This window comes from Eulemur rufifrons, chromosome 4, assembly GCF_041146395.1.
Source record: "Eulemur rufifrons isolate Redbay chromosome 4, OSU_ERuf_1, whole genome shotgun sequence".
Classification (NCBI taxonomy): domain Eukaryota; kingdom Metazoa; phylum Chordata; class Mammalia; order Primates; family Lemuridae; genus Eulemur; species Eulemur rufifrons.
In genome coordinates, this window is record NC_090986.1 from 67,661,017 (window position 1) to 67,805,195 (window position 144,179).

At 40.9% G+C, this 144,179-nt stretch overlaps 2 protein-coding genes and 1 long non-coding RNA gene across 6 annotated transcripts; 2 read left to right on the plus strand and 1 right to left on the minus strand.

Annotated features, from left to right (window-relative positions):
- Positions 1-8,582: 8,582 nt before the first annotated feature.
- On the plus strand, positions 8,583-66,186 carry HTR2A (5-hydroxytryptamine receptor 2A). Of its 2 annotated transcripts, none has more exons than XM_069467299.1 (3): positions 8,583-8,742; positions 12,768-12,968; positions 65,384-66,186. In XM_069467299.1, exons 1-3 carry the CDS (start codon positions 8,583-8,585, stop codon positions 66,184-66,186), a joined length of 1,164 nt encoding a protein of 387 aa, XP_069323400.1. The 2 variants fall into 2 exon arrangements, with proteins under 2 accessions (XP_069323400.1, XP_069323399.1); XM_069467298.1 differs by lacking the exon at positions 8,583-8,742 and adding an exon at positions 9,507-9,918.
- Positions 66,187-79,907: 13,721 nt separating this feature from the next.
- Positions 79,908-97,602, plus strand: LOC138382735 (uncharacterized). The gene is made up of 4 exons (XR_011233471.1): positions 79,908-79,988; positions 86,219-86,362; positions 95,115-95,166; positions 97,556-97,602. It is a non-coding gene; the product is annotated as an uncharacterized lncRNA (long non-coding RNA).
- Positions 97,603-109,171: 11,569 nt separating this feature from the next.
- On the minus strand, positions 109,172-132,451 carry SLC25A15 (solute carrier family 25 member 15). 3 transcript variants are annotated; one of them, XM_069467717.1, is made up of 7 exons: positions 132,359-132,451; positions 129,490-129,613; positions 123,628-123,886; positions 117,857-117,994; positions 115,459-115,628; positions 114,297-114,455; positions 109,172-111,409 (listed from the first exon to the last, which is right to left on the minus strand). In XM_069467717.1, exons 2-7 carry the CDS (start codon positions 129,542-129,544, stop codon positions 111,285-111,287), a joined length of 906 nt encoding a protein of 301 aa, XP_069323818.1. In that variant the 5' UTR covers positions 129,545-129,613; positions 132,359-132,451; the 3' UTR covers positions 109,172-111,284. The 3 variants fall into 3 exon arrangements, with proteins under 3 accessions (XP_069323818.1, XP_069323820.1, XP_069323821.1); XM_069467719.1 differs by lacking the exon at positions 132,359-132,451 and adding an exon at positions 132,167-132,259; XM_069467720.1 differs by lacking the exon at positions 132,359-132,451 and adding an exon at positions 131,587-132,108.
- Positions 132,452-144,179: the final 11,728 nt, after the last annotated feature.

Genomic DNA, 144,179 nt, shown 5'->3' on the forward strand with positions numbered 1-144,179 from the left:
CCCGTCAGTCTTCCCCATCCCCCACTGCCCCCACAGAATTAAGTGGGGACCAGCGAGGGGGTCAGAGGAGGGGCCCGGCTCTGACCAGACAAACAGAACCCTCACAGCCCAGGCGGCACCGTCCAGGTCACTACATGCCCGAGTTAGGAATAAGAAAGCCCACAGTTATTGTCAGAACAAAACTTGGGATCCTGGTCAAATAGCTTCCTTTAACATTTAAACAACAGGCATCGGCAAAATTTTGTGAGGGTAATTCTCTGGGACTAGCAAAAATATTTAGCCTCAAAGAGTTCTACACTTTTCTCGCTCTGTAATGAGAATCTAAGTGATAATATATTCATTTCTCCCAAACCTGGGTCATGCCTGGTAGTAAATTAGATATTTCAGGAAACACACTTCTGCTTTTAGGTCTCTGACTGACTGGAGTGCTATTTACCTCCAGAGCAAGAATGTAGCAAATGGCCTCCCTGTGACCAGAAATAAATGAGATGCCTCTTGAAGCACCCGAGGATGACTCAGACACCAGAGCCAGTCTGGCTGAATAAAAACACCTACAGCAAAAAACAGATAAGCCAGGTAGTACCTTCCACTGACAGAGTAGAGAGTCATCGCTTTACTGACCTTTGGACAGACGTCTGTAGTGGGAAAAGTGGTCCAGGCCACATCGTCCCAGTGAAGCCGGTGAGTCGTGTTGCCCTGACCCTTCCCCACCGGGATGGGCAGGTGACCCAGACTGACCAACTCCACTCCCGTAGCCACCACAGTCAGTTCAGAGACGGGATGTGACCCACACAGGGCCAACACCAAGGTGTTCCCTGCAAGCGATAAATTAATACTGTACCACAAAGCTAAATCCTGTTCCACAGACTGTGGTTATGTAAAATCAGAACTGCCAACAGCATCTTTCTTAGCTACATAAAGAAAACCATCTACCGTAGAAGAGAATCAGGTCAATGAGAGGGAGGCAGCGTCCAGAGAGATAGAAATGTAGACCTAGTAAGATCCTTTCAGCCACTAGATGCAGCCATGCCTGAAGTTAGTCCCACCCTGGACTTGTCAATTACATGAGAATCTCCTTTGATGCTTTTTTATTTTTATTTATTTATTTTTTTTAGACAGGGTCTTTCTCTGTGGCCTGGGTTAGAGTGCAATGCCTTCATCCATAGCTCACTGCAACCTCAAATTCTTGGCCTCAAGTGATCCTCCAGCCTCAGCCTCCTAAGTAGCTGGGCCTACAGACATGCACCACTGCACTGGGCTAGTTTTTGTTTTGGTTTTTTTTAGAGATGGGGTCTCACTATGTTGCCCAGTTCGGTCTCAAACTCTTCGCCTCAAGCAATCCTCCTGCCTTGGCCACCCAAAATGCTAGGATTACAGGCGTGAGCCACCATCCCTGGCCTCCTATGATGCTTTTTTGACTTGAATTTCTGCCATTTGTCAATAATACTACTGAATGATACAACTGCTATGCCTAAAGAGAACAAGCTGTTTAAAAATCTCACCTTGAAGCCAGTGTATCCCAGTCATGGTGAAAATATAAGATCATCTCTGGCCCTCTGACTTTTACCTATAATTATTCTAAATGTTTTTAAAATAATAATTTTATGTTTATAAGCATAACATATACATGCTTCAGAAAATTTACAAAGTCTAAAATAAGCACACAAAGAAAAAAATCACAACTCCTTAATTCAGAAGAAATCTCTGTCACTATTTTAATGTATTTTTTCCACTTTATTACCATGCAGACATTTTTTTTAAAGTTGAAATCATACACTGTAGAGCTTATTCTTATTTAACATTAGCTTGTGCATGATTTCCCACATAATGAAATGCTGTCCAAGTATATGATTCTTAACAGCTTCATGGTACTTCATTTGGTCTCTCTCCTCCTTGAAATTTTTTTTTCTCTTGCTTTCAGAACACCACATTCTCTGCTTTTTCTTTTTCCTAACCAACTGCACCACAGTTCTTCCTTATCTCCCTCATCTCTAAATGTTGAAGAGCCTCCAGATTCAGGCTTTGGACTGCTTCCTTCTTTACTCACTTAGGAAATCTCCTTTTATCTCCTGGCTTTCAAAACTATCTATATATTCACAATTTCCAAATTTTTACCTTCATTCTGGACTTTTCCACTCCATTCTAGACTCTTATATTCGTCTTGGAGACATAATTCTTTGTCTTATAGCATTGCAAGTTCAGCACGTCCAAGACTGATTTGATAATCACTCAAAATCAGCTTCCCCAAAGCCTTCCTCATTTCAGCTAAAGATGACTCTATCCTTCCAGTTGCTCAGTTCTAAAACCTTCAGAGTCACCCTTGTCTCCTCTGTCTCTCACATCCCACATCCTATCCCTATTCATCATCAAGTTCCCATTGGCTCTACCTTGAAAACATACACAAAATCCAACCATTTCTCACAAACCCACTGCCACTACCATAGTCCAAGCCACCACCACCTCCCCGCAAAACCAGTGTTCCTGCATCCATCCACCCCTACCCTGTTTCACTCCCTAAAACTCTAACTGGCTTCCCATTGCACTTGCAATAAAATCCAGACCATTCATAACGGCCCAGAAAGCCTTACATGATGCTCAATAAACTCTTAAGCCTCATTCCCTACTTCACCACCACCAATCCTCCCTCCAACCTCCCACCAAATCGCAGTCTAGCCTCAGAACCAGCCTCCACGCCATTCCCTCTGCTGGCAAAGCTTCCCCTCCAGCCTCTCCTCTTCCTGACCTCAGCTCCAATGCTACCTAAGTAGGAGATCCTCCCTGGCCACCATATCAAAACTATCCTCCAATCTCAGTACTCTCATTCACAACACCCTATTAACTCACTTCACAGAATTTACATGATACATAAAAATATCTACCCCCAGACTAGAATGCAAACCTCATGAAGGGCTCTGAACATCCTCTGATATCACCACATCTGCCAGCTACCTGCGTCTGCACCCACACAGTCTGTCTCCTCTCAGCCACGATGGAGGACCCCTCTACTTGCGCACTTGATCCTTCCCTGCTCGTCTACTCAAGAACATCATTTCAGCAATTATCTCCTGCCTCTCCTGTGTTATCAATTTCCCCCTCTCCCCTAGATCATTCCTATCAGCACACAAACATGTTCTAATTTATCCAATCTTGAAAAAATCTCTTTGGCTCTTACCATTCTTCAAGTACTACTCCATTTCTCTGCTGTGTTTCTTTAAAAATCTTCAAAGTAGTTGCTTATACTCATCATTGGTTCTTTCTCTCTTCCCATTTTCTCTTGAACCCATTCAGCTGGGCTTTCACTCCAACCACTCCACTGGAACAGTTCTTATCAAAGCCAAAGACCTTACCAAAGACCACCATTTTGGTAAATTAGACTGTCATTTCTCAGTCCTCATTATACGCAGCCTACCAGGAGGCATCTGACCCAGGTGTACCACTTTCTCCTTGGCAATCTTTCATTCACCTGGCTTCAGGATCCACTCTCTCTTCGTGTCCCTCCTTACCCTCTGGGTGCTCCTTCTCAATCTGCTTGGCTGGTTCTTCCACACCTCCCTGACCTAAAACACTGCAGTAATCCATGGCCCAGTCCTCAGACCTCCTCCCTTCTCTATCTCCACCCACTCTCTTAGATGATCTCACCCAGTGTCACACTGCAAGTGCCATTGATTAGTTTATATCTCTCCCCTAAACCCTATACTTATCTACACTACCACCAACTATTTCTTGAGTGAACAAAGTAAGGCAAGAGCCTTGTCCATCTTCGTGGTTATGTTCAGCACCTGAAACAGTGCTTGACACAGCACTCAACAATTATCTGTTAAATTAATGAACACTGTTCAACTAAACACCACTGTGAGAAACTTAAATAGATAGATGACATTCATTAGCTAATTTCAAGCAGTTGTTTCTTTTGACACAAGCCAATGGCATAACAGAAGGCAATTTAAGACATTGTTTTCCACGTATACAGTGGTCAGGTGGTCTAGCTTGTTTCAAACCTGAGAATTGAAGCATCCAAACAAAGTGATGGATTTTATGCCATTTAGGAAATCCTTGGTAAATATATTTTCTCATTCTCAGGTCTTTAATCAGATTTGGGTAGCAGAAATCTTCAGTACTTATTCTTAATAGTCATAGAGTAAAAGAATTCTATGCTGCCAATTCAGAACAGAATCAGATATAATCAGCTGAGTGGAGGATAATGTTTCACTGTCTTGAAAAATTTAGAAGCTTAAAAAGGACAGACATAACAAGGAGCTAGTCTATGTTCCTTTGAACAAGAAAAAAAAAAATGTGTTGATTCTTCAAATGTCCAGGTGATTTCGTAACTTCTCAGACTACATTCTATAAAAAGACAGTTTAATCACAGCAGTAAATGAATCTCACAGACATATCAATGAGTAAGAAAAGCCAGATATAAAACAAGTATATACTAAATGTTTTCATTTAAGTGGAGGTCAAAAAAGGACATGAAGAAACTTTCAGAAATGATAGAATGATAGGTATCTTGATTTGGGTGATAGTTACACAGATGTATATAGTTGTCAAAACTCATTGAACTATATACTTAAGATCTTTATATGTTAATGAATGTAAAAACTCAATTTAAGCAAATAAAAGCATCCTACAATGAGTGTTCTAGATGAGGGGGAGTGGGGAGACAAATATAAACACATTTCTTTACTGCAGGATCTCTCGCAGACTTTAATATGCTAATGTGTACTGTATATTTATAAGAGGAGCCTATAGCATGCAGTATGTTCCAGATTTAATTGCTCAAGGAACTTTTTTTCCTCACATATATTAACATCTATAAGGCAGGAAATGTTTCATAAACCCAATAACTTCTGCCTGGAAAAAATTCAAGCAAAGGCTACAAATACCACGGCAGTCATTAAAAAAAAAAAAATTAACATCCAATTTTAAGCAATCACTTTCCAGTGAACCCTCCAAAATAAACTAGTTGTAAAATGTGCTCCTATATAAGGTCCAATTAAGTACTGGAGGAATTCTGTCCCAAATAATAAATTTAGATTTGAAGTTGTTGATCTTAAATTCATTCCGTCAGTAGTTAGATAGCAAAGCCAGCTGTCTACTGACAAACTCCAAGCTAATGGCGAGGAAGCATTCATCACCAACATATACACAACACTTCTACTCCCTATAAGACATCCAACTCATCCAGAGGTGGTAGCAAGGCCTTAAAACACAAGTATAAAAGTGAGATCTTCGGTTGGGTTCTCCAGGAAGCTGACTCTGAGACAGACTTGTGTGTAGGAGATATATTGGGGACAGCTATCAGATCAACACCTACATGGTGGCAACAGAAGCAGGACTGGGCAGGGGGAGGCGTTTAGCTGTAAAGCAGTCACAGCAAAGGCCTTGGCAGCTCCTATGGGAAGCTGAGGAACCGGGGTGACCCCAAAGGGTTATCCAGCCTTGAGGCAAGGAGGCCACATCTTTATATCCTCACACCAGAGCAGTCGTTGCAAGCTGGCTACCCCAGGGAAGGGGAGTGACCACGGGCAAACTGGCCTCTTTGGCTGAAGGTAATTTTCACAGGGAGCATCAGCTGAGAGAGGTCAGCCTCCAACACTTCCAGCAGCAGCTACCGAGTGCCTCAGTCCTGAAGGGAAACTGGGCAGCGTATCACAGTGTCCACTACAGCAGCCAAAACACACCCATTTCACCAAACTCAAAAGGGGTGTCTGACCTGCAAGAAAACACTCCTACCTGATCTAACTCTCATGCTATTAATAAAGTCTTTTTAAAAATCAGTAGCCAAGGGCTTAGATTGTGCCCATATTGCTTTGCCCATACTAAGTATTCATAAAACTGCAATAAAAACTGAAAAAATAATCTTGGATAGTTACCAAAAAATTTATTTCACAGTGCAAACCACCTATCAGAAACTCACTGACTAGTTTTGGCATGACTAGAAGCCTAGCTGTTCTTCATGAGGAACAATGGTCTGAGAACATCAGAATTCTCTAGAAAGAACTATAAAAAGAAAATCCATAAAACAAAATTTAACATCAAAAACCTTCCGAGTAACTTTCCAACACTGGAGTATTTGTTTAAATCACATTTCCCTTTGTCCTCTTTAGAAAAAAAAAATTAGTATCCCATTGGACAAAGTGATGAAAAAGAGAGATTCTAGGTTTCTCCCTGATTCTCCTTTTTAATATATGCTCACAATCTATCTTAATTTATGCTAACAGTTCAATCAAAACACACCTACTGAGGACCTTCTATTATGAGACACCATGCTTGGTATTAAAAGCATAGAGATGACTAAGACATTCACCACCTAATACAGAAGACAGACATGTACACAAGTAATTATAAATCAGTCATACGTTCACTCAACAAACATATCTAAGCACCAACTATGTGAACAACATAGACACAGTTCTATGCATGTGTGGGGCTTATACGCCATGTGATGAGCATTAAAGGAGAAGAGTCCCGAAGGTGCTACAGTCTTTGCCTCCACTGGGGAAGGAGCGCCACAGAAAGCTTAGTAACAGTAAACTTAATAATAATAAAAATAATAAACTAACCTTTATTGAGTGCTTAAAAAGTGCCAGGCACATATGTAAATGTATTCATATTTAGCTTTCAAATCAATCCTCTGAGGTTAGTATTATCAATATTCCCTAGATACAGATGAGGAAACTAAAACAGGAGGAATTAAGCTTAATTAAGGTCTCGCAGGTGGTAAGTGGTGGGCCTGGGATTCAGAGGAGAGAACTTTGGAACCGAGCCTTGAAAACTAAGTAGGAATTCACCAGATGGACACCAAAGGAAAAAAAAAAAGAGTGGTGAGAACCCTCCAGACACAGGGAAGTGAAGTACAAAGACAGAAAAATGGTCAGAACACACAAGTTCAGCCCGCACGTAGGCTGCTCGTGGGAGAGTAACCAGAGTCCAGGCCTGAAAAGTGGGGCAGCGGGGGACCGTCAGACTAAGAAATGAGTCGTGCACCCCACAAGGAAGAGACTGCAGGGGAGTGATGTCAACTTTGTTATTTAACAGTATCAGAAAGCATGAAAATGCCTAACATTCCTTGAGAGTGTCCTATAAGACAGACAGGGGCTCGATATTTACACGCATGATCCCATTTTAGCTTCGCGACAGTCTTAGAGGAAGGTACTGCTATTATCCCATTTTACAAGTGAAAAGACTGAGCTTTAAAGGGAGCAACCAGTTGGTTCGAGGTTCTATGGTTTGTGAGTTATAGAGCGGGATCCCAAACCGAGGAACTGAGCTTCAGAGCCTGTGCGCTCAGCTGCCTTCTCACCAGTGCTGGGGCTGGAGGGGAGGAGAGGGAGGACCATGTACACAGAGATAGCAACCAAGACCGAGATGCGGCAGCAAGAAAAAAGAGTCATGGATAACAGTCGGCTGTCTAAAGAGGCAGCGATTCCACTGACCCAGAGAGGGAGTGGGACAGGCACGGAGAGCTGAGGAATGGAGAACGGGGGAAGGTGCTGAGGTTGAGGTCTCCTTGGAGACAAGAGAAGGAGCCAGTGGGCAGCCGGATATTTAGGTCTGGAACTAAGGAAAACAACCCGCTATGAAGGTACAGATCGGCCACAAACAACACGTCTGAAGGCATGAGAGTGGCTGAATCTGTCCAGGGAGAGTCTAAAGAAGAAGTGGAAATAGTGATGACTAGAAACCTAGAAAACCCCAACTATTCAGTAAAGAATCCATTGTCTTATCTGTAAAAATAAAGAGATATAGCCACCTTCTTTAGAAACCTCCTTGGGAAAGGGTTTCCTTTGCAAGGCAGTTTGTCATTACTTTCACAAAAAAAAAAAAAAGTTGGTTTTGCAAAACCAACTTACTCTTTACCACACGTGAGGTTTTGAATTACACCCGGGAGGCATATTTCTGCTGAAATTAGCTGGTTGAACGGTGTATGTATTTAATAAATGACAACAGTACAGTTTATCAGAGTTCTCACCACATTTGCTTGGCCACGCTGAGCCCGTGTGGCCAATGTCAGTAATTCCACTCTGGGCACCCACTGCTGGCTTCGCATGGAAGCGCCCTATGCTGACGGCACTCCCGGGACATACTGTTTTCTAGCCTTATTTATGTTCTCTCTTCAGTCTTCACCCTTCAATCTAAAAAAAGCTCACAGCACAGCTTACCTGCCTTCTCAGGAATCTGCACAAAAGGCCATTTCTCCAGTTTCTCTCTCTTGAAAGCAAAGGAAAACTTCTCAGTGTTAACATGTAGCAAAAAGAGGGGAAAAAAAGCCTATTTGGTCCGCCCTCCCTGGCTGTTGCTACCTTGCAGTTTATGACACACAGATAGAGGGAGGTCTGCCGAAGTGAACAGGCAGCCAGAGAGCTCCTCGATTCCCGTGGAAACCAGGAGCCTCTCGGTGCGGAAGGCTCTTCCTACTTTCCTGCGCGGTTCTTTTGTGTGACTTTGAGGGGCTCCTGAATGATTTCTAAACGTGCGCCTGCTGAGGCAAGCCGCACGGGGAGGGAGGAACCCAGCCCGCTGAGCGGTGCCAGAGGAAGCCAACACGAACCTCGCAGTGCTGGAGCTGGCTCGACTCTTGCATGCAGTTTTTGAAGTCAGCAAAACAGAAAGCAAATTACTATCCTATTATGCTGGTGGGAGCTCAAAGAGAGGGGACTCTACACCGCCTTAATTACTATGAGAGATGCAACGAGTCACAGAATGACAAGGGTATCTCATGTGTGCACCCTGAAGACAAATGTAAGTTCTCATGCTGCTATATTTTATATTGCTGTGTAATTTTCTTTCTGGTTTGAAATCGTGCTTGGCCAAAATGTAATCGTTTCGATGAGAATTTCTAGTGTGGAAAGTTATCTGCTAATCTTTACTTAAGACTTTTTTTTCCCTTTTGTTAACTAAGCAACATAATATGAGCTAAAATTCCTGACAGCAGCTGTGGCAGTTCAGCCTAAGACTGACTGAGAACTGTAACCCGAAGTACATCCAATTACTATGGGATTAACACTGGGTGTATTTTTAATTGACTTTCTTAATGTAGAATGCATACGTCCCCACTGTGTTGGATTGCATGCTATTTTAATATTGCTGTGGCTAAACTAGTGGGATCGACATAACCAACAGAATGAGATAGAGCTAAAATGAGATTCCCGGTAGTTACAAAACTTTTCTTCTTTGGCCAGGACCACATTTGTCTCCCCGAAAGCTCAAAACTCTGCAACCTCTATGCTAAAAGTTCATTCTGCTTTTTTGCCCTGGCTTTGGTGGAAAAAAAATGAAACCAAACAGTGGACTCTCCTAAAATTACAAAGAAAGGAAACATAAAGAGCCATCGCAGTTCTTTAGCTCTCGTTCTAATAATGGGAGACAAAAAGGCAGCCAAAGGAGCCCAGCACGTACAGCACCCTCAGTCTTACAGAGTGTGGGGACGGAAAGGTGAATGGTGAGCAGAGGCTGTAACTTGGGAGTCTTTCTACACCTCATCTGCTGCAAGTTCTGGCTTAGAAATGGATATGCTTTGTGAAGAAAATACTTCTCTGAGCTCTACTACGAACTCCTTAATGCAATTAAATGATGATACCAGGCTCTACAATAATGACTTTAACTCCGGAGAAGCTAACACTTCTGATGCATTTAACTGGACAGTAGACTCCGAAAATCGAACCAACCTTTCCTGTGAAGGGTGCCTCTCACCACCGTGTTTCTCCTTACTTCATCTACAGGAAAAAAACTGGTCTGCTTTATTGACAGCTGTAGTGATTATTCTAACCATTGCTGGAAACATACTCGTCATCATGGCAGTTTCCCTAGAGAAAAAGCTGCAGAACGCCACCAACTATTTCCTGATGTCACTTGCCATAGCTGATATGCTGCTGGGTTTCCTTGTCATGCCCGTGTCCATGTTAACCATCCTGTATGGTGAGTGGCATTAGCTTCCCAGCTGTACCCACACTGGTAATAAAGAGCATGTGCATGTCATCAGCAGAGGAGACGGGGTTCAGGTGACAAACTATCAATAGAAGGCTGTGTTTATAGGCTGGAGTCTATTGTGATATGCTAGTTACTTAAATTTGACTCTTAAAATGGGATTTCACACAAAAATCAGGCCACCTATTACCTGGGATCATTGGAGAGTATGTGCTTTAAAACATGTACATTTTTTATGTATGAAATTATAAAGACCCCAATACCAAAACAGTCATAAAGCAATAACTCACACGTCATTTCTGAATCCACTGGATTTTTTGTTTATATTCCCAACCAAATATTCCAGCCTTCAGGACACAACAGTTTTTTGTCTTTGTCACACAGTTTTCAGCACTTCTAATGGAGTGGTAAAACCTTCCCAATTGCCTTGGAACATTTGCAGGGAGAACATTAGTGATGCAGGGTTTAATGTTAAAATATGCAGAGCCTCCATTAGAATAAATGAACTACTCCAGTTTTAATTGTTCCCTGCCCAGAGAAGCTAATTTGAAAATGTGCCTTTGAATTATACCCTCAACTCTTTAAAAATGCATATGCATCAAACTCCTCCAGACTGGTTTGGAGGAGGGTGGGAAACAAACGGGAAGAGATTAATCTTGCTTTCTTCTCAGCAGAGTATGAAACAGTCAAACCTCTCAGCAAGTCAGCAAACACTGGGACGGCTTCGGCGGGGAGCAGAATGTGATATTCTTTCCAAATTATGAGTAACACAGCCAGATTCCTCCTTAAAAGAGAGAGAATATTGAGACTGCTGACAAAGGCACATGAGCAGTCACCAAGAGCTTAGAGACAGGTTATGAGAGGTATCTTTAAGAGATTTTCTGGCCAAGTCCTTGAGGCTAAAATTAAAAAAAAAAAAAATTGACCCAGCCCTGAAGAGTGTGAAGGAGGAAGGCAGTGCGCTAGGGAGGGCAGGCGCCCATTGGCACAGGGCTGATAATGATCATTCCAAGTCCAGCCCTCGCTTGACCATTTAAATGCCACACCGGAATGATTTCATTAAATTCTCCTGTCATTTCCCAAACATCTGGGGAGGTTCTCGCTTCCTAACCCTTGCACCCCGCCCTCGGGGCAAACTCCAGCGGGAGATGGCGGGGGTGACTGAGCAGCCACCGCTGCAGGAGGGCGGGGGGACCCCGGCGCCACCCGCTCGGCGTACGCGGGCGCCCCCTGGCGGCGGCCGCTCGGCGCGCAGCCCGTTCCCACCGGAGCCCTGCCTGCCCCTCTCTGGGCTGGTCCTCCCGCCTCCCCTTCTCCCACAAGGAAATGCCGTCTGCTTATCCCCGCCGCGGAAACCCGGACTAAGGCCCCGGCTGCCTCCTTGCAGAGAAAACCCCTCGGAGAGCCCACATCAGTTCCGAACAGGCAGAGCTTGGCTTCCCCGCTCAGGCGCTGCTAAAGAAAAAGCTTTCGCTTCAGCTCAAGCTCTTTGCAAACAATGCCAGCGAAAGGCTCCAAATTAGGCTTGTTTCCTGCATCCTTTACTTGTCTCAATATCTCTGGTGGCATTTGGGTAGAGAGTACGTTTGTATATGGACAGTTTATTCAGCTTTGTGGATCTATAATAGGAAAAATGGCCTTTATAATTTTCCTTTTCACCTGCAGGCAGATCTAACACCACTGCTAATCCTGTTAGCAAAACTAATTAATGTTTATATAACCATTTGATCTGATCCCCTCCAAAACAAACAAAAACAGGGCACTTATGTCCATAAGGCATAGTCTTCCTAATAGGGCGAATGACCTCCAGTGCTTCTTATATGGGAATAGCCTGGAGAGCTTTAAAAATACTTGGAGGTTAGGAGACCACCTCCACGCACCCTCCCGAGGTGATAGTTTAATTGGGCTGGCTTGGCCTGGGCATCAGGACCATCTGTAAAGCTCTCCAGCTGATTCTAATGTGCAGCCAGGGGTGAAAACCACTACCCTAGGCAGTGGTTCTCAAAGTGTGGTCCCTGGAACAGCGGCAGAAGCACCATCCGGGAGCTTGCTGGGAATGGCAAATCCTGTGGCCTCCCAGCCTAACCACACCAGAACCTCCGGTGGTGGGTCCAGCTGTGTGTGTTTTAAGAACCCATCTGGGAGATTCTGACACTAAAGTTTGAGAACTATCACCCTGAAACAAAGCTCAAAGCAAGGACACACACTTCATTCTTCACCATTGTCTTCAATTTTTCCCTACACACCCCAAGTTTCACTTTAACCCCCAAAACATTATTAGTTAATTATTTTCCTACAAATAAAGATATATTCCCAATCTAAATTCTTAATCACCTAGTCATGTGCACTAATACCATTGATTGCCGTCACTGTGGGACTGGATGGTTATAATAATAGCTAACAGATGGGACTAACTTTAGGGACCTACCATCTGGAGAAAGATATGTGCATAAATCACGACAGGACAATGTGAGAGGTGCTCCAATAGAGGAGCCCAAAACACATCACAACTTTTGACATAAAATCATTTTTTAAAACAGTTTTGTTAAGAGGTAGGGGAAGAGAGAAAAATCCCTAAAGAGAGACAATCCAAGTTCACACACCACACTGATACAATTCCAGACACTAGAAATTTTCAAACTTTGTGTTCAGCAGCTAATGCAATCTTATAGTAAAGTATATTTGCTATTAAGCTTTTATTCAAATGTGGAAAATACCATGTGTCACCTTTCGCCACCACCTGTGCCTGTCCCAGAGATGGAAACTGTTGTCACAGGGCATAGTCCACATGCCCCAGGAGGCACAAGGCTGCTTACTGATGACAACCTTCTGCATCGCAGGGTACCGATGGCCTCTGCCTAGCAAGCTCTGTGCGGTCTGGATTTACCTGGATGTGCTCTTCTCCACGGCCTCCATCATGCACCTGTGTGCCATCTCCCTGGACCGCTACGTCGCCATCCAGAACCCCATCCACCACAGCCGCTTCAACTCCAGAACTAAGGCGTTTCTGAAAATAATTGCTGTTTGGACCATATCAGTAGGTAAGTGGGAACATATTTAAAATGACAGTTGATGCTTTCTACAAAAGACTTGTTCTGTTTTGTTGCACTGAAACCTGACATCCTAAATCTATTGTCTCGTGTGGTATAAGATAATGTTACAACATAGTAATTATCAGATTCACATCAGGAAAGAAAAATCTGTTTATGTCGCTGGCTGACAACATAAATTTGTATTGCTTTGCACAGGTAAGAATATAAACACCAGTAGAGCCAAAGTCAGGAATAACTGTGCTGTTTTCCCCGTTTCTCACTTTCAAGTTCACTACTCTAAATCTTGGGTTTCCCAGAGACCTCACCTTTGATAATCACTGGACTTGTGGCCAGTGTGAGGGTACACACCATCACACTAGAGAACAAAAAGCCTCTAGGGTCTGGAGAAAGGTACCAGGTCCTGGAACTCAGGGGGAGAGGGTGAAGACATAGAAAAGTGGCAGAACTTGCTTGCAGACGGGGCTTTTCAGACTGCCCAGTGCCTCGGAGGCCCTTCCTCCTGTTATGACTCCACACACCAAAGGATTTCCATCCGCTTCTGTTAGTTTGATTATACACATTCATCTCTTGCCAGTATTGATCTTCTGTCACACACCTAACAGTCAGGAAAGCCCAGATAATGGAAGCTATGGGGGCAGCTCCCAGGCAGAGAAGTCAATTGTACCTGTCAACCTCGGCCCCCAGTTGAGCTTCTTAATAGCACCAGTGGGGAGGGCTAACCGTTTCTGAACACCAGCTGCAGACCCAGTAGAGTACAATGCACCTTAAAGAAAATCAGCTGCAGAGAAGTAAGTTGCACAGGGTGACATCGCTCATAACCAGGAGCCAATATGAGTCAATGGGACTCCAAAGTCCCTCCTCTGTCTACTCCCCCAAAGACAGTGTGCCTCTGGCTCTACCTGGCCATCACCACAGGACGAAGGCAGGCTGGGACGGCTGTGGTTGTCATTCATCCATTTGGCTAACAAACTTTTAATGCATATCTACTATGTACTTGGCTCTGGATGTACTAAGATGAATCAGGTATGCATTCAAGGATTTCTCACAGTGGTAGGAGAAGGCAGATAAGAAAACATATCAGAAAAACAAGTTACATAGGATTTATGCTAGAAGTCTTTGAGGTGTGTGCCCCAAGGAGGAAGCAGGTGGGAAATATAAAAAAGAAAAAGTCAGTTCTGATGAAGGACTGACAGTAGCTCAACACAAACATTCTGAATTTTCTTCTAGTGTTTGTTTCTATTGGTATTGTTGTTGCTTTGGGTTTGGTTTTTGTTTGTTTGCTTTTCATGTTTTTTTTTTTTAATTTAGACCCTTAGCCTAGCTGGAATTTATTTTTTAATATGTTCTAGCTTGTTTTCTTCTACCGATGATTAAAGCCTTTTGAGCATCTATTGATATAGCTTTTGCCCTTTTATTTATTGATATATTCAGTTTTCTTGATAAATTTCCAAATATGAAACTGCCCTTGTGTTTCTGGAATATCAAATATGGATGATAAAGTTGGTTGGTTTATTATTATTACAAGATTTCTTCTTCCAGCTTTATTAAATGATTTTTAGGTGTTTCTATTATTTCCCTAAGGTTTTGAGCCATTTAAGTAGGAATTGTATATTTCTGAAAGGTTATATGGAACTTAGTGTTAAATCTCTCTCATTCTGGGGCCTTTTTAAATGGTATTTTAAATTACGTCTCTAACCTCTTCAATAGTTATTCCGTTTCCATTTTCTACCTCTTTTTGTGTTATTAGCTGCATACAAATATTATATTTTATATTGATTCATTAATCATTATTAAATGTCACATTTTATATCTAGTCATGATTCTTGCCTTAAAATCTACTTCATCTGATGTTAGTATAGCTCTGCCAGTTTTGTTTTGATTATCTCTTTTCTTTTGGATATATCTTTTCCATCCTATTACTTTCAAACTTTTTGTTACTTTATATTTCAAGTGTGTTGCCTATACGCAGCATATAAAATTTTGTTTTTATCTAGTCAATGTTTGTCTTTTAATTAGAGCAGTCCTTTTACATATAACATAACTCAGGTGTATTTGAGTTTTCATCTGTTCTCTTACAACTTGCTTTCTGTTGTCCCATTTGTTCTACATTCTAGCTTCTTGCTGTTCTTGTCTTCTTTTAGACTAAGAATGAACTCATCATTCCCCTTTATAAGCGTTTTAGTTATCCATTCTTTTAAATTATTTTAGTGATTACATTTCCTTAACGAATTATTAGTCTAAAACAAATTATTACTTATACGTCTTAGATAATGCAAAAACTTTACAACATTTTAACTTCATTTACCCCTGTTGTCTTTTGTGTTATTTTTTTGTATTTTATATGTATCTTTTTAAAACTCCTAAGACATCATCATGGCTATTCTATTCACTTGGTGTTTATTCCCACATAGTAGCCCTTTCTGTTGCTGTTACTGCTTTCTTCATTTCCATGATTTTGCCTGGGTTCATATTCTGTATTCTTGAAGAATTCCCTTTAGAATGTCATGTAATAAATGTGTTAAAAAAAATTGTGCTTCAGAATTTTTTCTTTGTCTTTGTATTTGAGTAGTTTTACTATGGTGTGCTTAGGTGTGGGTTAGTTTTGTTTTTGTCCTGTATGGAGTTTGTATTGATTCTTAAACTTGTGACTCAACCTCTTTTGTCCTCTGGGAGGCCAAGGTGGGAGGATTGCTTGGGGTCAGGAGTTCGAGACCAGCCTGTGCAAGACCGAGACCCCCTTCTCTATTAAAAATAGAAAAAATTAGCCAGGCAACTAAAAATAGAAACAAAAAAAATTAGCCAGGTGTAGTGGCAAGCACCTGTAGTCCCAGCCACTCGGGACGCGGAGGCAGGAGGATCGCTTGAGCCCAGGAGTTTGAGGTTGCTGTGAGCTAGGCTGATGCCACAGCACTCACTCTAGCCGGGGCAACAAAGCGATACTCAGTCTTTAAAAAAAAAAAAAAAAATCTTTTGTCACTCTGAGAAAACTCGCCATTATTTTTATCTTTTCAAATATTGCTTCTGCCCCCATTTTCTCTCTCCCTCACTTCTGGGACTCCAATTTCATATATAGGAGACCTTTTACCCATGTTTCTTATGACTCAAACACTTTTCTACATTTTCTACCTTTTCTCTCTTCTTGCTTTATTCTGGATAGTTTTACTGGTTTGTCTTCTTCTGGATTGTTAATTCTTTCATCAGCTACTTTTAACCTGCTGCTACACCCATCTATCGTATTCTTAATTTCATTTATAATATGTTTAGTTCTAGATTTTTCCATTTGATTCTTTTTTTATAGATTCCAGATTTCTATTTTCTTAAATATTGCTCACAAGTAACTGGATATATGAATTACTTGGGGATTTCTGTTTCCTGGGTTGTGTCTTTTTTTCATCTTGATTCTGTCCATTGGTATGCCTGGTAAGTTTTTTATGATAATTGAGTACCGGACACTGTGTAAGAAAATTTGCAGATGTTCTGTTGCTGTTATCTGTCTCTGCAGAGGAGTCCTTTAGCTTTGGGAGGCAATTAGAGCAAGCACAGGTCCCCTTAATCCAATCAGGGATTGAGTTTCTTTAAGGCAGGGTTTTTGTAAAACTGGTCTATTTCTAGTGTACCCTTGCACCTAGGGTGTATTTCTTCATTATCCCAGATGAAAGGCTGATGTGCACTCCATTTTGAAGAGCTGTAACTCCAATTATATATCCTCTGCACCGTAATACCACTGCTAAATCTCTTTAGCTGCTCAGCCTCTCAGTCTGTTCTCTGACAAACTGGCGAAGGCTCTTTCTTCCCTTCACTCCAGAATCTTAACTCCTCCAAACCTGGCTTCTTTCGTGACCTAACACCATTTTTGTTTTGTTTTTCTTTTTGTTTCTTTTATAGCATTTTTAAAATGTCAAAATATTAGGGGGGTGCAAATGTTTTGTTATATGGATAGCTTTTATAAGGCCCTAACTTGGAAACAGGTTTGGGGCTTTGAATTCTGCTTTATTTGATACTAATATTACCACGTCTCCTTCTTTTTGTTTGAATTTCTCCAGTGTATCTTTTCTTATCTCTTCATTTTTAATATATTTTTATTCCTTTGCTTTATGTGTATTTTTACAAGTAATTTATAAATAGATTTTATTTTTTAACAAAATCTGACAGTCTTTGCCTTTTGATATTGAAATTCAGCCTGCCCACACTCACTGTGACAATCAAAAGACTCAGTTTTATTCCTTCCATTTTATATGTACCAATTTTTTTTATGATAGTTCATCTTTTTTTCCCCATGTAATATGTTACTGACTTGCACAGTGTCTTTATTTCCTTCACCCCATCCCAGTTAGTTTGAATTTCTACTGGGCTCTTCCATTATCTCATGATTACAATCTCATCCCAAATAATTATTACATTGATATTTCTATTAATCAATCTAAAATAAATAGCAACCCCACTAAGTTATAATATTTCCTCATTTACCCTGAGTCCAAATTCATAGACTTTTCCATAATTTTTAAATAAACCTCGTGGTAGAGTAGATTTTTTAAAGCAAGTCAAAAATACATAAACCATAAATAGAAATATAGACATAGCCAATTACATGAAAAATATTAAGTTTAGTGTGGCTAAAACCAATATAAGCAAAGTCAAAAGTAAAATATTTGCAATGTATATGAATGACAGACCAAAGTTAATATCCTTAAGACACAAAGAGCACCTACATTTTGATTTTTTTAATAAAGGACAAATAATCTAATAAGAATAGAAATAGGGAAACTATATGAGCAGGAAATTTACAGAAATGTAACTTTAAATGAACAGTAAAGCTCATGAAAAAATGCTCAGCCTCTTTAACAGTCATGGAAATGTAATTTAAAACAGCAATATAATATCATATTTCACCCAACCAATTGGCAAAATAAAGTGAGTGAAAACACCCGGTGCTATTCTGGATATGACACCACACATCCTCTCAAATCCTGCTTGTATGAATGTGAATTGTTTGTTCTTGGACAATCTAGCAAAAGCTATTAAAATTTCACCTACCAATCCCTCTTGAGAGAATCTATTCTATAGAAAAACAAAAATACATGTAAGAATCTTTAAGGCAGCAATTTTTTTTTGGAATGGCAGAAACGTGGAAAGGTTGGGTTATGTTTGGATATATTAGTTTTATCCACATTACAGAATAGATTGAAGGTCATAAAAATATGTAGTTGGAACTACAATTGCCCCCCATTATTGATGATTTTGTTTTCCATGGTTCCAGTTATCCCAGGCAACCGCAGTCTGAAAATATTAAATGGAAAATTCAAGAAATAAACAATTCATGAGTTTTAAATCGCCCCCCATTCTGAGTAGCGTGAAGAAATCTCAAGCTGTCCAGCTCCGTCCCACTAGGGATGTGAGTCCTCCCTTTTTCCACACCGTACACGCTGCCTGGCCACCCGCGAGTCACTCAATAGCCCTCCCGGTTATCACAGCCACAGGATCGCAGTGCTTGTCTTCAGATAACCCTGATTTTACTTAATACTTTACTTAATTATTAGTTATTGAGACTCTCTTACTGTGCTTAATTTATAAATTAAACTTTATCCTGGATATGCATGTATTGGGAAAAACAGCATATGTTGGGCTTGGTACTATCATCAGTTTCAGGCACCCATTGAATGTGTTGGAACGTAACCTCCATTGATAAGGGGTGCATTTGATATTCAAGTGAGGAATGTCCATGATATTATATGCAAAAAGCAAGTTTTCAGGTGATCTGCATGGTATGAGCCCATTCTAGTCAAAATAACAATAATAACTGTTATAATACATGGAGATATGTATGTATTAGCACTGAGAAACTATCAAAAATATTTCACACTCACCAAGAAAATGAATAGAAAGAATTACAGGATTGTTATCTTTTCCTTTATACATTTCCATATAGTTTTATTTGCCACAAGTATTATTATTCCAAAGTGTTTTGGATACTCCAGAATGAGACTGTTAACACTTGCACCGTGGATCAGAGAAGGCTTCCTGGAGGAGGTGGCCATCCTCTGAAGCTTGCTAGGATCTAACAAATTGCGACCTTGGTAACCATGTCACAGATTATTCAAGTTTTCCTCCACCAGGTATCCCTGAGATTTGCCACTGCTTTTCCCTTGCTCACTGCCACCAGTGTGGTCACTTTGCTGCTTGCCAAGTCTTCCATCTAATTCTGGGAAAAATAAACATAATTACAAATCAATTGTGTTTTCCATTTGTGAGCTTCTCTAAGTGAAGCAGCAATGACAAGAGATTGAAACATTAGATTAAGAATGATCCTGGGATTCTGTGTGGATTTCATTTTCGCTTTATATACCAAATTCCCATGATCAGAAGTAACCATGACTTCACTGCAATCTATAGAATGAACAAATCTTTTCCTCATGATGGATTCTCTTCTCATATTGCTAAAAATAGATGCTATTTTATTTCCTGACTGTCTTTAGCAAAGGTATATATCAGATAGAAAAAGTGAAAATGACTATTTTTCGCATTGTCACATTCTGACAGGCAATGACACCATTTTAAATGCTTTTTCCAGAAATATTATTTCATTTCAGAAATATATTTGCAGTTCCTAGGGTAGTTTTGGTTTTCTTCCCCTCAAGAATAAACATGACCACGTTCTTTCTGCACTGTCATTTTTGTAATAGGAGGAATAGCAAGCTGTGACACATTTATTTGGGACCTTTCCTCTCACAACCTGTGCCACAGTGCATAAAATCCTAAACTGAAAGCTTAGGACACTTGTCTTTATGCAGGTCAAATACCTACCTCCCTAGACAGCTTTAAAGGGCAGTGAAAATTATATGTCTCACTGTAGTTTTAATTTGTACTTATTTTATTATATAGAATTTTTAGCATCTCTTTGTGTTTATGAGCAAATTTATATTTTGTTTTCTATCATTGGCTGGTCATGGTTTTTTCTGTAGAACTTGGTAATTATCAGCAAAAAGCCTGGAGTCACACTGTCCGGATTTGAATCCTTCCTCTGTCCCTTATAAACTATGTGACTTTGGGAAAGTCGCTTAACCTCTCTGCACCTCAGGTTCCTGGTAATAAAATGGAGATAACAGTACCTGTATGATGACGTTAGTTTAAGGATTAAGTGGTAAATATAATGTTTGTCATATAATACGTGTTATATAAGTTTTCAACATTATATGAACACTTTTCTGTAAAGTTCTTATTTTTTTTCCTGACAAATACATTAGGGAATTAGCTGTTTGTGTCATTCACAATTTATCTATGTATTCCCAATTTGTTACTTGTCACTTGACATTGCTTATATTGTTTTTTCCAGGTGGATTTTTTTTTTAATTTTTATATTTTCATTTATATTTTTTTCTCTTATGGCTTCTGAATTTTAAATCACTACTAAAATATGTCTTTCCCACTACAAAGTTACAAAGACATTCTCCCATATCTTCTCCCATTACTTTTATGGTTTTGTTTTATACATTTAAGTCTTTGAACCATTCAGAATTTGACCTGTGATCTGATTCTATCTTTTTCTGCATGGGGCCACCATTTATTTCCCTGTTGATTTTCTATACCACCTTACTGAATGCCCATGTATTTCCTACTGATCAGTCTGTTCATTAACTTAGAGCAAACTTTTAATTATTGAGGTTATATTTTGTTTTTATTGTCTCAGATCTGATACTTCCTCATTCTTTTTTTCAGACTTCTGACCACTTTCACTTGCTTATTTATGAGTTGTAGAAATCAGTTTCTATCTAGTTTCCCCCAAACACTTCTCTTTTTATTTGGAATTGCATATAACTTTATAAATCAACTTTCTAGATCTTTTGGCTGGCATACTTTTATAAATTTTTTGGTCCAGTTTTTCTATTTCTTTTTTTTTATATATATTTGTGAGCAACCTCAAATTCTATATGCAATGAAGGGATTATATAAACAAATATAACTACATAAAACCTAAGCACTTAGGTTGAAAAAATTACATGTTTATTTAGGTCCAAGAGGAATGATAATGCAACATGTCTAATTTTTCTATCATATATCCTCTGAAGAAAATGCTTGAAAAAATAAAAAATAAATCAACTGAATGAAACAGGCTTGAAAGCAGATGGTGTCCTGTCAACCTTTATGCTGGGGACAGTCCCAGCTCCACTGCCTGAAACAAGATATCTGAGGAACCCACTTGGGATTGTCTCTTCTGGGACCCTCTAGGTTTATGCCCAATTCCCTTACGGCCATGAATCAGCCTGAGAAGTGGATTTCAGACACTCTTCAGGCCACCAGGGCAGACAGGCTTTGGGGTTTCCTTTCTTGCTGCCACTCCTGGAAGATCACGTTGGAGCCCAGCACCTGCTGGAATACAGAAGGAGACTTGTGAAGGATCAGTCTAACTCTCCCTTCCTCAGTGTCTCTATACTCTGTATCTTACCTGGAGGTAAAAAGTGGAATTGCCTCCATTTCCTGAGTCTGTGTTTATGTCCCTGGCACACTGTGCTCTCTTCCCCAGGGGTCTAGGGGACCGCTCTGGACACTGCCCCAGCCTGCAGGCATGTGAACCGGCATCGAAGAACAGAGATGCTCACAGCCTTGCTGAGAGAGGGCGCTGTCTGTCCCTAGAGTATTTCAGCACCAGAGAGCCACCAAATGCCCAGCCATGCTGTAGTGCCTTGAAACAAGATCTCTACAAGGCCACCACTTGGTCCACCCCGTCTCTTGTCCCTGAGCACAGTGACCCTTCCCCTGCTCTGCGATGGATGCAGGACAATTTAGGGACATCTTGCCTGGCCAATTCTTCTCATACTAAGGAACACACTATGGTAAAAGACATCACAGAAAGCCTAGGCTTTTGGAGGACACATCCTTGGTTGTCCTTCAGGACGCCAGCCCACGGGTAAGGGGCCCTTTAATGATCCTGGAAGCCCATAGCCTACCAGCGTGGCACTGACTTCTCTCTGCATGGCAGATTCTAGCCACAGGTATGGGAAAACATGCTCCATAAGGCAGCACTTAGTAACATACACGGTCCACGGCCACTGGAAACTGGTGAGAAAAATTAAGGAATGATGAAGTGATGAAAAAATGCCTTATCCTTCCTTTATCTGTTGGTTTGGCCTGGCTTATGGGCTATGAATTTCTCTGCTCTTTTGCTCATTGTTCTTTCTAACACAAGGAGGGACAGGGACCTTTGTTGCTTCTGCTTCTGGTTATTGAAAGCAGAGGAATAACATCCATATGCTGCCCTTCATGCTCACCTCCTGCCTTTGGGCTGCGTCAGGAATCTGTGGGTTCTTGAGGCTTCTACTTCCTGCAAATCTATCAGAAGCCAGGTGTCTTTGTCAAACCAGGAGCTAAGGTGGATCGTCTGATCAATTGTTATCACCAGTACCCTTTATGTCCTAGTACCCTGGTCCTTCTTTGACCTAAGGAACTCCCAACCCTGGGTGGCTCTGACAACCAGCCTTTGCTATTGCTGCACTCAGGTTGCTAAGAGCTGCTGGAGAAAGTCCCTCACTGCAAATTGGGCAGCACCACCTATCTGGGGTTTCCAACCTCAGCTAAATCCTCAACATCACTGTCAATCCTTTGATTTGTTCTTGGTGGATTTTTTTCAAATCTTTTTCCCATTTGGGTCCTCTTCACAGCCTTGGATTGCCACCCTCTAAGCAGATAACCTTGTCTCATTCTCTAAGAAAAGGCCTTCCAGTGTAATTCCCTTTCTTTTTCTATCTCCACTGTCCACTTGCACCCATGTCCTTCTGTCCTTCCTATTTCTACCTCCTGTCCTTCCCAAAAGAATTCGACTCCTCCCCATCCATCCTTTCCAACTGATGTTAATTTCCCCCCAAGATTCTACCCTTGATTCTTCCATTTTGTCGTCTCTCATTCATGCCTCAAAGCACCATTGGCTGCAACGTCCTTCCCTTTTACTGTTCTTGTCACGGTCACCAAGGCCTTCCAAATTTCCAGTTGAATCCAAAAGACTTTATTTCTATTTCAATAATGTACTCAAGTGATCCATGAATACATTCTCAATGTGAAAGAGTCGAACAACTCGGGACTACAGAGAATACAAAGTGAAGTTATCCTCCCTGCCTCCCTGGACTTGTAGACCAGCCCCCACAGTCATCGGTTAACCTTGAACTGTGCTGCTGTCCCTTGGTGCGGAACAAAGCAGGACAGGCCAATTGCCATGCTCCCTCAGACTGCAGGCCTTCGAGAATGCCCCTCCATCCCCTCCACTTGCATGTCCTTTGATTCTGTGTTTGCATTTCAAGCAGTTCCCTCAAAACCCTGACATTTGCTGCAGTTTTTTTTCTTGTATTTGTTTTGGTCTTTTCTTCAAGTTCTGTTTCCCTCTAAAGCAGATCCCATCTGCTGTCTGTCTCCCAGAGATTCCTCCATCATTTTTGAAATACTAATGGAATGACATTTTTCTTGTCATGGGTTATGATTTGTTCTGATTAATTCTTTTCATCTTTTTTTATCATGAAATGGGATTTTAGGAGTGAGGTAGTAGAAACTAATGCTCAGATACTATCTTGATCCACACACAAAAAAAATAATGTGCATATATACACATATACACACACATACGTACACACTCTTTATCTCTTGTTCTTCTTTTATACATTTATTTAATTCTGTGGCTTGATCTCTCTTCATTCCCTGATTTTCTTTCTCTGCTGCTTTTGTACACTCCTTTTCCTCTTCTCCCTTAAATGGTAGCATCCTCCAAATATCCGTTCTCTACCTTCTCGCTTTTTATTCTCCTTGCTCTTGCTGGGTCCTTTCCATTTCCATGTATTCAGGTATTAGTAGAACACCGATGAACTGTCCGTCTGCATCCTCATCCATGGCACTCCCAGGGCTCAGACCTCTGCATCCAACTACCCAATGGACACCTCTACCCGGAAGTCCCACAGAAACCTCATTCTTCTCAGATCAGAAGCTGCACTCATTGTCTGCCCGCTTCTTCTCCTGAAGCCTCTGTCTTAGAATATAGCATTAACATCTACTCAGTCATTAGACACAAGATTCCTCTCCTCTTCCTCGCCTCCACATCCAAGCAGTTGGTAGTCCTTTTGTTTTCACTTGTTCGCTGTTTCCTAAATAGTTCATTGCCTTCCATTCAGCCCTCCTCTCTCTCCTGCACTGCTGCAAACGTTTCCCTGTCCACAGCTTTGTTGCTCTTATTCTCCGCCTTCCCATGAAGTGAACCACATGAAATACAGGTTTAACCATATCACTTTCCTGATTGAAGTCTTTGAATGCCTCTCTATTGCCAGTAAAGTGCAGATCCTTAAATCCTTAAAGGTACAGTGCCCATAGATACAGCCCCTGCCCACACCCCTATTTCTTCTCCTACAATCCCTTGCCTTATTCTTTATTCTACAGTGACAATAAATTGCCTATCATTCCCATGTCATCTCACACCTACACCTTCATTTTTTAATCCTCTGCTTGAAATGCTCTCCCATCCCCTTGCCTGGCTAATTTCTACTTTCTTTTGGTTTTGGCACCACCTCCTCCAAGAAGCCTTCTGCTCTTCTCCCTTCTCTCCAGGGATTAGGTGCTTGCCCTGGTTTGATTCTTCCACAACCCTTCCATATATCTTCCATATATCTATCTTTTCACATATTCAATTATATTATAATTATCTGTTTATTCCCCAACTTCAGAGAGCAAGGAGTGGAAAGCAAAATGAAACCAAAAAAAAAAAAAAAAAAAAAAAAGGTGTACCTCATCTTAAGCCCAAACTATATAATAGAAAATGCCTACCCAGGGATGCATGCATGCAAAAAGTAATTTCTGGAGTCTGACATGGAAGGCACCTTTAAAAGAAATTTTTATTTCCTTGTGCCCTTGGTTTCAAAAGCTATTTTTAGATTGCTTTCCCCATATAGTACTTTAAATGAAAGCCTAACATTTATATAAGGATAAGCTACTTTTATTTTCCTACTTTAATACCAACCACATTGTAATTATTATAAATGCCTAATTAGTAAGCTCTGAAAAAAAGAGCTGTTGATGTATTTTGTTTTGGGTTTTTTTCTCCCACAAGCTGGTGAGCTTTAGTTTCAGATTTCAAGATTTCTTTGGAAAGTGTACAAGAATCATTCTCTTCTGAGTTTTCTAATGTCAGAATACATGTACCGTCTCTGGGCAGGTTTTGTTTTGTTTTGTTTCCTTAAAATTGGTTGCTGGAGGCCTCGTGGGTCTCACAGGTAGGATTTCACTATAGTGGCTACTTGTTAGTGGAGTCTCCACATTCCAGTCCAGGCATCAACTTTGCAAGCCTAGATTACTATTCTTTTCTCTTCATCTAAGCATGATTACACTCTGGGAAGTTGACTTACATGACTCAAATTCCAATAAACTCACTTATTTAAAATCTAAGTACCAGATACCCATTTTTCTGGATCCATTCACCTGCATAGGACATGCCTTCCTGATAAGGGAATTCTCTTGGAAGATCATATTTATATTTACAGCAATGCTAAATTAGTGAGGGCCCATGAACCAAGCATATGGGGGACGTGGTGAGGATCAAATGAACATAAAAGCATCTAGCAGAGGATTTGAGATGTACATTCTTATAAACTTTTTAAAATATGAATCAAAATACAAGCATGCAGCAAATATCTTACAATCTAATGGTGAAACGGCTAGATATTACAGAAAGCAGAGTTAGCCATTGTAATAAAAATGCAGAGATCTCTGACAGTGCTGAGGATCAGAGAAAGCTGTGTAAAGAGGAAGACGTTGGAGTTGAACCTTGAAGGATGGGCGGAATTTCAATAGCAGAAATGGAGAATGAGTCAGAAGTTTCCAAGAAGAGAGAATAATGTGGGGAAAAGACATTATGATATAGCTTGGTAAGCAAACGATTGAGATATATGAACTTTCTTAGATGTTCTTTAAATGGTATTTTATAACTCTGTAACAACGATTAATAACGCTTTTCTACTCTAGGGATATTTGTGATTAGATGAGCAAGACCAGTTGTCTAAAAATCAGAACACCTTTCTCCTGGAAAGAATGCTGAAGATTTCTTAGCTGTTGAACTCATCTTTTTCAATATCTCTTTTCAGTCATCAAAATAGCCTGTTATAATATACATTAATGCTATGGTTCTGAGATTAGCACTTGCTTACACTGGTGGTGCTATAGGTTAGTTATTTGTTTGATGAGTTTTGGAGAGGTACTTTGAAATCTTGGATGAACAGAGAGATGTGTTTTTATCAGAAACATTTTCAAAACCTTTCTTCTGAAGAGTCACTTCAGGAAGATTTCTGCAGATGAATATTTTCATCTGATTTATGATGATCCTCCTTGGTTTTCATTTTAGAAGGTGGCGTTTTTCTGACCTTCCGCTGCATTCTCGGCCCCAGCTTAGGGATCTGTAATGACTTTTGTTCTAACGATAAGGAGTTGAGAAACATGAATTATACTGGCACTTTAAAAAGTAATATCTTCAAAGCCAATTAATTATCCATTCTTCCCTTATTTTTTATTAAATTATTAATACCTAATTTCAAAAGTTAGAACGATGGTGAGATGTGGAGATGAACGGAATTTTTTTGCTCAATTTATGTTAGAATGTGCCCGTAAGAACCATTATGGTTAACAATCCCTAATGCTTGCCATTCTCTTACTTTTAAGTCTTTAAAAATGAAAATTGATTTGTCTTCTACATTTCCCTGTTTTCCATGGGGTGGATCCATCATGATTCTTTTTCATATTCCTAACATTTTTTTAAATCCCAAATGAACCACTGTAAATGCTTATGTGCATGACCCTATTTACAGGCTATGTTCCCAGGCTTAATACACGGCAAAATTAATTCCTGCTGTGCATTTTATTCAAAGAAACACTCAGATTATACATTTGATGTAGAACTTTTGGAGACAATCCAGTTGATACAGAAATCAAAGGTCTGTCTGCTCAGGGGCACTCTTTATTTCTCTAATAGACCAATTAATCCATCTGTCTTTGGTAAGGGCAGTTACTTATTAAAATTTTGTTTCATCTGATGAAAGATATGCAGTCCTGTCTGGAATAAAGAGAGTTGATCCTCATTTAATCGCTGTACTTGAAGCACTGTGGTTTTATGTCTGCTATTTCCATCTTATACACAGGCTTCTGAATTCCCCACTGCACACCTGTGGTTTCTCCACTTAAAGGGAAAAGAGATGTTCCTTTTATGTTTCTCAGCTACTGTGACTCTTCAGCAGCACATTTCTATACCAGTTCTCCAGACTTCCAGTGAGGCTCCAACCAATCTATTCAGGCATCACAAATCCTAAATATATTTGAGCTATTATGTGCTGAATGCTAGTGTTACAGAGACACCAACCCTTCCCTTCCATCGTTATGTCTGTTTTAATAGACATGCTCCCTAGATATCCTTAAAAACAGTATCTTTGTTGATTGGTTTTCCTCTTAAAGCCATGCATCAGTGTGTCTGACGCAAATAGGAGAAAATATAAATGTCCATATGTATTTAACCATAAATAGGAGCTCAATTATATTGGTTGAATGAATGAATGAAAAAAGGAGTGAAAAAGAAAAGAAAGGAAGGAGGGACAGGGAAATAAAGGAAAGGAAGAAACATGGTTTCCTGAGTGGCCCTTATGGGTTTTCCCTGATAGCAAAGTCATTTTTAAAGTAGGATGTTCACCTGTGCTCGCCTTTTTTTTTTTACATGTGGGCCCTTACTTGGCAAAGTGTAGCAAATGAGTTTGGATGAACATCCCTATAGTAGCTTTTCCAATATTTTCACAGATTTGATGTCTGTTCCCATGGAAATAGTTTTGGCAAGGCTGGTTGTAGACAGAAGCTAAGAATGAGAGCCATATACCATGAGAATTTCATATTCCCATTATCAGGCAAAAGCTAAAAGTCATGCTTTTGTCTTTTCAACAACTTGGTGCTTTAAACTCAGCAGGAGAGAGCTTTATTAATTCAAGCAAGAAATATTTTCATTATATTAATGAGGTTTAATTTTTGACTATTTACATTTCTCATAAAAGTGAAAGCAGTTATGGGGACAGTGTCAACAAGGGAATTTTCCTTGAGGGGATAGGAGAACTTTCAGATTCTGGTTATTGCTTTCAAAATTCCCACCTCCAAGCCTTTTTCAGTGAACCGTCTCAGCCAGCACTGGCTCACCTGCCTATTTTGAGGCATTTTCCTCATCAAGTTTGGACAAACCATTTATAAGAGTGTTAAAGAAACTGAATGAAACACTTGGTGGAAGAATGTGACCGAGCTGTGGAAGTGGAATATTTCTGAGCATCCAGGACAACCATTTTCAAATAAGTCTGAAAGTGAAATAAGTGCAAAAATAATGGCTCATAACTGAAGACCATTTTGCCTTTGGATGAGAACCTACTTTATTTCTATGAAAGTTAACTTTTCTGGGAAAAGTCAAGAAACAATGGAAGCACGAAAGAATTACTGGGAAATGCATAATCTTGGGGCCCATTCCCAGAGAATTTGATCGAGCAGAAACCGATGGGAAGCCTAAAAATTGCTGTGCTCCAGGAAGCACTGCCTAGACTGTCAGTTTAGGATTTGGGCATACTTTTAACATTTATTCATGAATTATACTGCATGTACACTTGTTTTTAAAATTCCAGGGTTTGGGCCAGGCACAGTGGCTCATACTTGTAATCCCAGCACTTTGGGAGGCCCAGGCAGGAGGATCACTTGGGCCCAAGATGCAGTGAGCTATGTTCATGCCACTGCACTGTAGCCTGGGTGAAAAAATGAGACCTCGTCTCAAAAATAAAAAATAAAAATTCCAGGAGGTTTTTCTACATTACACATATGCTTGTTTATGCAAGCACTTTCATTAGTAGTATACAAAGTGGTCAAATAAACCATGCAATAGAGCATACTAGATTTTTAACCTCCCAAGGGCAGGGACTGTATCATATTTGTCTTTGAGTTCCTCAACACTAGCAAAAAAGGTGCTTAATAAATGCTAAAACCAGCCACTAGTGAGGGAATCCTGATTTCCTTAAGCAGATGTATTGCCTTGATTCATTACAATTTCCTCTCGCATTATCTTTGATTTAAAGTCTACATTTAAGAGTTTTCATTCCAAGTTGGTCAGGATAAAAAAGTACCTTCTCACATCTCAAAGAGCACATGATCTTTTAAAGATTTCGCTGCCCATTAATAAGATATTATCAGAATTTAAGAGAAAAAATAAAAGATACAACTAAAGTAATTTCCCTGGTGCTCTTTTGAAATAGTTTAGAAAAGCCATATGTCTTCCATGGGATTTGTCTAGAATTAAATTACATTTTGATAATCCTTTCCGGCTCTATAATTCCATTTTTTACTGTTAGGTTTTAACACCTAAAATTGTCAGCAAGCCTCTGAACAAAGATGCTTTTGTTCTGTTAGCAAGGGATTCTACTAAGGTCAAGTCTCCACATGACCTTCAGAGGCATGCTCAGAGCCAGATGGATGTCAAAATGCAGAGAAGGACACTAAAACCTCTTACTGGCCTGACCAATACATGTAGTGTTATCTGCAACTCATGTCTCTGCTTGCCTACCTGGAGAATTTATTAACATTTTGCAATTACTTGGAAATAGGGTTAGTCCTCAGTTTAATAAACTGAGTCATAGACCCTATTGAATGAGTAATGCTAGTCTATTTTCAGAATGATTTGCATGGTTTTTTCTTTCTCCATAATGATTGATTGCAGAGCAGACAATTGATTATTTAGCAAGCTGATCAGTGGCTCAGAAGCCTGAAATAACAGGATGGTAATAGGATTAGACCAGGAGAGGACCAATGGACCAGGAGGGGTTATTTTTTAATCTAGCCTCGCTTCAAGTAGAATTAAATTGATAGCAATCATAAAAGGTGGTAATGTTTTCCGATTGATTTCCATTTTTCAGGTCAAATTGGCCTGTTTAATTTATGGGCTTTGAATGGAGATTTTCACAACGGTGGAATACGAAATCTGAATTGGGTTGCATTTATAGTTCCACATTAAGCTTCTAGTATGTACCAAAGTCTGGTGACTGATATGTTGAAATAATTCTCACAATGTAAGAAAGGATGATGGGTTTGGTTAATTTAGCACAAATTAAGAGCAATAAACCAGCAACATTTTGAAGTTACATCTTCCAGCACCAAGCTCATTGAGGCACGTGTCTAGAATACAAAGCAATGAAGAATTTGACAATAGATAAGAAGTTGTACTAGCATAATGCAATGAGCAGAGGATTAAGGCCCAGGCAACCTGGCTTTTGTCAACATGCAGCTGTACCCTTAATTTTCATTTGTAAAAAGAAAAACTCAGACTACTAAATTCCTAAGCTAATTCTGAACTCTCTTATCTTAGTTGCATAAACTGAACCTTGAAATCTTGGCATTAAATGAGAATATTTAGTGAGATTCCCAAGCAAAACTCAATATGGAATTTCTTCAACCTACAACTTCAAACCACTGGCTTACCTCTAAAGTCACTAATTTTAGCCCAATTTAGACATTACATAAATCTGTAGAATAAAATTGCATATAATTGATACAACTCTTAGACAAAAGGAAGCTCTCCTGAAACTCCAAAGTTACTAATTTTGCGCCATAGGTAATTACTAATAGAGATGCAAGTTTGAACCAACCAATGTTTTTCCATGTTTGCTTTTTAAAAAACTGAATTAATAATAAGGCACCAGTAGGAGAAATATTTTAATCCTAGCATAACTGTTTCCATTTTTATATGTTGTCTGCTACATAAAATGTATCTTAGCAAAATTTGCCATAATATCATATATGTTGTTCTATATTCAGATCGTTTCACATAACATTGTATTGTTAACACATTTCCATTTTTATACATAGGCTTCATAATGATTTTAGTGCCTGCAAGTTATTCCATCATGTTGTTATACCATTATTTATTTATTAACTATTCTTTCAATTCAATTTCTAGTTTTTGCTTATTAAAATAAAGTAGCATATTCAAAACAGTAATTTGGTGTTTGCTCTGATTTGTTTTGTTCTACTCCTATGGTAGTCTATATCTGTCTTTTTAATTTTACTTGCCTATAATTATCTCAGGTATATTTACTTAGACCCTAATAATTTCTTTACTTTTTTCCTGTTTTTTTTTTAAAGTTTTTATTTGACCAACGTAGAATTTTCATTTTAAAAAATCACAAATAAAGGCATATACATTTTTTCTTAAAAAAATGTATTGTGATAAAATATATAACATAGAATTTGCCATTTTAACTGTTTTAAGTATATAATTTAGGGCATTAGTTACATTCACGATTGTGTGCTACCATCATCACTTTTTCCAAATGTTTTTATCTCCCCAAACTCTGTAAATATTAAGCAATAACTCCCGATTCCTTCCTATCCCAACCCCTGGTAACCTATAATCCACTTTCTGTCTATGTTACTTTATCCATTCTAGATTTCTTAAATAAGTGGAATGCTATGACATTTGTCCTTTTTCTGTCTGGATGATTTCACCTAGCATATTGTTTTCAAGGTTCATCTATGTTATAGTGCATAGGAGAACTTTATTCCTCTTTGTGGCTGAATAATAGTCCATTATATATATGTGCTGCATTTTGCTTATTGATTCTTCTGTTGATGGATACATGGGTTGTTACCGTCTTTTGACTATTCTGAATAATATTGCAATGAACATTGGCATACAAATAACTGTTTGAGTCCCTGTTTTCAAATCTTTGGGATGTATATCTAGGAGTGGAACTTCTGGGTCATATGGTAATTCTGTTTAGCTTTTTAAGGAACTGCCAAACTGTTTTCCATAGTATCTGTACCATTTTACATTCCCACCAACAACGTACAAGGGTTCCAATTTCTCTAAATCCTCAGCAATGCTTGCTATTTTCTGTTGTGTTTATTATATCCATCATAGAACTTGTGAAGTGATAGCTTGTTGTGGTCATGATTTGCATTTCACTAATGACTCATGATCATGAGCATCATTTCAGTTGCTTATTGGCCATTTGTATACCTTCTTTGAGGAAATATCTATTCAAGTCCTTTGCTCATTTTTTTAATTGGGTATGTTTTAGCTTTTGTTGTTGAGTTTTAGGAATTCTTTATATATTCTGAGTATTAAACCCTTATCAGATATATGATTTATAGATATTTTCTCTCATTCTGTAAGTTGTCTTTTCACATCTTGGTAATATTCTTTGATGCACAACAGTTTTGAATTATGATGAAGTCCAATTCATCCATTTTTCTTTTTTACTTGTTTTTGGTGTTCTGTCTACTTCAATCACTTTGTATTCCTTTAACCTAATTTCCCTTTTTACTCTTCAGATTCTTTAAAGCTACTTTATCACCATGAGTTCAGTCATTGTTGAATTGCATATTACTTAATGATGTATATGGGATTTAAAAGAGTAAAAACTTGAAAGAGTTTTATTTTTTTATATTTTAATAAGTACTGAATTTTGCCTGTGTGGCAATAGCAGCAATAAATAACTTCTTTGTTCAATATTTAGAAAAGGTACTATTGTAGTGGCTGGTGAATGCAGATATACTTTATAAAGCACATCTGGATGCTTTAAGGATGAATAGCTTCCCTAGACTTCCTTAGGGAAGTGCCCAAAGATAAATAGTGGAAATGCTGCATACAGGATAAAATAGGAACTGAGTTGAACATAGAGAATTTCAAATATACTCCCTGTAAGTAGGTTCTCCCAAAGAAATAGGTATATTCATTATACATCTAGGGTGCTACTAATAATTCCCTAATTTTGAAGCAAAAAATCAGCAATGATATTTTAGGGAAATGTCAGGTAGGTAGTATGTAATTACTTGAGTTGGAGTTTGCTTTTGGTTATATGGGTGACTTTTCCAAATCAATGATCTTCTGAATCATCTTATTTGTTCTTGGCAATGCCTTTACCCTCAAGAACTTTGTACAAATGTTAAATCTCAATACCACACTGTCAGAGCTTAGCTTTCCATTTTATCTTCAGATTGTATTTCCAGCCATAGAGCAGCCTTCAGTAATTCCGTTCAGCTTGACCCTCTGACCCAGCTCTGGCAGCTTTGCACATCCAAGGACACTGAGCTTTCAGATTATTCAAATGTTATGTGCGTCCCGAAGTCTGACCTTTCTAAGGAAAAGACATCCCCATAACTTTAGACAGATGGAAAATATATGTGAAAGTGAAAACAGAATGTCCAGTAATGGCCTGTTAAATTCATAAAATTGTCATCTAGGTTTCCAATTGCCTGAGGAAACCAACTACTTAAGAATTGACTATGTCTTTGCAGTGGGGCTGGAACAATTGATGAACCATCCTTTTTATTTTTTAGTTTGTAATCTAAGGATTTTGTACTTCAACCAGGACAAAAAGTTAATTTGGATTTCAGGAAATACCTCAGTAACTTAAGCTTATATGGTTTACTGTTAATATTACTTCTCAAACTTCTCTAAATATTCTCCTAGGAAAATCCCTAACTCAATAGTAAAAATCAAGACTGAAGAGAGGGTCTTGAATTTTATTCTACCTTCAAGCTAACACATTACCCTGCCACAGTTTCGTGGATGTTGGCAGAAGACATGGGACTCTCGGGTCAGAGATTCATCACAATAACAATAGCCAGAGTATCATCACTGTCTTACACAGGTCACCTGAGTCCCAACTACAGACATGGTGGACTGCATTACAGGAAAGGAACCTGAACATTACACACCCACATCTTTTATAATGAGCAGTAAGCAAATCTGCCCTTTGCTCCAGATGGAGACACTGTCTTTATCTTCCAAGATGACTCACTATTTATATATCCTTGAAAAGATATTTTGGAGGAATAACAACTCAGAGTTCCATGGAGAATTGCTCCTAATAGTTTTATACATTACATACACATATGTACCACCTATTTCATAATGTTGATATGAATTCATAATAGTAAATGGTGGAACAAAATCAATTCAAGTTGAATACGATCCCTTACCTAAGACTGATGATTTGTCAAGGTATTGACAAATACTTTCATTTTCCAGGATGAAGAAGATCAGTCAGCATCAGCCTGTAGATAGAAAGTATTTGGCACTGAGCACGTACCAGGCATTTTGAGGGTAGTTGTTATTATCTCCATGTGAGGATCACCCACTAGTCTTTAGTTTCAGGTTTCTTTGCCCTATTTCTGGACTTTACTTGGAAAGCTCTCCACAGATAGGTGCATGCCCATTGCCTTCAAGCCTTTGCTCAAATGTCTATTTCCCAATGAGACCTATCCTGATTCCCCCACAGAAGTTATTAATATATCATACTCTCTCCCAACTATTCTCCCATCCAGTTTACCCACTTTATTTTTCTCCCTAAGCTTACTTTCTAATGTGTTATGTAATATGTTTATTATGTTTTATTGTCAGCTCTCCCCACTGAAAATGTAAGCTCCATGAGGGTAGAGGTTTTTAGTCTAGTTTACTGATGAATCTCCTGTCCTTAACACAATACCTGACCCATATGTGGTGCTCAATAAATATTAAATGAATGAGGCCGGGCGTGGTGGCTCACGCCTGTAATCCTAGCACTCTGGGAGGCCGAGGTGGGCGGATCGTTTGAGCTCAGGAGTTCGAGACCAGCCTGAGCAAGAGCGAGACCCCATCTCTACTAAGAATAGAAAGAAATTATATGGACAGCTAAAAATATATATAGAAAAAATTAGCCGGGCATGGTGGTGCATGCCTGTAGTCCCAGCTACTCGGGAGGCTGAGACAGGAGGATCGCTTAAGCTCAGGAGTTTGAGGTTGCTGTGAGCTAGGCTGACGCCACGGCACTCACTCTAGCCTGGGCAACAGAGTGAGACTCTGTCTCAAAAACAAAACAAAAAAAAAAAAAAAAAATTAAATGAATGAGAGAACTAAGTCTTAAAGAGACCAAGTACCTAGTTGGAGGTTCATAACTAACAAACCAAGACTGGGACTCAAAGGTAAGTCTTCCAAAATCAAATCCATTACTATTTCCACTATGCAGCTCTTACCTTCCTCAGCCTCTCCCCACCCTAAGGATTGAGCTAATGGCACGGCCCCTCAGGCAGCTGTAGGCCAGCTCTGCCCAGGGACTGAGAGAGCCCAGGACTAAGAGCAGGCAGAGAAGGGAGGAACTGTGAGGCCGTGCTGAAGCCAAAGGGCAGGGTAGGCTTTACAAGTAGGTGTATTGGGAAGCCGATCCCCTGACCTAACTGTATCTGTGTGAGCCTCCCTCCTGGGTTAATAACTCATATGCATTGGTCCAAACCCTATAAATGGGAACTGTCAGGGTCTAATCTCACCAAGTCAGGACTGCCGATAGTAATAGATGCTTTGTAGAGAAGTTTAATCTACAAAGCAATTTATAAAACTCTCACAAATGAATCCTCTTAGGAGCCCCAGGATTTCAGCAAAATAAAGATAGCAGAGCTTGAAAATAATGAAATATGTGAAAGAAAGACAGCAAAAAGGTCTCCTGAGATGGCTGGGGGGAGCCCAGAGCAGCTTACCTCATCCCAAGCGCCCAGATGTTCTCATCACTCCAGTGACTTTTGGGGCCATGTCGACTCCAGTCTCTGCACATCCTCCAATCAGTGGCAAACACTGAGCAGCAGCCCACGCACGGGATTTATATTTCCCCCAGTAGCACAGGCATTATAATATGTAAGAAGTAAATGACCCAGAAGCCTTTTTCCCTTGAATCACATAGTGCTGTGCTGTCCAGTAGAGCAGCCACTAGGAATATATATCGCCATTTAAATTTAAGCTGATTAAATCAAATAAAATCAAACATTCGACCCCCACCCCCGTCACACCAGCCACATTTTCAGTGATGGGTAGGCACACGTGGCTGGTGGCGAGTGCATTGGGCAGTGCAGATACGGAACATTTGCATTGCTGAAGGTTCCGTGGCCAGTGCCACTCTAGGTACACTCCAAGTGACACAGGACCAGCTTCTGTCTGCAGCTCAACCTGGTAGAGCCAGGGTTGCCTTGTGTCGCAGTCTGTTGCTAGAACTTAAGCCTAATATCTCTTCTACGCTTTTTTCCGCTTGATGATCTTTGAACCATTGTTTCATCTTGTCTTGCCCTTTGAGGTCATGGGATGTTTTATTTTCTGTCCTACATTCTCTGACCTTGAATCACCAACCTACGCCTCTCTCCTTCCCATCAGGCTAGGTGTCTTTTTCTCAGCTAGCTGACAGTTCCCTGCCACGTGAAGTTTAAGACAATCCACTCACTATTGTCTCATTCTTTGAAATATAAAATTAATCATCTATATCCAAATTAAAGTTGCAGGGCATGATTAGAGATAATACCAGGAAGGGGGTGGGCAAGGGTGGCAGAACATATTCTAGGGTAACTTGGTAAGACCTGGAGGCAGGAGGATTAGGTTTGACCCTGATGGCTAACACATGCGCAGGAAAACCAAATATTAATTAACATCTGCTGGGGTCTTAGGGACATATTTTAAAAGCATATGAAATATATCTATCTGTATAATCAATATGAGGTCATGCTGGGGAAATTTTAAAACAAAATCATCTTCCAAAAAAAAAAAAAAAACCTCTCCACAAAGATAGTAGAGAAAGAAAAACATCTTTGTTATTGAATAAGCATAAATGAGGATGTGATATACACCACAGGGAGTTCACAGAGGGATTGATTGCAAAGACAAAAAGAAATCTCACTCGTTTATAAAGCCAAATGGTTGCGACCTGTTACATACATATTGTCAAGATAAACAATAGCTAGCCAGTCCTCAAATAAGAGGACTTGACAGCACGGTTTGTCACACAGAGTTTATCCGAAAATTACCTGGTAACTGGGGTGGCCATCTGTGTTAGCTAATTGACGTCATACAAAAAAAAAAAAAACTTCTGGTATCTTATGACAGGAGGTAGTTTTGTAACTTGGAGGGAGGCGCCCCTGGGAAGTTTAGGCTCCTACCATCCCACTGACGCTGGGAGATAGAGACCTTGTCTCCTTTGATTACATTTCAAAGACATGGCTCCTAGGTCCTAGAAAAAGACATTTCTGGGATGTAAGACCTGCGGGGGGGCTTTTTAAAATAGTTCCATCTCAAAGGGGAAGAGAAACAATTTGTAATTACAAGTTTACAAAAGAAATGTTCTAAGAAAAAGAAGAACATTGCTTCCTCTGCTTTTAAAAGTGAGAATTAAGCCTCTTTTCATTTGTATTTGCCCTTACAGTCTTCATAAGAATATATTAATTCAAAGTCTGTATAACCATTTATAATGTCACCATATTTGAATAATGGTTGAGAAAAGAAGTCTCAATTAAAGACTCTAAATTGCAGATATAGAGGAATTTTTTACTCTCCAGTACACATAGTAACTATGATTATATTAAAGAGAATCTCAGTGAGTGCAGGTCCTGGGGGTATCTTTTTTGATGATTGAATTGAAATGTTTTATAATTAGTGATTTAAGTCATGTACACAGAAATGACTGGCAAGTGCCTGAAAACAATCTAAACATTTTCATATATCCTCCAACAATTTTATTTTATACTACTTGTAGAACAAATACCATTTTATAGGTAGTGCAAATGTAATATTTTTCTACATGTTCTGAAATAGTGACATTCAAATAAAATTTTATTATATGAACCAAGCATACTACTGGAGCTGTTTGTTACCAACTTCTAGAGTAACTGACCCAACATGAGTGATAAATTATCTCAGAAACAGTTCATTTAATAGGAGCCACTAACAATTGTTATCTCCCAAGTGAGGGTCACCTACCAATTTTTGTTTTTCTGTTTCTCATTCTTATTTCTGGGGTTTCTTATTGAGGATGGGGGAATCTATGTTTCCCAAAGCCACCTTTTATTTATTCCAAAATGTATTATACAATGCTTTTTCCCCTAGCTAATTTTTTTCTGTTTATATTTTATTAAACTTGATAATACAATACAGCATAGATTCCCTAATCATAATGCATTCATTTGCATAGAGCATGTTCAAGTCTTACTCAGGTCTTACCTTCGTACTCTTGGATTATGGTACTTACCATAGAGTAGGCCCATTATTTCAGTAATGGAATCTGTCAAAGTCAGAACTGAAGTGATACGTAGAAAACATTTTTAAAGGAGCTACTTGCTTTGAGTCTATCTCCTCTAATGTGCAATGTGCTTAAAGGGATTGGTTTGAAACTGTATATGCATTTCCTGTATTATATGCACTGATTTTTGGCTTTAAGTACACTTACAGAGGGTACAATAATTTGCTTCATTATAATAGATCAGATCTGGTAAAGAGATTACTCATATCTGGTTTTCTATTTTGCAAACTTAGAGGTTATTTTGAGGTCCACAGCTAATTTCTCACATAAGAAATTATCAGGATCCTGGACCACTGACCCAGAAACCAAAGGATGGAAGATTGCAAGACAGAATGTATTCTGTCTTACGGATAAACAAGGAGGTTGACCTTGTGTGCATCCAATATTCCTCATTATCTTGGCATCCTTGGCAATATAGAGAGCCATGAGAAAACTGAAACTGACTTCAGTTAGAGAATTAGTGATTCATGAAGTTTTGGCAATAGAGATCAGTTAACCCAGAGAAGGGCCCTCCTCTGCAGAATTGTAAAACAGGCCCAAATGAGCTCTTCCAACTCTTATGAGTGCCATTTTCCCTCTTGCAAATGCTAATTTCTCCAAAATAATCCACTTCATTGCTTTAGGCCCCACAGGACTTCTATCTGGGCTAAGGAATTAGTTGAAAACAGCTAATGGGCTCAAAGTTATTATTAATACTTCTCCCAGAAATGTTTGCACTTTAAACAGAAAATCCAGAAAGGTCAAAATGTTTGATGGTTCCAAGGAAACAAATTGGTGATGGGAAAACTTCAGGAAAATGGAGGAGTTAATCTGAGATAGAACAGGCCTTTCCAATGCCTCCCAAACTACATCACAGAAGCCAGTTTATTCCTTTGCACACAGCCTGTTTTCGCCAGGACAAAAAAAAAGAATTGGGTTGGTATTTCTTCCTGCCAAGTCATGTGTCTGAAGGTGATGGAAATTAATAATGGTTTTGAGGATAAGGGAAGGAAAATTTTTACAATCTAAAAATATGTCAGTGAGAAGCAAACTGCTAACCAATGAGTCCTTAGGAGAAAAAAAAATCCTTTCTTTTGCACATCAGCCCAAGCTTCCAAATTTCAGAAATGCTCACACAGTAGAATTTCATCTTATTTGTTCTCCTTTTCTTCTCTCTGAGCTTCTCTCCTCCATTCCCCTCTGAACTTGGTTGCTTTCATTTTATCATTTCAGTTCAATTTCCTACCAGCTATAATGAGGTAACTAGGACCTTTTAAAAGGATAAATTTATATTTTCCCACTTAGCTTTCCATCCCTGCCTACAACAAAAACATCTGGTGAGTCTAATTTTAAGTAATCAACCTTTTCAGGCTGGTGATTAAGAGATATATATCTGCATTTGCATCTCCTTTGTGGAAGTTCTGCCTGGGAGCCATTCATTTCGCATCAAGCTCCAGGTGCTTTTCATTACTCCCTTCCACGCCTTTTCCCTGTGGTCAACCTGCCCGAGTAAGAGCAGCTCTATTTCGCTCCAGTCTCCTGCTCTGCAATGTAAAACCATTAGCAAATGTTAATAATAGTAACCCATCAGACCTCATTATTTCAGTAATGGAACCTGTCAAGGTCAGCCACTGATAGCTGTTAATGGCCACTTTGTTGATAAATAGGGGGTAACTGCAATAATATTCATTTTAAGCAAATAAAATATGTTCTGATTAAGAATTCATTCTGCCCAATTGGAGTCCAATTAAGCCAGCTTCTGGAGGGAGGCTCACTCAGGCTCTCTCCACGTAAGAATATGTTCGCAGAATCAACACAGTTGAGGTTTGGCTGTTTTCAATAAAGCTCTTATCTCTTTTTGGAAGAGATAAAACTTTGTCTTTAATCCAAAAGAAAATAAAAGTGATTGTTCTGCAACCCTGCCTTGCCACAGACTTCCCTATCTCCTGACCCTAACACAAAGGCTCATCCATTTACCACATCTGATGCTATGGTTTTGCTCTAATGTGAACCTAACTTGTTCATGATTAGCATTAGGGATCTTCTCTTATATTAATCTATTTAATTATTATGGAAGTTTGCATGTATTATATAGCAACATAAAGTAGATTCTGGCTTTGGATTAGAGGTCTAGCCAGAATCTAGTCCTCCAATGACCTTCAACATATTTACCAACCTGTACAGCACAGACACCAACCAAGCTGAACAAATACAGGTCTTAGCACCAGAGCTGGAGGTCTGCTGAGCCAGGTGTTAGGCCTTAAGTTGTGGAAAATTCTGAAGAATCCCAAAAGATGGTAGATAAAAGGATGAATAGGGCTAGGGGACTTCCAGGGCTCTGAGAAATGGCTGTTGATTAAGGATTAGAGATGGAGTTTGAATGTTAACAACCATTGTGGCCATCAGAGTGAAACTGGCTGAAAAGAGCCTTGAGAACAGACATCTTGACTCTTCTTTAATTGCAAAATTAACCAGTATTTATAAAATGGTGATTATGCGTTGGATATAACGCTGCCATTGGTTGTGCCCAGGTAAAAGAAGCAGGTGCCATCTTCACCCTCAGGGACCTCACAGTACAGTGGGAGACAAAGCCAATATGTATACACATAAAAATAAAATTTTAAGCTGATGGAGTGGTATGAATGACAGGGCATGTGCCATGAAAGTAATAATGGGATCTATTTAGAGAAGGTGTTCAAGGAAGGCTTTTCTGACCATTTTTAATCTCAGCTGGAACTTGAAGAATATGAAGAAATCGACCATATGATAGCATCTTTAGGGCTTGGACAAATTGTTTGAAAGCTTCTTTTGCAAAGAAGTACCTATCTGATTATTTGGGAAAGGATGATGCCCCACAAATAGTAAGTTATAGTAGTATTTTGTCAATTTTTAACATGTTGAGTATTGCTGTCTTTTTAAAATGAAAAAAAATAAAGTAGTATTGCAAAGAGTTTTAATATTAACTCCTGAGTTTTAATATTAATAAAAGGGGTAAAGTGGCATCAAATCCTTTACTGCAGTGATAGTAATTAAAATTGCTGTTTCTTGTAGGGAACACAAAATCTAATGTTTTAGTGACTCATGCCTTTTAGTAATTTGTAAAATCCAGGTTTATGGCCCATCTGACCTGCTTTTCTCATCCCGACACCTTGCCACCATTCCCCACTGGCATTGCCCATCTTAAAAAATGGGCCACCGTCAGCCAAGCTGGAGCCCTAGGTACCACCCTTGCTATCTTCCTCGCCTCCCATACTTAGTCTATGGTTGCACCTAGCATTTCTGCCACCTCATTATCTCACGAATTCGTCCTTTCCTCATCATCCCCTCTGGCTCAGCTGTAACTTGGGACTTGATCTTTTGATAGGAATAGTGCTAGAGTCTCTTAACTGGTCTGTATTATTCCCACTCCCAGTTCACACATTCTGGTGCCAGTCTAATTTCTAAAACACAGATATGATCAGGTCTCTCCCCTGTCTGAAGGCTTTTATTGGCTCCATCGTACTTGGTTTTTTTTTTTTTTTTTTTGAGACAGAGTGTCACTCTGTTGCCCAGGCTAGAGTGAGTGCCGTGGCGTCAGCCTAGCTCACAGCAACCTCAAACTCCTGAGCTCAAGGGATCCTCCTGCCTCAGCCTCCCGAGTAGCTGGGACTACAGGCATGCACCACCATGCCCGGCTAATTTTTTCTATATATATTTTTAGCTGTCCATATAATTTCTTTCTATTTTTAGTAGAGATGGGGTCTCACTCTTGCTCAGGCTGGTCTCGAACTCCTGAGCTCAAACGATCCGCCCACCTCGGCCTCCCAGAGTGCTAGGATTACAGGCGTGAGCCACCGCGCCCGGCCCATCGTACTTCTTCATGTAAAAAAGACATACAAGCCCATTAAGACTTATTTCCTGCCTTCCATCTGCTCCCCTCTATACTACCTGCATAGTTCCTCATGGCATTTTGGTCTCTTTTACCAACATGTGTCCCCTCCCCAGGCCATCTCCCCTTCCCCCGCCCCCTTCCCTTGCCCCCTTCCCCCTGCCCCCTTCCCCCTGCCCCCTTCCCCCTGCCCCCTTCCCTTGCCATTCCTCCCTCCTCCTCCATCATCTGACCACTACTCTTCATCCTTCCACACTCAGGTCAGTACTCCTTCCTGGAGTCCCCTACCCACCCCACAGCTGTCTGGGTGAGAGGCCCCTCTGGGAGGCACCCCTAGCACCTCCTTCTCCAGACCCAGGTATCTGTTGACTAAGCATCTCTGTCTGCTTGGATATACTTTAAGTACCTCCAAATCAGTATGTCCAAAACTGAATCTTCACCTTCCCCTCAAAACTTGCTTCATGCGCTGAGTTCTCAAACTCCATGAGAGGTACCACTCTGCAAAGCTAAAGTCTTCAGCCTTTATTTCCTTCTTTGTACCTGCACCCAAACAATCACCGAGTTCTGCCAACTCCATCCCCCAAGGTCCTAGGAATCCCCCCACTCTGTCCCCGCTGCTGCTTCTGTCTGTCGTTTCTCACCTTGTTTACTGTGCAGCCTCTTTACTGGTCTCGTTTCCCTCCTGCTCCATCCTCCACACAGCCAGGCCGTCATCTGAACGTTTCCATTCTCTGCCTAAAATCATTTAGTAACTGTTCAGTGCCCTCAGGATAAAGGTAAAACTTCTCCAAATGGCTTGCAAAGCCATCAAGATGTAGCTCTTGCATACCTCTCAGGCTCCTCTCTCAAGGATCCTTACCTCGTATTGAATTACTGTCAGTTCTTGTTATGTGCTGTACCTTCTGGCCTCTGGGGCATTTATCCCATCTGTCTAGATAAACCCTCAATGTTTTTGAGGACTCAGCTGTCACTTTCTACCAAAAGCTTTCTTGATTAGTTTCCAAATCCAAGTCTAGTGCCCCTCCCTAGTTGCTATGATCTGAGTGTTTGAGTCTCTCCAAAATTCATATATGGAAATCTAATCACCAATATGATGGTCTTTGGAGTTAAGTCCTTTGAGAGATGGTTAAATCACGAGGGCAGAGCCCTCACGAATGGGATTAGAGCCCTTATAAAAGAGGCCCCAGATGCTGTCTTGGCCCTTCCATCATGTGAGGATGCAGCAAGAAGGTGCCATCTGCAAACTGGCTCTCACCAAATACTGAATCGCTGGTACCTTTCTCCTGGACTTCCAGCCTCTAGAACTGTGAGATACAAGTTTCTATTGTTTACAAGCTACCCAGTGTGTGATAATTTGTTATGGCCGCCTGAACAGACTAAGATGCTAGTGTTCCTCTTAGCACCCTGCACTGCCCTCATCCTCGTGTTTATCACACTGAGTTATAATTCCCCTTCTCAACTGTAAGCACCATCATGACGGCAACTGTGGCTATTTTGGACAAGGTTGTACCCTCAGTGCTTAGCATCATGACTGACACTGAGTCATGACGTTCAGTAAATATTTCCTGGCTGGATGGATTAGTTACGTAATTAGATAATGATAGCCCTTTTAACCTAAGACAAACTCTTCAGTAAGGACTCTCACCCTTGCTTGTCTTGTCTTCACATCTACAGACTTTAAGTTATATTCAAGAAGTATATCCATTTAAAGGACCCATATCTGACAAAGTATAGGGATAACCAGCCTCACATCCATTTATTTTTATTTTTATGTTATTTATTTATTTTCTTTTATTATTATTATTATTTCAGCATATTGTGGGGGTACAAAAGTTTAGGTTACATATATTGCCATTGCCCCGTCACCCCTCCAAATCAGAGCTTCAAATGTGTCTATCTCCTAGACAGTGCGCATTGCACTCGTTATGCATGTATACACCCATCTCCTCCCCGCCCCCCATCTGCCTGACACCCTATTAATGTTATTCCTGAATGTGCTCGTAGGTGATGATCAGTGAAACCAATCTGATGGTGAGTACATGTGGTGCTTATTTTTCCATTCTGGGGAACTTCATGTAATTTATTTTTTGAGAGGCAAGATCTCACTCTGTTGCCCAGGCTAGAGTGCATTGCAGTGATCATAGCTTATTGCTGCCTTGAACTCCTGGGCTCAAGGGATACTTCCACCTCGGCTTCCCAAAGTGCTAAGATTACAGGCATGAGCCACCATGCCTGGCCCTCACATCAATTTAAAAGGCTCTTTTCCTATTCAAAACCCTGCTTCATTTTCTACCTCTCGAATTTATAAAATAACACGTTCCTACATTTTTCCTTCCTAACTGCCTTTGTTGGGAAAAATAAAAGATAAGTAATTAGATTTATTGATGTTTCATTGGAAAGAAAACACTGTATGTAGGGATTTGCATTTATTTCAAATATTTTCTCAATGGTATATTACTTTGATTATAAATCTATGGGAGATTAATGTTTTGCTTTTCATTTTAATGACTTTTTATAGAGAAAGATTATTAAAATTTGATGCTCTTACAAGAGATGAGATAGATTTGTCAGAGCCAAAAAAGTGACCAAATCTCATCTTCTACCCACTGTCTAGAATGCTCTCAGTTTTCTAAGATAAATGTATGAGCAGAGATGAAGCAGGGTAAATGATTGCTTTGTTCTACCCATTTTCTCCTAAACCTGCACTGAGTCTCTATTACCATTTTGGGATGTCAAGGAGCACACGGATCAGGAAGAAGGTATAAGTACAGGACAGACGTAGCCAAAGGAAAGACCATTCACTCCAATGACCAAGGCTTTTTCGGCCTTCTGGGTTCTCTTTGTTTTGGAGACCATATGCACATCATATCTTACACATTAATATGCCACATTAAATATAACTTATATACTCAGCTGTCAGAGTTGATCTGGCTAATGGACTAAATGTTATATTTTATAGCTATCTAAGCTAAATGTTTATTAATTTTGAGATTTAATTTTTGTATTTTGGATCAATACTTCTTATAGGCCCTTCAGAACACCAAAGGTCTGCACCTGCCTACCAGCCATCCTACCTCAGGTCTTTTTAGTTAGGGAAAGTTTTTGGGCTCTGCCTCCAGTTACATCTCCCCTGGATACCCAGAACAGAGAAGAGCATCCCAAAAGCACAAGGGAAAACCAAAGAAAACAGTTGCCATATGTCTCCCAATTGAGAGCACCTTCCCCATCTTCCCCCTCCAAATAAGGAAGGAAGCAGAAATTGAGAGACACCCGCTCTACCTACCCCAGTGAGATTTATTTATGTCTCACACAAGCTCCACCCACTAGAAAACATATTAGGTTACATCATGTGAAACTGTCCTTTCCGAAGGTCAAAATGGTTTATTAATAATATCAGCTTTTTCCCATGTTTCAGCCTAAGAATTCAATAAGTGTCCTTCAGTTTGACCAATCTATAGCATCACTTCTGGAAGGCAGAGTGAGAGAAAGTGCATGTTTTGGTTTCCTAGGGTTATTGTAACAAAGTACCACAAATTTCTTGGCTTAAAACAACAGAAATTTATTGTCTCACAATTCTGGAGATCAGAAGTCTGGGATCAAGGTATCAGCAAGATTTTTTTTCTTCTGAAGACTGTGAGGAAGATGTCCTTCTCTTCATGTGTTCCATGTCCTTCTCTTAGCTTCTGTTGGTATGTTAGTAATCTTTGGTGTCCGTTGACTTATAGATGCATCACCCGATCTCAGCTGTCACCTTCAGATAGTGTTACCTCTGTGTAACACATCACATTGCCTCCGTTCAAATTTTTCTTTTTTTTTTTATAGTCATAGTGGATTAGGGTCTACCCTAATGACCTTATTTTAATTTGATCATCTACAAAGAACCTATTTCCAAATAAGATCACAATCACAGCTACTGGGATTTAGGAATTTAGCATCTTTGGGAGGACACACTTCAACTCATAACAGGGGAGCTGGGAGATGGTCTATGACCTCCTGGCCAAAGGCACTATTCTATTACTGCCTTGAATGCTATCAAAATGTTGATTTTCATATCCTTGTGCCTAGGAGTCTCTGCTGACTTGTTAATAGTCGTGTAGATCTTAAAACTCCAGGGTAAATTTCAGTCTGGAAAGAGTTGAAGTCAGAGAGGGCCAGACCTGGAATATTTTATTTCAGTATAGGCTCTAAGTCACTTTTGGAAGTCCTGGCCATAAAGTCAGTTCTGGCAGCTTCAACCTCAGCTACATAATATCCTCCTGCTAACGCCAGTTAATGTTCCTGTACTATTCAACCTGAAAGTGTTCAAATTCGGCTTGTGTGTACGAGCATCTCCTGAAAGCCCATCGCTGCTGGGTACCTTTCCATTTTACCTCATCTAGTCCTCACAACAACTCAGTGAAGGATGAAACTTGTTTTGTTAGCTAAGAATCAAATCCTAGACTTGACACTTTAAGTCCGCAGTCCTCCCATTTCCCCCACTATTTGATAATGTTCCAAAGCAAAATACACACACTACCAATGACTGGGATCCCCAGCTCGGCCACTCAGGCTAGTTTTCCCTGTAGTCTTTCAGGATTAGAAGTAAGAGGGGCTTTCAGGTTCTGTTACGAGGGCAGATGAATCGAGACTGCAGACTTCTTGCTCTAAACCTAACAGAAGCAGAAGGGAGACTGGTGAATCTGAGAACTAGCATAAGAGCTGTGAAAAACCTCCAGAAAAACAGAAGGTCATGAAGTCCATATGTGGGAGAGAAATGTAACTCGGAGGGGAGGAGAACTGAGAGCCACAGAGTGGATGGTGCCTCGGTACACTGTCCACGCTGCCCTTGGCAGGGGCCTGCCCGCCTAGTGGCCATGGCAAAGCAGAAAAAGAGCAACGTCATCCCAAAATCTTCCCCAGCCAGTGTAGTGGCTTTAGGATAGGGATAAGACTGCACATCTCAACCTTAGCAGCACATTAGAATCACCAGGGGAGTTTGAAAACATCCTGATGCCCTTGACCTCACCTTAATGCAAAATCAGAATCTCTATGGACTCAGCCCAGGTATCAGTATTTTTAAGGCTCGCAGGTGGTTCCAACGCACTGCGAAGAGCCACTGAGAGCACAGTGAGGGAAGAGAACCACCAGTTGACCTCTGAGCTTTCTCTCCTCCTGCTACCCTGGGCCCATGGGTTAGGGGATTGTGGGCCAGAGCAGTGGCCCAGGCAGATGTCCATGGAGGTGTCCAGGCAGGATGTGGGCATGTGGAACCCACATTTTGATGTCGGAGGTCCTCTGCCCTAAGGCCCATCATCCTCCCTAATCAAGATCGCCAGAAGGGACACAGGCTAGGCCTAAGCTGTAACCCCTTCTCCTGGTGTACAGTATCAGTCTCGCAAGCTTATATCCCCCAGGGGAATATAAAGCTACTTGGGAAGTTGAGGCAGGAGGATCCCTTGAACCCAGGAGTTCAAGGCTGCAGTGAGTTATGAGTGTACTATTGCACTCCAGTCTGGGTGACACAGTGAGACTCCATTTCTATAAAGAAGAAAGAAAGAAAGTGTTCTTTTGGTCTGACTTATTCTAGTAAGTTCTTCAATTTTAACATGTGTGCATATTACCCAGAAAATTAACTTCTCTCCAGGCTATTAAAGTTAATGTGTTTTGTGGTGTGCGTGTCTGTGCATGTGTGTGTTTTAACCAGAATACACCATTCATCAAGGAGCTCATCCTTAATCCTTTTTCTGCATTTTCTTCTAAACTATTAAATATCTATCTGGCTCATTAAATTTTGACAGTGACTTTTGTTTCTTAATGTCTTTAAAAATTTTAAATTGTTGCCATATCCTCGGAAAAGTACTATCTCAAAGAAATGGAATTATGAAGCTATAAAGCAGTGATTTTACTGGGAAACACACACACACATACACACACACACTCTAAACAAGGCCTTTGTACACCCAGGTTCAGTGATCTAGAATCTTTTTTGTGTCACAGAGTATTGAGGAAATTACCTCTCTCCTGAAAAATGTGCAAAGTCACAAGAACATAAACACGTTATTCATTTTCAGAGGGTTTCTTCTCCACTCTCACCACTACCCCAAAATCATCTATAAGTTAAATTGGAGAGAAAACATTCAACATCAGCACAGGTATAGGACACCAATAAGCTGGGGCCCCTGGAAAGAAACTAAACATTATAAGAAATAGTGGAGGAAATTGTATTTTAACAAAGTGTTGATCTAGGAGTTATGCATTAAAGACTTACAGTAAAAGATAATTGCTTCTTAGCTTTAAGCTACTGAAAGTTTTTATATCTTATTCATTTTCATATCTTTCCTATGGGAAGCCATGACCAGCCTTCCCATGGCTAGCACCTGAATGGCTCTAAGTGTGAAATTTATAGCACCTGTGACACAAGCACAGCTAAAAGGAGGCCTGTACTCATACAAAGATTTCATAGGTAGGGGACAGCATGAATTACAGGCTCCAGATAAAGAGCCAGCCCTGAGCAATATGACCTATTGTGACTTCAATGACTTGTGTGACGTAGTGACTTTTCTGAAATGAGGTAGCTTGAACCCCAACTCTGCATACGTGATGGCAAAACTGTGCTGAGGCCATGGAGCATAAAAGACTATGGAGCCAGACTGACTGTGGCTCAAAATCCTAGTTCCACCACTCTCTGTGTGACCTTAGGCATGTTACTTAACCTCTCTGTGCCACAGTTTTCTCATCAGCAAATGTACATAATAATAGTACTACTTCACAGTGCTGTTGTGAGGAGTAAGCGAGTTAATTTGTGTAAAGCACTTAGGACAGCACCTGGAACATAGTAATTTATAAGTATTTGATGTTATTATCATTTTATTGTTATTATAATTATTATTACCACCACTACATAGTCTTCCCTGATGCCGTGTTACGTTATAAGGATAAAGAATCATCATTAACTAGGATATTGGAGAAAGAGCATGTCTAATATCCTCCTGTCTATGGAGAGTCTTCAAATTAACTAGCTTTATCTTTATCTTCTATAAAGCCCTAATTTGTCAGAAAAGTTAGTCTCCCAAATGACCTATATGTGGGCAATCTCTTGCCCTTGCCGCTATAACGAGAGTAGTGAGGAAGTCTCTCATTTAGTGGTAATTGTTTTCTTCTCTTCTTTTCATGTTGCTTGTGTTCCCAAGGGCATTTGCATGTCCTTGCTCATTTATTCCAGAAATCTTTATTTAGTGTTTAATATTTAAATACTCTGTGCCAGGCACTTCCCCACTTTTATGGAGCTCACCATCATGTAAAGAGACAGATAGCAAACAAATAAATAGAACAAGAAAATAATCTCACATAGTGGCAAATGCTAAAGGAGAAAACAAATTGGGGAAATGCACTGTGGAGTGACTCGGGCAGGGTGAGGACAACCAATTTAGGTCGAGTGGTCAGGAAGGGGCTCACTGAGAAGTCATTTATTTATTTTTTCCCTTTCTATTGATATATAACTTACATATTTATGGGGTATATGTGAGTATTATACGCATAGAATATGTAATGATCAAGTCAGGGTATTTAGGGTACCTGTTACCCTGAGTGTGCATCATTTTGATGTGTTGGTATCATTTCAAGTCCTCTCCTCTAGCTACTTTGAAATATACATAATATTGTAACTAAGTCCAGTCGTCCTAGTCTACTGTCTAACATTAGAGCTTATTTCTTCTATCTAACTGATGTTTATACCCCTAACCAATCTCAAGGAGAGAGCATTTAAATTGATGCTAAATAAGAAGAAAGAACCAACCAAGGGAATATCAGTGGAGAGAGTGTTCCTGGCAGTGGGAACAGCAAGTCCTAAGGCCTTTATGGGGTGACCAGCTCACCAGGTTGAAGGGCCGGAAAGTAGCCAAGGCAGCTCCAACGTAGTAAGAAAGAGTGAGGGATAGGAGAGGAGGAAGGAGAGGCAGGCAGGCCCATGTCACAGAGAGCCTGTAACCAAGGTAAGGAGTTTGGATGGTATTCAAAGTGCGATGGTGGGGTCTCTGAGGGTTTTAAGCTGGGGAGCACGTAGGTAAGGGTGGAAGTTGTGAGGGTAGGGGGGAAGGTCTTGTGGTAATTCAGGCACGAGTCCTAATGTCTTGGAAAACAGAGATGGCAGTGGAGAAAGAGAGAGGCAGGCAGATTTGGTCATAAAATATAGTTCGGAGGTAGAATTAGTATGGATTATTCAGTAGGATTATTAAGATGCTAGTGAGCGTTTTGCAAAGCTAGGATGATGGAAAGGATGACTCCTAAGTTTTGAGCCGATGGTAGTGCCATTTACTGGGAGAAGGAGTGCAACCTGGGGCGAGGGAGTGCCACCCAGAACTCTACCATGGCTTTGTAAGGTTAGGGGTGCCTGTTAGAGACATCCAAGTTGAGAGGCCTAGTGGGTAGCTAGATATTTAAGTTGTTTATTATCTACTAAGACAATGCACAGCCCTTGGGGTGGAGGTTTTGTGTGTTTTCTATTTCTTACCTCCTGTTTATATTCCTACCTCCCACGTATAAGTAATATGAGAGTTCATATAATTTTCATATGTATCTCAAAGCTCTTTTGGGGGTAAAATTTTTATTTCTTTTTTTATTTGTATAAATTTTTGGGGTACTAGCATAATTTTGTTATATGCATAGATTGCATAGGGATGAAGTCAGGGCTTTTTGGGTATCCATCACTCAAATAATGTTTGTTGTACCCGTTAAGTAATTTCTCATCAACCAGCCCCTTCCCACCCAATCACCCTTCCAAGACTCAGTTGTTCTATCATCCCACACCTGACATCCATGTGTACATTATTTAGCTCCCACTTATATGTGAGAACATGCAGTATTTGTCTTTCTGTATCTGACTTGTTTTGCTTAAGATAATGGCCTCTGGTTCCATCCATGTTGCTGCAAAAGACATGATTTCATTCTTTTATGGCTGAATAGTATTCCATTGTGTACACTTACCACATTCCCTTTATCCGTTCATTCTTAATGGATGCTTAGGTTGATTCCATATCTTTGCTATTGGGAATAGTGCTGCAATAAACATGGGGATGCAGGAGTTCTTTTATATAATGATTTCTTTTTTTTTTTTTTTTTGAGACAGAGTCTCACTCTGTTGCCCAGGCTAGAGTGAGTGCTGTGGCGTCAGCCTAGCTCACAGCAACCTCAGACTCCTGAGCTCAAGGGACCCTCCTGTCTCAGCCTCCCGAGTAGCTGGGACTACAGGCATGCGCCACCATGCCCGGCTAATTTTTTTTCTATATATATATTTTTTTAGCTGTCCATATAATTTCTTTCTATTTTTAGTAGAGATGGGGTCTCGCTCTTGCTCAGGCTGGTCTCGAACTCCTGAGCTCAAACGATCCGCCCACCTCGGCCTCCCAGAGTGCTAGGATTACAGGCGTGAGCCACCGCACCCAGCCATAATGATTTCTTTATATAATGATTTCTTTGGGTAGATGCCTAGTAGTGGGATTGCTGGGAGTTCTATTTTGAGTTCCTTAAAAAATCTCTATACTGTTTTTCATAGAGGTTGTACTAATCTACATTTCCATCAACAGTGTATTAGCATTCCCTTTTCTCCACATCCCAACCAACATCTGTTATTTTTTGTCCTTTTAGTAATAGCCATTCTTACTGATGTAAAAAGATGTCTCATTGTGGTTTTAATTTGCATTTCTCTAATGAGTGGTGATGGTGAGCATTTTTTCATATGCCTGTTGGCTATTTGTGTCTTCTTTTGAAAAATGTCCATTTATGTCCTTTGCCCACTTTTAATGGGATTATTTGTTTTTTTGATGTTTTTGTTGTTGAGTTCCTTGTACATTCTGGATATTAATCCCCTGTTGGATGCATAGTTTGTAAATATTTTCTCTCATTCTGCAGGTTGTCTTTTTAGTCTTTTAATTATTTTGTTTGCCATGCAGAAGCTTTTTAGTTTAATTAAGTCCCATTTGTCTATTTTTGTTTTTGTTCCCTGTGCTCTTGAGGTCTTAGTCATGAATTCTTTGTCTAGCCCAATGTCCAGAAGAGTTTTCCCTAGGTTTTCTTCTAGTATTTTTATAGTTTCAGGTCTTACATTGACGTCTGTAATCCATCCTGAGTTGATTTTTGTGTGTGGGGAGAAATAGGGGTCCAGTGTCATTCTTCTGCATACGGTAATCCAATTTTTCCAGCACCAAAGCTCTTTACAGGGAAAAAATGAATCCTTAAAACCCAAAAAAGTATTCGCTATAAAATGAAAGCAATGAAAAAGCTAACTAAACACTCTGATGTAGTTAAAAGACCTCTAGACAGGGTTCATGAAATCAAGGTTCTAACCAAAAAGTGAGGCAGAAAGGAAAACAAATCAGGCCTATGTTTGAATCCTAGCTCATTCATTTATTAATGATAAGGCCTAGAATAAGTTATAGAATATCTTAAGCCTCAGTTTTCTTCATCTGTAAAATGGGAATAATAATTCCTGCTTCATCAGTTCCTTGTGAGGATGAAATTTGCTGACATCTGTGAAGACGCAGTGTTTGACACATTGTGGACACCTGGGAATATGAGGGTTTCTTTTTTTCCTACTATTACCTATCAGTGTAAACTTGCACAAGCATTTAATCTCTCTACTTTGTTTTGTCAACTATAAAAGGAAGCCGCTTCACTAGATGATCACTAAGCTCTATTCCAGCCCTTCAAAAAAAAAAATCTATAAATTATCCTCTTGATAACAACCAGATAAACTTCTTGAGTAAAGTGACTCTTAAACCCGAAGTTTTAAAACTATCTGCAAACTAAGGGCATACTTAGGCAGGGGAAGATGGGGCATTCCAAAGCAGAAATTAGACCACAGAAATGTCTCAAAAAAAATTCTCCCTCCAAATCATTCATGTTTCAGGATGCATACAACTTTGCAGAAGATGAAGTAAATGAAATTTCATTGAGTAGCGGCGGTTGGTATTGCTAGCTGCAAATACAGTCTGAGAGAAATCAAAACCGAAATCCGAAACATGAGATTTGGAAGGGAAAAATATCTAAACTATATCACTGTGTGACAACAATTATTATCTGAGTCCAAGGGGCATGTATCTGAAACCCAAGCTGAGAAAGACCCTGCCTAATCTCAGGTTTTTGGACCCAAAACAAAATGTTATTTAAGCCACGTGGCAGGAATAGTGTAAGTTTATCAGGACAGGGACAGGGACAGTGACCCCAAGAGCAAGACAAAGGTGAGAAGCCCATCAGGGATGAGAATAAAGAAGAACCCAAAAGAAACTTTGTAAAGCTCTAAACGTGGGCCAAGCTAATTAAATAATGAAAATTTTGTCTGGCCTACAGATATGCTTTGTTTGGCTTGCACAATGTGTTTTTTTTTTATTATTTTATTGAACTTGATTGCCCTCAGACACTATCCAGTTTACCAAGTACCGTTCTCCCTACCATCTGATACTCGACCACATAACTCAATTATATTACTACACTGGCCCCGTAAGCATTTGAGTTCATGGCTATTGGTATGTGGTTTATATTTTCAGATCGACTCATTTTTAAGTATTAAACACTTTGAACATATGCTGACTGCAGAGATCACAGAAAAAGACAGGGAATCGCAGGAAAAAGGAGTAAGAAGAGGGCAGAAATTCTAGCAGCACCAGCTTTGGAAGACACCCCCTCCCCACCTCAATTAGAGCAGCTACAAATCATGCCAGAGGTCAAGTGAAATGGGTGTCTGACGTATTCCTGGCTGCCAGTCTCTTTCAACTAACCCTTCAACGTTTGGGGAAATTCCCAAGAGTCAGAGCTCAAACTCTCACCCTTCCTTACAGCTAAGACACTGGCTTGTAGCCAAGGTTCCACCAAATAGCAGCACACTGACAAAACTGCGATTCGGAAAAGAGTGAATAAGCAAACAGGATAAGCACGCTGCCCCTGTTTTTGCCATCCTGGCTGGGGCATCAGGTTTCCAAGGGTTGCATGACTGAGTCTCTGGAACAGAAGTGACACTGGTGGCACCATGGTAGGTCCTTGTGTTGTTCTCTCTAAAGCTCAGTGGGCAAGGAAAACAGCGGTTTCCCCATCTGACCGTTTCATCTGCATGCAGTTTGACTCTTGGGATTTTAGGCTATAGCCCTGCCCTCTCAAGAATTCTTTGAAGTACTCAGTATCATTTCATTAAACTCAATTTTTGTAAATCCACCAGGATCAGCTTCTATTGCTTAAAACCAAAGAACCTTGACTGATAAAACAAACAATGGCAGGCCCATCTTGGAGAGCCCGTCATGGGGCTGCCTTGGGAGAGAGAGCCATTCACTCTACCCCCTGCACTCCAAGACCTGCAAAAGAAGCCCTGGATTTCATAAGACCACTCTGTTCCCACAGAGGGAGCACACAGTGGAAAGCTCTCTCTTGTCCTTGTTCTGTAAATCCTAGTGTGTACTTTTAGGGCAATATCACATTTAACACCCATCATTCAGCACTCTTGGAGCTTTGACTTCATTGTCACCATCCACAGAAGAGGTCACTCAGTTTTCACTGAGGAGTCCACTGTCAGCCATTCTGGAAGACATTCTTGTTCTGCAAGGCCTATCTTAGATGATGAACGGGTTCCACATTAACACAGACCTATGCACAAAAGTGGCAAGCAGTGCACAGATTTTTAAACTAAAATATAAGGATGATAGCAAACTAGTTTTTGTTTCGGTTTAGAGTGGTTGGGGGTTGCAGCTACAGCAGGGATTAGACAGAACGAAGAATTCTGAGCAGTAAGGACAGCTGTAGAACATTCTTCTCTATAATTGCCAGCTGTTAATACTATATTTAGTTCTAAGGGTACAGAAATTCTCATTTATATTCCTCATGGTAATCCTTTAAAGGGGATACTATTAAATTGTCTTCATTTTACAGGAGAAGAGACTCAGAGAGATTAAGCAGCTTGCCTAAAGTCATAGGGGATCCAAACTCGGGTTTTCTTACTCCAAGCTAATGGCTTTTCCCTCCTATGTCAGTGGCTTTCAAAGTGTATTCTGCAGGTCCCTGGGGATCCCTGAGATCCTTTCAGGAAGCTCAGGGAGTCAACGCTATTTTCAAAATACAGTCTTGGGTCGCTTAATGGTGGGGATACATTCTGAGAAATGCATCGTTAGGTGATTTTGTTGTTGTGTGAACTCACACAAACCTAGATGGTACAGCCCACTACATACCTAGGCTATATAGCCTATTGCTCCTAGACTACAAACCTATACAGGATGTGTAAATACTTACCACTTGTAACACAATGGTAAGTATTTATGTATCTATACAGACATAGAAAATGTACAATAAAAACACAGTATTATAATTTTATGCAACCACGGTCATATATGGTCTGTAGTTGACCAAAATGTCGTTATGTGGTGCATGACTGTGACATATCTTACTTTCCTTTCCCCTTCTCATCCTTTTATGAGGATGGAAAGGAATTTTCCAGAGGATACGTGGTGTGTCATATCACAACAGACTGAAGCGGAAGCAGATATGTGAATCCAGCTGCCTTCCATTAAGCCAGACATTAATGATATTTTCAATCATAAATCAGTGCCATTTTGTTTTTGTTCTGGAAAATATAGTCATTTTTTATAAAACTGTACTACGTATGTTAATATGTGATGGGTTTATTACTACTATTTTTGAATGAATTGATAAACAATTATTTTTAAATGTTCTGTTTTAATTTCTAATACAATAAATATGGACAGATACAACCCACAGAAACAAAAACTCTTTGTAGTCCTCAATAATTTTTGAATGTGTAAAGGAGTCCTGATACCAAAATATTTTAGTACTTCTATCCTATGTTATATCACCCTTGGAAAAAAAAAATCCAAGCTAAGTACAGATTTACTTTGAATGCATTATTTTTTAACAATTCGCTGCCAGTGATAAGCCCAGCTTTTCTGCTTCCATCTTTGTATTCTCTGCCTCCCTAGTCTTTTTGGGGGTGATGAGTTAGTGAATGGCAGTAAAAGGTCTTGGATTGTTAAGTAACTGATTATGGACTCAACCACCTTCTTCCTCTCCAATTCCTACAGTACCTAGTTCCGTGTAGGCTGAATTAATTTTGATTGATGGGTGAATAGCCACGCTGATTGCCATCACAGACAGAGGACCTGCTGGATGCCTCTGATAAGTGATAAGCAATGTGAGTGCATGCCAAACGGCAGGCCTCAGCCCACAAGGCGAGGCCCACCACAGCCTGTGACACAGAGACCACTCCTGCTCCTGCCCTTTGTTCCTGACCCCGTTCAGATTCAATTCACCCACAGCTCCAGCTCAGCTCCCACCCCTTCCCCAGAGACACTAACCCACAATGGGCATCGCACTATGACATAATGTAGAAGTATTTATCCATGTCATCTAGTTTGCCTGTTGATCCATCTCGTTCTGTCCTGCACTGCTGCCTTACTAAATCATGTGTGTGTATTCTGTTTTTCCTATAAGATCTTAGGCTTCATGAGGCTCCTCAAAGGTCTCTTGTATTACCTATGGAGTCACACCTAGTTCTAAGCAAATTATAATTCCTTTCATCTAAGTAAATCTTAAAACTTTAGAAAATAATTCAGATTCCTTATGTCACCGTTATTTCACCAAAACTCTGCATATAAATTAGGGGAGGCCTCTCTTTATAGCATCTACACTTCACAGGTAGAAGCTTTAAAGGTAAACAGCCTGAGGTCGCCCAGCTAGTGATTAACAGTCAGGAGATAAACTTAGTGTCTTATGATTCTAAATTCCGTACTTCCCCCACTATCTCATGCTCTACTTTCCTAACACATACTTGTTTAATTTACCTGAAAAGAAGCTTTGAGAAAAATAAAAAATAAAAGGTCTAGATCCAGGTTAGGAGTCAGAACAGACAGGAACAAACCCTGGTCTCCTGATTCTCATTTGGCACCACGTTCTACAGCGATCTCTTCCCTTGTGATTTTAGCTGTTGAGGTGCTCAGCTCCTATATGTGGCTCTCTCAGAAGAATATACAAATTATGTATCCCGTAAATGTCCATTTTCCTTTTTTCTGCCCTATGTGGCTAATTGGCAGCCTCATTACTGTTTTCCCAACACAAATGAAAAGAGTCATTATGAAATTATTTAGTAATTTCAAGCTGTGTCCATAAAATGTATTATAATTTCCAAACTTCTTTTTTATCTCCTTCTCATTTGTTTACCCATCAATCCCACGAGCATTTTCTAAGCCCCTAATATAAACAGAACCACATTCCCTGCTGCAGTGCCCAAAAATAAACAAAAGAAAAGATATCCCTGCTATTCATGAGATTATCATCTCATGAGTGTAATGACATTTCTGGAGAAAATTTCTAAGGTATTGGAAGTGTGAGCTAGCACAGTATAAATTATTTATGAAGGTGATGAAGGAATATAGAGCAAGGAAAAGAGCTCTTATTATAGAAAGAAATAATTTTGGGAAGGCGTTATACAAGGGATGTACCTTGAGATGTCTTGAAAAAAAATGTAGGATATGGTTTGAAAACATAATCTCCATCTGTATCTTCCCAAACCACCCCCAAATAATGATACTATTAAAATTAAAAGTGTCCTTTATTTTATTTATTTATTTATTTATTTACTGGAGAGAGAGTCTCACTCTCTCACCCAGGCTGGAGTGCAGTGGCACCATAACAGCTCACTGCAGCCTCCAATTCTGAGGCTCAAGTGATCCTCCTGCCTCAGCCTCCCCAGTAGCTGGGACTACAGGCACGTGCCACCATGCTCAGCTAATTTTTTTCATTTCTTGTAGAGACACAGTCTCACTGTGTTGCTCAGGCTGGTCTTGAACTCCTGCCCTCAAGCGATCCCCCTCAGCTTCCCAACTGTGCTAGGAATACAGGCATGAGCCACCACACCCAGCCAAAACAGTGTGCTTTCTATGCATATGTAGCCATGAGGCAGGCTACCTCACTCCCACACGCCCACCAGCTGCCACGCTAAGCCCCTGCTACATAGAAATCCTGGAGTCCCCGCCAGGTGGTAGAGCATTTCAGGGAAGAAGAAGGCATCAAAACTGGTCCAGAGCAAAAATGAGAAGCAAGTCTCTGTGCCTTTCGGTAATTGTTTCCATCACCCCTTCCCACGTGGTCCTCCAGGCTTTTAGGAACGAGCCAGCATGCCACAGCCCCCACATCCCTCTCAGACCTGCATCCTGAGCTATCCCCTATGTCTTCCTTCCTATAACAGCTTTCCCATCCAAGGCCCATGCACTCAGGAGTCTTCCCCGCTGTGCATCTCTGTGCTGCTGCAACTTGAACTTGGGTCAACCTCCCAAAGTATTATAGGTACACAAAATGGGACCTCTCACTCTAACAGTGGGACATTGCAGTACAGTTGTCCACCCTTATCCCCAGTGAATACATTCCAAGACCCCCAGTGGATGCCAGAAACCACTAGTAGTACCAGACCCTATATACACTATGCTTTTTCCTACACACACACACCTACAATAAAGTTTAATTTATAAATTAGGCATAATAAGAGATTAATAACAATATCTCATGATAAAATAGAACAATTATAGCAATATGCCAGCATTACTACTCTCGCACTTTGGAGCCATTCGTAAGCAAGATAAGGTTTCTTGAACCCAAGCACTGTGATCCCGCGACAGTCAGTGTGCTAACCCAGAAGGCTACTAAGTGACTCACAAGCAGGGAGCCCCTACCGAGTGGACACACTGGGCCAAGGAAGGTTCACATCCAGGGGTGGGACAGGGAGGGTCTGGGTAAGATTTCATCATGCTATTCAGATCAGTGTGCAATTTAAAACTTACAAACTGTTTATTTCTGGAATTTTCCATAGAATATTTTTGGACCACAGTTGACTGTGGATAACTGAAACTTTGGAAGGTGAAACCAAGGATAAGGGGGGGACTACTTTACACCAAGAAAGCCGTTGAGAGGAGACACATGTGAGAGGAGGCAGGTCTCCAATCTCACCATGAGACTAGCTGAAAAACAAAGCTGTGTGTAATATCCTGAATAGTTCAAGACATAAAGAGGGAGGAGAGAGAGAGAGAGAGAGAGAGAGAAAACACTACATCACTATGTTAAAAATTGATAAAGTTGAATAATTATATTAAGACCAAATTAGAAAAGCCTTATGGTGAGCTGAGTAGGTAATAATTGCTCAAGCTCAAGAACTGAAAGCTCTTCATAGTGTAATCTGACAAATGTGGTGTTTTAGGAGGCTGTGTATAAGACAGGAGGAAGAACAGACTACCTGTACTACCTGTGGGCCAGGATTATGTGAGCGCCTGCTGCAACCTACCTTTCCAGCCATCTAGACTGTTCCTCCCCACACTTTCCAGACCAGAATCTCTGAAATGAGACATGTCACATGTAAGACTCATTCTCCAAGCTTTCCGATATAAATCACTCCAAAATCTGTCCCCTTGATACAAATGGGAGAAAGTATTTAATATTTTTAAGATGAGGTTGAATAATGTGGGGCAGAGAAGAATTTTTCCCTAAATAAATCTTTGCTCATGAGCATGTTGCTAAATCTGTCACCTGGAAAAGAACACTTGTTTTTGATATATAACAAAAACATCCACTCATTAAAAAAGAAAGAGGTGACAAATGACAAGCTGAATTAAAGAGTTTTATTATTAATATTATTTTATTGGCAAATCATAATTGTTTACATTTATGGGGTACAATGTGGTGTTTTGGTATACAATGTGGAATGATTAAATCAAGCTAATTAACATATCCATCACCCAAAGTTGCTTTATGGTGATTCCAACAACAAAACAAGGCTGTGATAATTTATTCAAATTCGATCATATGGTTCAGATTCAAATTGGGTTTTGTATGATAACATATTGTCAGGCGAAAACAATGGTGGATGAAAGTAAATTTGCTCTGGGACAAGAGAGACATAGATGGGCTTCCAAGTGTTGCAGCGATGACTGCCAAGTCACATCTATAAGTCAGAATTCAATCCCTTTACCTTTCCATGTAAGATCTTCATATTAAAAGCACAACCTCTGGGCTACGAAACAGAAAGGAAAAGGAATGAGAGCCAGAAGAGCCAGAGACGGCTCTACCAAGAATGTACGATGAGGGCAGTTAGGGCCACCGGCTGCGGCAGTGCACAGCTGCTTAGACTCCAGGGATCACTAGGGTGTCTTTTGTATGTGGGGCCTGGGCATTTATATTTTTTAAAGTACTAGCACAAGAACCTCTGGGAATGAGGCCCAGGCAGTGAAATTTTGAAAGTTTCCCCAGGTGATTCTAATGTGTAGCAAAGTTGAAAATCACTGCTATAGTATTTGAAAGAAAATAAGTGTTGATTATAAGGATTTTATTTTTGAAAATATTTGGCCTCAAAGTATAATGTCTCACATGAGGAAATCTTGACTTTGAGATTAAAGAATAACAAAAGAAAGAAAAAAATCAAGGAACAGAGAATCACTGGGGAGTGGTACGTGTGTGTATGTTCCACACATGCAACATCAATGTAAATCAGACGTTATTAACCACACTGGGAGCTGGAACTTTTTTGATATTCTGATAAAAGTTCTATCTTTCTCCAAGGAAATATACATACATGCAAATTTTGTGCATTTTAGGACTACCTTAGACTTCTTCAAACCAAGGTTAAAAGCTCAGACGTAGTCATAGACTTTTATAACTACCATAAAAACAAATAAGCGGTTTTTTAAAATCAACCATAAGAATTAAGAAACCGAAGTAGGAGTCTTGATTTTGCCCCTATATTTCTGTGTGTTTCTAAATAAACTACTTAATCTTGCCAGGCCCCAGTTTTCATATCTGTAAAGTGAAATCTGCCCCATCACACAGTGTGGGTGATGTTTTTATACGTTTGTAAAACATCAGTTTAGAGTGAATGAATATACATGAAAATATCTTGAAAGGTTGCAATTTATTATTAGAGCTATTCAGAATTAATATAAGAAGCAGAAACATACAACTTCTTGGGTAACTGACATTTCTGCCTAGCTCTCAGTTTTATGTATATCAGCCTTATCAATAGGACCATAGATTATAAGGAATTTAGCAACTCTGTATGAGAAGGACAGTGAGTCCCAGCGACAGTTGCCCTGTGTCTTCAACCCTACTTTCCCTACAATATGAGGAGTATCCTGCAATGTTTACTTGTGATGCTTTCTGTCAAACTGCTAGTAAATCCATTCTTATAACTTGAAAATATCAGCATGCATTAAAATGCTACAAAAAGGTAGCAGTTTTAGGGTAAGAGAAACCTGTGAATACAAATTCTTTCTTTTTCACAAGAGCCCTGAAATATTTGTTTCTGTCCTACTCCACCCGAGGCCCCTACGAACTCCCACTGCCCTGTTCCCTGCAAGATGACTGCTACCTAGAAAGGTAGCCTTCTTGTTTCCCAGGAAAAGTACAAGGTCTCCAAAAGTCTAGGATTAGGCATAAAGCCCATCTGTCATGGCCAGTGGTTCTAAGTTAAGGTTATTCATCCTAACTTTGGTAAGATGTTAACTAGAGGTGCAAATTTTATGTGCAGAGAGTAAGCAGAGCTATGATAGAGAAAAGACACCAACCAACACCTTTCTGTGCTTAGGTGTCAAGGTTTCCTTTTCATTTCATTGTCTGCATTTTAATGGAAAGAATAAAAATATGCATAGAGGATCCAATACTGATATTGAATTTTGATTGCTGTTTTCCACTCCTTAGAAAATATATTAAACAAAATGCAGAGTCACGTAGTTCAAGCTATTGTCTGTTTTGTTCATAAAGGAAAATGCTTTATATGCAGAAATTTCAGGTGAGAGGAGATGTCAGGTCTCCAAAAGCAGCTATTATCAAACAAAGCAGCCAGAGAATTAATGCCCTGGAGATGGCTGTGACCATAATCTTGTATATCAGCCTGTGTCTTTATTTCTCTTGGTGGGAGTACACACTTTTGAACTGCCTATTGTACCCACAAAGCTTATCTCAGTGTTCTAGTTCTGTGACATGAAATTTCTCTCCTTCTTTATAGAATATTGCTTTAACTTTCTGGTTATTCTTTCTACAAACCCTTACTGACCACTTATTATGAGTGAGGCCCTGAAAAAGAATGGCATGTGAAGTATTTAGGATATTTTTGTTATATGTAAAAAGGAATGGGCCATTTAAAGACCTTATCAGCTTGATTCTCCCCCTCCAAATCAAGGTGGCCCTTCCAGACACAGGACAACCCTGCCTGTAATCTCTTACCATGTCCTCTTTTAGAAAGGCTTTTTGTCCCAGGCAGTTAAGAGGGGGAATCTCTATTTTAGCAAGAATGGCTCCATCACCCCTTCCCTCTCTGGCTGCAGAAATTGGGTCATTCTGGAGGGGTGTGTGTGTGTGTGTGTGTGTGCGCGCGCGTGTGTGTTTTCTCCCTAACCAAGGACACTATTCCAAATGATTGAAGAATATGGCATTAATTGAGAATTGCCACTTATATACATTACCAAGTCAAAAATAAAGCAAAATGCTCTCAAAATAGTAACTTCCTTTGTATTAACCAAGAAAATAAACATCTAAGAGTTTAATAACAAAATCATACGCCTTTTCTGGACAGTTATTTTGTTTATGTATATTGTGACAGTAATGGCTATAATTCATCACATTAGAAAAGTGTATACTATTTAATCAAGTAGAACAAAATGATGTTGATGTATTTAATCTGAATAATTCTGCAGAGAAAGCTACTCTCCTGTTATCTATTCATTGGTAGAACGTCACTCCGGACTAGGCACTGTCCTCGGGGCTCTGCGTATTTGATCCATTTTATCCTCACCACATCCATGCAGGCATGTTGGTGCCAGCCTCAGATTATAGATGAAGAACTGAAGACCAGAGGGGTGAAGTAGCCAATCCAGGACCCCAGAACCACAGCTAGGACTCAGATCCAGAGCTGTCTCAAGTGGATGTCAAAAGCATCCTATCTAATGAGTGAGCAACTACACTAACAAGACCTTGTAGATGAGTATAGGAAATATCTTTCACAGATCTATGTTCAAACATAGGAAGAAAAAGCACTCTTCTTAGAAACCATGTCTTAACTTTTGTGATCAAGAGTTTACTGAAGGACAAGCAAAACTGGTGGGTATCCAGGGCCTCAGAGGATGTTCCCCCTGGAGCCACAGCTCGTTCGTTTCTTCTTGGCTCCCGGAATGTTACCAACAGCGGGTCAGGGACAGAGAGGGATGGAGGAAATGAAAAGTCATTAGCCACAATGTGTCCTTAAGAACAGCTCTGATGTCATTTATCTCCACCTTCCAAGAATCCTGGGTGACCTGGCATAGGCAAGTGACACATATTGTCGAGTAAGCCTGTGAAGATAATGGCAAATGTCACTAAGAAAGATTTATGTTAAACATTACATCAGCTCCAGCTAATGTTCCTTCCTTGCCACGATGGCCAGGGTGAGGTGACGTGAGGTTAGGGCAGTCATGTCTGAGGTTGGAGGGAGCTGAATTCTGTTCTGAGTATGCAGAAGTTAGCTTATAGATCATCAAGAAAACTTTTCCCAGATGGATGGCAGGAGTCAAGCACTGGCCGCCCACTCTGGAAGAAACCAGTGTTCTTGGCTGGCTCAGACCACATATTAGACCCTAAAGAGTAGGGAGAAGCAGCCCCCAACGAACTCTGTTGTGCGGCTCTGAGCGAGCTGAAAATATGCACGAGAGTTAAAAGGAAACCTTTCTTTCTGACTCCTTCTCCTGGGGTGTCCCTGTGGTGTCTCCCCTTTAATAAAAGAAGTAACCTTAAACTAAGTTATTCAGAGTATTTAATTCATGGTTTTTCTCCTTTCACATCACCTTGATTCTTCCTTTATGGCAGAGAGAACAAGCCGTGTCCTAACTGCCTTGGCCTGGCCAGTCCCAGGCCTGTAGAAGATGACACCCCAACCTTCCCAGGCTCGTGGAGGGTGAAACTGCACACCATGGCCCGGTGAATCTCTCTTTAGTAAGGTCCTATCGTCATGGGGAGAAAGTAGCATGATTAGAGGCCAAATATTACCTTTACTCATTTCTGCTCCCTCCTCTGCCTAAATCCTGGGCCTGAGGGAGCTTTACAGAGCCCCAAAATCTTAGTGACAGAGAGGTGGACTGTAGCCCCGTGTGCCCAGGTATTATCTCCCTGTGTACCTAACTCATATTTGTCAAGAAAAGAAAAGTTTATGGATGCCTTGTTTTTTGTAATCCGCCCTTATGCTTATGAATGCTCTACTGCTAAAAAAAAAAAAAAAAAAAAAAAAAAAAAAGAATACCTTTATGCGATACTTGGAAATCTGAACACTGACTTGCTATTTAATATTAAGGAAATATTAAATTTCTATTTAGGAGTGAGAATGGTATTACAATAATATTAGATTTTTCTAAGAGCACATAGCTTTTAGATCTGTATAATAAAATACTTACAGATCGAATGATATGACGTCTGGGGTTTGCTTCCAAATGACATGGGAGGGACAGCAGCCAGCGGGACCAGGGTGAAACAAGATTGGTCTTGAGCTGATAATTGTTGAAGCTGGGTGATAGCTTCACTGTGCTGGGGGTGGTTTTATGTTCTTTTGGGTTTTATGTGTATTTTTTCCATAATGAAAGCTTTTTAAAAAAGAATCAAAATGGATTACTTTAAATTAATATTAGAAAATCATATTTTTCAAAAATACTTTAAGATATGTGCAATTTGTATGATTTAATGTTAAATGGAATAGGAAGATCTAAAACTGCACATAAAGTAGTGCACATGCATATATATTTTATATATACATGTAAATGGAAGAAGAAACTATACAAATATAAATTACGGTTGCTCCCGGCTGGTGAGAATACATATGATTTTTCTTTATTCAATTGTTACATTTTTGTATTTTCCAAATTTCCTAGAGAAAATATACCGTGTTTATAGCTTTATAAAGTTGTTTTTCTATATAACCAATGCTCATGATATAATGTTAGATGAAAAAAAACTCTTATAGAACTGGATATGAAATAGAACCCCAATTCTGTTTTAAAATGTGTGCATGTGATGTGTGTGTTTATCCAGGATGAACAGCATCGAGCTATTAGTGATAGTCATCTCTGGTTGGTAGCATTATTGGGCATTTTCATTATTGTTTCTTTGTCTCTGGGTCTGTTTTCTTCATTAATAAGTATAATGTTATAATTAGAAAAATATGACATGGAAATTTCAAGCTAGATTTATTATAGTTCTTTATAAGTAAAGCACTATCTATATAGGGCAACATAAAGTATAAGGAACTATATAACATATACTTATAAAATAGATAAGGAAGTTCTAAGGAATTTTAAATTCTCAATGAAAGTATGTCAAGCCTTTAAACAATGTTGATATAAAATTCTTTGAACAGCCACCATTGTGTTCTTGACTTCATGTACTCAATTCCTTAATAATCATGTTTCATTTTCTGTCCACTCCAGGTATCTCCATGCCAATACCAGTCTTTGGGCTCCAGGATGATTCCAAGGTCTTTAAGGAGGGGAGTTGCTTACTCGCCGATGACAACTTTGTGCTGATCGGCTCTTTCGTGTCATTTTTCATTCCCTTAACCATCATGGTGATCACCTACTTTCTAACGATCAAGTCACTCCAGAAAGAAGCTACTTTGTGTGTGAGTGATGTTGGCACACGGGCCAAATTAGCTTCTTTCAGCTTCCTCCCTCAGAGTTCCCTGTCTTCGGAAAAGCTCTTCCAGAGGTCGATCCACAGGGAGCCAGGGTCCTACGCAGGCAGGAGGACTATGCAGTCCATCAGCAATGAGCAAAAAGCATGCAAGGTGCTGGGCATCGTCTTCTTTCTGTTTGTGGTGATGTGGTGTCCCTTCTTCATCACGAACATAATGGCCGTCATCTGCAAAGAGTCCTGCAACGAGGATGTCATCGGAGCCTTGCTTAATGTGTTCGTTTGGATCGGTTACCTCTCCTCAGCGGTCAACCCACTAGTCTACACACTGTTCAATAAGACCTATAGGTCGGCCTTTTCACGGTATATTCAGTGTCAGTACAAGGAAAACAAAAAACCATTGCAGTTAATTTTAGTGAACACTATACCGGCTTTGGCCTACAAGTCTAGTCAACTCCAAATGGGGCAAAAAAAGAATTCAAAGAAAGATGCGAAGACAGCAGACGATGACTGCTCTATGGTTGCTCTAGGAAAGCAACATGCAGAAGATGCCTCGACAGACAATATCAACACAGCGAACGAAAAGGTTAGCTGCGTGTGATAGGCTAGTTGCCATGGCAACTGTGGAGGGCGCACAGAGTGAGTTTTCACCTATCTGGAAAAAAATAAAATAAAATAAGAAGAATGGAAAAAATTAGGCCAGTCTAGTGGAACCAACAATAATGTCTATATGCCTCATTTTATTCTGTCAATGAAAAGCAGGGTTAAATGCCACAAAATGTGCACTTTGAAAATGTTCTGCCAGCATTTCAGCTGTGAGCTTTATGGTAATTATTTTTAACATTGTAAATGATATGTCTTTAAAATGATTAGCTTTTATTGTGTAATGATGAGGCCCTAAATAAATCTCAATTAATTTCTATTTTCAAATGGAAACTTTGCCTTGCTACTGTGTTGCTAATTGACAGCATGGGATTGAGTGGGTTACCTATTGCTGTACATAAAAATAGCTATAAACAGTAAAAAATTTGTTGCATATAATGGGCTTTAAAATAAAGAATTCTCTTCAAAACACACCATGATATATATTTTGAAAGAAAAACAAGACACTAAGGACAGTGCTATAAAATCTGTATTGCTAAGATAATTAAATGAAATACTTGACCATATTTTTCATTGCTGCTTTTCCATAGATGTCATTTTGAAATATTCACAAGGTTGCTGGCCTTTGCTGTATTTCAAGTTAATTCTCAGAAGTGAAAAAGATTTTAAATGTTATTGAATAACTATTGCTGCTTTCTCTTCTACTTCTTGTGCTGTACTCTGAATTTCCAATGTGGTCTTGTTTAATATTTGTTCTTCTTGGTAAACTATCAAAAGGATAATTTAACATTACCAAGTACATTTCTTGAGATTGCTTCTCTAAAAGAATACCTTAGAGGTATTTGGTAACTCGCTGTGAAATGACTGCATCATGCATGCGCTCCTCTGAGCAGTAAACAATGTGTGTTGAGGTAGCTGTCAGGATTGAGGATGAACTCAGGTTTCTGGCTATTGATGGTAATAGAGTCTCAGGACATCTCTGTAAAAAGCAGGTGTCTTTCCTATTGACACCATCATGTAAATTGATGCTTTCAGATCAGTCAACCTATATTATTTATTAAAACTGTGTGGCTTGGATCCACAATCATCTATTGAGTGTATACTTATGTGTGAAGCAATTTTCTAGGTATGAGGGGTATAAAAATACTTAAAAGAAAATCCTTGCCTCTGAAGAAAAGGACTAAACAGAAATGGTCTTGTCAAAAAATATAAACAGACTTATTTTGAGAATAAGTTCAATTTATTTCCCTCTTACCTGGTTCAGAAACAGGTTTTTTCCAACTCTGAGAATAGTTTTCTCAGTAAGTCTCCCTGATTGGTTACCAATGAATGCCAACTAAACAAAGGAGTGGGGGGGCGGGGCGGTGGGAATCACTTGAGGTGAAACATTGCAATTAATTTGGAAATATGCACCTCGATCTGGACCCAATTAATGACTACCAAAGTTTTAAGCAAAATTAATTTTTGTTCCATTTCTCTAAACACTCACTCATTTTAGTACTACTCCCTGACACTGGACTCCCTAATTTAAAAAAAAAAGCAGATAATATTTTGTGAAAACAGTTGCTCAAGAGAGAAAGAGATTAGCAGTAATTAGTCCACCTTGACATTGTAGTACTCAAGGTTAAATTACACATAGTTATTGGAATCGATGTTAAATATATGATTACAACGCTGAAGCATTTCTACTAAATGAGAAATCGTTTTTGCCCTAAGCCTTTGGAAGAAACTACAGATTTGAAAACTAAACAACGTGAGAAGTGCCGTTGTGTGATTTGGAAATGTGTTGGGAAATGCAGAAAATCCTAATTACGTCTTGATAGATACATTGAAAGATGGTTCACCATTTCAAAGCTAGAATTTATAATATGCAAGGCTGCCTTTGAACTGAACCACTCTTTAATGATTATACCATATTAACTGAAGAAAATATACATGTTAAAAAGTCTCTGCTCTAATGTATTTTGCCTTAGTTTATAACTCTGCACATTTCATTATATGTTAGAGAAAAGATTACAGGTTCTACCCCCTTATACTCAATCTTGATCAGAATGGACATTAATACTGCCTGACAGATGTCTTTTGACTACATATATATTACAAGTGTGTATGTGTTTTTTTCTTCCGTAAGTATTCAAGTCTATACTGTATAGACAAACGTGTATCTGTATATATGTACAGACATGTTCCCATGCACTTTATTCAGTATTTATATATTTATATGGAGGAAAAGCAAGTCAATTAAAACAATCAGTATATACACATGTGTGCATGTTTGTATCACGTTGATTTAAATGTGAATTCATGTTCTGATATTCCTATGACCTTCCATTGTTGTCAAAGCAGATTAAAGTGTAACAAAAATATCAGCTTTTTAAATAAACTGTAAGTTGATCTAATTTTGTGGAAAGACTTTAACACAATTCTATGAGGGTGGTGAAAACAATGGTCCATGCATATACTTTAATGATCCTAAATAAAGGGTACCTTTGGGTCCTTTGTTTAGTCTGGGGATTTTTCAGACTACTATGGCTTTAAATACACTCCCCAGCCGGGGGAAACACAGTCCCCGAATGATTTACGGATCCGTGATTAAAGGATTCACTCCTAGTCAATGCTATTAAAATAGAGTAACAAACCTAACGCAACTTTAAGTTGAATGATAGATTCTTCTATATTTCAAGAAAGGAATTGGATACCCTACTTAGAGAAAATTCAGTTTAAAGTGTACTTCATCTACTTGGCTACAGCGCCATCTCACGGTCATTTTTTAAAGTGCTACCGTAGCTCAATTGAACTGTTACTGTAACGGCTTTTAGCAAAGGGTGCTTTTCCCATTTGTGCATCAGTGAAACATATTTATAAAGTGTTAAATTATTTTGTGCCATATGTAACAAATCCAGTGAAGGTTATTTTATGTACTGATTTTAATCAAGTTGATTCTAAAAGATTTTAAGAAAGAATGAATAACTGTAAATAAAGTATACTCAAAATTGAATGCAGTTTTATATGAGTCCATGGCTGTGTCTACTAAAGGGAATTGCCCCAAACCTTCCAGGTCATCAGGATGGGAACTCTAGGTGTCATCCTGACATTTTGAGAACAAAACCTGTGCGTCTGGAACTCAGCTAGGTCACAGAGGTAGAACCCACCTGGTTGAATTAGCTTTATGGTGATGATCCAGTTTCCAGTCATCTGCAGTAGACAAATGCTCCATGTTTGATTGCTGTCTGGTTCCACAAGGCCTAGGAACATAGAGAACCACTGCTGTGCCCTAAGACATGTGCACAGGTTCATGTGGCTACATGCATACAGGTGTACCCCAAGACATGCACACAGGTGTGCATATACACACATGCATTAACAGATGCACACATATACACTCTTTCACAGGAGATAGTGTCAGGAATTAAAGGAAACCAAGGATGCTGGTGTCCTTTAATAAACTAGAAATTTGCCCTGATTCATCATTTCACTTTTAAGTGTAGGAAAAGCATATGAAATGGGGATAGTAGATATCTTTTCTAGGTGGTCATAGCTCCATGTATTGAGTACCTGCCATGTGCCAGGCATTAAATTGGTTGCTTTGCCTGTCTTGTCTAATGAAATTTGCACAACAACCCTACAAGGTAGGATTATTCCCCTTTTTTCACAGATGAAGAAACGGATTCAGAGCAGTTAGTAACATGTCCAAAGTCACACAGTTGGCAAGAAAAGTAGTACGTTCAAGCCTGGGTCATCTGCCTCCAAACCATAAGATCTTTCCCCAACCTTACGCAGCACAGGGAAAAATCAGAACTTGGGAGTTTCCATATTAGCTTCCCCACCCACTGGTTATGTGAGTTTGAACCAGTCACTTAACGACCCTGTGCCTTAATTTCATTATCTCTAAAATGGAGCTACTAGTACCTGTCCTGGCTAACCTGCAGAGTAGCTGGGAGATCATGGCTATGGCTGTGCTTGATAACCTGTAAAACACTATGTAAATGCTATAAATGTGCTGTTATTAAAAAAGAAAGGAAATATTAAAGCCTCTATAAATTATTAGCCATCAGAGCACATTCTAGACAAAATTGTGGTATAGGCAGTATTACTATTCAGCAGCTTCTGCCATCCTTTCTGTGAGTGCTTCTTATTTTTAAAAACTTTCTACTTCTGCTTCATTCTCACCATGATGCAGAGCTCCCTTCTCTGGTAATCTTCCTTACTGCTTCCACCAAAACCTCCCCATTCCCTGTGCCATTCCCTCTCCTCTCTCTCTCTCTCTCTCTCTCTCTCGCTCGTGAAGCACTAATAAGTAATTGAAGCTGATAAACTATTGCGTATCAGACACGCCTCCAGCTGTCTGCCATGATCATAATCCAAAAGGCAGCAATCAAAGGCAAAAATCTTAGGCATCAAAGAGACAGGTGAGCAAGAAATTATGGAAACAGGAAATGTCCTCCTGGGACTCCTCAAATGACCCACAGAAAAGTGCCTTCAAACACTTCATTTATACAAAGTCTTATAACTTAACATGGAATTTTAATCCACAAGAATAATGATTTTGAAAGAAATATTCATGACTTTTAATATTTCATTCTGATGTATCCGTCCCAGTAAATATGGAATAAGACAAAACATTTTTGTAAAATTTCTGACTATTTTGGCATGTGGCTTGCAAAAACAAATGGTTTCTTTCTTTTTCCTTTTATGGCATAGACACCAGTCTTAGCTCTGTTTTTCCTTTTTATTATTAACCCTAGTGTGTCCACTTAAGCCAACACATAATAGGAAGTCTTCATACTCAGTGGGAGCCTCTTTTCACGTGGCCCAATGGCAGCCAAAGACAGACAGGAATCCTAGGTCCAGTCTGCTGCTATTGCCTGGTCTTGGACGAAACCCAGCTTCTCTTCCCTCAAGCATATAATAAAAGACTTAGAATCAAGGATCCCAACAGGGAGTCTCTTCTAGGTCTATGCCTATCTAAATGCAACACTGTGATGAACCAAGGTATAGTCTCATGTGCAAAGAATATCCTGGCATTCACAACTCTCACGTTCTCTTAAATTCTCTAAATAAATTTCAAATCAATGACAGCTTTATCTTATATATGGAGATCTTATGAGATACATTGTTAATGATCTAAAAGGTGTCTGAGATATGAGAACAAGAGTCAGATATCAACATGAATGAATCTTACTGCAGGACTTTTCCCCCAGTCGGCCTCTCTCCTGCAGATTCATGGCTACTACAAGGCACCAAACTGCTTTTTTCAGTAGTCCCCAGGCTTCCCATAGAACAAGTGCTCCTGCTATTTGGGTTCAATTTCCTTCAAGGGTTAAAATTAAAAGCCCAAATAGATTTAGAATTCATAGTGCAGAGAAGATCTCTTTTTTAAGAGCTAGATTTTTGTTGAAAGTGAGCCAAGGTTACTTAAGTTCTTATTTATAATTAATATTACGAGATCTTAAAAAGGTGTTTATTCTGTCTTCAAGAGAACAGCACAATTTGTACTTCCCATCCATATTTATTTTAGATATTGAAAAGTAATATATGCTGTTATTCAGATAATCTTGTCTTAGCTGGGGCAACCCCAAGGGCAGAGTCAAGACTTGGGGGCAGGTTATTTATGTGGGAGGTGATTCCAGGAAGCAGATAGAATTAGACAGGGAAGAAATAAAAGTCCATTTAAGTGTGTGGTATCAAGGGTGTTGGCCACATAACCAAAAATATATTTAAACTGGGTTCAGCAGTCGGTGCTGCAAAGTCAGTTATTCTCTCCACAAGTTTGTTAGTGAGGGCCTACTACGTGTATGTTGTACGTAAGACATCATTAAGTGTGGGAAGTCTGGGGAGAGAAATTACTCTTTTAAAAAACTTGAATAAGATATTGGGTGGGGAGATTATCCTATCCTATTTACAAAATCCGTGTGTATTTTGTTGAGCCCACCACCTTTGCCACAAAGTAGCCTAATTACTATGTGGACAACTTAACACTCCTACCTGAGAGATGCATATAAGATCTTTCTTGGGGCAATGCCACCATCCTGATGCTGATGTTTCAGCCACTTTGGACACCAGTGAAAAGCAGAATTGTGACGGCCAATACAAAAGCGTTCAAAATATAGAGTTTAGAAATTAGTTTTAAGGGGCAAATCTGAAAATTGGAAAGAACATTCAATATTCCTACCTGCAGGCTTCCCTATTAAAGTTCTGCATCCTAAGACCCAGGTTCACAATGGGTTATATCTAAAAGATGGGAAGTAAGTCAACATAGATAAACAAACCAAGAAGAATTCTTAAAAAGAAGAGAAAAGGAAATGAAAAAGAAATAATGGTAAAAATAAAAACTTAATTTGTTCAGCATCTACACCTTTAATAATTTGTCTCTCTGACACTCTGAAAATGAAATATATTTATAACTATTTAATTTATAGAAATGATATGATGGGCTTTTTTTCTGAATTAGCAGGAAAATAGGAGATATTAGCTATTCATGAGTGATTCTGAGTGTGACAAAATTCAGACAACTATACATTTTCAGGACTGAAGAGCCAGAGTGATTTGCATGAAAATGTCATGCTATACTCAGCCTTCTAAAATAATCACCAGAGGACTTGGCTATGATTAATTCATGTTTGTAAAATAGAATATGGAAGCTCTGACTCACATTTGGTCCTGTACCCATCCACCAGATAGACCGGACCAAGTCCATAAGCTTAGGGCCACTCAAAAAGAGTAAATCTTGTCTAAATTAAAATTATACTGAAGACATACACTATCATAATGCAAATATCAAGTTACCTCAATTTATACTAAGCTTAATAAATAAAACATTAACACTATGGGTGCACTTATAAAATATTCCACTTTGGAAAATTGACTTAATGACTATAAAAGACAAATTAAATTATTTCTGCCTTGGATAAGAATATTTGTTATTTGAATTAAGTAAGTGCTTCTGTTGCTAATGGCTTTGAGTGGTCCTGCTTGGTTCTAAGAATTCCAGCAAAGTACAGCTAGCCACTTGTAAATAGGTAATGATGTGTATATAAAGCATAAATTAGCAATGTTTTGACATTTTTTTGAAACAGTGAAATTAAACTCAGAACCATCCAATCTACTTTCCTCACTATAGGAGGAAGACCAGAAAGAAGGTATGTAAAAGAAAGACATTAATATTAATATTTATTGAGAAACAATTTTGTACTGGGGGTTTACATACATGTAATCACAATAACATATCTATGTTGTATTGCAACCAGTGAGGAACTGAATCTCAGAGGGAAGTTTGACTAATTTCATCAAGCTAAGGAGTAGAATCAAAATTCAAGTACAGCTCTACGTGATTGTTGGACTTTTGCTGTTTCCTTTCCACTGTGCTAAAAGTCAGGAAACATTTTCTATAAAGAACCAAATAGTATACATTTTAGGTTTTGGGTGCCATTCAGTCAGCCACAGTCACTCAACTCTACTGTTGTAGTGTGAAAGCAGCCATAGCCAATAAGCAAGTGAGAGGACGTGACTGTGTTCCAGTAAAACTGTATTTGCGGAAACAGACTATGGGCCAGATTTGGCCCACAAACCATATCCAACAACAAGAGCAACAATAATAATTACAACGAACACAACAAGTACAACATATACTACTATTAACACTACCATCATAGCTATTTATTTGAGACCTTATTGAATGCTAAATATTCTGTTAGGCACTTCAATACATATCAATTTATTTCATTTTTACAACACCAACACTACATGCTTGATATTATTATCATCTCCATTTTGCATATAAGAAAGCTAGAGGCTGGGTGCGGTGGCTCACGCCTATAATCCTAGCACTCTGGGAGGCCGAGGTGGGAGGATCACTCGAGGTCAGGAGTTTGAGATCAGCCTGAGCAAGAGTGAGACCCCATCTCTACTAAAAATAGAAAGAAATGATTTGGAGAACTAAAAAAATATATATATAAAAAAAAGTTAGCCGGGCATGGTGGCGCATGCTTGTAGTCCCAGCTACTCAGGAGGTTGAGGCAGAAAGATTGCTTAAGCCCAGAAGTTTGAGGTTGCTGTGAGCTAGGCTGATGCCACGGCACTCTAGCCCAGGCAACAGAATGAGACTCTGTCTCAAAAAAAAAAAAAAAAAAAAAGACTAAAATAAAAAAAAGAAAGCTAGAGATTAAATAACTTGCCCAAGCTAACGCATAATAAGTGGTAGAGCTGGGTATTGAATCAATATCCATATTCTTGGCCACTTGCTCTATTTCCTCCCTACCCCAGAAGTATAAGAGCACATTGTCACCATGCCTGCATTACGCCTATGATGGCCTTGCCTAAGATTGATGTGTGAAGCTCAAGGGAGCTCTAATCTTGGGAAGTATACAGTTCTTCTTAAAGTCTCTAACTTACTATGCTGGGTAAATTAGACTTTACTGAATAAACATAATTTCAACCCATAAGTGTAAGTGTTGGTAAGTGTTGATCATCAACATGGTTAATTCCTGAAAGGATCATTCTCAATCTGATAAGAAGGAATCACGATATATCAGTCGCTGTCCCTTCTCTTGGCTCACCTTTATGCACAGAGAACATATCTAACATTAATTCCTCCTAAATGAAAGGGGGATGCATAAACTTTATGCCCTTTATATCAGTAGAATTATGTTCAAAGTATGTTTCTGATATGACCTTTGTACTTCTTGTACTAATCAATAAAAGAATGAACATCGACTGAAAAAAAATACTCTTTATATTTTAAATGAGTATTAGATGTGCTCGTTAAGGAGATTAAAAAGTCTCCAGATTGCTTCAGAGAACATGGATTATTGTCAGGATACACATGGAAATGAGAAAGCAGGAATCACTAATGTCAACCAGGCCTCACAGAAGCCCAGGAACACACAACCCATTTCATACCACACCAAAGGCCGCCTGAGAGATGCAGGCACAAGTTCTTCCATGTTCATCAAAGCCCTCAGTTAGTAACAGGACTCAGCTACTGTCTCTCAACCTGTTCCTCTCTGTGGCTCTTACATACACATCCTCCTCCTACCAGTTGGTTTCCTTCTAGCTCTTCTCACTTAGAGCATGTGCTCACTCATGGTCCACCATGACCTGGTCTCTATCTTATGAGCTTTCATCTTCCAGAGCTGCCGCTGAGAACATGATCTTCTTTACACTCCCTTGAGCAGATTTCTAAGAGGGGGATGATCAGGTTGGTCCATGTTTCTCTATATGGGCAGAGATTTTCCTCTGAGCTCCCCTTATAGTCTGCTGACCATATTATATAGAGATGCCTTTCCCAATCCAATCAGCTGTGGTGAGCTATGTAGAATATTCCCTCAGATGAATCCCTTGACAGAAGAAGAATTTTCACACAGAGACCTAGGAGGTGTCCATCACCAGATCTGAATGCTAATCCTACCTTATCTGAAAAGGGAGAGAATCTATCCATATACTCTTACGGTAAGGGTAGCCACCTCTTTCAACCAGCACTCTGATTTCTTACTTTACATTTTTTCCTTTTAATATAACTATGTCCAATTTCCTGCCTATACCCGGCCTGCAAAACATAACTTTTTCACAGCAGTTGACACTTTAAGGAATATTACCAAGAAGTGAGTCAGCCAATTTTCTTTTATGGGGAAATCTGCAAAATAGTTATTGCTAGAAAATACAGAAGCTCAAATATGAAACCCTGGGAAAACATTGGACAGGAGATGAACCAAATGCGATGATATTTTTCCAATGCTTGCCCTGGGAATTGTGATTTGATGACTTCAACAAGCAATCACAGTGCACCATGATTAAAATAGCCACATTATGATCTAAAGAAAATTGAAAAATTTAGAAAGGAAAATCTCCCAAACCTCAGTAGGGGAGAAAAAATTTAGTCGCTGAATTAGAAACATTTATGTCATTGGGCCAATGTAGTCCTCTAACTATCAGCTCTGTAGGTATGTTTAAATTCATATCTACAAGAGGAAAAGTACAGATGACTCCTGAGCCTCCAGCCCTCAGGAGGATGCCCAGATCACACCTGTGAGCAGAGAAAAGAATGGATTTAATTATCTACAAACCAGGACTCTAAGAATAAATGAGGGAATTGGACAGTAATAAAAAATAAGGTAATGAAATATTCCCCCCTGTAGCCCGGCAAGAATTATTTGAGTTATTCCATATTCTCTAGGTTCACAACAAGAAGGAAAAAATACATAGTAGAGCTTGAGCACTTTATTTTTAGAGAATATCTCAATGATTCAAAGTTCACAGGAAGGACATTATGTGGAGGTTGCATTTTTAATCTAATGCTAAAATTTAGAAAGATACTAGAACGAGCATGGGCTTAGGAGTTACATAGATATTACCTCAAATTCTTCCTCTACTATTTACTGGCTGTGTGAGAAAATTACTTAAACTCTCTGAGCTACATCTGTTAAATGGAGATAATAATATGGAGTCATAAGAATTAGAGGTAATTTATGAAAAGCTATTTTGAACAGGATCTGGCCCATATCAGAACATAATCTGCAACAGTTGTTAACATGACTAGCTAGAGAGCAAAGTAGTAACTCTGCCTCATGGGGGACCCTCCTGACTATATCCCTCAGAAAGGAGGATGAGAATGAGAGCAAAGGGACCTCTAGAGCTAACGAGCCCAATGCAAAAGTTACACACAAGGTTTGTCAAGGCTCTCAAACTAGTCTAGCCCTATCTTGGTTTTCCCTTGGTGTTTATATAAGGTAAGGCCGGGCGCGGTGGCTCACGCCTGTAATCCTAGCACTCTGGGAGGCCGAGACGGGTTGATTGTTTGAGTTCAGGAGTTCGAGACCAGCCTGAGCAAGAGCGAGACCCCGTCTCTACTAAAAATAGAAAGAAATTATATGCACAGCTAAAAATATATATAGAAAAATTAGCCAGGCATGGTGGCTCATGCCTGTAGTCCCAGCTACTCAAGAGGCTGGGGCAGGAGGATTGCTTGAGCCCAGGAGTTTGAGGTTGCTGTGAACTAGGCTGATGCCATGGCACTCTAGCCCAGGCAACAAAGTGAGACTCTGTCTAAAAAAAAAATAATAGTAACAATAATAATTTCAAGCAAGGTAAAAGTGGGGTTCCTCTCTTTCCTCTGTAACTGTCTGGAGAAGGTGGGAGAGACATGCAGGATGCCTTTGTCATCCTCATCTCTGCAATATTTCGTCTTTCAGTTCTATAGTTGCTTCAACTCCCATCATCTGATCTGTTTTCTAAGTAGGAGAAAGGAGAAAAAGTTTGTGGGGAATGCATAACCCCTTTTTTTAAGAGCACATCACTTCTGTTAACATTCTATTATTTAGAACTTCCAGTCCATGACATACCTGTCTGAAAGGGACGCTGGGAAGTGTAGTCTATTTTTGTTTCCATGTGTTCACCTACGACTCCAGAGGTAGAGGAGAACGGATATGGATGGACAATAGCAATTCCTATCAGTGTGACTGGATGGGGCAGGAGGCTATTTTACCCAGGATATTCTAAGAAAGCCTCTATTAGAAAGTGATAGTTGAAGGAGCCAAGTGGGAGAACAAGGCTAAATTTCAATCTCCACTTGTGACCCTCAGCCAGGCACTTTCATACAGGTCACGGCCTACTCATCCTCATGCAGCAGGTAGGGTAATTTACAGGGGCTGTGCTGCCTTAGAGTAGACTAAGAACAAGATAATTGGGAAGGATTTTCCCCCAGAGAGACTGTGAAATTGAGATGGATATGTCAATCTCCTTTGTCAACAATCTTGGTTTTTTAAAAACCCATTTGAGAGCATAAAAAATCGAAAAAAGATGAAGTAACTATTAAATATGATTTGGATGGACTGGATTGCCCACTGGATATCAAATGATCAAGAAAATTATGCCTTACAGCTAATATCCTGTTTCTTGATCCAGGTGGTGGTTTACATGGGCAAATTAACTCTGCGATCATTCATTAAGCACATTTTCATCAACGCATTTATGGTCCATGCACTTTTCTGTATTCAAGTGTTAAAGTTTATGGGAAGCCATTGTTTTGGGCTAGCTTCCTGCAGAAGACCAGACTAAACCAGAATGGAGTCACTTGTGCTATGTGCCAAGTAATCAAAGTGAACTTTGAAAGGGGATCAGTTTTCCAGAAACAGAAGATTCACAGCAACCAACCAGAAGAGGCCTAGTGTACCTGCATCAGCATGACAAGGAAGTCTCCACTGTTTTAACCCTACAAGCTAAGTAACTTTGAAAGGACCAGTCTGATTTTTGGTCCCTGCTTCTGTTTTCTCCAGTCCTTTTCTGCCTTTATATAAAGCCAACCTCCTGTGCTCAGCTCATCGGAACACTCATTCTATTTTATAGAAGGAATTGTTGCCCTATTCTAGAATCACAAATAAAAGCCAAGTACATCATTAAACTAAATTCATTTTAATTTTGTCTTTTGACAAAGTTATACTTCAATCTAAAAAAAAAAAGTTTGCTTAAAAACAAAAGAAAAGACAAACTAAACATTCCCAAGTGCACTGTGTATAGAATTCAGTCACAAAGGTTTTCTCAGGGAGACCGACTCAGCATAAGCTGTTTTTTCATTGTCACAAAAATTTACTTCCCAACCTTGCTTATTTTTTGAGAGGACAAGGAAATTACTAACTTTGGACTGCCAGTATAGAATTTCTAGGCTAGTGGTTCCCACATGCCCCCTTAGTCCACATTTCTCTCCAGGTTTATTCTCATGCACTTCCAAGTTCAGGAACCCCTCATCACTTCTGGGCCACTGTTCCCTGTCTTCATGAGAGACAGGAAAAAGCCAAGCCTCTCTCTGGCATCTTTTTGTCTTTAAAAGCATATATTTTTATTCTTTAGAGACAGCGTCTCGCTCGTTCTGTCACCCAGGCTGCAGTGCAGTGGCGTCATCATAGCTCATTGCAGACTCCAACTCTTGGGCTCAACGGATCCTCCTGCTTCAGCCTCCCCAGTAGCTGCGACTACAGGCAAGACCACCATGCCTGGTTAATTTTTTTTTTTTTTTTTTTTTTTTTTGGTATTGTTTTGCTTTAGAGGGGGAGGGAGTGTCTCTCAATGTTGTCCAGGCTGGTCTGAAACTCCTGGCCTAAATCAATGCTCCCCCTCAAACCTCCCAAAGTGCAGGGATTACTGGCGTGAGTCACCACGGCCAGCTTTAAAGGTATTTTTGAAAATTGAAACAGATGTCTCATGTTTTGACTCTACATCAAGAATAAAGGCTGAAAGTAAAAACTAATTTATCAGGCAGCATGTCCCACGGTAATGTTTTTTAATCTCTTTGGTGGCCGTGGCTCATGTTGAGAACATGACCGCTGTGGACCCTTTCCCCCAAGACAACGCCCAATGGCGTCAGTTCCTTGCCTCATCTTACAGGCCCATCAGAACTGAGCATTCGCTCTACTCTTCCGGCTGCGGGGTCCCGGTATTCCCTCACAAAGCGAGCGGTCGCCTGCTCACAGGACTGACTCCACCTTAGCAATTGAAGAGAGGAGGGAGCCACCTGGTGGCGACTGGCTGCACCCGGCCGCGGGCGAGACTGGAACACAGTTACCAGCCCCTGTTGCCCACCGGAACGCAAAGGAAGAGGAACTCGCCAGGCTAGGGAACGGAAGAGAGCGCGGGGGACATGTTTGGCAGCGGGACGAAATATTCCGGTTCCGTTTTTGTTAAATTTGTTTCTCAGCGATGTTTGCTAGAGTCTCGGCGCTCCTACCACTTCGCTCCCTTTCCCGCCACCCTTTGTCGTCTGGAAGCCCGGAGACATCGGCGGCAACTCCCTGCTCCGCACAGAATGTTCAGGTAACGCATTTCAGCGCTGTTGACCCCGCAGGTCTTCAGGCAACGCCATCCCCCTTCCTGCACATTCAGTTATCGTTCTCTGGTTTCCTGGAGTCGATATTATTCTCTGCGGAATATTAGAAGCCATTGCTTTAAGTTTCAGGGGGGGAAAAATTCCAGAAAGATAAGATGAGTTGCCCAAGGTCATAGTGTGCTTGGATAGAGCTACGATGACACCCCTGGGTCTTGGGCTCTTCCTACTACATGCCGCGCTTTATTCCTCTTGTCTCCTTCTCCTCTCACTTTATCCAAGCGAAGTTGGTACCTTTTGCCTTCCAAGACTTATTTGATGGTCTCATTCCTGCCTCCTCCATTCATTCTTCAGTTTAATATTGAAAACGCTTACAGAATGCCAGTACCGGTTATAAACCCCGAATAAAGCAGTATTGTTATCGTGGAGCGTATAGTTTTACCAAGTAGAAAATTCTAGTACCGTACAATGAAGTAGTCGCTAAGATAGTGTAGGTAAGCACAGAGTGCTCTATTCAGTCAACAAGTAATTGCTGGGGGGGCAAATAGGGACACCTGGCCATTGTAGAAGAAATTCCGGGTATTCTTTCTGGAAGAGAAGTATGATAAAATCTGAAGGAAGACCACTAGCTGAAGTTAGCTAAGGAAAGGAATGGAGTTGCGGCATGCTGGGTTTTGGTATTTATCTTTTGAAAACTGCAGGATTATGAAAACCTAATTCTACTGCAACTATTCCATGCAAAATTGGGGCCAGTTTGGTTAAGCACAGTGCTGAAGCAGGTTAGTAGCAGTGAGGATGGTGAAGATCAGCTGAATGGAGGAGAAAGTTTGCACAGGCACAATTAGTGAGATGTGACATGATGAGATAATGGTAGAGTGGTCAGAGAGAGCAAAGATTGCAACTGGCTGCGCTGGAGAATTAAGATACCCTTAATGTTAACAGAAGAATGAGGAGCCAATTTGAGAGATTTTTAAATATGTCGTAGTTTTTAGAATACAAAAATAATAGTATCTGTTTAATGCAGAAGTGTGAAAAATGGAAAGTCAGTCTGAGATAGGAACTCTTGAATGTGGTTTTGGATGTGTTGCAGTTGTGCTAATGATATGCTTTCAGTGGAAACAAACTCAGGTAGGAGGTCAGGACTAGAGTTTTATTATTTTAGTGTTATGGAATTACTTCCTATACATGATCTCCTTGTAGTAAATATAGATTGCTCTCTGTATTGTGATAGCAGTCTTGGAAGAAAACTTTGTAGGATAGGTTAAAGGTGAGATCCATTCCCCTGATTATCACCTTTCTGTTAAAATACCTTTAATATTAACTTTCAGGTTTAAAATAAGAGCATTTTCCTCGATTGTATCATATATTGAATATAATGAAGGTCCTGTGTATTGATCATGAGGATACTAGTTATGCAGTCATTTTTTGGTTCTAATTTTCAAGTGCCTGATGTGATAGCCTCTCACATTTTCATAAGCAGATTGAAAATATTAATAGTTTGTGTCACTATTTTTTTTTTTTTGAAGTTATCATTTTCTCTTAAAGCATCCCTAGGCTGGCTGGTAGTGCCAGTTGCTGGCTTTGAGAACTTGGTATAGTATTTAACCCAGGGTCTGATCTTGAGATCACTTCATCAGAATCACCTGCAGTCTTGGTTAAAATGAAGAACCCTGAGCCCCATTCCAAACTTACAAACTAAGAATCTCAGTAGTCTGTATTTTAAGTAAGCTCCCCATGTGGTTCGTATAACCTGTAAAGGTTTAGAACAAAACTAACTTAACTTCTTTGAGCAGTAGTTTCTTCTGTAAAATGGGAATAATAAAATCTGCCCTATAAGATTGTAACAATACAGGGGTGGGGAACTTGTGGCCCTCCAGATCCCTAAGTGTGGCCCCTTGACCAAATCCAAACTTCACAGAGCAAACCCCTTTATTAAAAGGATTTGTTCTGTAAAATTTGGATTTGGTCAAAAGGTCACATTTAAGGATCCAGAAGGCCACATGTGGCCCCAAGGCTACAGGTTCCTTAACATAACATAGCCACTCAAATGTGGTTCTTTGACCAGTGGCAATAGCATCACCTGGGAGATTATTAGAGACAGATTCTCCAGTCCCTCTCCAGAGATACTGAATCAGAATGAATTTTTTGGTGGGACCAATGAATCTGTGTTTTTAGCAAGTAGCGTAGATAATTCCCATGCATGTTAAAAGTTTGAGAAGCAGTGCTCTAGCCTGTTAGCTTCATAAAGGTGGGGACCGTAAAATTTTTGATTACTAATATATTATCAGTGCCTGGTATAGTGCCCAGCACAGAGTAGATGTTTTCTATGTTTAACGAATGACTTTTTATACATTATACCTTCTTACTGAAACTAACACATGAATTAGTTTTTAAAGGTTTTAAAAATGAAATATCAAAAGAGATTTTTAACCCCACAGAATAATATTGGATATTTGGGTTACTTAGAATTAGCAAATCTTTTGCACAAGTCCAAAACAGATGTAATCATTTGTGGTGTTCTTTTTCGTAAATGTATCTTGTGAAGAGATTTAAAGAGGTATTATCATAGCATATTAAGAGCAAGGACTTGACAGTTAGATTTGGGTTTGAGAATAATAAATTGTCATTTATTAACCATGGTAGTGTTTCTCAACCTATTTTATGTCATGGAATATATAGAAAATATTTGTACTGAACCCTGGGGTAAATGGAGGGAGGCAACAGACTTGGGACCACCAGCAGCCCCAGGCCTGCCCTCCTCCCCCACCACCCCAAGGGCCAAGTAATCAGTATCTCAGCACACCTGTATCCATTTGTGGCACATCAGTGTGGGTTAGGTTTTTTTTGTAGTTTTTTTTTTTTGAGACAGAGTCTCACTTTGTTGCCCAGGCTAGAGTGAGTGCCGTGGGGTCAGCCTAGCTCACAGCAACCTCAAACTCCTGGGCTCAAGCGATCCTCCTGCCTCAGCCTCCCGAGTAGCTGGGACTACAGGCATGCGGCACTATGCCCGGCTAATTTTTCTATATATATATTTTTAGTTGTCCATATAATTTTTTTCTATTTTTAGTAGAGACGGGGTCTCGCTCTTGCTCAGGCTGGTCTCGAACTCCTGACCTTGAGCGATCCACCCGCCTCGGCCTCCCAGAGTGCTAGGATTACAGGCGTGAGCCACCGCGCCGGGCCGTGGGTTAGGTTTTAGTGAGCTCTGAGCTGCATGACCTTGGGTAAATTACTTCTCTGATTTTCAGTTTTCTTATTTGCAAAATGGGGTTAATACCAACCCTATGGAGTTGCTGTGGGTTTGAGAAAATGTACATAAAATATGTTGCACAAGGCAAAGCACATAGTGTATGTTAATGGTAAATTATTGCCATTATGATGATAATAAAAAACCAACAGAAAGGGCTTCAATTTTTGAAATTTTTAAATTCATGGCAGTTTTTTGTTATTGCTTTATTATTTTGCATTGTATTTTTAATTTTTTCTTTAATGCATCTTTCCAGGACAAAAAATGATATCCAAAGATATTTTGGCACTAACAACATGTTCTGTAGCAAGAAACTGGTGAGATTTCCAAGGAGACTTCAGAGAGCCAAGATAATGTAAAGGAAAATACAAAAAAAAGACTTTTTAGATATTATTAAGGGCATGAAAGTTGAACTAAACACAGTAAATGTACAAACAACAAAGCCGCCCAACAGAAGACAACTTAAAAGTTTGGAACCTACACTTGGCAGGCTTTAAAGAACTACAGAACATGCTCCAAAGAAGAGGCAAATTGAATTATAATTTGAATATTCTTTGATAGTAATTTAAGTAAAAAAAATTTCTAATTAGAATATTTGGGAGATAATGAATTAATGAAGAATAAATATCAGCTTCTAAACACAGGGACTCCACTAATTACTTGTGGAATGCTGTTATTGTTGTTATTCTTTTATATCTAAATAACAAGAGTATTTCTTGTTATTCCATTCTCTACAATCTAGAGACTGGAAAAGAGAAGTGATCTAATTGAGAATTCCACACATTCTCCTACATATTTATCAATGTTACTAACTGCCATTTAATTGTCTCTTTAAGCTGCTAATTAATATCATTTACATCTTGATTTGAAGATAGCTTCAAAGGACTTGCTTGTTTGAAATTTTGAAATTTTCCATCTTAAAAATTCCTTCTGGGATAGAGTTTTAGCATGTTGATTACAACTATTCTACATGGCTTCCTTGGAGCAATGATTATCAGTGCTTTCAGTTTAGTGGTTTCCTCAGAGTATCATAGTTACTTGTGCTTGTCAAAAGAGTATTATATTTGATTGATTCTAAGTGCAATCAGTGATATCTTAGCATTGTGTTAGAGGTTAAATGGCAGTATTTTGTTTTAGTGATACATGAAATGGTGATGTACATGAGTGACATCATTGAATCAAGTAATAAGGTGTGTGGTTATAAGATACTCATCACTGGCTTCTCTTATCAGAACAAACAGATAATGTAGATTCTTGTTTCCCAGAATGATTTAACATTTTTATGGAACTGCTTGGTTTCTACATTGTATCAAAAGTACTTCTGGAAAGTATAATTGAGTGGTAAAGAATAAGCTAATTCAAACAATGAGTGCCCATAATAGGTAGCTCTCCCTCCTCTTTTTAGAAACAAAACAGTTATATCTAAATATATAGAAATAAATAATACACACATACACATATAAATAATTATCAAGAGTGACATTAAGCTCCCAGACCTATTTATGACCCATTGTGCTCTTTATTGTAATCATGCAATTTAATATTAAATAACTATTACAGAAATGGTTGAAATGGGTTGACTACTTTGGAAAGAGTCAGTAAAGGTAATTTTTAAAACCGCTCTGCAATTAGGTATGAATAAGACAAGCATAAAAACGTAAAAGCATACTGTACTTAGATTGCTTTGTAAGCTTTTTTACATTACTGTTCCACTTTTCCATTTAAACCAAAATTGGAAATATTGGAGGATGTACTATGTGTGTGATATATATAGAAGATATATCTTGGAACCTTCTATCATTGGTTGGTGTTATTGCTGGTGGTATGCACAGTATGATAATCTTCAGGCCTGTTTCCTTCTCTTTTTCCTCTTAGTCTTATGTTTGAGCTGACATCTTTCTACTTATCCTCTTCTCTCATTGCTTTACGCCAGGTTATGCTGCTGCGGCCCACATGTAGTCAGTAGTGGCATTGCTTCGTTTTGGAGAGTGATCTGTATCAGTCATTCTCAATGAGCATGAGTAACAGATTTATCTCAGGAAGTTAAAAGAAAAATGTAAATATCTGGACTGTCAGTCAAGTTGACTCAAGGCAACAAATAAAAATGACTAAATCTAAACTTTAATTTCCTTACTCAATGTAGATGCTAGGCATACAGAAATTGATTGTGCTTTCCTATTAGCTTCTCTGGATGTTTCTTAATTTTTCATAAGTGATATTTTTATGTTTTAAATGAAGATTTCTGAAGAACATCTTTAAAAGATAGAAGTAAACAAATCTTAATGGTCTCTTATGTGAATGTTAATATGTGACGTTTTTTATTTAAGCATAACCTTTTATGTGGTATTAGTACATAAAAGTGAAATAATAAGTAAATGATATCAATTATGTTTAAGAAAGTTTATTACTGTTCTGTAGCTAATATTTCTTTTTATTATTTCAGTTTTGGTAACACAATATCAAATATGAAAGTTGCCAGATCTGCTACAGCCAGAGTTAGTACAAGACCAGAGCATCAGATTAAGTTTGATGAAGGATTTGACAATTATGTTAGCCAAGAGAAGACTGCTGATCTTAGAAAACGTTATCAGGCTTTGTAGTCTATTGGATTTTGTTTGTGTGGCTTGTTTTCACATTAATTGTAGATTTACTTTATTGCTTGTGTATATTATTGCTGATGGGTGCCTAAGCATTAGGAATGCATTTACAGCTGTATGCTTACTCTCTGGCTCTCTGGCACCATTTTCTAGAGAGGGAAAGATGTTCTGGATTTAGCAGTCCTAGATTTTTCCATACCTTAAATCAAAATGAGCCCTGCCTCACATCTACCCAGGCTGAGTAGAGGTCCCCTGATTTAGAATAAGTGGAACTTGCTGAATTCTGAACAGATAAATGTTTTGCAAGAAGCATTATTTTTTCATTCTGAATATAAGTGCCTGACTTCTGCTTATGTAAAATGCTTTTATCATACAGACACATCACCTTCACTTTGAAATGTGGAATTTGCCAAGCAGTTAGCCACAGTAAACGAACAGCCCTTTCAGAATGGGTTTGAAGAGATGATCCAGTGGACTAAAGAGGGTAAACTGTGGGAGTTCCCTATTGACAATGAAGCAGGTAAGTATGAACTTCAAAGGGTTATAAAATTTATTGATTGAGATTATTTCTGCCGGATTTTCAGTTTTAGAGTCTAGATAGATATTTACCTGAATTTTAGAACACTGTATAGATATCTTCATGGTGTCCTAAAAGAAATCTGACAGTGGTTTTTTAAAAAGAATTAGAATTTCACTGAATTCTAGAAATTTGATAAGGAAAATGAAGAAGTAAAATTATATGGCAAAAATGCACCAGGAATTTCTATGACATAAAAGGTTGAGAAATGCAAATGATAACAGTTTTCTAGTTGCTAAGCAGGATATTACTTAGGACTCTTCTAAGACATTAAATATTGGGTATGAGATTCTACCTAAATTTGGAGAACATTGCAACTTGTAAGGTCTTATGGTTGTGTCCTCTAGTCATAAAACCATTGCATTAATGAGGTGCAAGATATATTGCTTAAAGTGTTATGGTTTCTGTCTTTTGGAGGGTAGGGTTAAAAAACCAAAGACTTTTTACTTGTGCAAACCTTAGTACAGATCCCAGCTCTGACAATTGATAGCCTTTTGCCTTTGAGGAAATTATTTAACCTCCTGAGCCTCATTTTCCTTATCTATAAAATTAAAGATACTTCATTGGAAGAATGTGAAGAATTAGATAAAGTTATTTGAGTTGTTTGGCAGAGTTGGCCTATAATACATATGAATAAATGTTAGCTCCTTTCCCCTCCTGTAGCATCACAGAATTTTAAAAGGGGATAAAAACTACCAAAATATAATGTCTCATATTAAGGAAAGATGTTACTTACTGTTAGAACATCTTTGGATTTCATTATTTGATGAAACTTGGGTGTTCTAAGTCCTCGGTTAAAAACATGATTTAAAACCCAGAGGCCGGGCGCGGTGGCTCACGTCTGTAATCCTAGCACTCTGGGAGGCCGAGGCAGGTGGATCGCTCAAGGTCAGGAGTTCGAGACCAGCCTGAGCAAGAGCGAGACCCCGTCTCTACTAAAAATAGAAAGAAATTATATGGACAACTAAAAATATATATATAAAAAAATTAGCCGGGCATAGTGGCGCATGCCTGTGGTCCCAGCTACTCGGGAGGCTGAGGCGGGAGGATCGCTTGAGCCCAGGAGTTTGAGGTTGCTGTGAGCTAGGCTGACGCCACGGCACTCACTCTAGCCTGGGCAACAAAGTGAGACTCTGTCTCAAAAAAAAAAACAAAAAAACCAGTAATTCCAGTTACCAGTGATAAAACATACCAGTGTCACTTTTAATAATTACTAAGGAACAAGACTTAACCATAAATAATACCATATCTATTTCATTTTTAGCTTATTTCACTTAAACGTTCTTGCTAAACAGTTCTTGGTGCTAGGCCAAGACTCATATCTTCAGAATGGAACATAGGTCTTACAGGATGTGATTATGTGATTTCTCATAAGTTTAAATATATGGATTTTACATCTGGGTAGAAAATTTACTGTGCTCCATTCTTCTATACCAGGTATGTTTATATCACTGTAAGTATGTTGGGAAAAATCAGTGTACATCTACAAGCTGACAGGAGGTGCCTTTAAGGATTTTTAGCATAGATATGACTACATATTCCCCAGATCCCACAGCTATGTGATTTTTAGTTTGTAATAAGTCAGCATGCTATGTATAGTAAAAGGTTTATTTAAGTGTTTTATTGAAAACTAAAGTTCAGAGTTCCGGCAGAGAACTGAATTGAGTCGCGGGCCCACCGGGCTCTCTGGGCCTTCCAGGCCTTCCAGCTCCAGGTGAGCTGGGGGGCCCCGGGATGGGCCGCGGCCTCTGCCCTGCAGACACCCGGAGCCCTCGCTGTGTCTGCCCTCCAGCCATGCCCAGGCCAAGAAGCAGCGGCGGACGTCTCTGCCAACCCCACCTAGGTGGCCTGATGATGGCGGTGGCCTCTTTGAGACCGGACTCCGTCGGCTGCCTGGTCTCCTGGGCCAGCCCTGCCCGGCCTGGGTGAAGCCCCCTTCAAGCCTCCAGAATGCGGCGCCTTTGGGTGCCAGTGGGTGTGGCGGGGCAAGAAGAATGGCGGCCGCCCAAACGCTGTGAAGGGCCGTTAGGGTTTGGAGGGCCGGAGGCCTATCTGTAGACGCTCGGTCACCTGCTTGGGCCATGGAGCGGCGCAGATCCGGGTCTTGCTGTGCCCACTCTGTCCCAACTGGGCGAGCCCTACTTAGTCCTGACAACGACAGACAAAGGCCTTAACGGGCCTGGAAGGTGAGCGGAGCCCGGGATGACGACGGGTGGAACGGTTAGCGGGCGGTTGGTCTGCATTCTGCCACCAGACAGAAGAAAAAAACATACCACATTTGGAAATGCCCACCACCCTTTGGGAAGATTCACTGGCTGATTATAGAAGAAGACCTGAGTATATAATATGAAAAAGCTGCTCTCAACTTTTCCTCCAACCTTTTAAAAGAAAACGTTTACTACATCTAATCCTTCTAGATGTAAGGAAGTTGCCGACATATGATAAAGTAGAGTTAGAAAATAACACATCTTGTAAATGCCCATTTGTTAAAAAGAAATCATAGGGAAAAAATGTCTTCTGCAAATGACTTTTTGAAATGAAATTGTTAGACCACCTCTGGAAGCGACACTTGTCCACGTTTGTTCAATGGGTTAGAGGATGTGGAGGGGAAGACCTTGAGAAGGATGGGAAGATTCTGTGCCAGACTGGTCATATTTAGAAGACATTTTCATATTATAAAAATTGTTTTGTGTGTGCATTTTATTCATTACTGTATATATAGCTGACAAAACTAAGTACTTTTTTGAAATATCTAGTCTTTCTAGATGTTCTGAAGTGCCTGATATATGTTAAAAGTAGAAGTAGTAATACCCTTTGTGAATACTTTTTTGCTAAAGTTCATACGAAATTTTTGGGGGGAATGGCGAAACCACCTCTTGAGTAGTACACGTGGTGTTTGTGCAGGGAGGAGTTCAGGGGAGGAGGGAGGAGAAGGAAGAGCTCTAAGCCAGTGCACTTAGAGTGAGGCAAGATTAACCATAGCTCCTATGTCTGTGTATTTTGTCTTACCTATGTATATAGTGTATATAAAGGACAAACAAGTCCTAATTTACATCTAGTCTTTCTAGATGTTAAAAGAAGTTGCCAGTGTATGACAAAAGTAGAATTAGTAAACTAATGTATTTTGTACATTTTTGTTTTTAAATTTGTAGGAAAGATTGTCTTCTGAAAATTTGAGCATTATAGCCCTCTGGGTTGGTGGAGGAGGGAAGGGTTCTAGGCCAGAATGTTCATATTTCAAAGACACTTTCAAATTATAACTGTTAGATGTGTGCAGTTTATTCAAAACTGCTGTGTATATAGTGGACAAATTAAATCCTTACCCGAAACATCTAGTCTACCTAGATGTTTAGAAGTGCCTGATGTATGTTAAATTTGGAGGTAGTAAAATATGACTTTGTAAATATCTTTTTGCTAAAATTCACAGGAAATACTGTCTTTTGGAAGTAGAATTGTTAAACCATCTCTGTGAGCAGTATAGTACCATCTATACTCGTTCAATGGTTTGGAGGAGGTGGAAGGGAAGGAATTGGCAAAAGGTAATACGCTAGTGTGGTCATACTTGGACATTATCAGATACCAGTTTTCTTATGTTTTGTGCATTTTGTTTTGCTGTGTGTATATAATGGACAAATGAGTCCTAATTTTTCAATATCTAGTTTCTAGATGTTAAAGAGGTTGCCAGTGTATGACAAAGTACTTAGTAAAATTAGCACATTTTGTACACTTTGTGTTGAAATTCATAGGAAAGCTTGTCCTCTGTAAATTACTTTTGGATATGAATTTGTTCAACCATTTCTAAGTATTACACATGCCTGTACTTGTCTACTGGATATAAGGCAGAGAGAAGGAAATGAGGAGGGAATGGCTCAAGGCCAAAATGGTCATATTTAGATGATACTTCAGATTATAACCATTGCTATGTGTGTGCAATTTTAACAGTGCTGTGTACATAGTGGACAAGTTCTTATATGAAATATCTAGTCTTTCTAGATATTTAGAAGTGCTTGATATATTTAAAAGTAGAAGTAGTAAAATAACACTTTGTAAATAGCTTTTAAAAACCGATGGGAAGTATTGTTTGGAAGTGGAATTATTAAACCAGCTCTGTGAACAGTACACTGTCTATACTTGTTCACTAGGTTGAGGGAGGAGGGAGGGAAGAAATTGCAAAAAGTGTTTTGCTTGTGCATGCTAGAGAATTTCAGCTTATCCATTGCCCTGTATGTTATGTGCATTTCATTTAACTTTACTGCATTGTATATATTGTATATATATTAGACAAATGAGTCCCAATTTTATAATATCTAGTTACTAGATATTAAAGAGGTTGCCAATGTATGACAGAAGTAGAGTTAGTAAGGTGTAACATTTTGTACACTTTGTGTTAAAATTCATAGAGAGGCTGTCTTCTGAAAAGGACTTCTGAAAGTGAAATGATAACATCACATCTGAGTGACACGTGCCTATATCCACTGGGTTGTTGATAAAGAGGAGTTGGAAGAAATGAAGGATTCTAGACCAGAATGTTCTTTTTTACAAAACACTTTCAGCTATAACCATTGTTATATGTGTGTATTCAACACATGTAAATACATGTGTATATACTGTGTATATAGAGGACAAACTTAAGTCCTTATCTGAAACATCCAGTCTTTCTAGATGTTTAGAAGTGCACAAAGTATGTTAAAAGTAGAGGTAGTAAATAACACATTTTGTAGATATCCTTTTGTTAAAATTCATGAAATACTGTCTTTTGGAAATTGATCAAACCACTTGTCTGAGCAGTACAGGGTATCTGTGCTGTTCAGGGAGGAAGGAGAAGAAAGTGCAAAGGGCTTTATACCAATGTGGTTATGGTGAGGCGAGACTATTGTCCCTTATGTCTGTGCATTTTATTTTACTTTGCTGTGTATATAAAGAATGAATGAGTCCTAATTTACAACATCTAGTCTTTCTAGATAAAGAGGTTGCCAGTGTATGACAAAAAGTAGAGTTTAGTAAACCAATACATTAAATAGACTTTGAGTTAAGATTCATAGAAAAGACTGTTAATACTTAAGTGAAATTGTTAAAATCCCCTCTAAGCATAACAGATGCTTAGACCTGTGCACTGGGTTGGCAGAGGGCAGGAAGAGGAAGAGCTCTAGGCTAGATGGTCCTACTTAGAGGACATTTTGAAATTATAGCTTTTGTTATGAGTGTGCATTCAGTGCTACTGTGTATAGTGGAAAAAAACTTAAGTCCTGTTTGAAACATCTAGTCTTTCTAGATGTTTAAAAGTGCACAACATATGTTAAAAGTAGAGGGCTAAAGTAACACCCTTTGAGTGTTTTTTGTTATTTCCTAGGAGTGGGTGCATTTGGGGAATGGAATTGTTAAACTTGATGTCTTAGAGAGTATGCTGTCACTGGTGGTGGGGGGAGGGGAGGAGGAAGTGTGCAGAGAAGGGTTCTGTGCCAGTGAGTTAGATTAGTTAACCATTGTTCTATATGTGCATTTTAGTTAATATTGCTGTGTATTGAAGGATAAACAAATCCTAATGCTCAAAGTATGTTAAAAATAGAGGTGGTTAAATAATCCCTTTATGTATGTCCTTTTGTTTTTAGGAAGGACTGTCTTCTGGGAGTGACGTTTGTTAATCCACCTCTTGGAGCTAAACTTAGTCCTGTACTTAGTCACTGGAGTGGGGGAAGAGGAAGGGTGAAGGGAAGGGCTCTTTGCTAGTATCTCCATATCTAGAAGATGGCTTTAGATTATAATCGTCCGTCTATATGTACATTTTTACTAAAGTATCTGTTTATTGTGGACAAAGTTCATTTTTTTGCAACATCTAAGCTTTGGAGATGTTTTGAGGTGACAATGTATGATAAAAAGTAGAACTAGTGAATAGCCATTTGTGAGTATCTTTGTTATAATTGATAGAAGAGATGCATCTTGGACATGGAATTGTTAAACCACCTCTGAGCAGTGCGTATCAGGACTTGTTCATTAGGTTGGCAGCAGAGAGGCAGAAGGAAGTATGAAAGGAGAGAAGTATGCAGATGTGTTCATGGTTACATTTTGATGATAACCATTGATGTACGTGTATCCCTTTTGGCTATATTATAAGAATATACCAGCCTGAGCAAGAGTGAGACCCCGTCTCTACTAAAAATAGAAAGAAATTATATGGACAGCTAAAAATATATATAGAAAAAATTAGCCGGGCATGGTGGCGCATGCCTGTAGTCCCAGCTACTCGGGAGGCTGAGGCAGAAGGATCACTTGAGCCCAAGAGTTTGAGGTTGCTGTGAGCAAGGCTGGCGCCACAGCACTCACTCCAGCCCAAGCAACAGAGTGAGACTCTGTCTCAAAGAAAAAAAAAAAAAAGAATATATTAAGTAATTCAGTAGAAACATACCTTCTTGCTAATACGTTAATGCTTTAGACTGATAATGAATTATCTTAGAAACATTACACTTAGTGTACTCTGTTGCTTTATGTTGGATTTTAAATTGAGCATTAAGGGAATGCAGTATTTTAATCGGAACTCTGCCAGTACTTTTATCTAGAGGCCTGTTGCCATTTTTGTCTTCTATGAAGAAGGCAGGATTACATTTTTTCCTAACAGATTGAGTTGGTGTAGTGTATTCTTGGTTATCAAAATACTCACGTAGCTTTTGGATTTTCGATTGGTAAATATTCATGATGTGTGAAAAAGCATGATGAATATTGTACTATCTCAATCCCATAACATTGGATGTTGTGTATGTGTCAGAATCTAGAAGGACACGTCCAATTGTAAACTGCTTGTGATTGTGGATGACTTTGTTCTTTGCTTCTTGTGTTTTTCAGTTCCTATATTGCATCTATTAACTTAAAAAAAAAAAAAAGGCTATTTTAAAAACTTGGAAAAAGAAAAGAAAACTAAAGTTCATACAAAAGAATAAGGAGGAATCTAGTCTAATCAACATGGTTTTTCCGAATAACCTGCTAAAAAATAAAATTTAAAAAAATAAAAACCTCATATTGAGGTATGACAACATGTGCCTTTATGCAGGAGAGACAGTGAAACACAGCAGTTAGGAGTTCCAGTTCCTTGAGTGAGTTATAGACTTAATCTCCCCAAGCCTTGCTTCCTTCATCTCTAACATGGTGGGAATAATAATAGGACTGACTTTATGGGATTCCTGCGAGGAACGAATGAGGTCATACAGTAAAGCATCAGCCCCATCGTCATCCCTGTTTCTATAACAATATTGTGAGGGGATTTGCTGCTGTAATTATTTTCTGTTCTATACTGTAAAATTTTTAAGTCTTAAAATACTAGCAGGGATATTGTGTGTTATCTAGGAACCACCAAATAGAGCAGTAGGAAAGCATGAATTGGAGGTATATTCATCAACAGTGAAGTACTTAAGTTCATCAAAATCTTGACTATTCAAACTACAAAGGAATTTATCTTAAATTTGACCTGGTTTCTGAGAAAGTTTAATTTCTAAAGAAAAAGAGAGAAACATGTTTTTTGGTTAGGTTGGAGAGATAAATGTGATAAGTATCCATACGCACTGTACTTATTATTGATATTTCAGGGTTGGAAAGGGAGATATCTCATTTCCAGCTCAAGGCAATTGTTATCTGAAGGAAAACCAGGAAAGGAACTATGGAAACTCTCACTTTGATCACTCCCCTCAGTCAGGACACACTTAGAAACTTCTGAATGTCTGGCATTATTACCTGGAGGCTCAACAGTTCTGTAACTTTCTTTTATATTTCTTATACTTAAATTTCAAGATTAATTGGCTGGGCGTGGTGGCTCACACCTGTAATCCTAGCACTGTAGGAGGCCAAGGTGGGAGGATCACTTGAGCTCAGGAGTTCGAGACCAGCCTGAGCAAGAGCAAGACCTCATTTCTCCTAAAAATAATAAAATTAGCTGGGCGCGGTTGCCTACGCTTGTAGTCCCAGCTACTCAGGAGACTGAGGCAGGAGGCTTGCTTGAGCCCAGGAGTTTGAAGTTGCGGTAAGCTATTGATGATGCCACTGCACTCTAGCCCAGGGTGACAAAAGCAAGATTCTGTCTAAAAAAAAAAAGAAAAAAGAATGAACCTGGAGAGGAGAGAATCTTATTTGGAAGCAAGGAGGTGGTGGCAGTGAACAGGGAGCAGAGAAGCCCTCCATGCAAAGGCAGGAGCTAATAAACCCTGTATCTGTTCCTAACCCTCCAGAGTTCTCTGCCACGATGTGAGGCTGGTGCTCCAAACCCAAACTTACCATCACGTTGGATGGAGCTCCTGCCTCAAGCTTGCAGTTACTCGATCCTATTTGAGGGGCAGGAAAGATATCTGTGATTCATGAAGAGCACAAAGGTGGTGGAGGGACTTGAGACTCAGTCTGAATTTGAATTTGAAGCAAAATTTAAGCTCAAAATGCTGTTACACGTGATGGTTAGGTTCAGAAATAAAAAAACTATTTAAATCTTGATTCATTAAACTCTTTGGACAGGCTTAAAAATTTTCATTCAAACATATATAAAGACTTATTTCTAGGGCCAAATGAAATATTAGGTTTCCCATAACTGATTTACATGAGAATTGTTTTAGGGCCAACAAACGTGTAATTTGTAGAATAATTATAGCCAATTTGAGCCAAAATAAGTAAGTATATGAGTTTATATTGTTACTTACTATGTACATTTATTTCTGTCCTTTAGCACTGATGATCACAACAACATCAGAAAGCTTGGATGGAGCCCCAAGTGAAAGGTGATGCCTTTATATATTATACATAGACACACACACACACACACATATGCATATATACACACACATACACATACATATGTATATAGGTATGGAAAGAGAGAGGGAGAAAGAGAAAGAGATGTGGGGGCAATTAAGATTAGTGAAATTCAGTTTCAGAATTTTTCATGGGAAACTAGTTTTCAGGACACTGATTCTGAAATTCTATCTAAAAATTTAGGTCTTCCAGTGAGCTAAGTCATGTTTACTATATCTTTTAGACTCAAAGAATTTTGCTGTTCAAATAAATTGGTCACATTGTGGCTCAAAGTGGCAAATTTCCAATTATATGTTTTTGTATTTGTTGATATTTAAAGTAAAATAGAACTCCCTGGGTTCGATGATGTTGACGAAGACATTGACTATCTTACTTCATATGAGTCAGTCAGTTTGAAGTTTAGAGGGAGAGATCCATTGATGGATCTTTAGGAAGACAGAGATAGTGCTGAGGCAAGAAGGAAAAAGGAAACTAGAAAGATATCGAAATGTATGAGGGGGAGAGTACTATTATGATTCTAATTGAATTGTCAGACAAGTGTCATATTTGAAAAAAATTCCATTTATATGGAAATAAATGCTCTTTTAGTTTTAAAATGTGACAGCCTTAGAAGAGAGTAACTTTACTGGAAGTTTCTTAACAGAGGAATACAGAATGCTGCTTACTCTTCAGTGTAGTTCTTTCTCATTATCCCTGAATATTGCCTGATTCCCAGTTTTGTAGACTTTGTCTATGAGCAGATGGGACTGATAAAAGCAAACATGTTTTGCTGACTAAAGGCCTCTTCATGCTCACTGAGATTTAATTTTGATTTGTTTATAAGTAATCTCACCTGTAGTACTTCCTGTTGCCCTGATCTGAACGCATTTTATAATGGACTCATTGTAATGAAACGATACATTCTTAAAATTGCTTGTGTCTGAACTGCAGAAATATTCAGGAGATTTTTTTCTTCTGCCTCTCTCTTGCCCAATTATATAACCATTCACCAGCTTTGTAAATGTTGGAGGGAAAGTACTACCAAAGTACTACTGCTCACTGTTGCAATTTGTTGATGTCTGAACAAAGATTACATGGGAAACAAAGGAGGCAACTGATGAATAAAATAGTTCTTCAAATTACCCTGAATTTCCATTTTCTAGAATTTTTTTTGATCATGGGCCATCAGTGAAGAGTTCACTCTGCCACTTAACTAAATAGTATGTCTGCACATTAGCTGTACATTTTCAGCAATGGGGCTGCCAGGGCTAGGGCAAATTTGGATAATTTGGGCAAGGCAAGCTTTTCCTTCTTACCACAGGTCAAACAAGGTCAGAAGGAAGCAGACCACTGCCTCCTACCCAAGGGGCTACCAGTCAAAACTATTAGAAAACCATCGGATTGCCTGCATAGGAGACTCTACTAGATAGGGCTATAGTAGTTTCTAGGGCTGCCGTCACAAAGTGTCACAAACTGAGTGGCTGAAACACCACAACTTTATTATCTCATAGTTCTAGATGCTAGAAGTCCGAAATGAAGGTGTCGGCAGGGTTGGCTTTTTCTGAGGGCTGTAGTGCAGACTCTGTTCTATGCATCTTTGCTAGCTTTTGCTGGTTGCTAGAAATCTGTGGCATTCCTTGGCATGTAGACTCTTCACCCAGATCTCTACCCCCATCTTCCCATGAAATTCTTCCTGTGTGTGCATTTGTGTCCAAATTTTCCCTCTTTATGAGGATACCAATCATACTGGATTAGGGGTCCTACCTTACAGCAGTAGGACTTCCATCTTGACTACACAAGTTTGCAATTACTCTATTTGAGAATAAGGTTACATCATGAGTTACAGGGATTAGAATTTCAGTAATTGGGGGGTAGGGGTGGGGGTTCTAAATTTAACATTAATAAGGAACAAGTGAGGAGAAATCCTAACTGGCATCAAGGAAGAGGTAAAGTGAAATGGAGCAATAGAGCCCAAAGCAGAAAAGATGAAGCTAGTAGACTTTGGATGTGTTCCTCACCCTCAAGAGCTCTGTTACCATGAAAGGCTGGTGTCCGAAACTCCAGCCGACTGTGATATTAGATGGAGCCCCTGACTCAGGCAGAGAGTCTATAACGCATTGAGATTAGGAGAGTAATAAGGAGCTATATTTTACTTTACTCTGAAAGCATTACTATTTCACAGGCCTAAGATATTTATTAATAGCACAAAAAGCCTCATTTCTACTAAAAAATGAACTGTTACATTCAATTAGTGACACGCATGAATATTGAGAAATCAATCAGTCCATGACTAGAGTAACTGTACTTATTTATCCCAAAAAAAGTAAATTTAGAATTATGTCTTATATCTGTCTGTTTTCTTGTCTACTCTCTTAGTCAAAACCTGGATGAACTAACAGAAGTAATCACTGGAGTACCCCCCCCCATAGAAGGTGAGTTATAAATAGATAAATGAAGATCTATGTATGTGTGTACAGATATATTATATACAGCGTTATGCACATGCATATATAAATAACCATACAGACATCCTCCTATCAACACACATACATACACAAACATGCATATGCTGCAGAAATAGATGACAATTAAAAAGACACATTGACATTTGTGAGAATGGCCACAGAGAGTGTTTTGGGGGCATTGTTTCTAAATCTTGTCACTGTAGCATTTGGAAATAACTTTCTATCTTTTCTTGATTGAGGTGGATAAAGAGGAGCTCGTCACAGGAGAGTTACTTCTTCCCGTTAGTGTATTTGTCACCCTTAGTTATTAGCATCCAATTCCTTAGTAAACAATCAGATTCCCTTTGTATGAGACTTTACATTCTGGTGTGCCCTCTCCTACTAGAATGGGCCAAGAGAGGAGAAAAGATACTGCTGGTAGACTTTGGATGTGTTCCTCACCCTCAGGAGCTCTGTAATCATGTAAGGCTGGTGTCCCAAACTCCAACTCACTTTTTTTTTTTTTTTTTTTTTTTTTGGAGACAGTCTTGCTCTGTTGCCTAGGCTAGAGTGCCGTGGCATCAGCCTAGTTCATAGCAACCTCAAACTCCTGGGTTCAAGCAGTCCTTCTGCCTCAGCCTCTTGAGTAGCTGGGACTACAGGCATGTGCCACCATGCCCGGCTAATTTTTTTCTATATATATTTTCAGCTGTCCAGATAATTTCTTTCTATTTTTAGTAGAGACGGGGTCTCGCTCTTGCTCAGGCTGGTCTTGAACTCCTGACCTCGAGCAATCCTCCCTCCTTGGCCTCCCAGAGTGCTAGGATTACAGACGTGAGCCACCGTGCCCGGCCCAACCCACTTTTATATTGGAGGGAGCCCCTGACTCAAGGAGGGAGGGCTATAACACATTGAGACTAAGGTAATGATAAGTGGTTTTACTTAAATCTAGTAGCGTTACTATTTTCAGAGGCATAAGATGTTTATTACCAGCACATAAGGCATTATTTGTAATAAAAAATGACCTTCTACATTCAGTTAGTGTTACACACATGAATATTGAAAAGTCATCCAGTTTATGCCCAGAGAAACTGTAACTATCTATCTCACAAAAGTAAGTTTAGAATTACATCTTTTATATGATTGTATTCTTTTATAATCTCTTAGGGCACACCAGGGTGAATTGACAGAAGTAATATCTGAGATACCCCTCCATCAATGGTGAGTTATAAATAGATAAATAATATGTGTATGTATTGATATATGCAGACACTTTCGCACATACATAAATATTCATACAGAGCTACTCCTGTCAACACACATCTATACACAAACATGCATTCACAACGGTAATATAAAATAATTAAAGAGACAGATTGACATTTTGAAATTTACCATGAGGAGTATCCATAGCCATACAGAGTGGTTTTTTGACATTGTTTCTAAATCTTCTCTCTTTAGCATTTGGAGGTATCTTTCCATGTTTTTTAGATTATGGTGGGTAAATTGGGGCTGGTCACAGGAGAGTTGCTTCTTCCTGTTAGTGTATTTGTCACCCTTAGTTATTAGTGGCCAATTCCTTAGGAAACAATCAAATTTCCTGTGTATGAGACTCTACATTCTGGTGTGCCCTCTCTCCTACTAGATGGGGCCAAGAGAGGAGAAAATCCTGTTTGGAGCAAGGAGGATGTCGCAATGGACCGGGAAGAGGGAACCGCTCAGCAAAAAGACCTGGATTGGTTTCTCATCCTCCAGAGCTCTGTTGGCGTGTGAGGCTGGTACCTAAACCGAACCTCACTATCACATTAGATGGAGCCCTTATCTTCTTAGCCTGCAGCCACTTGATCGTATCTCATGGGCAGGAAGACAAGCATGATGCATGAAAGTAAAGAGGCGATGGAGGGACATAGGAAGGAGGACATGAGATGGAATTACAGAGTGAAGTTGAATTTAAAATTAATTCCCGCAGGAAAGGCTTTTACACATTGGCCTATGTTCAGTAATAAAGAAAAATAGTTTAATCCTGATCTGGTAATTTTTGACAGTTCTAAATATGTGTTACAATCATATAAGTTATCATAGCTAGAGAAAATGTCGTATTAGATTCCAAATAAGTAAATACACATATGAATGCTTTGACAGTCAACAAGGTTATAAGTTGAAAAGCAACTAACTAATTTGAACTAAAAAGTAAGTCTAGGAAGTGACATGGTATCTTACTATTTACCTTTTTAATTCTTTAGCAGTGTCCTGTATGAATTGAAAGAGTATGTTCTGACAGACTCAGTAATGCAATATGTGATATAAATGCATAAATACATATATATACAAACACACATACATGCTTTTGTATATCTAGACCAGGGTGAATTCATCAGGAAATGAAAGGTAGCAACTAATAAAACGAATGTCTCTGTTAAAACACAGAATGCTCATTCCTGAAAAACCTTGTGCTCTACAGAAAAATAAATGCTTTGGGGCAGACCACTCCAGTTAAGCAACTTTGTATCCAGCACACCAACCACTTGGACCATCCAGGTTAGCAGCTTGGATGTCTGGAGGTTTCCACAGAAGCTTTTTTTTTTTTTTTTAATGAAGAAATACAACAATATTTTAGAGAAGGACTGAGGGTGCCAAAGTGGCACAGACCGGAGTAGAGCACAGAAGGTGTCAACCTGCCAGGAGCCAAGAGCTCTGTAAGGCTGGTGGGTGGCTTGGCTGTACATGCTTTTTATTTTCTTCTAAATATCCTAAAAAAGTCACAACTATCAGCTCAGCAGCCCAACTAAAGGCTTTTTCCTTTACTCCCCCTAATCTGGCTACCCTCGGTAGAAAAGATCACAGAACATGCTTTCAGTTTCCTTCCATGATACTAATAATAACATTACTGCCTGTCATTCGTGTTACAGAAATGTGTGGGCAAAATGTAGATTGTACTATTTTATTTAAAATTCCCACCGCAGTAATCTACAGAGGACAGAGTACATGGTGGGCTTAGGTCAACGGGAAAAAATAGCTGGCTCAGTGAAGAGTGAGATACATCTCTTTCTTTTCTTTTCTTTTTTTTTTTCCATGAAAGAAGTCATCTTGCATTTTATTTTTTCTTTGTTTCATGTAGAGTTGTGTTTTTTAGTGAAATATAAATAGTTAATAAATTACTAAATTGTCCCTAATTTTCTTTTCTTTTTTAATTTCAGTAGATGTAGGGAGTACATGTTTTTTGTTACATGGATGAATTGTATAGTGGTGAAGTCCGGGCTTTTAGTGTACCCCTACTCTGAATAGTATACATTGTACCTGATCCGTAGTTTTTTGACCTCTTAACCTCTTCCCACTCTCCCCACTTCCAAGTCTCTAAAGTCCCTTATCCCACCCCAGGTGACCATGTATACTCATCTTTTGGCTCCCAGTTATAAGTGAGTATACATGCAATATTTGTTTTACCATTCCTGAGATACTTCAAATAGGGTTATGGCTTCCAGTTCCATCCAAGTTGGTGCAGATGATAGCTCATTCTTTCTATGGCTGAGTAGTATTCCACAATATATATGTATACTACATTTTCTTTATCCACTCATGAGTTGATGGGCACGTAGGTTGATTCCGTATCTTTGCAATTGTGAATTCTGCTGCCATAAACATACAAGTGCATGTGTCCTTTTGATATAATGACTTCTTTTCCTTTGGGTGGATACCCAGTAGTGGGATTGCTGGATCAAAAAGGTAGGTCTACTTTTACTTCTTTGAGGAATCTCCATACTTGTTTTCCATAGAGGTTGTACTAATTTACATTCTCACTAACAGTGAATAAGCCTTTCCTTTCACCACATCCATGCCGACATTTGTTGTTTTGGTTGGTTGGTTGGTTGGTTGGTTTGTTTTCTTTTTATAAAGGCCATTCTGACAGGGTTAAGGTGGTATCTCACTGTGGTTTTAATTTGCATTTCCCTGATGATTAGTGATATTGAACACTTTTTCATATGTTTTTTGGTCATTTGCATATATTCTTACAAAAAAAGTCTGTATCTTTCCCACTTTTTAATGTTTTTTTTTTTTTCTTGCTGATTTGTTTGAGTTCCTTGTAGATTTTGGCTATTCGTCCTTGTTGGATGTATAGTTTAAGAATATTTTCTCCCATTCTGTAGGTTGTCTGTTTACCTCTGTTGATTATTTCCTTTGCTGTGCAGAAACTTTTTAGTTTAATTGAGTCTCATTTATTTATTTTTATTTTTGTTGTATTTGCTTTTGGGGGGTCTTAGGCATAAATTCTTTGCCTAAGCCAATATCCAAAAGAGTTCTTCCTACATTTTCCTCTAGAATTTTTATGGTGTCAGGCTTATCTTTAAGTCTTTAATCCTTCTTGAGTTAATTTTTGTGTATGGTGAGAGATAGGGATCCAGTTTCATTCTTTTGCGTATGGCTTTCTAATTTTCCCAGCACCGTTTATCAAAAAGGGCATCCATTCCCCAGTGTATGTTTTTGTCTGCTTTGTTGAAAATCAGTTGGTTATAGCTATATGGTTTTATTTCTGGGTTCTCTATTCTGCTCCATTGATCTATGTGTCTGTCTTTATACCAGTACCGTGCTGTTTTGGTTACTGTAGCCTTGTAGCATAATTTAAAGTGTGTTTAGATGAAAGAGAAAAAAACATTAAAAAAAAAAAAAAAAAGTGGGTAATATAATGTCTCCAGATTGAGTTTTTCTGATTAGGATGGCTTTGGCTATTCAGGCTCTTTTTCAGTTTCATATGAAATTTAGAATTGTTTTCTTTAATTCTGTGAAAAATGACATTGGTATTTTGATGGGAATTGCACTGAATTTGTAAAGTACTTTGGGCAGTATGAACATTTTAACAATATTGATTCTTCCAATCCATGAGTATGAGACATTTTTCCATTTGTTTTTGTCATCAACAGTTTCTTTTATCAGTGTTTTGTAGTTCTCCTTTCACCTCCTTGGGTAAGTAGATCTTTCACCTCAGTTAAGCAGATTCCTAGGTATTTTCTTTTCTTTGCAGTTATTTTATAATGGTATTGAGTTCTTGATTCGGCTCGAAGCTTTACTATTAATGTATAGAAATGCTACTAATTTGGGTACATTAATTTTGTAACTGGAGATTTTGCTAAATGTATTTATCAATTCTAGGAGTTTTTCAGTGGAGGCTTTAGGGTTTTCTAGCTATAAGATCATATCATTGGCAAACAGAGATAATTTGACCTCCTCTTTCCTGATCTGGATGCCCTTTCTTTCTTTCTTATGCCTGATTACTCTGGCTAGAATGTCGGCTCTATGTTGAGTAGAATTGATGACAGTGGGCATCCTCGTCTTGTTCCAGTTCTTAGGGTGAATGCTTTCAATTTTTTCTCATTCAGTATAATGTTGGCTGTGGGTTTATCATATATGGCTTTTATCATTTTGAGGTCATTCTGTGTATGCCTAGTTTGTTGAGAGTTTTTATCATGGGGGGGTGCTACATTTTATTGCATGCTTTTTCTGCATCTACTGAGATGATTGTCTGGTTTTTGTTTTTAATTCTGTTCATGTGGTGAATCACATTTATTGTTTTACGTATGTTAAATGATCCTTGCATCCCTGGGATGAAACTCACCTGATCATAGTGAATTTTTTTTTTTTTGATGTGTGTTGAATTTAGTTTGCTTGTATTTTTTTGAGGATTTTTGCATGTATTTTCATGAGAAATATTGGTCTGTAGTTTTCTTTTTTTGTTGTGTCCTTTCCTGGCTTTGGTATCAGGTTGATACTGGTTTCATAGAATGAGTTAGGGAGGATTCTCTTTCTTGATGTTATGGAACAGTTTCAGTAGGATAGGTGCCAGTTCTTCTTTGTAGGTCTGTAGAATTCAGCTGTGAGTCTGCCTGGTCCCGGGCTCTTTTTTTTGTTCGGAGGATTTTTTTTTTATGACTGATTCAGTCTCATTACTCTTAATTGGTCTATTCAGGATTTCTGTTTCTTTCTTTCTTTCTTTCTTTCTTTTTTTTTTTTTTTTTTGAGATAGATTCTCACTCTATTGCCCAGGCTAGAGTGCTGTGGCATCAGGCTAGCTCACAGCAACCTCAAACTCCTGGGCTCAAGCAGTCCTACTGTCTCAGCCTCCCGAGTAGCTGGGACTACAGGCATGCTCCACCATGCTTGGCTAATTATTTCTATATATTTTTAGTTGTTGAGCTAATTTCTTTCTATTTTTAGTAGAGATGGGGTCTCCCTTTTGCTCAGGCTGGTCTCGAACTCCTGAGCTCAAACAATCCTCCCTCCTCGGCCTCCCAGAGTGCTAGGATTACAGGCGTGAGCCACCATGCCCAGCCCAGGATTTCTATTTCTTGATTCAAGCTTGGGAGGTTGTGTCTTTCCAAGAATTCGTCCATCTCCTCTAAATTTTCTAGTTTGTGTGCATATAGGTGTTTGTCTCGGATGATATGTTGTATTTCTGTGGTATCAGTTGTAATGTTTTATTTTTCATTTCTGATTGAGCTTATTTGAATCCTCTCTCCTCTTTTCTTGGTTAATCTAGCCAGTGGTCTGTCAATTTTCTTTATCTTTTCAAAGAACTAAATTTTTGTTTCATTGATCCTTTGTATTATTTTTTTGTTTTCAATTTTGTTTAATTTTGCTTTGATCTTTGTTATTTCTTGTTTTCTGCTAGCTTTGGGTTTGATTTGTTCTTCTTTTTCTAATTCCCTGAGGTGTAACATTAGGTTGTTAATTTGTGATCTTTCTGTCTTTCTGATGTAGGTATTGAGTGCTGTGAAATTCCCTCTTAGCACTGCTTTTGGCGTATCCCAGAGATTTTGGTAGTTTGTGTCACCATTGTTGAAGAAATTTTTAAAATTTTCATCTTGATTTCATCATTGGCCCAAAGACCATTTAGCAACAGGTTATTTAACACATTAACTGCCATGTGAGTTGTATTTAACTCATGCTGGTTTTGAGCTTGGGGCCTCATGAAGCATGTGAAGACTCAATTCTCCAAAACAAATTCAATAAGTATGTCGTGAGTCAGATACAACTCAAGTGCCATACAGTGTAAAAATTGATTCTAGCACCACGTGCATTGCATATAATTCACACACAGAAAATAATAAATAACAAATTTTTCATCAAATTAGAAAGGATCGTTTGTTTTCAAAGTTTTTATTCTATTTTTGTAATAAAACACCATGGCCCCAGGGAAAAATATTTTTTTCTAGTATGGCAGTCAATGTGTTAATTTCCACATATTTGTATAGTTTTGAGAGTTTCTCTCAGGATTGATTTTTAGTTTTATTCCATTATGGTCTGAGAAGATACATGGTATGATTTTAATTTTTTAAAAATTTGCTGAAACTTGTTTTGTGGCCTAACTTATGGTCTATTTTGGAAAATATTCCATGTACTGATGAGAAGAATGTAAAATCTGCATTTTGGGGGTAGAGTATTCTGTAAATGCCTGTTAGGTCCATTTGTTCCAGAGTCTTGTTTCTGCCTTGATGATCTGGCAAGTTCAGTCAGTGGAGTATTGAATTCCCCCATTATTATTATATTACTGTTTATTTCATTTCTTAGGTCTATTAGTATTTATTTTATGAATCTAGGAGCTCCTGTGTTAGGCTCACATATATTTAGGATTGTTATATCTTCTTGGAAAATGGATCCCTTTATCACTATATAATGACCATATACATTGTTTTGTACTGTTGTTGATTTAAAGTCTCTTTTATCTAAGAATGGCTACTCCTGCTTGCTTTTGGTTTCCATTTGTATGCAATATTTTTTTCTACCCCTTTACCTTGAGTCTATGAGACTCTTTATGAATCAAATGGGTTTCTTGAATACAGCAGATATTTGGGTGTCTTTTTTTATCCATTCTGTCAGTCTGTATCATTTAAATGGGGCATTTAGACTGCTTACATTCAATGTTAATATTGATAAGTAAGATACTGTACCCGTCATCATATTGATTGTTATCCAGTTGCTTTGTAGTCTTCCTTGTGTTACTGTTTATAAGAGCTATGAGTTTTTACTTTCAAGTGTTTTTACACTGGTGAGTATCAACCATTCTTTTTGGTGTTTAGAGCACTCTTGAGAATTTCTTGTAGGGCAGGTCTCATCATGACAAATTCCCTTACTGTTTGCTTGTTTCTCCTTCATTTATGAAACTTAGTTTTGCAGGACATAAAATTCATGGCTGACAGTTATTCTGTTTAAGAATACTAAAGATGGGGCTGGGCACAATGGCTCATGCCTGTAATCCTAGCACTCTGAGAGGCTGAGGAGGGAGGATTGCTTGAGCTCAGGAATTCAAGACCAGCCTGAGCAAGAGCAAGATCCTTGTCTCTACTAAAAAAAAATAGAAAAAAATTAGACCCCATCTCTACTAAAAATAGAACAAATTAGCTGGGTGTGGTGGCATGCACCTCTAGTCCCAGCTACTCGGAAGGCTGAGGCAGGAAGATCAACTTGAGCCCAGGAGTTTGAGGTTGCTGTGAGCTATGATGATGCCACTGCACTCTAGCCCGGGCAACAGAGTGAGACTCTCAAAAAAAAAAAAAAAAAAAAAAAACTAAAGATGGAATCCCAGTCCCTTCTGGCTTGTAAGGTTTCTGCTGAGAAGCCTGCTATTATTTTGATGGGTTTTCCATGATGCTTTCATCTCACAGCTTGTAGGATTTTTCTCCTTTACTTTGACTTTGGCCAGACTGATGACTGTGTGCCTTGGTGATGTCCTATTTGCAATAAATCTTCCAGGTGTTCAGTGACCATCTTGTATCTGGATGTCAGAATCTCTAGCAAGACCAGGGAAGTTTTCCTTCATTATGCCCTCAAATAGGTTTTCCATGCTTTGGCTTTTTCTTTTTCTTCCTCAGGAATACTTCTGATTCTTATGTTTGGGTGTTTTATAAATAATTTTATATAATCCCATATTTCTTGGAGACTATTTCTCATTTTTCCTTTTCTTTTTTCTTTCCTTCCTTTATTTTTGACTAACTTGGTTAATGTGAAAGGCCTGTCTGTGCTTTGTCTAGTCTGTTGTTAAAACTTTCCACTGTATTTTGAAATTCCCTAAATGGCACCTTCATTTCCAGAATTTGGGGGGGGGGTATTTTTTTTTAAGTTATCTGTCTCTTTAGTGAATTTCTCATTCGTGTCCTGAATTATTTTTTTGGTTTGTGTTGGTTTTCAACTTTCTGATCTATCCCTTTGAGCTTGTTTGTGATCCATTTACTGTATTCCATATCTGACATGTCAAAAGATTCTTTTTTGGTTGGAGTCCATTGCTGGAGAGTTAGTGTGATCCTTTGGGGGTGTCGAAACAGCCTGCTTTCCCTTATTGCCAGAGTTCTTTGCTGGTTCCTTCTCATCTGGAACCTCTTCCTCTAGCTCAAAGCAGATAGCTTTACAGTTCACCTGTTCTCCTCTGCTGGGAACTCTGCTGCTCAGTGTGGAGGGAGAGGTATGGTGCATTTTGGCTCATGCAGGTATGTACTCACGGTGGTATTATGGCAATGTGATTGGACCTCAGACCCCTGGGAGAATGTTGATGTGCCAGGGGTGGTGGACTAGGTTATGTCATTGCCAGTTCCCAGGCCCCTGGATGGCGTGCTTGAGTCCTGGGGGGCTCAGACGGAAACGGAGCTAGGAAACCTGCCCTCAAGCCTCCCTGAGTTCAGGTGTTGGCTGTGATGGTGCCGCTGCTCCAGGAGGCTGCTCGGGCAGGAGAAGGGCAGGTGCACTGTGAGCCTGTGACAGAAGGGGTGGGCCTCTTGACAAGATGGGCACAGGCAGGCAGCTGTGGGACACACAAGCTGCTCACACCTCCCTTACTTGGCAACGACAGTGGTTTCTGTCCTCCAGGGGCACGAAAGTGCCCAGATTCCCAGCTCCTACCCTGCCCCAGCTGCAGCAGAGGTGGTAGAGGCAGCTCAGTGCATCGTGTGCAGGGCTCCCCCACTGGGTGTGGGCTGTGGCGGAAATGCTGCCGGGGGGATGTGGTCCTGCCGGGGACTTGCCTCCAGACAGGGGAGTCTCCAGGGAAGAGAAAGGCAGCTTCCAGCTCAAGGGGTGGACTGCTGGCCCTGTGCTCCCTCAGAGGCAGTAGCTTCTGTCTTGGGGCACACAATAGTGCTCACTGCTGCTTTTTAGTAGGGAGTGAGCCTCAGTATCCGTGGAAGCCTGGGTGTGACAGGCACTGTTAGGGGCTGGGCAGCTGCTCCCAGGTTTCCTGACTTAATCGTCCCCTGTGGCACACTCGCCAGTCCCAAGCAGAAACCACCTGTCACCTGTGGCTGCCTCGGCAGCAGTGGGTGGGGGAGAGGGGGGGAAGGAGCAGGCCCCAAATGGTGGAGAGTGTCTACTGGGAGGGGCTCAGGGAACTTCACATCATGAGCCAGAGGCTCTCTGGTGCCAGGAGTGTGTGTTCCACCTTCCTGTGTCCTACACAGCATTTGAGGCACTTCCCAGTCCCCTCAGGGCAGCCCACCCCACAGGCCAGAACTCGAGGGACACTACCACCCTCCTGTGTCTCCCTGTTCCTTTGTGGTTGTCACAGTCTACTCGGGTGCTGGGGAATGTCGTGTGGGATCCCGTGACAGGAGACTGAGGGGCTGTGACTTCCCCAGCTGGATAGAGGCACCTGTGGGCAGGCAATACGGTGCTCGCCGTCTCAGCTCAGGTCCGTGGTGAGGGACAGTGACCCTGCGCAGTCCTGGGGCCCAGTGCTTTGTTCCCAAGCAGCTCTCAGTTTGCTGAAGGTAGCAGCACCTGGATTTCCCAGGGCAGGAGCACTCTCGGAGGGGGAGCTGGCCAACCACCTCAGGTGCGAGGGGAGGAGATGTCAACGCTCCTTCCTGCCCTTTCCACCCGATCCCCTGGGGGTTGGTCTCCACCCAAAGTTTGCTCCTCCTTGTTCTGCTCTGCCACTTCTGGTGGGATCTCCAGTAAAGAGTAGCGTCTGCCTCCTTTCCCTCAGTATTTCACCCCGGCCGTCCTTTCTCACTAGAAACTTCTTCCTCTACGTGGGCCAATCTGGCGACTGATGTCTCTAGTTGGCCATTCTGCCCACCTGAGATATGTCTTTTTCAATACTGAGAATAAAGAGGGAAAGAAACTCCCATTTTTAAGAATCTTTTTGCAATAAGGAGGTTACACTTAAGGTTACTCTTCCCCAACCCTCCAAGTCTCACAAAATTTTCTGGCAATTGAGGGCCTCTTAGGGCCCTGCTTTCTTAAAACCCAAAGTGAATAATTCTCTCAACAACTCAAGAAATTTACATCATAATATATCAGAATGATACCAGTTTTCTTAAATAGAATTTACTAACTTGGAATAGAATTATCCAAAACTTAATAGAAAGCAGTTTAACTATTTTTAAAAATAAAGGGGGAGGGAGAAAGTAAATATAGAGGGCATAACTGTAGTGTATACAAACTTGTGTTTTTGTCAACTTACCTACAGTAAAATTATATTCCTGATGGTTCTTAGCATGGACATAAAACACTTAAACAAAACTCATCATAGACTCAAATATTAGGTAAATAATTTAATGATAGAATACTCAAATCTCTTTAAACACATTTCAAGTTACTATATTTTTGTTCGGAGTACAGATCTGAAAATGGTACAAGTTGTACCCAAATATTGAACCATGAATTCAGCAAATAGAATGAAAAAAAAAAATTCTCCTGACTTACGTTTCCATTCTTCACTCCCACTTGCCTCAGACTATTGCTTGTTGAAGATATGTAGTTAAATCTTTAATGGATGACCTGTGACATCTGCTGCCAACAGGGCTAACTTTGACTAGCTCCTGGCCATTTAAGTACAGAGAGAAAAGCAAAATAGAAAAGTTATTTTCTCTTAAAGAAATAAAAGGTAAATGGAAGACCAGCCGTAGCTCTGGAGCACAACAGGCAGGACAGGAATCCCCTCCCCAAAAGTGCCCCCTGTTTATCAGCCTCTGGTTTCTCTGACCCTCTTGCTACTGGCATCATGGCTGGAGTTGCCACAGAGGCTTCACAGATAGCAAAAGCTTAAGGAAACTGGAGGTTTTGCACAGCATTTATACCCTGTCAACAGGAATAGACACGCATGGTGTGGACTGTTATTAGCATTTGTTACGCTGCTTGCCGTCAGCTTTGTGGACTGCTTAAGACAACTTTGTATTCAGAGAGACCCTGCTGGTCGTGGAGCAGCACAGAATGATGAGACCAATTTTAGTAGTGACAAAAATGATCCTCTTATACCATCTGGCCAAAGAACAGCTGCCCACCCCCAAGTCTGTGGGGATCAGATGAACTGTGGGATTTGGTTGGGTTTTTAAGTCAGTGAACACCTACATACCTACATACAGCATGGATTAATAAAATTACTTATGTCCCGTTGCTTTATAAAGTCACATCTCGTATACAGTCACTAAAACTCACTGACTGCCAGTGCCAAATGTAGAAGCTCCGACACTGTAAAAGCATGGCAAGGGGTTGTGGATCCCAAGGTAAGTCTGAGGATGGGTCAGCCCTGACATCACCGACTGTAGAGCATAGGCACTAAGTTCTTGCTAGTTATGTCTGAGAGGAGAGGACTCACCCACGAGTACTGTCACTCAATCACCAAACAGGGAACAAAGGCTTCTCTTGGCTTTGGCACTCTCTGTTCCTTGGAAGGGTTTCCTGATTGGTGGAGGCAGAGAGAACGGTGAGTGGTCTAAAGTGGATTGATAGTCCCAGATGGGGCAAAAGAACACCCTGGAGCCCTATCCAGGCCAGGAAACAGAGACAGACATCAAGAGTTGCTGTGAGCCACGTGGGTCTTCATCACAGCACAGCAGCCCCACCGATCCCCTCAGCACCATCCTCCACCTAAAGTCCAGCAGGGGACACGCTCTTTGGGAGAGAAGGGAAGCTGTGAAGGCCGTGCTGTTTCCAAAGGCCTGATCCTCTAGGCCACACCTGGCAATACTGTCACAGTGTGGAATATGATCCCACCTAGAAAATGAATGGCACTGTTTTAAGAGTAGAGCATCTTGGGGAAATCCAGGATGCCTACTCTGAAACGTTAACTCTAGAATGTGGAAGCCACACCAGTATGCAAGTATATTCATTCTCTTAAAAATCTAGAGGGATATTTTCGTTTTCAAGCACCAGATGAAAACTTTTTAAAAAGTTCAACCACTTAGAATAGTACACACGTTAAGCAGATTTTAAAAGACACCCTACATCTAGAATGGGTTAAGCAAACATTTTATAATTATCTTCATGAAATGTCACCACCTCTGGGCTTTTCTGGTAATATTTGAGATTAAACATGGAACCGAATTGTTTCCCTGAACACATAACTGTCCAAACTGCATGTACAAGTGCAGGTTTAGACAAAAGCTCTGACAGGACTATCCTCAGCCTTTCAAATTAGGTGTGTCGGGCCCCTGGCCACCCTGTATATTCTACCAAGCAACAGCAACTTTTCTATTTCATTACACTCATGGGCAAAAACTATTATGATGTAAAATAAAGGTCCTTCCATAAAGTTTAAGATGTAGGGTAGAAGAAAGGAAGACAAAAACAAAATTCCCTAGAAACCAAAATAATTCCACTTTGGTCTTGTACTCCATGAAACCCTGAGATGAACTGTAGTCCTCAACACCTGTGCTTGGCGCCAGGCCCACCAGGACACTTCAGTGTGCTTCCAACTGACTCATCATCAGCTTCCGGCTGTACTCGTAGGCCAAAAATAGTGCCCCATTGGCAGGGAAGGCTCGAATCATAGTAGGCTTCAGTCCAGAATATAAGGCCGTTATTCCTAGAAGATAAAAAGGTGATCAAAGACTATGACAATCCCTTCCTTGGGGATACGCCACACAGCTGCGTAGCACAGGTATATTTACACATAAGGATTCACAGAACAGCACTAAAACCCAAAAATGATGGAAGGACTTGGATTTCCAGGTTTCCCTAAATAGGCGAACAAAATAAGGACAAGTGTTGGGTGGGTCTCCTGGCAAAAGTGATTGATGTTCAGGTAACACACAACAATTCCCTGCCTGGTTAACTCCCGGTGTAAGGACGGGGCAGACTGGAGGCCTGACATGGCCAGACAGGCAACCACAGAGCCAGAGGTGGCAGCAGCTTTGCAGCTTCACCTGGGCAGCAGCAAGAACACCAACCTTGAAGTCAGAGACCTGTTTCTAGTATTAGCATTGCCAAGGGTGTTATGAAGACTGAATTAGATATGGAAGATGTAAGTACTTTGTAAAACTATAAAATGTTATACAAACGTTTAAAGGGGGCTGGGGTTACTATTAGTAATATGCAAGATGTCTGTGCTCTATTTGGGATACAAATTAAATGATTTCTGTGTTCCTGTGCTCTTTTTAAAATGAAAACAGACGAGTTCGTATCCCAAGTTTTAAGATGTATAGTGGATGCTAGAAGGACAGGTCTTCACTCACTGGTTGCAGAATATATTTAACTAAGGAGGTAAAAGACCTCTACGGGGAGAACAACGAAACACTGAGGAAGGCAATAGCAGAGGAAGTAAACAGGTGGAAAACCATACCATGATCATGAGTCGGCAGAATCAACATTATTAAAATGTCTATACCACCCAAAGTGGTCTACAGAGGCAATGCAATCTGTACTGAAATACCAATATCATTTTTCACAGCTCTAGAAAAAATAATTCTACACTTCATATGGGACTAGAGAAGACCCCATATAGCAAAAGCAATCTTAAGCAAAAAGAACAAATTGAAAGGCATCAATTTACCAGACTTCAAGCTATACTGCAAGGCTGTATAACTAAAACAGCATGGTACTGGCACAAGAACAGACATAGCCCAATGGAACGGAACTGAGAACCCAGATATGAAACCATCCTCATATAGCCATCTAATCTTTGGCAAAGCAGACAAAAAACATACACTGGGGGAAAGAATCCTTATTCAATAAATGGGGCTGGGAAAATTGGATAGCCACATGTAGAAGACCGAAACAGGATCCACACCTTTCACCTCTCACAAAAATCAACTCACAGTGGATAACGGACTTAAACCTAAGGCACAAAACTGGAAGAATTCTAGAAGAAAATGTTGGAAAAACTCTTACAGACATTGGCCGAGGCAAAGAATTTATGAAGAAGACCACAAAGGCAATCACAGCAAAAACAAAAATAAATAAATGGGACCTGATCAAATTAAAAAGCTTCTGCACAGCCACGGAAACTATCATGAGAGCAAACAGACAACCTACAGAATGGGAGAAAATGTTCACATGCTACACATCCGATAAAGGGATGATAACTAGAATCTACACAGAACTCTGGAAAATCAGCAAGAAAAGAATCAAACAACCCTATCAAAAAGTGGGCAAAGACCATGAACAAAAACTTTTCAAAAGAAGACAGAGTAATGACCAACAAACATGAAAAACTGCTCAACATCTCTAACCATCCGGGAAATGCAAATCAAAACCACAATGAGATAACACTTATCTCCAGTGAGAATGGCCTTTATCAAAAAGTACCAAAACAATAAATGTTGGTGTGGATGCGTAGAGATAGGAACACTCTTACACTGCTGGTGGGACTGCAAACTAGTACAACCTCTATGGAAAGTAATATGGAGATACCTCAAAGAGATACAAGTAGAACCACCATTTGGTCCAGCAATCCCATTCCTGGGCATCTACCCAAAAGAACAAAAGACATTCTATAAAAAAGACATCTGCACAATGAATCTGCTATAAACAAAAGCATGTTCATAACAGCACAATTCACAATTGCAAAAATGTAGAAACAACTCAAGTGCCCATCAATACATGAGTGGATTAATAAAATGTGGTATATGTATACCATGGAGTTATACTTAGCCATAAAAAACAGTGGTGATATAGCACCTCTTGTATTACCCTGGATAGAGCTGGAACCCATTCTAAGTATCCCAAGAATGGAAAAACAAGCAACACGTGTACTCATCATCAAATTGGTATTAACTGATCAACACTTAAGTGCACATATAGTAGTAATATTCAAAGGGTGTCGGGCAGGTGGGAGGGAGGAGGAAGGGATGGGTATATACACACCTAATGGGTGCAGTGCACACCATCTGGGGGATGGACACACTTGAAACTCTGACTCGGGTGGGGCAAAGGCAATATATGTAAACTAAACATTTGTACCCCCATAATATGCTGAAATAAGAAAAAAATCTTTATCTTCCTGCATAACTCTAAAAATTGATAGCAAATGATCTTCTGAAATTGCTCAGTCTATTTCTGATTCTAGAAGTCTTAGCATTAAGGATACTGTACATTCTTTTAAATCCCTTAGTGGTACTGTTAGAGACCATCTTCTGATAATATCTGTATTATGTAGAACGGGTAGTGCTAACTTCAAAGCATTTATTCCTTTAGAAAGAGCCCATATTTTAAAAGTTCCTTCGAGGCTGTTTATAACAAAGAATCCTGACAGGTACCTGGCCCAAGGGTTAGGATTAAGTACTTAAGTAAGCTAAGGAAAAGGGTCTGCAAATAGAAACCCACAAATATGGGTTAATATACAGTGCTACAAAAGGATATGAGGCAGGGAGAATAGAGCAATTAGACATCTGATCACACTTTAACAAGACTAGCAGTGAGATGACCCATCATTCCATACGTGCCTACCGTGTTTCTGTAATTAGCAGACTCACCTTCGTTTTTCACAACATTTATAAAGGTTCCAATAAATCCTGCCTGTTTTCCAGACATGGAAAGAACTTGAATTCTGGATTTGATACAATCCACCGGGTACACAGCAAGCCATAGGCAAATTCCACCAACTCCACCGCTTAACATCAAAGGGACAGGGCCTAGAAAGAAAAAATAGCAAATAGTATTTTGTCTCAAGAACCACTGATGTGACATTTCCAGAGGTCAATTGTAGAATGGCTGCAGGGAGGTGAAGATAAAAATGCTGATGCCACGGAACACAATTCTTTGAGGAAACTGTCAAAGCTCTTGACACCAAGCTCCAGAAATACAAGGTTTCATTTGTGTTCTTAGACCTAGCGGTAGACCTGGGTCTTGCCAGGACAAGACATCCTAGTGAGTGTTACATTTAGTCTGGTCACCAAAGTTCTGTGGCCCTCCATCCCCCGGAGGGCTGGCCGGCCGGAACCAGCAGGCCTCCAGCAGCGTGGCAGCACCTTAGCATGGGGCGTAAGAATGGAGGCCAATCACAGCCCTCATCTTTTTTCAGCTTTCTCTCTCACTCATTTTAATACCCAACAGCCCTGATTCTTCCTTTACCATTAAAAACAAAAACTGTCTATTGAACACAGCTGTTAAGTCTGGGAGCCTGGCTACTCCTGTAACAGATCCGACATGCTGAAGGGAGATGGTTAAGAAAAACTCATTTATGTGAGCCAAACATTGCACATGGTTGTGTCAAGCAGCTAAACGGGATAAGCTAGAAAGAACCATGCTGTTCGCTGCTCTCAACACCATCAAGACTTACTACCAAGTCTTAAGATTATAAGATTATTTACAGGTGATTTCCCCACAAGGGCAAGTGATCTCTGTATTTCTTCTCCCCTGAAATGAATTCAGAAAAATTGTTATTCCAGCAAAAAAAAAAAAATTGAGATGTACTGCTTCAGCTTCTGTCCTGAGGAAATTACCAAGCCTGGAGGAAGGGTGCTAGCAATTGCCTACCACCATGTCACTCTCCAGCATCCAGAAACTTCCCCCGTGCCAGGTGGACCCCCTGTGGAGGGGGGGTGGGCCGCAAAAAGAGCAGAGAATCTGCAGAAACCACACCTTTGGGAAGCAGACACCATTGTACCCCACTGCTGCCAATGCAAACCCACTTACCTAGTTCATCTTTTGATCTCCCTGACGCAAAAAATGATCGGCTCAGTTCATAGCCACCGAAGAAGAAGAAATAGCCGGGTACTTCCCTAAGTAGAGTGCTGGAGAGTCCATGGTAGAAGCCCAGGGGGCCATCCTTTCTAAGGATACTCTTCACGACAGACCAAACTGTACTGGGAGGGGACACGGAGTGAGAGACACTGTTACAGCAGGTGGGGAAGGAAGGAGGACAATTAATATTCATACCCAATTAACAGATTTGATCAAGCACTAGTAAGGAAGCAGCTGATTTTGTAAAAGAGGAACCAGGAATTCTGAGCATAAAAGGCACCCTTCTGTGTGAAGGAAAAATCTCAGAGAAGCATAGTTAGTTATAACAAGTTTTGCCACCTAAATTATTGGTTAAGAAATTTTATTAAAATGGATGCATACGTTTCTAGAAGTCACATTATCAAAGATGTAAAAGCTGATACCCATTGTTTTCAACAGTGAATAAGTGCAAACTATAATTACAATACGGAGTTGTATAAACTCAACAAGAATAAAATGATATTGTATTGCCCGGTCCCGTATCTTCCTTGTTTCCTATTTCCTCAAACTTTGTGGTATGTTTTTGGGAAATTTGTTCAGGTGTTTAGAGTTTTTGTTTTGTTTTAGAGCAAAGAAATGAGCAAAGGAGTAAATGTTACTTGAAGGCAAGACAAAAGAAATTCTGAGAACTGAGCTACAGCTCTTGTTATTAAAAAAAAAAAAAAAAAACCACCAAGAAGTTAATTCTTAGCGCAGCAGGGATGCAGGAAAATTTTTTAAGCAGATCAGAGCCCTGCCCCTGTAGCAGCTGGAACACAGGGCACTTTTTGTCTACCAATTCCTCTTCAGGACAGTGGGTGGTACCACGGCAGGTCTTTCCCCTAAGAACAGGGTGAGAAATCACATGCTTGGCACGACCTGGTGACTCCTCCTCTCCTCACTGTTCTCAGAGAGCAGGAGACAGGGCTTGGAGAGATGGAGGATCGAGCCCCGAGGTAATAAAGGCCACAAGCTTTGCTATAGCTGTTTCTTTCTGAGAACTCCAGAAGGCCCCACCAGGTATGGCCCATTACCCAGGCCCCTCCTATGGCGCTGCTGTCTGCAGGTGTGACAAAGTCACCCAGCCCAACACAACTGACCTACCTTCAATCCATCTGAGCCCCAAGTACGCCTCTGTTAACAATACTGCACCTCAGATACAAAGTCAACCAATATGTACTTTCTTGCCAGGTGTCTGTCTGCCTAAGTCCTTTGGATATAACTATCACTATCTCTAAATGAAATTAAACTACTTTTAAGGGACATAAGGGCAGCATTCTGGGTGCTATTAATGCTCTAATTGTAACCAGTGCCCAGATTTATAAAGGCACATAAATTTCATAACTGTTCATAGAACTGCACTTATGACTTGTATGGGTATTGATGATATTGTGTGTATATTATATTTCAATAGAAAGTTTTAAAGACTTATACTTCTTGGATTTCTAGGCAATGAATATTAGATTCGAGTTGGTTACAGTGAATCTCAAGGGTGCAGAAAACAGGGCACTATTACAAACCCCATTCTCCCTGGAAGTTGACTGATAACTGATCAATTGATCCCCTGGTTTTTTTCCAGCAGATCTACAGGCTTTGAGTTAACCACAGCAATATCCTTGACCAAACTTCACTCAGCTAGACATCAAGATAAATAACCAAGTTTTGAGATTATAAAGATAATAAATTGCTTTTCAATTCAAATAAATCATCTTGTGTATGACACATACACCCTCCCAGGGTAACGAGAATCTGTTTAAGACTAGCTGGAGAGTGATTTGGTCACTGAGGAGTAGCTATGCTTACAAGGGTTTTGATGAATGTTTTCAGAACTCGAGCCCTTTGCAGGTACACTTGAAGGATCGAGCGGGAAGGGGTAAAGTGAGTTACCACTAGGATCTGGGATGGTCAGCCTGAATACCCGTGTGCAACCTAGGAATGAGCATCAAACATGCATCTCAGAATCCAAATTGGCACTTATGAAGGCTCAGCAGGTGAAGTTCAAAAGCTATGTGCCTCCAAATGTGGTTGAAGATCGTGCATTATGCACCCAAGAGGCCAAAAGGGGCGTTAAGCTCCTGGCTTCTCCACCTCTGAGGCATTAAATATCTCCCTAGGATGTTCTACGGGGTGGGTGGTGAGTGCCGCTATCATGAACATACTTTAAGACAATTATCCTCTGACCGATAGGGGAAAGTGTTCTAGAAACAATACTTTGGAGTAGATAAATATGTTTCCCTATCTGCCACTTAATTTTTAATTCAGTGTGAAATGAAAAAACACCAAATATACCAGGGCAACAGAGACCTAATGTTTGTGCTGCAGCGGTGCTTACTTCTGGCTTTGGTTTATCTTTCCTGATGTCTCCATCTCAAACATGGCCTGCAGCCGGCACTTCACAAGCTCTGTGGGGCACAGCACCAGCGCAGCAAAGGCAGAGGCGAAGGAGCCAGCAGCTGCATTCTGCAGATCACTGAAAGCACACAAGGACAGACAGCTGCCAGTCAGCATCTCCATGCCTTCAGCACTTACCACGCTGAGGGCACTTTGGTGAAGAAGGGGCATAAGGAGCCCAGCATGGTCGTGCATGCCTGTAGTCCCAGCTACTCGGGAGGGTAAGGCCAGAGGATAGCTTGAGCCCAGGAATCTGAGGCCACAGTGAACTATGTCATGCCACTGCAAGCCATGGCATGATCAGGCTCTGTTGTCTCACCTGGGCAACACAGAGAGACCCCACCTCTAAAGAAAGGAGTGTAACAACAGATGGAGAGAACTTGCACAGGCTGTTTCATCTAAGGATCCCACAACCCTGTGAGATGGACAGCAATACCTCAATTCCCATATGGGGAACTGAGGCTTAGAGATGACACATAATGTGGTCAAAGTCACACAGATACTAAGTGGCAGTGCTAGGGTTCAAACCCAGGTCTGCCTGACTGCCACACCCATGCTCTTTTTATTAGACACAGTGCTATGGACAGTCTATAGTAATTTGTTATAGCTGCCCAAGCTAAGACGCACAGTGACATACAAAACAAAACCCCCCAAAAAACCCTAAAGGAGAGGGGAAAAAATTACCCATAGTCCCACCACTGAAAAATATGCACAATTAATACTTGAGTGTACTTGCCACTAAGCTTTAAATGAAACTGTGTTCTGGGGCCATCGCTGCGTGCCCAAATTCCAACCCGGAGCAACCAGACGTGTAATGGAACTGCCAGAGATGAAAACCCAGAATAAATTTTTAACCACACAGTTGCTGCATGGCAAAAATATTTCCCAGCTCAGCTAATGATCGCCGCCCCGCCCCCGAGCCTCAGCAACACAGAAGGCAAGATGGTGTTGCAGGGATGGGTGATGCCCATGCAAGTCTGCAAGCTCAGTGGCTTTAGGTGAAATGGCTAAACTGGAAATTAAACTAGGCAGAGGGATGAATGCACACAAATACAAAAATAGAAGCATTCAACACTTCACATGGAACCAGAGAAGACCTCGCATAGACAAAGCAATCTTAAGCAAAAAGAACAAATTGGGAGGCATCAGTCTACCAGACTTCAAGCTTTACTACAAGGCTGTAGTAACCAAAACAGCACAGTACTGGCACAATAACAGAGATATAGACCTTTGGAACAGGAACGAGAACTCAGATATAAAACCATCCTCTTACTGTCATCTAATCTTTGACAAAGCAGACAAAAACATACATTGAGGAAAAGAATCCCTATTCAATTAATGGTGCTGGGAAAACTGGATCCTCACCTCTCACCTCTCAGAAAAATCAACTCAAAATGGATAACAGACTTAAACCTAAGGCGTGAAACCTTAAGAATTCTAGAAGAAAATGTTGGAAATACTCTTAAAGACATTGGCCTAGGCAAAGAATTTATTAAGAAGACCCCCAAAGCAATCACAGCAGCAACAAAAGTAAATTAAAATCAAATTAAAAATCTTCTGCACAGCCAAGGAAACTATCATTGGAGCACATAGACAACCCACAGAATGGGAGAAAATATTTGCTTTCTACATATCTGACAAAGGGCTGATAATGGGCTGATAACAACTATCTATATAGAACTTAAGAAAATCAACAAGAAAAAACCAAACCACCCCATCAATAAATGGGCAAAGAACATGAACAGAAACTTTTCAAAAGACGACAGAAAGGCTAGCAAACATAAAAAAGTGCTCAACATCTCTAATCAGGGAAATGCAAATCAAAACTACAGTGAGATATCACCTAACTCCAGTGAGAATGGCCTTTATCAAAAAGTCCCAAAACAACAATGCTGGCCTGCATGTGGAGAGATAGGAACACTCTTCCACTGCTGGCCCCTGTGGAAAATAATTTGGAGATACCTCAAAGAGCTAAAAATAGAAATACCATTAGATCCAGATCCCACTACTAGGCACCTACCCACAGGAAAAAAAGACATTCTATAATAAAGATATCTGCACTCAAATGTTTATGGCAGCACAATTCACAATTGCGAAGATCTAGAAACAACCCAAGTGCCCATCAATACATGTGGATTAATAAAATGTGGTATATATACTACTATATATGGTATATATACTACTCAACTACAAAAAAAATGGTGATCTAGCACGTCTTATATTATCCTGGATAGAGCTTGAGCCCATCCTTCTAAGTGAGGTATCACAAAAATGGAAAAACAAGCACCACAGGTACTCACCAGCAAATTGGTACTAACTGATCAACACTAAGGTACTCACGTGGTAGTAATAGTCACTGGGTGCTGGTCACGTGGGTTGGGGGTTATCTCACAACTAATGGAGACGGAGCGCATTGTATGGGGGAAGAACACACTTCTAGCCCTGGCTTGGGTGAGACAAAGTCATTACCTGTAACCAAAATGTTTGTACCCCCATAATATTCTGACATTTAAAAAAAATAAAATAGAAGCATTCACCCCATCTCACATGGGTTTAGTACCACCAGCAGGGTTGGGAAATTAGAATCCAAAGAGATTCAAGAATATGGGGGAAAGTCTGAGAAACTTTTCTCGGGAAATCAGAAACACTTCTCAGAGAGTTCATGGGAGTCAGAAAAGCAGATCCCTTCCAGCCTTAGCACAGGGTTTCACCGCAGGAGCATGGCTGGCATCTGGGGTGGGACAGTCCTTCACTGGGCAGAAAGGGCTAAACTGGTCCTGACACTCGCCCATTAAACGCTGCCATCCTGCTGTCGCTGGACAGCCAAGATCACCCTCTCAGATTTCCAGCAGCCCCCTGGTGGGAGGCCCCTCAGCCAGCTACCCTTGGAAGAGACTCAATCCCCTAACAACTCTTCAAACTGTGAGCAAAAGCCCAAATGGATCTACCACATTCAATAGTCCTAAAGTTTCACCAGTGTCAACGACTAGTATAAAACCAAGGCTGTCTCTAGTCTCGGCTGTGGTTTCCTGTTTCCTAGTGGTCTAGCCTCTGTGCCATGGACAGACACAAGGGGCGGGGGTCCAGGGGCGAAGCCAGCCTCTCACAACCCCAGCCTCTTAGAAGAGTTGGCTGGCAGTGGGGCTTTCTTTCATAAGGAGGACACTGTTTGCAGGACGAACTTCCTTTTGATTTTAGAGAATTAAACCTATGATCATTAACCGAGGAGAGCCAAGTACCCAAATGTACTTGCACATGGTTTTATGGTGTGCAGAAACCATCCAGTGCCGTTCAGTCTGTTCCTTCTTCCTCACTTCACTCCTTCTTAGCTCGTTTGTTAAAATCAAAGCTTAAAATGGTTTCTGCTGTCTTTCAGCCAGCCCAGATCCATATTTGGCCTCCCTTGGGGACTCTCTGTCAACCTGTTGACAGGCAACAGTTAATTAGGGTCATTAACCAGTTTGCCAAGTTTGCCAGAACTAAGGTGGCAGTTGATAGATGTAGAAGTCTATTCAATATAAGATGTAATAATGACTCAGAATCTGAATGAACACCAAGCACATTATTATAGTGCGAGGACAAGGCCAGATCAGATCTACAATGGACTTTGGCTTTCTAATAAATACTTTCATCAGCCAGGGCACAAAATAAGGTGCATGGGCCCCCGGTTGTGTGTAGAATAAAGGTGTAGAACTGGAACTGAAATAGCAATAGGCATACAATGGGATTTTGTAAGAATCCACTGTTTGTCATCCATTCAACAAACATGTACCTGAACACTCCTGCTGTGTAAGACCCCGTCCAGCCAAAGGTCAAAGTGGAATACCACTCTGGGTCGTGCTCAAACTGGGAACAGACAAATATTTACAATGTGATTGCAGAAATGCATAATGGGCTCTCACAAGCAGTTCTTTCCTTTTGCTGCTCTTGGTTAAACTTCTCGCTAAATCTGACCCTCACAAAATATTCCAGAGCCCCGACTGTGGTCTGTTGGAAGGAAGACTGGGCAGTGGCTCAGAAGACATGGGTTTGAGTCCTCCACTGAGCAATCTGGAGCGTGTCAACACCTACACCTTGGTTTCCCCATCTGCTTTGCTCCTCTCACAGGATCATGGCGACGGCTACGAAGACACGGTATCTGTGTCAGAGTTTGCAGGCTCTGAGGCAGCGTTTCCCTAACAGGTAACAAGCAAACGCTATTCTTCAGGATGAAAAAGAAAAAAGCCCCCATCTCAAAAAGATTGGAGTGCTAGGTTAGACAATGTTAAACAGGATGGTTTCTTTACTGCAGAACTTCCAAGCGTCTTTAACAAGCTAAGGAACAGGTATGCTACGAGATAAACATACCCAGAGTGATTCCTCGCAAGAGATACACTACGACGTATTCCCAACCCTTTCTTAAGGACACCCACCGACTCGGTGTTCTGAAGACAGTGTGGGGAAATGCAGCTGTACGGTATCGGATTGTTCCTCATCAGAAAAGCAACACGCTCCTGTCTTCACGCTGTTCATGGGCTAAGAAAGGAAAAACATGGGGGTCTGCTCACGCGAGCAGGCAGAAGTCACCGTCTCTGTCCTACGGCCAGGGGGCTACCCTGCTCAGACGGAAGACACAGCCCTGTGCCCTGTCTTCTCTCCCCATCTTGCCCTTAGCTAGGGAGGCTGAAGGAGAACGAAATTCCAGGTCTCCTCAAATAGAACGTCTCTCCCTCAGTGGGCAAAAAACTACAGTCGCCTATCATTTTGCTTCTTTTCAGATGCCACGCTCTCCTGGTGTATCTCCTGCTTATTTCTGTTCTTCTTCCTTCCTGTCTGCCCTCCGTGCTGGAGGGCCGTGGGATTGGCGCTCAGCACTTCTCTCCATCTACACTGTCTCCTTAGATGATCTTCTCTGGTCCCAAGCCTTTAAAAAACAAGCTCTGTCCATCACGATCAAAGTCTTGCCTATAAAAGGGCACATCTTGAGACCTCTAAGCACCTCCAGAGAACACTTCTGGACACAGGGAACCTACTTTAGTCATGTGGAACCTGCAGTTGCAATAGGGTTTCAAATTCCTACCGAAACAACCGAGACTGCCCTTTGCAACTATGACGCTTCTGTAATTGTAAATGATTTAAAATAAATCAATGTTCAAAGGAGGGATGGCTAAACATCCCAGTTGTTTCCCAATTCTTTTTTGTCTTTGTACGACAGATACCCCAGGGAAGACCAAGCACAAGCCAAAGTCTGATGCTTGGGGAAGACTCAGCCATAGAAAGTTGGGTTCCTCTGCATGTTCTCAGATGTGCCCGACGCTTCCTAAAATTCCAAGTTTCTCCTCATTCTATTTGGCTCAGACAACCTCCCCCACTACCCTGCATTTTGCTGATGAAATGGAAGCTAAAACTTGGGTGGAAAGTTGTGTCTATGGTTTTAGCCCAGCTCTTCTGCTGACGAGAGAGGGAGGATGGTTCCCAGCATCCGGAACGCATTCTCCTGAACGATACCAAGCCGGGAGGGTGGCTGTTCTCAGTGGTGGACTGTGGGCACATCTCCTTTGTGAAATGCATATGGCTCTTCCTAGTTTTACAGGATGACAACGTGTGACTTCATAATCAAAAAGAAAGTAGTTATTTTTAAAAAGGAAATGTTCTTCCCTATTGGGTATCATTAAAATTGTGACCTTAAAACTGTGGGTTTTTTTAAACCAAGCATCAGTGTCCTTGACTCACCTCAGCTTTGCCTGCTTGTCCAATCCAACCACTTTCCGTACCACCTGTTGGCAGAAGCCGTAGCACATGAAGAGAACAGAGTTCTCGGCGATGTTGGCAATCAGCGCCGGGCTGGTGCCCTTGTAGAAGCCACGAAAGCCCACCTGGGCGTAGGTCTTCAGGCAGCAGTCGGTGAGGCCCCGGTACAGGTCGGGGAACGTCTGCATCTTCACTTTCATGGTGTCGAAGGGCTGCCCGGTCAGGACACATGCTGTGCCCCCTGGAACCAGGACAGAAGTCCGCTTTAGCACGAGGCTACCGTTCCGTTTCAGAGCACGGCCGGCAATTACTCGTGGAAAGGAGGCACAGCCGCCCATCCCCGGGGGCTTACCCCTGCTTCAGTTTGTTTCAACCTCTTTTCCCGTCTAGCTGAGGCCAGCAAACAACTTGCGGCAGGCCCTTAACGTGCCCGGCACCCACATCCCACCCCGAAGGAGCTCAGGCTCAGCAAGGGAGGCAGATGTGTTCAGTAGTCAAAGTTACAGGATGTAAAGGCACGGCGTGTGTTTAGGAGCCCTGGAAATGGGGTCAGGGGGACCTGTGATGCAACCTGGCTTTGCTGCGAGATCCTGGACAAGCTGTGTCCTTCGGAGCCTCAGTTCCTCATCCATGCCCACCTCACAGGGTTAGTGCGAGGAGTAAATCAAAGTGGAGGAGACGGGCTCAGCACAGTGCTTGCTGCACGAGTGCTTAGGGCACCGCAGTTACTGTGTGCACGAGAGAGACGAGGCACGAGCGTGCAAGGGCAAACCTGGGAAGAGCTCAACGCTCCACTCTGCCTGATGCCCAGAGGGCTGGGGACAGAACAGCAGCAGAGGACTGCACACCACACAAAAGAAACAAGGAGTCTCGCTGCTTCTTGTTCTTTTGGCTAAGATCAAGTGAAAACAAGGAGTTTGGCAAATTAACCCTGAAAAGCTAAATATCTGACCCTATGGAAGAACCTCTTTAATTTGAACTCTACCAATTAATGATTTGTCTTTAGACAGGGAATGGACTGAAATTTACTTTTGCTTAGCATAAATCCTATACTTATACACTTCATACTGTCAAAATATTAAATACAGCAAAGTCTAAATTGCATGAGATCACGTCAATAAAAATCCTGTATGTAGGGCAAGGAATGAACTGCAGCCGCCCTACCACAGCCCCAGAGCCTGGACAGGGGTCAGCGTTTCGAGAACTGCCACGGGTTAATGTTTACCACCTTCCCTGGGCCGGAGAGGACGCTGCAACTCAGACATCCCCTGCTTGTGTTAGGAAACATCGTAACCATCTAATAAAGCTATTAAAGCTTCCCCTAAATAGAAGAAAAGGCTTCCACAAAATATGTAAGAAATGCAATTTCCTAACTTTGACATTTTATATAATCATTCCACCTAAACCGTGGAAAGTAGAGATGGGACAGGGGCCATAAGAATAACATTCTGGGGCGGGTCTGAAAGAACAAAAAAAAAGAATAATCTTCTCGTTTATTGGCAGATAAATGGACATTCCAAAGAGTCTGAAAACTGATTCTCTTTTTTAAACAACAAAAAGTATGATCTCTGTGATCCCATCATTATTGTTCATTTCCTCTAGGAAAGTAATGACACACTTCCACTTTGAATTGCCAAATTATCCCCAATTCTGAATTAGTGGAATGTAATTTAATTTTACTATGATTAATTTAGTCATTCTCTCCAAGATACTGTTGGACTAGGTAAAATGAGAACCACATCATATCAAAATAATTTAATTATTCCAAAAGAAGAGGTGACTCAGAATTTTTGAAGTTGGTACATAATTTAGATAACCTAGATTCAGATAAGCGGAAAAAAGCATTTGATTCAGCACATTAATATTTTCACTGGAGGGTTTCCTTATTTTAACTCAGTCATCTGATGGTCCAGACATCACAGGTTATTACAAGAGGCATTTGCTATATGGCAGCTACACTTCCAGGAGGGAGAAGGGGGAAGGCTAGTCAATGTTAAAACGCCAGCTACAATTTCCTCCCCTCGTCTGTGAAGGTAAGCTAACGTCCTGTGGAATTTAGCACAAATGACACAATCACGGCACCCACCGTGCCCCCCTCGAGTGAGTGAAGACTGTCCTGAACACCAGCACCAACCATGAGCTGACACCTAGCAGGTTCTCAAAGATCTATCAAGTCAATAAAGCCAGGAATAAATGAGAGGGATTAAATATTTCTCCACTTGCACAGAAGTCAGACTTCTGATCATCTTATTCTCCTTAAAAGACAAATGAAACCATTCTTTAGGAGGTGTCACGGCCAGCCACACATCTCCTTCTGCAGGAGGGGCACTCAGACCATGTAACACCCAACACTTTGTGAGGGTTGGCGTTTGCAATTTCAGTCTTCAACACAGAGTCAGCAAGTCACACACAAGGTATAGAGGAAATCCTTCAGGGCAGGGATGGTGTTTCGGGGGAGGGACAGCTCTTGGGGAGGGCAGAGGTGAGCACACAGAAGCAGCCTCACACTAAAAAGACCTGGTCCGCCCTGCCCACCTGAACAGAGATGAGAACCTCACACACCTCTGGAGGCCATCCATAAAGGTTCCATTTCACATTCACAGGGCAGGGAAGCATATCGTTTTCAAGGTATTTCAATCAAAAAAGGTTTGGAGGTTGTTTTTAATTTTGGCATTTGAGAGGATAAACTTCAATGATCTGACATACCACATCCCCCAACCATGCTAAATAAGACACACTGCAACAGAGTGGTCAAAGTCGTGACTGCCTTATCGCAGGGTTGTTAAATGACTAACTCTTAACGTGCTACCAGAGTTTCCCTTGAAGATGGTTTCACTCGGGGACCCATGTTGCCTCATTCAGTAGTTATCCATTGCCTATCTTCTTCAAATCCTCCCTTAACTGCCTAGGGCTCTAGCCTTTCCTGCAATCTCTTACAGAACTGCAGATAGGGAGGAGGAGAACTTCTAGCACAGTAGATGAGCTGGCTGCAAACCCACCTAGTGGGGGAAAGCTCTGTTTAAAACAAAAAGGAGAAAGAGAGCACATTTACGCTCCACCTCCATCACCTCAGACCACGGCCAGCTCTGTGCTTAGTCTGATACTCCCACGGCTGGGCTGTGGCCACAAAACTGGGGGTCCGCCTCTCCTGGCAAGAGTTGGCAGAAAAACCCCAAAGCCCAGCAGTTTCTGCGTGTAGAGAACGGGGGCAGTGAAGACTGCAAACCTGCCCTCACCTCTGGGAATGCTGCTGACACAGTACTAAAAAACAACAAACAAGGACCCAGTCCCGGCCCTGTCTTCACACCATCTAGCTGTGTAACCTTGAACAAATTCACTCTAGGCCTCTTTGCTACATACACGAGCATCAGAGCCGAGGACCTCCAAGGGTCCTTCTAGCTCCATCATTCAGAGACTTCAAGATGCTCAAAAGGGGAACTACTACTTCCCGTTTGCATTCCACATGCCTCACAGTAGAAAAGAGCTGCCTGTGTCACTAAAGGGGACCTCTTCTGCCCAGCCCCCAACCCACAGAAACCCCCCTGCAAAAGGGCTTATTGTCCTTGGAAATCAGACAACCCATGGCAGCTCTGCATCAGTGAGGGGCACCCCTGTGTTGGTAGCATAAGGAGAAATACCTACCCACATGACCAGACACTTCTAAGTGGCAGCATCTATAAGGGCTCAATACATATTAATATCATAATTGCTAAAAAGCATACCCACCAGCAAATGTCTTATATACCAGGCTCCCAACAATACTGCTGCAAATTTACATCTTTAAAATTGACTGTAAATTATAAATGTGGCATCCAAATATCTGCATGCACATAAACTGGAAAAGGTAAGCTTTTTAATTCTATCACAATAAATCTCAGATCATCAACAGACTGACAGAAGGACATAAAACATCAAAAGTTGAGAATGTCTCATGTGGTTAAACACCCTCCTACTGCAGAGAGAGACAAGCACTGAGCCCAGCGTGTTCACCTGCGTAAGAGGCGGCACAGGCTGCACCATTCCTAGGGTCAGTGTCCTCCGCAGCGTGGTGTGGGGAGTGGGGGAGACGGGGCATGGGGCCTCAGGGGCTGCAGCTCACCTCCAAGGCAGGGTGAGGGGCTGACCCAAGGCATGCAGTGGACAAGAGAGCACTGGGCAGTCCGCTCCCCGCCCCGGCCAACCTTCAGGTCCCCTGTTCCTGGGGCCAGGACGCTCCCGTGGGCTGTGGCCTGGGAGGAGTGCCCTTGCCCAGCGCTCCTTATCCGCATCTACAACTAGCTGTTTCCAGCCTTCCTCCTTAGCCTACCTCGGCCGACCTTTGGTCATGGAAGAATACTTTGCTCTTCTCTGAACAAAGATCTCTTGTTCACAACTGAGCAAATAACAAGATGAGAGGCAGCAGCCCCCTGACCACACTTACCTAGATAAGAGCATTGGGCAACACCCCTCCAGCTCCCCACTCCAGGAAGCTGCAACCACTGTGAGAATCGGTGGGAGGCCAGGCAGACCAGAGCTTTCCTTTGGACCTTATGAGCATTCCAGCGCTCCTTTCACCTCTGCCCCGAGATAACACAGGACTCTGAGAACCAAATACCACCATGCACTTCCAATTCCCTCACTTGCCTCAGGCCAAGGTTCCTGCTCTTCCCGCACCTTCAAGGTAATCTTTCTATAGAGCAGCTTTTATGCTGCCGGCACTGGGGCTCAGGCTCCTAGGCTCAGCCTCAGCCCAGCAAATCCTACCTCTTCCCCTCTCCTTTCATGGCTCCGACAGTCCACTATCAGCCTCCTTTCTAAAGATATTTCTAAAGGGTGTCCTTTCTTCCCAACACAAGTAAGCAGCGTAACTGGTGTTTCCCTGCAGAGGTGGCATGGTGTTATTTTTGCACTACAGTGGTTCTGAAGACTGCCAGGCTTGAGGTCCCACATCGCCTGCTGATATAACCCAGCCATATGACAAAGAACAAGAGACTTCATCTCTGAGCTGTTTTCCAACTGCACTGGGGACATTCCCAACCATCAACCCTGACTCATAAAGTTTCAATGTAACAAACACCACTCTACCTTCTGCCACGCTCTGAACAACACTATACTTCCATTAAATGGATTCATTCTAGGGTTAAAGGCTATCGCTTGGGGGAGGGGCGGGGGGAGACGAATAGTTATATGTTCATATCACTTCACTTGATGTTGCTTAGAAGGTGCTTGAGGACCACAGAGGACTGAGTTTTCTCTGGGATTATAGTCATGTGTTGCTTAAAGACGGGGGCACGTCCTGAGAAACATGTCGTTAAGAGATTTCATCGTTGTGTGAACATCACATAGTATATTTACACAGCTCTAGATGGTATAGCCCAGCGGTTCCCAACCTTTTTGGCACCAGAGACCAGTTTCATGGAAGACGATTTTTCCATGGACTAGGGGGTGAGGGAGGTGGAGGCGGAGCTCAGGCGGTGATGAGAGGAGCAATGGGGAACAGCTGTAAATACACTCACTCGCCCACTGCTCACCTCCTGCTGCATGGCTCCCCAGTTCCTAAGTTTCATGGAAGACAAATTTCCCACAGTGGGGAGTGAGGGCCGGTCCCCAACAGGCGTGGACTAGGGGGTTGGGGGCCACAGATGTAGCCTACTACACACCTGGGCTCTATAGCCTATTGCTCCTAGGCTACACATCTATATAGCAAGTTACTATACTGAATACTGTGGGCATTTATAACACAATGGTAAGTATTTGTATATCTAAACATAGAAAAGGTACAGTATAAATAAGGTATAATCTCATGGGACCACTGTTGTATATGTGGTCTGTTAACAGAAACGTCGTTATATGACACATGACTACCTGCAGCCCCTGCAGTGAGGTCGATGGCAGCTTGGATGGCAGGATTGGACGTCATGTTTGCCCACTCCGCTGCTGGTCTCCGTGGAAGGTACTCTCTGGAGCTTATGACGGGCACTGCATATCCCTGGAAGGAGGCAAAAATTCACCATTAGTCCAGCCTCCGCAGCCTCCCATTCTCTAAGCCAGAGCCCAAGTTACTGAACCTGAACTTCTAGAAGCCAGGAAATAGGTTCTACGTTGCTCCAAAGGAAGGGGGCTCAAAGTGTCAGTGCAGATTAGTGATTGACTCCCAAGAAAACTCACAGATCAAAAACCTACCCTGAGTAGCAATGACGCAGCCACCAGCAGCACTTCAACCAACCTTTCTGAGAACCTTAAAAATGAACACCAAGTAAATACGTCAACCACAGACATCCTAAACCACATCAGAACAGGTTTTCAGAGGCCTAAATTGAACTATCAGTCCAATAGGCTCAGTTCTCAATTGGACTGCAGCCTGTGCTGGGTGCCCAAGGGAGGTCACAAGACAGCAGGTCTGTGAGGACTCAGGTAGAAAAGGTTAGGAGCGCCAAGTCACACACACCTGGCTGTGAAGGCCTGTTCCACCCTGGGGCCTCTAAAGCACAAGGCGAAAAAAAATCACAATACAAAGGCAATCACAAACAGCCATGCGGGAGTGATGGGATGCTCAACTCGGCACAAGCATCACACGCTCTCACAACAAGGCCCAGCACAGAACACCGTGTTCCTCTCACCATAGTCCACTAAGGCTGCTCAACCTTAACTGTGCACACAAGTCACCTGGGGGTCTTGTTAAAAGGCAGCTTCTCATTCAATAGGCCTCAGGGGGACCAAAGAGGCTGCCTGTCTTGACAAGCTCCCAGGTGAGGCTGATAATGCCAGTCCACACAACCACACTTTGAGAGCAACACCTGGGCCACTGAGTCCCAGATTGGCTTGATGAAAATCACACATTCAAATTCTGGATCTTTCTCTTGGAAATTTTGTTTCAGTGTTTGGGTTGGAGCCCAGCAAATTTGGGAAAACTAGAATCTATTCCTCAAACTTTAGACAAAAATCAACCATTGCTGAGGCATGGACTTAAAAAATATTGACTAGAAAAAGAAATGGTGGCTCATTAACATAGATGATGAAAATAACCAATTCAGCAACCAATTCTGTATGGTTTTCAAAGCATGTAAACAACTTATTCACGAATAACAAGGAACAATTTTGCTCCTCATCACCGAGGAGCTGCAAGCTCCCAGTCAGCCCACCTCTCAGACAGGGCTGCTGTGCTGGGTCAGAGATGAATGCCAAGGTCCTTTCTAACACCAATGCCATCCTAAATGCCAAGGGAAAATAACATTAGCCAGCAAGAAGTTTTTTTTAACCCCTTAAAGCATTTTGCCAACAACCAGACTCCAAGAATTTTCCTTTCTTTACAAAATTTTAAAACCAGCAACAATAAAGGCACAGTACTTAATAAAACAACGAAGTTAGAAGGACAAGACATTGATTTGTGCGTTACTGATATGCCTGGAGAGGCAATAACATTCACTAGGCTGATACGTGGTGGCCATCTGGAACTTTCTTAGAAGAGGATATCAGAGCCCTAATCCAACCTCCCCCCGCCCCTTTCCAGAAGGAAAACTGGGGCCAGAGCAAGAGAAGGTCTTCTCCAAGGACACACAACTAGTCAGTAACAGAGAGAATTCAGCTCAGAGAGTCTTGTTCTGTGCCTACAAACTAATAATTCCAGAGTATTCTAACCTGGCCAAAAAGAACACAGAACTCCCAACCCTGCATAAAAAAAAAAAAAACGGAGGCAGTTGAGACACACACAGGGCACATCCAATGTGGCCTCTCAGATAAGCTGTATGCGCTTGTTTCTGTTGGTGTGCACACTTCTTTAAGTTGCAAGGAAAGTAAGTCACATCACATTCTACTGTATCTGTCAACGTGAACTCAACCCCATGAGGTGAGCCGAACACACACATTAAATCCTACAAATAACCACTTGTAGAATTATTAGCATAGACAACAGTGGTGGGTACTAACAGATTCACCCAGGAGTGGGCAATTAATTCGGATTACCTCCAGCCATGGCTAGGAGAAAACACAGGACTTGGAGACGGCAAGACTGTTCAGCATGAATTAAACTTGGTGTATGAGCCTGCTGCAGCACTTGGAATAAAAACACGAATCCTTTCCGCACCCTCCTCCCCTCTAACAAACTACACCAGGGTCCGACTCAGACACAAAAACAGCGCCGACCATACATCTTTCCCGATCCTTGTGGAAGTTAATTTTTCAGATGGGAGAATCTGATGAGGCCGCATTTTCCACCAGGGAATGTGAACTGCTCGGGGAGGATTCCAGCTTCAGGCTAAGGTGGGGACTGCAGGAGGCCACCAGAGCCCGGCGCTGGGATGCAAACCCGCTTTGCCGCCGAGGGGCCCGCCGGGCGCGCGTCCCGGGGCCTCGCAGGAGCAGGCTCGGGAGCCGACTCCCAACTTAGTCGCGCGGCCCCAAGCGCTGGCCGGCTCGCCCCGCAGCCCCTGTCCGCAGCCCGCGCGGCTCCCATTCATTGCGTCTCCGCGCTCCCGGCGCTAGGGCACCGGCGGCGCGCAGCCCCGCGGCCAGCTGACACGACTTGGGGGCAAAGGAGGGCGACCTTTTCCTTCAGGTGAGCACCACGGGAAGGCCGAGGACCCCGCAGTCTCCGGCGAGCCCCGGCCGGCCACCCCGTCCCGCGGCACGTGTGCGGCCACGCTGGCAGCTTCCCCCGCCCGGGAAGGTCACGCTGTCCCGGCGCCCAGGCCCGCCCCGCGCCCTCCTCGCGGCGGCTTCCCGCAGCCGCGCTCACCGCCGCGTCCTGCTCGGGCTCCGCCGCCCGCTCTCGGCTCCAGATCTGCGCCCCGTGGCGGCCGCTTTACACCCACGTCGGCCGCGGCCGGCCCTCCGCCCCGCCCTCCCGCGCAGGCGGCCCGCGCGGCTCAGGAGCGCCCCTGCGGCCCGGGAGCGGGCTGCGCCGGGCCGCGCCTAGCCGGTGCCCCCGGAGCCGCCGCCCTGCTGAGCCCGCCGAGCCCGCCGGGAAGCGGAAGTGGGCGCCGGGCCGCGGTGCGCCCAGCCCGGCGGAGTCCCGTCGGCCGCAGAAGCCAGGGCAGGGCCGGCGCCCCCGGGGTGCTCCCCCGCCTCTGCGCTCCGGAGACCCGCTCTGCAGCCCCGGGGACCGGGCTGGGGCTGTCGCTAGCCGCTTAACCCAGCTGGGGCGCAAAGGCCTTAATGCTAAATTCTAAGGGAGTGCGAAATTGTATTCGGGACTCAAGGCCTCACTATTAAATTATAATTGAGTATGAAAATACTGGGCTTGTAATGATGAAAATTCAATTCGCTTTTTGCCAGTAAAAAAATTTTAAAAAGCCATTTCCCAATCCTCCTCCGTCAAGGAAATCCAGCCGCACTGATGACATTCCTGAAAGTACACTGATGAAAACTGTGACTCTAAGTCGGCCTCTCTGAAATTTTAGTTCCCAAGGCATTAGAGGTTGTATCTGGGGTTCTTTGGCATTTTATTAATAAGCTTAAAATATTCAAGTTAGCTGTTGTATATCGAGAATAAAGTGATTTTCTGTAGTGCCCTAAGACAAAGACCTAACACCTTCTCAGTCAGAAGGGTCTTGCTTTCCTTCAGAAGGGGCCACCACCTTCCATTCCATTGGTTCAGCCTTAGTGTATTTATTTCCATTTTCGACACTGTGTTTTCTTCCTTAAAACGTGGTGTCATTTTCTTTTACAACTTTCCGCCTTGCTTGGATGTGCTGTTGGATTATTGCCTATGTAATTTAATTATTTGGTGTGACTTTTAGTGCTTGACATGAGTGCACAACTGAATAGAGCTTCCTGGCTGTGTTAATAGTAGATGCTGTGAAGGTCTCAGAGCGCCTGATAAATGGGCGCTCTTCAGAATCAGCACGTAAGAGCTCGAGCTTCCAGAACGTAGTTTAATTAGAAACAAGCCGGGGAGTTGGGATGACATGCCCAAAGAGACAGGTAACATGACTAGTTGGAAGCAGGTGCAGGAGCAGAGCCTACCATTTCCGCAGCCTGGAAGACTGAGGGACTAGCAGTGTCACCAGGTCCAGTGGCTCTTGCAGCCTAAGAAAATGACGCCCAAGGGAAACCTGATTCAGGACAGACCCAGATCTCTTGTTATAGATTAGAAACAGCACTGGACTTGGCACCAGGATGCTTGTGCAAAAGTCCCTGTGTGACTTTTAGTGAGTTATTTAAACTTTTTAAAACTCCAGCCATGAGATGACTGCAGAACCGGCTCCTTTGCACTTCCTTTGCTCCCTCAGCCTTCGGGAGCAATCCACTGTGTGCATGGCTGGTGCTGTAGGTGGTAGCTTGTACCCTAGCCCAGCCACTGGCCCCCAACCTAGTGCTTTAGCTTGTCTTCCTTTAGCCCCTTCCTCTCCTCTCCTCTCCTCTCCTCACTCTCCCCTGCCTTCCCTTGGCAACCCTCAGCCTCAATTTATGCTATAAAAAATAATTAGGATTTCGCTCAGATTTTGAACCCAGAATCTACAAAGTTATTTTTTGGCACAAACTCTCAGCTGTCTGTCCTCTGTCTGCCTTGCCTGCTGTGTCCACTTGCTGCCACGATGGCCGATAGGAATGGGACTGGTGGAGAAAACAAGGCTTAGAGAGGTCAAGTTATTTGCCCAGAGTTATACAAGTGCTAAGGAAAGAGCTGGACTGAACAAAGTTCTGCTCATCTCTGAAGATCAGGCTCTTAACTGCTACGCTGTGCAGGACTACCTGTCAGAAGGCTTCCTTTTAAAAGCAAGAGGGCTGCAGGAACTAGAAATTATTTCTCTTGGAATGCGTCTCCTTCCATAATTTTTTTAAGAGACAGGGTCTTGCTCTATCACCCAGGCTACAATGCAGTGGCACGATCACAGCTCACTGCAACCTCAAACTCTTGGACCCAAGTGATCATGCTGCCTCAGCCTCCAAGTAGCTGGGACTGCAGGTTTGGGCCACCATACCCAGCTAATTTTTTTATTTTTTGTAGAAACGGGTGTCTCTATGGTGCCGGGCTAGTCTCAAACTCTTGGCCTCAAGCTGTCCTCCCACCTCAGCCTCCCAAAGTGCTGGGATTACAGGCGTGAGCCACTGCACCTGGCCCACATCAGAATATTTTATAAAAATCGCCTCAGCAGTTTAAAATCTCTCACAACAGTGGCTCTTTCTGCTATCTTTATTTTCGGACTAGAGAAATAAATACATAGATGTTAAAATGCTTAACATCTCACAGGAGCTCAGAAAACTGATTAGAAAATCACCTGGTTGGCACTGAATCAAGAAAGTATCCATGTGAGGCCGGCGTGGTGGCTCACGCCTGTAATCCTAGCACTCTGGGAGGCCGAGGCGGGTGGATCGCTCAAGGTCAGGAGTTCGAGACCAGCCTGAGCAAGAGTGAGACCCCGTCTCTACTAAAAATAGAAAGAAATTATATGGACAACTAAAATATATATATACAAAAAATTAGCCGGGCATGGTGGCGCATGCCTGTAGTCCCAGCTACTCAGGAGGCTGAGGCAGTAGGATCGCTTAAGCCCAGGAGTTTGAGGTTGCTGTGAGCTAGACTGACGCCACGGCACTCACTCTAGCCTGGACAACAAAGCGAGACTCTGTCTCAAAAAAAAAAAAAAGAAAAGAAAAGAAAGTATTCATGTGAATTTTGTTCTAAGGGAAATTCCCTAGGAATCCTGTGGCCTCTTGAGAACGGCATTTCAGAGACATGGGTCACCGCTCTCTGTATAGGTAGATCAACTCAATAGTATTTCAGACCTAGGTCCAAAACAGCAAACACGTCAATGTGCTGCCCTCTTTGCTCCATGTAGCTGTTTGCTGCACTTGGGATTGCACAATCCAGGGACTTCGGCGCAGATGGCTTTGTGATGGGTGTGACGCAGGTGAGAAGCAAGAGGACAGATAGACTGGCTGCATGGGAAAGGTCGCCTTTGCTATTTCAGCAGGATTTCACAATGGCACTGGTTAATGACACTGAAAGGAAAAATAATTTCACAAAACCTATCCCTGGTTCTGATACCATGGGTGTGTTTTAACAAAGTATGTTCACTGGAGTTGCAGATAAGTCAAAAACATAAAACATCTCTGACTCAAATGTACTTTTAGTTAATAAGAAAGAAGAAAAAATTGCTTTTGATTACACAGCTTCAACTCCCATTAATTATTCTTGGCTGATGATTATTCTTGCTGCTGTAACTTTTATTGAAAACTCCCTCAAATCCTTTTGGAGTCAGGTAGAATTTGTATTTTATTTTATTATTTTTATTTTTAGTTGACACATAATTGTGCATATTTATGGGGAACAGTGTAATATCTGATATATGTATACAATGTGTGATGATCAAATCAGGGAAATTAGCATATCCATCACCTCAAACTATTATTTCTTTGTGTTGGGAACATTCAAAATCCTCTTTTCTAGCTTTTTGAACATATATAATAAATTATTACTAACAATTAATATATTCCCCCTACAGTACTGTATCACACTTGAACTTATTCCTCTTATCTAGCTGAAATGTTGTATCTGTTAGCCAACCTCTCCCTATCCTCCCGCATATTGAGGATATGGGAAAATGCTCAGGGATCTACTAAATTTTTAAAAGCACATTACGTGTCAGTATGGGCAGGATGGTTCCAACCCATTCTGCCTGTTGAAATCCATGCTGTTTACCAAGGTCTATGTTAGACAAGCCATGTCATAACACCTGTTCCCAATCCCCGGTTCTCAGAAATCAAATCAGAGCACTCCTTCCTATCAGTAAGAGACTTTCCTTCATCACCTGTCATGTGCTGGCTAGACGCTGTGTCAGCCCAAACTGAGCCCTGGAAACACAGAGTGAGAGAGACAATTGCTGGCCTCAAAGAACTCTGTCCAAGCAGAAGAGGAAGAAACAAGGAATTACAATACAGGGGGCGTGTGGCAAGAGAGGTCTGGGTAGGGGCCATCCCGGAAGGGTGTGAATGAGGGGTAGAAAAGAGGGTTCCCATGAAGGCCCACAGGAGACCTCTATGCCAAGTTGGGTTTTGTAAGGCAAGTGGCCCTTAGTTAAGCAGACGAGGGCTTAACCAGGGCTATCAGTCACAATCAGCAGAAGCTAACTGCCTGGCCAAGCGCAAAAGGACTTGATTAAAAGGGTATTTGGTTTCTAATAGGGATTGCATTGAATCTGTAGATCACTTTGGGTAGTATAGACATTTAACAATGTTGATTCTACCAACCCATAAGCATGGTATGGTTTTCCACCTGTTTATGTCCTCTGCTATTTCCTTCCTCAGTGTTTCGTAGTTCTCCCTATAGAGGTCTTTTACCTCCTTAGTTAAATGTATTCCTAGATATTTTATTTTCTTTGTTGCTATTATGAAGGCTATTGAGTTTTTGATTTGGTTCTCAGTTTGACTGTTGCTGGCATATAGGAATGCTACTGATCTCTGTATGTTGATTTTGTAACCTGAGACTTTGATGAATTTGTTTATGAATTCCAGTAGACTTAAGGCAGACTCTTTGAGGTTTTCTAGATATAAGATCATATCATCAGCAAAGAGCGATAGTTTGACCTCTTCTGCCCCCATTTGGATGCCCTTGATTTCCTTCTCTTATCTGATTGCTCTGGCTAGGACTTCCAGCACTAAGTTGAATAGAGGGGTAATAGAGGGCAACATTGTCTGGTTCCAGCTGTAAGTGGGAATGCTTTCAATTTTTCCCTGTTCAGTATGATGTTGGCTGTGGGTTTGTCATATATGGCTTTTATCATTTTTATGTAAGTCCCATCTATGCCTATTTTGTTAAGCATAAAAGGGTGCTGAATTTTGTTGAATGCTTTTTCTGCATCTATTGAGAGAATCATATGGTCTTTGTTTTTGCTTCTATTTATGTAGTGAATTACATTTATAGATTTGCATATGTTGAACCATCCCGGCATCTCTGGGATGAAGCCCACTTGGTCGTGATGGATTATTTTTTTGATAAGCACCTGAATTTGGTTTGCTAGGATTTTGTTGAGAATTTTTTCATCTATATTCATGAGGGATATTGGTCTGTAGTTTTCTTTTTTTGTTGCGTCCTTTCCTGGGTTTTGGTATCAGGGTGATGTTGGCTTCATAAAACATGTTGGGGAGGATTCCTTCCTTCTCAATGTTGTGGAATAATTTCTGCAGGATAGGAACCAGTTCTTCTTTATAGGTCTGGTAAAATTCAGATGTGAAACCTTCTGGTCCGGGACTTTTTTTTTTTTTTTAGGAAGGTTTTTTATTGCTGCTTCAATTTCAGTACTTGATACTGGTCTGTTCCGGAATTCTATTTCTTCCTGATTAAGCCTAGGGAGGCTGTGTGTTTCTAAGAATTTGTCCATTTCCTCCACATTTTCAAGTTTATGTGCATAGAGGTTTTTATAGTTTTCGTAGATGATATTTTGTATTTCTGTGGTATTGGTTGTAATTTCTCCTTTTTCATTCCTGATTGAGCTTATTAGAGTCCTTTCTTTTCTGCTTCTCATTAATCTAGCAAGAGGCATGTCAGTTTTGTTTATTTTTTCAAAGAACCAACTTTTTGTTTTGTTAATCTTACTCAATGCAATCCCTGTTAAAATACCAACATCATTTTTCACAGATCTAGAAAAAATAATTCTACACTTCGTATGGAACCAGAGAAGACCCCGTATAGCAAAAGCAATCTTAAGCAAAAAGAACAAATTGAAAGGCATCAATTTATCAGACTTCAAGCTATACTACAAGGCTACAGTAACTAAAACATCATGGTACTGGCACAGATACATAGACCAATGGAACAGAAATGAGAACCCAGATATAAAACCATCCTCATGTCGCCATCTAATCTTTGACAAAGCAAACAAAACGTACACTGGGGAAAAGAATCCTTATTCAATAAATGGGGCTGGGAAAATTGGATAGCCAGTAGGAAACTGAAACAGGATCTGCACTTTTCGCCTCTCACAAAAATCAACTCATGGTGGATAACAGATTTAAACCTAAGGCATGAAACTATAAGAATTCTAGAAGAAAATGTTGGAAAAATTCTTATAGACATTGGCCTAGGAAGAGAATTTGTGAAGAAGACTCCAAAGGCAATGACAGCAACAACAAAAATAAATAAATGGGACCTGATCAAATTAAAAAGCTTCTGCACAGCCAAAGAAACTATCACAAGACCAAACAGACAACCTACAATATGGGAGAAAATATTCGCATGTTACACATCCAATAAAGGGCTGATAACTAGAATCTATAAGGAACTCAGGAAAATCAGCAAGAAAAAAATCAACCCTATCAAAAAGTGGGCAAAGGACATCAACAGAAACTTTTCAAAAGAAGACAGAGTAATGGCCAACAAACATATGAAAAAATCCTCAACATCTCTAATCATCAGGGAAGTGCAAATCAATATCACAATGAGATATCACTTATCTCCAGTGAGAATGGCCTTTATCAAAAAGTCCAAAAACAATAAATGTACACCTGTAATATGATGAAATAAAAATAAATAGAATTTTTTAAAAAGATATTGGGTGACTTTTGATGGCTGGATGGAAAAGTGGGGCATCCTGAGTGGCTTCCTGAATCATAGCCCTACTCTAGTCCCCTGCAGAACTGGCCTGCCCTGGGAGCCCCTGCCACAGCCCCTGCAGAGATCTGGATGTCATAGTTTGTACCACTGTCCCCTCTCGTGCCAGGGACTCAGCCCCATAACTGCTGCCCTTCCACAGCTGGTGCCTTCATTACCAACTTTGCCTGATCATTGGCTTCCACACCTGTCCATTGCCTGGTGTTGCTCATCTCAAGTTCATATCTCATGTAGATGCAGCTGCTGGAGGGAGCCTGGGTCACATGCCTGTGCCCTGCTGTGCAAAGAGCCTTGCAGAGTGGGATTCCTGGCTTCTGTGTTGAAGCCAGTGACTCAATCACTCCCATGCTAGGAAATTCCCTGAACACAGGCAGGGTTTTAAAACAATGCTAAGCAGCTAGAAAATATAACACATGGCCACTGCAGACTGGCTGAGTGTTCCAGTCAGAGGAGGCATGCAAAGGAGGCGTGACACAGCAGAGCATGTCTGGGGAACTTTGAGCGGTTGGCTCTGCGAGCGTATCCAGCAGGGAGTGCTGGGAATGTGTGTTCCCTGCTGAGGCCCAGGAGCTGTGCCTTACTTCTTGCCTGGCCCAGGGCCCTGCCCTGGTGGGTTTAGTCACTATTGAAAAAAATCTTGCCATAAATCTGCTGGATTGCATCATGTTGTAAAGTCGCAGGTGTATGCAGTTCTGCCTTCTCCCTCAACCTCCTCCCTCTCCCTCCCTGCTCCTCCCTCCCTCCTCCTTCCTCCTCCCCCCCCTTGTGTGTACAGGTGTGTGTTTCTTCCCACAGAGCCGGCTCTGTCTGCATTAGATACTTTTCTAAAGTCTACTTTGCTTTAAATAAGGGAAGTATTTGATTACTAATGGTTGGAGCCACATCCACATTCTCTGACCATGCTTTTATTTAGATATAAGTTCAAAACCTTTTTTGAAAATGGTAATAAAATGGTGTCTGAGTAACAGAATGAACAATAATGCCTCATAGTACAACAAATTTAAAACATTACCAAACATGTAAGTATTTTACACTTACCAAGTTAATAATCCAAAGTAAGCATTGCACGCATAACTATTTTAGAAAAATAACTGTTTTAAGTAAAGGCCATTTTCTTTTTTCCTGTATTTTCCCTATTAGGATAATCAGAAGTGGCAACATCTACTTATAATTGTTTCTATCAGATGTGCAAGCTTATGAGAAGTATTACTTGAATAAATTTTCTCCTTTTCATTTGTCACCTTCACATCTGCCAGCAATCAGATATATCCCTTCAAGTTTTTAGAGTCAACAAGCACTTAAATTCAGTTTGAGCTGCCAAAGAAGTGCTGCTGTCAGCTCAGGGACTGAATCTATATCTTTGCCATCATAATCTGGAGCAACAGGTCCGGTTTGGTCACTATTAACCAGGACAGGCCAGAAAATGGAATGATGGCAGAACAGTTGCCTTGGCAACCAACATGCTACCTGGTCTCCAGCAGACAGTTCTTAAGTCTTTCTTCTTCTCTCCTGTATTTTGGTGGTTGTGGTCAGTGTTATTACGAAAAGCAGTGAGTGGGGAAAATAAAACACAAAACGTTTCATGTTTTTCACTGAGTTGAAAGTTCTCAATAAGCCCATTATAAAAGAAAAACACAGGAACAAATTTAGACATTCGAGTTGGCTTGGAGGTAACATCTACTTCTATATTTTTATGCTGCTTCAGTGCAACATCTCTGTGAACCTATAACACTTCAAACAAAGAAAAATATGTCCAATCTGTCTTTTGTTTAAATTGTTTCCTGGAACACTATAGTTCCAAATTTTACGGTTCATCCAAATCACATTGATTGGATAAGCCCATTTATTGAGTTTTATTTATTTCATGCCTGCTCCATGAAAACCGCTGTACCAGGCAACATGTGCTCACTTTTTCTGGGGAGATGAGATGTCCACCGATAACAGGTCAACAAGGGCTTTGCAACACGGCCTCAGTACATTGTCTTAGAATATACAAATCTAAATCATTATAGTATGATCATTTCACACGTCCAAAATATACTATTTTATAATTACGTTAATGTTTCCCCTAGTAAAAATAATCTGAATTTAGACACTTTGTACTTAAATATTTGTATGGCACCCATCATTAGATACTTAGCTCTTTATAAACAGGAAAAAAAGTGCTTTCATTAAATTGATTATTCTGGGCACAAGCAGATGTGACCACTGAAAGGATACACAAATAAAGGCCCAGAGTAGTTGAGGCACCACCACCTGGAGAGTAGCGTGAGGCTCTGGAGTCAGACACCTGAGGGAAAATCCCAGCCTCTCTCCTTCTTCCAGCTGGACTCATAGAAACAGTCTTTGGGGTGGAATGAGGGAAGGATCTGGTCCCGCCAGTTGGTGCTCTGAGCACCCCTGCCCCACGTCTCTGCTTCTCAGCTCGCTGCTCTCATGCTCTATGGGATTGCACCACGTTCCAACCATCTTCTTTGTGATGGCATTCTTTCCCTCCTGCACCTAAAATGGTAAAACATGGCCAATCCCCAATTGAAGATCCATCATTCAGAGTGTTTAGTCAACAGCCATCTCTGTTCCAAGGAAAGAACTGGAAATTTGGGGCTGAAAAGCCAAGCCTCATTCCCAGGTAGCGCGTGATGCAGTGAGGAAAGATGATCCACAGAGAATCACAGAGCTGTGTACAGGTGGTGGGACGAAACAGGGCACAGTGGCCTGCCCAGGGGGCTAGGAAAGGCTGCTGGAGGCGGCAATGCTGGGTCTTGAAGTAGGAGTAGGAGTTTGGCAGGATAGGAAGAAGGAACAGACCATACAATTGCAAGGAGGGGAGGAAGGTGTGGCCATGTCTGGGAACTTTGGGGACTCAGTGTGGCAGAGGAGGAGAGGTGACAGGAAGGGGACCAGTAGAGGAGGCAGGGCTGACCTTGAAGAGTCCCATGGGCCCTGATAAGTGAGTGTGTGGGGTTTATTCAGAGGGGACAAAAGGGAGCCACTGAGCGGAGCAGACACTGTGATGTGAATGTGGCCGTGTGGAGAGGGAGCACCTAGAGGAGGTTGACAGCGTGGACTCTGGGTCCACTCTGTCCTTGCAGCTTGGCTGTCCCACTTGACAACTCTGTGATGCTGGCAGCTCCTGTAAGCCTCAAATTCCTTGTCCTAAAAGAGGCAGAGTGGTGTTACCTGCCTCATGGAACTTTGTGAAGGTAAGAGGAGATAGAACATATAAAGCACATTGTACAGTGTCTGACACATGGTAAATGTTCCGTACATGCTAACAATTGTTATTATTGATCATGTGAATAATTAGCAATGAGGTTTCTTTTTGCTTCCTTTTTTATAGTCAAGTGATAACTGAATTAACTTTGTCACTACAAAATGTTATTTGTATATCCTAATAGAAAATACAAACATTTGTGTATACAATCAACACAAATCTTTTTTTTCTTTCTTTCTTTTTTTTTTTTTTTTAGGCAGATTCTTGCTCTGTTGCCCAGGCTAGAGTGCCGTGGCTTCAGCCTAGCTCACAGCAACCTCAAACTCCTGGGCTCAAGCAATCCTCCTGCCTCAGCCTCCCAAGTAGCTGGGACTACAGGTGTGAGCCACCATGCCTGGCTAACTTTTTCTATTTTTAGTTGCCCAGCTAATTACTTTCTGTTTTTAGTAGAGATGGTGTCTTGCTCTTGCTGAGGCTGGTCTCGAACTCCTGACCTCAAGCAATCCACACCCCACCCCAGCCTTGGCCTCCCAGAGTGCTAGGATTACAGGCGTGAGCCACCGCTCCCTGCCAACAAATATCCATTGGCCATGAACAATGTACCAGGCGCAGTTCTCGGCTCCGGAGATAGGCAGTGAACGAGGATGACAACGGTCCCTGCTCTCCCAGAGCTTACCTTCTAGTGGGGAGGCCGACAAAAAAGGAAGCAACATGATTAAACCCCCGTAAGCTCCACGAGGGCAGGGAGTGTGTTCGGTTTGTACCATGATATATGCCAAGTGCAGAAGACGGGACCTACGATCAGGCCCTCAATGAATGTGGTGATCGAATGGAAGGAGATGGTCTCAGGCAGCGCTGAGTGCTAGGAAGACACACAGGGCCACACGGCAGAGTGGGAAGGCCGGCTTTGCTAGACGTGGTGCACTACTGAGCCGAGCTGCAGTGGAATGAGGCAAAGGAGCCAATCGTGGGACAATCTTTGGGAAGGCTATTCCAGGCAAAAGAATATTTGATGCCAAAACTAAAGGTCCTCTGGCAGGGCTGCATTGGGCCTGTACAAAGAAAGATGGAGAAGAATGAACGGACCCTAGCATTGCAGGTGCCAGTCATTTGTGGGTCATTGGCGCACACAGGCATGTACACACACGTACACACACAATATGTCTTTTATCTAGCATGAGATTATTTGTGCCTCCAGAGGGCACTCGAACATTACAAATGCCAAGGGTCAGCTCGGGTTAACACTTAGGCAGAGAAGCAGTTTCCTGAGGGCGTAATTTGAGAGGTCCGGAAAAGCAAAAAGAAAACAATCCCAGCTGAAGCTACAGACTTTGCTTAATGAAATTTAAAAGCACCACTCTTGGGCCGGGCGCGGTGGCTCACGCCTGTAATCCTAGCACTCTGGGAGGCCGAGGCGGGTGGATCGCTCAAGGTCAGGAGTTCGAGACCAGCCTGAGCGAGACCCCGTCTCTACTAAAAATAGAAAGACATTATATGGACACCTAAAAATCTATATAGAAAAAATTAGCCGGGCATAGTGGCGCATGCCTGTAGTCCCAGCTACTCGGGAGGCTGAGGCAGTAGGATCGCTTAAGCCCAGGAGTTTGAGGTTGCTGTGAGCTAAGCTGACGCCACGGCACTCACTCTAGCCTGGGCAACAAAGTGAGACTCTGTCTCAACAAAAAAAAAAATAAATAAAAGCACCACTCTTAAAAATTAAATGTTCTTGAGATAGCTGTACAGTTAGCCAGCAATTTCGATTTTGATACAGTAGTGTTAATTTAATTATAC

Coding starts and splice junctions, on each gene's coding strand:
- HTR2A (XM_069467298.1), top strand. CDS start 9,507: ATGGATATGCTTTGTGAAGAAAATACTTCTCTGAGCTCTACTACGAAC. Junction 9,919..12,767: donor CATGTTAACCATCCTGTATG/GTGAGTGGCATT, acceptor TCTGCATCGCAG/GGTACCGATGGCCTCTGCCT. Junction 12,969..65,383: donor TGTTTGGACCATATCAGTAG/GTAAGTGGGAAC, acceptor TGTCCACTCCAG/GTATCTCCATGCCAATACCA.
- SLC25A15 (XM_069467717.1), bottom strand. CDS start 129,544: ATGACGTCCAATCCTGCCATCCAAGCTGCCATCGACCTCACTGCAGGG. Junction 115,629..117,856: donor AAGATAAACCAAAGCCAGAA/GTAAGCACCGCT, acceptor GTCCCCTCCCAG/TACAGTTTGGTCTGTCGTGA. Junction 114,456..115,458: donor GAGATCAAAAGATGAACTAG/GTAAGTGGGTTT, acceptor TTTTCTTTCTAG/GCCCTGTCCCTTTGATGTTA.